This window comes from Anoplopoma fimbria, chromosome 15 (assembly GCF_027596085.1).
Source record: "Anoplopoma fimbria isolate UVic2021 breed Golden Eagle Sablefish chromosome 15, Afim_UVic_2022, whole genome shotgun sequence".
Taxonomy (NCBI): Eukaryota; Metazoa; Chordata; class Actinopteri; order Perciformes; family Anoplopomatidae; genus Anoplopoma; species Anoplopoma fimbria.
Genome location: NC_072463.1, coordinates 11,861,443 through 12,005,621, shown reverse-complemented (window position 1 = coordinate 12,005,621; position 144,179 = coordinate 11,861,443). Strand labels below are relative to the sequence as shown.

Sequence of the window (144,179 nt, the reverse complement as noted above, 5' to 3'; positions counted from 1 at the left end):
CAAATATGAATGCAGCAGCTCAAATATACTGTCAACATCATGAATTCACTTTTTTGGACACGTTGCAGGTCTGACCGTCGCCATGTTTTCCCTGCCTAACTGTGAGTATTTCCATGAGAATTAAATATTTGAGCGGTATAGAGTCACGAGAGAGTTAAACCAAATCCTTCGCATTTGATTGGACCGCTAAAAAGTGGGCGGGCTTAGAATGTAGCTCAAAGAAGATCTGCAGAGAATCACACAAAAGTTGCAGATTGACGGATGGATAGATGTCATGATATCATTGGTTGAAATTGGTTAGTTCTAGCTTACGTCAGTATTTTTTAAATTTTCATCTAAACCTTAAAAACTATCTGGCAATATATATTTTATGTGATCTAATTATTCTGTTTTTGTTCACACTTCCTGTTATGTTTTGCCTTGTCTTCCCCGTTTTAATATGTTGTAGGCAGACCCAGCGCTTCTCCTCGTTATTGTAAACTTCACCCCCTGCCTTTTATGTGTTTTCCTGCCTGGAAATGGATTTGCCCCCAGTTTACAAGTAGGAACTCTGACCTTGAGTGTTGAACCATTGAACTTTTTCTAGTAGGAGACCAGTCTGGAACGCAGCATTAATGTTTTGTCAACCCGTCTTTGCTGTCTGTGTGTAGCGTCCCAGCATTTTGTTACTAGTTCTCCCAGTGCCTAGTTCTCCTGCTGTTTTTAAATTACCCATATTTTGGATTTTTCTGCCTACTCCCTGTCACCTGCCTGATGGACCGGCTGCATTTTTGCACTCAAACAAACCAGTGAAGGGATTCTGCTGCCTCATCTTCTCTCTGCATGGGGTCCAGCTGCATGCTCTAGGACCTCTTGTGGTTGTGGTGACTCACACTTTCTCACAAAACCTTTTTATTCCCTGTTTGATATTACCATTGATTAACTACTTACTCCTCACCCACTATTCTTAACCCCCTATGCCGAGTGTGCTGGTCACACTGAAGTATGCTTAAGGGACCAGGCACCAGGGATGCAACTGGCTATTTGGTCTTCAGTATAGACTAGCAGCTGTGTTTGATAATGGATGCTGGTAGATAGATTGATGGTCACCAGTCTTCATTGTATGGCTGACATTTGTTCTCTAATTGGAATAAAACATTTCCCAGAGTAATCACATGCCAGCTGATTGAGGATTGTAAAACGAAAGTGCCAAAACGAACTTAACATGAATGATGAAGATTGTGTGATTTTATATGGGTGTGCCTTTAGCAAATATGATCAAAACATTATGAAAGTTCTTGGAAGTGCACCGAGCTGTTTATCTGTTTGGAGCAGTTGAGAAGTGGACCAAGGAAGACACACCCATACTTGGCCAAAAGCTTGCAGTGTGCCACTGGATTGGCATTACCACACCCTATTCTCCCATTGGAGTGCACGATGAGTTGCCAAGATAACAAAGTCAACCTTAGATGCGCAGTACGACTGTGACAGGGTTTAGGATCTATAGAGGCAAATAAAGTATTTTATAAAGTAAATCAAAATATCAATAAAAAAAGAAAGAAAAAGAAATCAGGTCAAAGAATAATCAAGATTCTTAAATGCATGTAAACACTAGCTGGCAGTTTTCACTGCTGCATTTCCAAAACTACTCATATTCTCAACATTAGACTTGACTATCTTAATACAGACCTTTACCCACATACTTCCATCTTATCCCACAACAACAGATCGAGGGCTACACTCCTACATCACATGCAAATTAACCAGAATTGAGCTCATTGCAGTAAAGTAGTTTTGTTTTGATAGCAAGCTAATCAACTTAGCAAGTAACAAAGTCTGAAGCAATTAGACTGAAGTAAAAACACTGCATTTAAAATGTAAAGGTCCTGATCTGAGACCAGTTAAAGCCTACTGTAGTCACAGTCCTGGCTCTGCTGCCACAGTCTGTCTGTGAACAGTTTGCCTCGCAATTCAGCCATAGTGCTGATAAAATGTTACTTACCACATTTGTCAGTCCACAGCAGTAAACATAAAATCAAAAGCTGAATCTTCTTCATCTGCATCTTTGAGCATTATTATCGAAAAAGATGTTTGGTTGCTTCTGAAACGCAATGTGTGTTTGTCCCTGAACACACTGGATGAACAGGTATGCTGAAGTGCACGATCAAGCCTAGATATGCACTCATAGTCCAGCCTACTGAGAAGTCCTATCTTATCACAAAAAATGATCCAACCCACTGAGAAGTTGGTATGGGGAAATGCATTATAAGGCTGTAACCACCCTAGCAAGTCCTATCTTATCACAAAATGATCTGAAACCCCTGTATATGACCTATAGTGTGAGGTTGATTCCCAATAAAAGTTCAAGGAATATCATGATGGGTTAACAAATGTTAATACACACATTTTTTTGCTAATGTGTAGATCAAATAAACACTTATCTGGATTGTTGCAAGAATAACATGATCTATTTTCTTTGTATGACTTCATTTTGCTTGCTACTTTTGTTCTTGCTAGAAACTGGTTTGTGATGTTTTGATGATCTGTATCAGCTGGGAGGTCATCACCGCTGCTGTTTGAGAGGACTGTTATGGAAATCTACTGTGTGAATGTTTGGAAATTTACCGTGCGAAAACATTTGTGTTATTCCCTCTTGGACCTTCACGCCTGCCTCATGATCTACTTCTCAGCCTTGCCTTATTACTTACTTTTCAGGCTTCTCACAAATGTATGTTTTTTGTATGATGTTTTGATGATCTGTATCAGCTGGGAGGTTATCACCGCTGCTGTTTGAGAGGAGTCACACCCACAAATGTGTGAAAAGCTGAGGAAAGTCCAGCCTGTCTGCTGCTGTGCATTAGTAAACCTATTAAATCTAAGTTTGTGAGGGATGACGACTTAATTTGATGTAAATTTTGGGGTCGACACCCATCAAACTCTAAAGAAATTTGCGCTGAGCATGCCAGTTCGTTTAAAAAAAGATTGTCCATCTTGTAATATTTCATTTCTAAAGCTAACAACTTTAAATCTCTCGATCACTGCTTAAGTTCTAGAGCCCAAACCTGCCTGACTTGAAAGATCATCATACTGGTGACTTGGAATGAAAGTCATGTCCTGTCTGATGAGAACATGGATATGAATCATAACAATGTTGTTGATATTGAAACTAAAAGGTAAATGTTTTGGGAGGATGACTGTACTGTGTGCTACACTTCAATGGCAATCACCTCCTTTGCCCCTGAAAACCTGTTTGGTTTCACTTTTAATCTGTGGAAACCTACTCTATTAAACTCTCTGTTTTGTCACTAAGTTTGTTATTATTAACAATGTGTGCCAAAGTGATATTTCTGACCCTGGGCCTTAATGCTAAAATGTATTTTATTCAAGGATCTGTCATGTGTTTTTGGGGCCTTTGGTACATGTTCATTAAGGCTGCAGACCATGCCACCAAAAGCTTTAGGCAGTGAAAAGGAGAACTACAGAGCTATTAAATGTGTTGTTTACTTGACTAGTGAAATACTTTAAAGACCAAACCGAGTTTTAATAGAGATCAGCTGATTCTTCAAGAAAAATAATTAATGAGTGACGGCAATGGCAGTCATTGATCTGAGGACAAGTCTAGAACTGAGCCAAAGGGAATTTGATTTAAAATCTATTTCCAAATATGGTCAAATTATTTACTGCAAGTCAACGTGGAAACACACGTATCAAGTTAAAGCACCACTTCAGACGACTGGCTATGTGTGTTTCAACATGAAAGATTATGGGTCTTCATGATTTTTGAGGACTATTTAATCCATAGTCAGCTCTTATCAGCATGTTGAATCAGCACTGGAAGCAGTTGATAAGAGAGCTGGCTGGTCAGTTATTAGTAATTTCCCATATTCATTATTTATTTACTTATTTACTTATCTCTCTATAGAGCACATTTAAAAACATATACATTTGACCATAGTGCTGTCAGTAAATTATGACTGAGACATAAAAACAATTTAGTAAAATAACAAAAAATAACATAAAACCATAAAAAACAAAAAAGCAATTAATAAAACAACAAATAAGAACAATAAGATATAATACTATAAAAAAAAAAACATAACGTCATAAAAAGAATAAATAAAAGAACAAATAATACAATAAAACATAAAACCATGAAAGAAAAAACATAGGATCATAAGAGCAATAAATAAAATAACAAATAAATCAATAAAACTTAAAACCATTAAAGTAAAACCATAAAAGCAGAGTAACTCTCATAGTGAGTTAAAAGACAAAGAATTCAAATGTGTTTTAAGACGGGATTTAAAAACAGGGAGTTTAGAGGCCAGCCTCATGTGGCAGCGTGTTCTAGAGTCTGAGGGCGTAACTGCAAAGGAACAATCTAGTGATCAGCTGACCTGAGTGATGAGATGTAATGCCACTCTTTATCTTCAGCTTCTGCCTCTCCTTATCTTCCACATGCTAAAGGCAAAGGTCTGAAGTAGCCAATGTTTATAAGAAAATCCAGATTTCACACTTCTTATTGTAACTTTCCTTCAGATATTGTATTTGTATTCTGAGACTGTTTAAACACATTGACAGTGGCAGGACAATGCTTTTTTGTGTCTTTTTTTTTTTGTTTGTTCTTCTGCAGTGTTTATTGGATGCAGACCATTCAATGATTTCCTCTCACAAGCGAGCAGAATGTTACACCGTGTCTACACAGGAGGTGTTAGACAGCAGCTGCTTTTGAGCAACCATAAGAGCACAAAGAGAGAGTGGATCGAATTCTGATAATAAAAAAGGACCACTGTCGGGGGTTCAGGGACATTCAACAAAATGTAGTCACTGTTTTACTGCCTGTTCCAATAATTTGGATTTCGAGTGTTTGAGATGAAGATTGAAATGCTTACTTTGGGGCCAGTGTGGGTCCGTAATGAACATGGTAGTTGGAAAACCTTGTGTAATAATCTACTTTATAATTCATAGGGACAACCATTTAGATGGCTGCCATGTATGTTATTTTTTTGAGGGAGAGAATGCAATTTCTCCATCAGCTGACTTGCCTTCATAGCTAGCTAGTGAGCTACCTAAGCTAGCTGCATGCTAACACAAGCTAACATTACAGCGGTGGTAGTAGATTTGGTTAAAGTGTTGACTTCTGCGCAGTGCTCCAGTTTTTGTTTCGTGACTCTTGTAACCCAGGTTACTAGGCCTTATCAGAAGACCAGTTTCAGTTAATTGATTAGATCAATAAATTAATAAGATAGATAAGATAAATAGATAAATAAATAGGGTTTGTTTTAAAATAATCTTCCATAATATGAATAGGATTTATGATTGAAATCCTAAATATGTCAATAAAAAGATTAATATACATAAGGTTATTTATATCTGTTTAAAAATAATATTTTGTTTATTTCAAATGTGGCGAATGTGCCCTTCTCAAAATGTACAAGATTCGGGTGACATGAGGAGTTCACGTAAGACAACGTAGCGTAGCCAATCAGTAAGGCTTCTGGGACACCGTCAAGGTGTACGTGCCGTTCTCTCTCTCTATGCCGGACCGTTGTCGAGGTGGCGGCATGCAAACTTTCTCTTGAAGGAAATTATTGTTGCGAGAGCCAGATATATCCCAACGTTGAATAATTATCGGAGGCGCAGAGAACGAAGTTTTTTGTTGTTGCTTTGGTTGATTAGTGGAGCTTGTTTGTGACGGAAACGAAGGAGAACGTGAGTTGGTTATTAACAACTATAGCGCTAGCTCATGCCATTAGCCACTGTAATACTTCGTTGCATATTCGTTATACTTCGTTGCTTATTACTGAACTCCCGTGTCCCTGTCTTTTCAAAAGCTGAACCTGGACTGATGAGAGCAGTGTATTCTGCCTTGTACCCGGAGTGTGTGTGTATATGTGATGTTTGAGCCTCTGGTGAGTAATCTTTATTGATGTTCGTCTGATGAACAGAGTTGAAGTGTGCAACTGTTAATGTTAATGTGGATTAATGGGGCATTAATTTCATGTATGTTTAAAATTGTTTTACATTACGGTGTTTTAGTTAAAAGTAAAGGAGATGAACGGAAAGAAATGTTCAGCCATTTGTCTCATGTTAATGTTGAGAATGTGTTAAAAAGTAGTTAACATGATTATTAGAAAACAATGTATATGTATAAATATGTGTTAATATGCATTTATTTACATTTAGTATTAAATGTAGTATGTACTATACTTACTTAAGTATTAATTATAGTTTATTTATATGAATGTTATAGTGACCCTTTTTCTGGCCTTTATAGGCCGGGTCTTTTTGCTTGTATGGATTCCTGGTGAGATCTGCATGAAGATTCTTCTCCCGCTGGGATTTCTCCCATCTCTGTAGAGGTAGTGGGGAACCTCAGTGGTAGTGGCGAGCTACCCAAACGAAGGACTGTTATTTTGTTACCAATATTCTGATTTTCCCAGTGGCTGGATATATTGAGAAACTGGTTGATTTTATTTTTTTTATTTTTTTTTATTTTATTCCTACTTCTTTAAATCTACACAATATAGCTTCTAAAACGTACTTGTTGATTGTGTGAGTCCTTTACTCTGTCACTCAATGCATATTGCCAATACCCCTTTCTCCTATAGCGAACTAGACTTCTGATTTTCTGGCCCACAAGTTAATTAATGCACTGATAATTACATCTGTATCTCCCAGTCTTTACCATCGAGGGTTAGAGCTGATGCTGGTTACACTCTGTTATAGTAACTACCCGTTCCTGGGGGTATCTATCAATTGATTCCGTTATTTTTTTTGTTCGCACTAATCAGCAAACTCTCTGTTTCTGCTGTCACACAGTAGTCTCCTGGCTCTCCCAATTCTCCTCTCATCTCTGGTCTGATGAAGATTTAATTCATCAAATAGATCAAGTGCTTCAGGGATGACGTATTTCTGTAGGCCAACCCTGGAAGTTAGCATCCTACTGGTTCCCTCGGCAAAAAAGCAAAAGGGATTTTGCCATTCGATTTTGGATTATTGCAGAAAAATAAACTCTGTGGCATACTTACACTTTTTGCTCAGCGAGATAATCTTCACAAATAAACACCACTTTAAGGAGTTATGAAGCATGAATGCAATTGGCCGAAGTAAAACGGTCAGACTATAAATGGACAGGTGCAACCTTCAGTTCAACGCTAAGGGGCCCTTAACTTGCATTATTTCTAATGGCCAGCAGGGGGAGAAGCCTCTGGTTGCAAAAACAAGTCTGATTGTATAGAAGTCTATGGAAAGATTTACCCTCCTTTTCACTTGACTTGAATGTCTCTCAGAGTTATCTATTTATAGCGACCACCATCATCCAACAGTTTGTTTGATGAACATCTACATAGTATTCTGAAAGATGATAGCAAAAAAAAGAACTAATACTTAGTTATTATTATTATAGGTTATTTCAACATAAACTGGGACACAAAACCAGCTAGGAAAAACCTCAAGGAGAAAAATATTTGTTCAATATGAAACAACTGGTGCAAGGACTACCAAGAGCAACCAACTCCTCCCAGATACAAATTGACCTGAATAACGAACAGACCTGAGAGAATAACAAAAATCTCATTAACTGCTAACTGGTTTGTCTGACTGTAATATCAATTTACTGGTACAGAAACTCACCAGAAAACTGTTTGAAAACACTATCAAGACAAAACACTGGAGAATTCCAAAAAATGACATTAATAATTTTGAAATTAGTCTCAAACTAATTGTCTGGTTAAATCTTCTGTCCTGTGACAATGTAAAGAACAGCTGCATTACATTTTTGACATTAACAAAGTATAATATCCTCCCTTAAAGACAAATCTAGACAAAATAGTGCACTGAAAAGAGCACTTAGATCAGTTCATAGGAATTTTACATAATTTGAATTCAGGAAGTAAGAAACATAAGGATGGCTATAGCTGATATTTTTTTAGAGTAACTAACGATGCAGAGTGAAATGGGAAACTGATCTGGAAAGAGAAATAAATGAACTAACAGCTGTAGTGCAGCTACAAATCAGACTGTAATTAAAAACAATATTATTTTCCACTCAGTATCTTATTCATACAGGTAACGTAGCATTACCAAAAATAAGGTTTGAAATCAAACAGATGCTCAGCAAGCTGTCTAGCTAGTCACTCTGTGATTTTAAAATGTCACCTATCAATGAGGTTGAAATTTGAATAGCTCAAACATTTATATGTATGTGTGTTTTAGAGTCAAATGCTAACCGTTTATCATCTGGGAATTATTTTGATTGGTAGCGCTTGTTGCTTGCTAGCTAGCTTGCTGATAGCCATTTTGCCCCTTGTTATGAGCTTCAAATGCCATGAAAAAACACAAAAATAACTTGAAGGTGTATCTCCAGTATCGGTTCTAAGAATATACTTCGGGATGTTTGGGATGGCAAAAATATTGCAGAGAATGTGTTCTTCCAGACAGAGAGCTCATCGTTGAACGTGATCCTATATCAGGATGCATTTGAAGTGGTAAACCCACTGGGATCTGGGAAGAAAACACACAAGATACTTGCAATGTGTCTCACTCTTGCAAATGTAATGCCACACAATAGATCAATCACTGATCACATGCAACTTGTTCTTCTCTGTAGAGAACAGGACTTTAAGTATTTTGGTCAAGACTTGTTTATGGGCTCCCTGGTCAAAGACCTTAAAAATCTTGAGCTCAATGGCATTACCTTGTCTGATGGAAAAGTCTATAAGGGAACTTAGTCTCAACCTAGTCTCACATAACATAGGGGGCTTCATTGAGAATTTCAGCAGGAGTTCACACTTCTGCAGATATTGTGAGATCAACAGAGAAGAATTCAATGCAGATCCTCTTATCCACGGCACTAAGCGCACGATTCAGTCACACAGTGATCATGTTCAGAGCAGTGAAGCACAGTCTCCATCTAGTGGAGGTGTTAAATTTGACTCTGTGTTTAACACACTCACATACTTCCATGTATGTCAGCCAGGGTTGCCTCCATGTCTTGGCCATGATCTTTTTTGAAGGTATTGTTTCCTCTGATCTGGCTGCTTTGTACACTAACCATCTTGTTAAGGTGGATAAACAGTTCACCTATCTTGAGTTGAATCGGCGAAATAAGTCAGTTCAAGTATCTTGGTAAGGATGCTAACTACAAAACCTTGTGAGGTTAATCCAGAGGGTGGGAAACTTGGGGGACATGCTGTGCAAAATTGATGTTTGCTCAGAATGTTGCCCATCTTGATTAGAGACAAAATAGAAAATCCAGGTGACAAAGAAATATGGCAGTTGGTTTTACAACTTAAAGAAGTTGTGGAGCATATTTGTGCACCAGCCATTTCAACTGGCCAGATAGCTTATCTAAGAGTTCTGATCGATGAATATTTGCATTGCAGAAAGCAAGCCTTTCCTGACCACCCATTGAAGCCCAAACACCATTATGTCAGTCATTATCCAGAGCTCATTATACAGTTTGGGCCACTTATTCGCCTATGGACATTAAGATTTGAGGTATAACACATATTTTAAACAGTGTTTGAGGAAATTGCGTAACTTTAAGAATCCATGTTCTACTCTTGCAGAGAGACAACAGCTACTACAGGCCTTTCTGAGTGCTGGCAATTTCTTCCCTCCAGCTGTTTTATTGGAGAAGGGGACACCTTTTTTCTCAGTTTCCTGATTATTAACCTTTTTGGTTTATATATCCTCTCTAGATTGTCTGTAGCCCACTGAACAATACAGTTCTAATGTTAATTGCATTGCAGATTGATATTTTCTATATTCTAAACTGCTAAATTGAGTTAATGTATAACCAATTTTGCCTGTCTACAGTAAACACTGAGAATTTAAAGTAATCCAACCACCCAACCAGAATGTTACTGTAAATTAAAATAATCACAGAAATATACTGCATTCATTTTTACTGTAATAGACTGTGAAATTGTTCAACAGTATGACTACTGTAGAATTACAGTATACTGCTGGCGTCTCTGCTGCCAGTACTTTACTGTTATTTAACAGATTTTTTTGTGTAGAATATTAAAAGCTTCTAAAGCTTGTGTTAACCACCGACCTTATTTCAGGCATCTAGCCAAAAACACATAAAAAAAAAACATTGACTTTGAGACGAGGTAACGGGAAATGTAAGAGCTCTGACTCCAGGTCATAGGACTCATTCCTGCAGCCCTCTATTCATTGCACCCATGTCACTTCTTCTCAAGCTACTGTAGCTGTTATATTTTGGGGAACCCAAGTGAGCACGGTTTCCATGGGAACACAACCATCAAGGCTTTCATCACAAGGAGGCTGCTGTGGTTTCATCTGAAGTAGGTCGGGGAAACGATAGACCTTTCTCGCAGGGGCACAGAACTAAATTCAACCAAATAAAAATGTGACCCTCCGTGACACAAGGAATCCAATAGCAGAAATGGAGACATTTATTTTGTGATCCTGAATTTCAAAGTTATACAACTCTACTTTGCAATACTACTTGGACTCAACACACATATTTACTGTTCGGATTCACTTTTTTTTATTCTCTCTTCATGTTTTAATCTCTGTATGAAAAAACGAAGATAGGAAATTGACTTCAGTTTTCCCTATTTCGCTGTAATTTATCTGTCATTTCAGAAATTCAAACTTATGCACAAAAGCCTATTTGTTCATTTTTCCAAATCATAATTTGAACATTTAAAGGATCTTCTCAATTTCACTATTTCCAGAATACAGGAACTGTATTTACTCATTCATGATGGATTGACTTTATGTCATATTATTAAAATTATTATTATTATTTTTGGTAGAAAACTATTTAAAACTTTGCTGATTTTCTTGTATTTATTCTAATATAAACATATATTAAAACCCTGTCTTCTCATAAGACCATGCCATGTCAGGCACTGACAGAAATAGAACTAGCCCTGGACCGTGCAGTGTGTCGGACTGGAGGCAACGAGGGGGGTGAAAGTTCACCGGCATGGCTCTCAGATATCAGGTGACCATGCGGGGAAAGCTGGACACAGCGAGGCGGCTTCACATCCAAACCCCGTCCTGAAGCACAGGACAGAGGGGACAGGGAGCCAGCATGGCGAGCGAGAGGGCCGCAGCGCAGAGCGCGGAGGACGAAGAGGAGGAAGACTCCGCGGCGGCGGCGGGATACTACGACGACGACGACGACCTGGAGGCGTTTTCAGAGGCAGAGCTGGGCTGTGAGGACGGAGGTAGGCGGGAAGGTCACACACGGGCAGACGGCGCGCCTTCACCGGGGATCTACTTAACGCCCCGGCGGAGTGTTACGGTACCGCTCCTAACTTTAGGCTGGTCTCCACTCTGGTCCGCAGGACAGCGTTTCTCTCTGCGTCAGCTGCAAACCAGGCTGCAAACCGAAACCAGGCTGGAAACCAGGCTGGTAGTGGGCGTGGTTTTCAATACTCGTAATAGAGTATAAGGTGTATTGCAATTGACCTTTCTGCAATGAAGTTTGAGTTTAATCTTAGCTAGTAAACAGATGGTTTGTTGTCACAGTTTAATAGTGACTCACATTCTATTTGGTGAATAACATCTTCAACTCACTATGTATTATTACATATTTATATCCAAACTATATGAGCTGTTATAGCCCATTTACTGTAGGACGCGTTTTACTAATTAAACTATAACACTACACTATATTGTAGCAGGCCTACAATAGTAAGAAACTACACGGTAGAAGGAAGGACACATAAGTACATTTAAAGAACAAGCAGTTGGCATTTTGAGTAACTTTTAAACAAATAGTCCAGCTGTACTGTAGATATAATGTAAAATGAAGCTGCTTTATTCACACCACATTGGGATCACATGGTGGGACTAGACTCAACTTGAGGTTTGTTAAAAGGGAGCAGCCTGTCTTTCTGTTAGTCAGCATGACCCTGTGGTAATGAAGCTAAAACAGTAGAGCAGTGATTTGACAGAATGAGGGTTGGCTCTGTGGCCACATGGCAACAGGTGGCTGGATATGGAGGGAGTCTTGGTTCACAGATGGTCTTATGAATAGGATAATGGATTTCATGTTATGTTATCTAAAAGTTATTTCCTGCTAACTGGCTGTCGGCAAAACTGGAGATCTAAAAAATATTCCCATAAAGTTTGAATATTTTTTTTGCACAATTATTCTCTTTTCTCTCGTTATGTTGGAATTACCAAACCAGTTTTATGCCACAGTTTTTAGGGTCTGACACTGCTGGTACATGAGGTTTTATCTCGTCAAAGTAAAAGTCTAAACTAAAAGCTTCTAGTTATATGTGGTTATTGGTGCATTACTTGTTTTCTTTATCTGAGGGTAATAAATTAACACTAACTTGAGTATTTATACTAAAACCCAGAGCTTTGGCTGGCATGCTCCGCCGCGCTGCATTAACCAGAAATACTCAACAAAGCCTCATCCCAAACCAGGCTTTAGTGAGGGAAAAGGCAGTAGAAAGGTTATCAGTAAATAGTGAAAGTTTCACTTTCATTACTTTATACTCAATATATATTCAGACGCCAATTAGATGGTAATCTGCATGACAAATAAAGAAAAACTACATTTTATGTTTGAGGGGTTGGGTACGGGGGTTTGGTTGGTGAGGTTGAAGTTGCCTTCATATTAACTTTTTACAAAATTCTGTAGAGGGTTTCAACCAGTAGAGGGCAGTCGCTATGTTTATTTTTGACACAATATGTAAAATTAAAAATACTTTGCATCAAAAGTTACTGAATTAATCAACAACACTACTAAATACCCATACATACAGTTGCAATCAGAAATATTCAACCCCCTCACCTCAAAAGACATTATAGTGATGTGGATGAAAGATAATGACAATAAATGATAAAAAAAACCTCATTAAACAACAAAAAATATTTATTGATACATATCTGAGTTATTTTGACAACAGAAGTTGACTTAACTTTGAAGTTCAAATGAAAAATGTAACTCTTTTAACACATGTGCATGTGCAGTGTTATTCAACCCCCAGCTTCAGTACTTTGTGGCGCATCCTTTAGCTTTTAAACGTTTTCGGTAAGTGCTGACAAGCTTCTTACACCTCTCTATCGGAATCTTTGCCCATTCTTCATGTGCAAAAGCCTCTAGCTCAGTGATGTTTGATGACTTCCGTGCTGCAACTGCCTTCTTTAAATCCCACCAAAGATTTTCAATCGGATTTAAATCTGGTGACTGAGAAGGCCACTCCAAGACGTTCCAGGATATTTTTCTCAACCTAGCTTAGGTTGACTTGGAGGTGGGCTTGGGATCATTGTCTTGCTGGAAAGTCCAATGATCACCAAGGTTTAATTTGCCAACAGAAGGCATCACCTTCCTCTTTAAAATGGCCTGGTATTTCTGGGAATCCATGATGCCAGGTACACCATCAAGATTGCCAGTTCCTGCCGCAGAAATACAGCCCCACATCATCAATGACCCACCTCCATGCTTGACCGTGGGGATGGTATTCTTCTGGTCATAAGCCTGGCTTTTCGCACGCCAGACATACAGCTGGTCCATATGTCCAAACAGTTCCAGTTTGGTTTCATCAGTCCATAGAACTGTCTCCCAAAACTCTGTAGTCTTATCCAAATTCCTCCTGGCATATTCTAGTCGACTTTTGATGTTCCTTGTGGTCAAGAGTGGAGTGCGTCTTGGAGTCCGGCCATGAAGTCCTTGTTTATTCAGTGCACGTCTTATAGTTGCCACTGAAGCACTAGTACCAGCCTTCATCAGGTCATCCTGTAGGTGTCTTGCAGTCACACAGGGGTTTCTCTTAGTTGTTCTGACTAAGTTGCTAAGGGCCCTTGGTGAAATGTTGGGCTTTCTTCCATGGCCAGGCAGGTTTGCAGCTGTTACATAAGTTTTAAACTTCCTTATAATGCTCCAATGGTGTCTCTTGGAATATTAAATTCTTTGGAAATCTTCTTATACCCTTCTTATACTCCTGTGGCACAGGAGGATCTTAAAACGTCTACAAGCCACGGACGGCGAGTTTGTCCAGATAATGGGCCGGTGGTCGTCCATGATGGACCGGCTGAACTCGAACATTGAGCTGCTGGTTCAGCATATCGTGGGCCCAGGGAACCGGCATCCACACTTGTCTCCACACGTCTCCACATTCACTGCACACCACCTCATATGGGCATACACCCACAAGGAGGCCCTTTTTCCACCTACACATGAAGAGCGCAACAGCACGCCGGCACTGCACGGTGATTTCAGCGACTACACACACCTTTAAAAGGACAAAGAGCTCTTCTCGCTGTGGTGGACTCTTTAAAAACACGTTTGCCTTAATTAGTATTAGTATGCATGTTTTTTTATTTTTCTATTTTCTCAAGCACATTGCAAGGTTTGCACTCAGACTTGTATTCTATTTGTTCTTGACACTTCTATAGTTATTTTCAATGTTTATTATGTTACTGTTAAGTTTCTAGTATATGGTTATTTTTTGTTTATTTGCTACTGTACTTTCATTAATAAAAGTCTTCTTTGATCCCTAACCTGAGAACTGACTCTTTCCCACACACATTCACTGACACAGAGATGAATACATTTTTTTATTTTTCATTTCATAATTTACAATAACCACCAACTAACATACTCCAATGCCTCAAGGTTACTATCTCACACACAAATTCTTTTTTTTTCTTTGAATGAACCGTTACAAATCAAACATCTACCTGTAGAAGATCAGTTTGTCCCCATTGGCTTTAAAGCAAGTGTACATAAATGCCTCGATAAAAGGCTAATTATGTCCCACTAGAAAAAAATAAATAAAGCATTTTTAATGAACACTATCAAATATAAGTTTTACTATGTTATGGCTCAAGACATTTGGTAAGCACACGTCTAACGCGTTTCCTCTCGGTTTCGTTGTTGTCTGCTCTCGTAGCTCTGCCAGGTGGCTGGAAGTCCCTGTCGTACTGCAGAGCAGCATTTATGCATTTCTCGCTAACGGCCTCTTTTTGAACTTCACAATAGTTGTGTAGGACAAAATAAGCATAGATGACAAAGGGAAGGTCCTCCATGTTTGTGTCCATCGCCCTCCTTAAACTCGCAAATCTTGCCTTCAAACGTCCAAATGAACATTCAATCACCATGTGTGCCTTGCACAGTGATAGCCCATAATAATTCCTGTGGTGTAATTCCGCCATTGGGGTATTCCTTCTTGAGGTACGGCATCAGAGGAAACGCTGTATCAAAGAATGTTTACCCTTTATGTTGATGTAGTCTGTAGATTTTGCACGTGGTTGTTTCAAAACGCCGGCCTAGGGTGGACGCTCGGTGCAAACGCAGCAAAAGATATGCGTTTTCAAACGAAAATGTAGTAGTGTAGACATGCCCGAAGTGTTTTAGCATGTCAACTGAATGTTTACAGGGCCTTCTAGAAAAAAGATTGCATTGCTCTAAGCAAACGTACAACTTAAACACAAACAAAGAAGGGCTCCAACTAATGATTGTTTTTATCAGCCACACCAGCTACGAAAGCGTGCTGACATGCGTATCTAAGATGGCGGACATTGTGAACATTATACATGCTAAACATCAGCTAAGCATTAGCATCTTACAGAGTGGTATCATCCAGCATTTATAGCGATACCTATGCAAAAATAAACGCTGTAATCCGTACCATAACTACACAGCCTTACAGAAATGCAAGCGTGACTGTAGACTCTTATTCTTGTTATTGATTTTTTCAACAATAGTTTGGACGTTAGTCTATTTAACATCGAGAAATAAGTCACATGACAGTTTGTAATCTGTAGTAGTGTAGTAGTTTCAGCTCTACAATAAAGGGTAGGACAGATGGATTAATAGCTTTTATTTGATGATTCTTTTTCAATAGAACTAGAACTGTATATGTACAGAAATATGTGTTCATCATAATACTCTTTTTTACTCCTAAATGATACATGATTTGTACTTGTATTATATATATAGCTGATGGGGTGGGTGGTAGATTTGCACTTAGTCATGGAAGTGGACTTCACAATGAGACTGAGCAAAACGCTGCCTGGATTCTGTCTCCTCCCGTTTCTTCCTTGCTTTTTTCAAGTGACTTCCAGACAGTAGATAAGTGGTAGAGAAGGAGGCAGGGACATGAGTGTGGTTTTTATCAAATGTGTATGTAAATAGTTGCAAACTCAGAGGCCTTCAGCTCTGTAGTTCTGGAATATTAAATGAGAATAGAGCATTTGTATTGAGAGGGAGTCAGCTGGAGTTGAGATACAATGGGAGCTGTTGTTTTACCAAACACTGTTTCATTGACTTATTCACTGTACATTGACTTTGACATTCTGCAAGAATGTGACATACACACACAAACACGCACACAGGGGAAAGAGTATTTTGTCATACTGGAAAAATTGGTTTAGTTTGAATGTTAAACTTAATTTTTTTTTGTATTTTCTAGTATTTAAGAACGTTGTCATGAATATTGTTACCCCAGATTCATTCTGCCATATCATGATATTATTTTGAGGCAATATCCCCCGCCTCTGATGAGTAGTTTTTTTAAATGGACTTTGTCATGTAAAATCAGTCCCCCTTGAAGCTATTTAAAGTGGCCCTATTATGCTTTTCCACCTTTTCCCTCTTCTTTAGTGTTTTATATATATTTTTTTACATGTAAAAAGCCTGTATAGTGTAAAACCTGAAGTCCACGCCTAAAAGGAGTTACCCTCCCCCTCAGAATCACTGCTCCAGAGCTGCCTGAAACGGCTCCATTGAATTCTCTCCTTCACTTCCGTAACTTTATGAGGTCATAATGTTAAGGCCCTCAAACAACAAAAGAGATATATGAAGTCAAACCTCACAGCTACCATGGTGTAGTAGTTATGAAGGCAGTCTCTTACCCAGGTGGCCTGGGTTTGAATCATGTTGTGACCCATCGTTCATTTATCATGCTCTGGAGGGAGAGTTTTTTTAAATGTGAAACGTTGACCAATCACAACAGAGCGGGCTAGCTGACCAATCAGGGCAGACTTTGCTTTCTGGAGGGGGGAGCAATCGCTACAACGGAGCGTTTCAGAGAGAGGGTGAGAAGAGGTGCTGCAGGAAAGCCAGGATGAGAAAAACAAGGCGGATTATGATCATTAACGCATGTAAACATGTTGTAACTGTAAATTGAGATAAAAATATGCACCCGGAAAATAGCATAATAGGGCCTGTTTAATGTCTCTGTTCCTTTTCCCATGTGTAGTTTTGGGCTTCAGCGATTCTCTGAACGGAGAGGTCAAACCTCGTATACTATTGATGGGCCTGAGGAGGAGTGGGAAGTCCTCCATCCAGAAGGTGGTTTTCCATAAAATGTCGCCCAACGAGACCCTGTTCCTGGAGAGCACCAACAAGATCTGCAGGGAGGACGTGTCCAGCAGCTCCTTCGTCAGCTTCCAGATCTGGGACTTCCCTGGCCAGATTGACTTCTTCGACCCCACCTTTGACTATGAAATGATCTTCAGAGGCACCGGAGCGCTTATCTTTGTCATCGACTCACAGGTCAGCCCACAGATCCATAAGGAAAATAATCATTCCCATAGAACTAGATTAGGAGTAGGACACACGTTGAACTGTTTTCTGTGGTTGTTCAAAGAAGATGAAGATGTAAATTGTTGCCGGGAAGAGAGCGGATGCGGCCCCGGAGACAAATGGCTGGCTAATTAGCCCGGTAGCTAGGGAGTTAGGTTAAGGAACCGTTAGACCCACCAGCCTGCTGTTCGGCTCATTTCCTGTAACCAGTGTAGCATTAAAGCATAACAGAATTAGCAAGCCAGCTAACTAACCGATTGTCTGCTATTTAGCCAACTACCTAGCTTGTTAATCTTGTTTTAATGCTACATTGGTTACAGTAAATGAGCCGAACAATGTTGTCACCAATCTGGCTATTGCAATGTGCTTTCCCACGCTGTGACAAGAGTCTGTGGATGAACAACACAGTCACAAGGGCTGGGATGAGGCACGAAGTTGTTCAATTTTACTCGTTTACTATGGCTCTGTAGGCTTTGTAACGTTACTAGCACTCTCCTCATTTTATTTGTTACTGCAACACCTAACCTCAGTGAGTCCATGATTTGCTGCAAGTCGGTTCTGTTTATACGGGAGAAAGGACACTACAACAGTCGCAATGGAAACACTATACCTAGAATTGGCTCTGACCATCCTGCAACATTGATCTGAATGGGAAAGTCCCCTCTACTCCTGTTCTATTTCTATGATCAGTCCCTATAATGTTGCCCTAAAACAACACTATCAGAGTGTAGTGGTTGATCTTTGATAAGCAGCTTTGTTGATAATGCTCGAGTCTTTATATCTTAATATTTTGCTGCAAACTAAATATCTTTGAGAAATCTGATTAATCGTGAGACACCACATCATTTCACTCTCACAAAGTCAATACTGAACACCAACAGAACACAAGAAAGATGGAATTGTCTTCACTCCATGTAGGTTTATTTGCCATACAGAGAGTATAAGCAAACTGAGGTTCAACTGTTGGGCAATAGAAATACACATCACTTTATACCTTCACTCTGGACTTAACTGGGTGACTTAACTGGCCCTAGAGACCCCTAGGTTCCTGCATCCCTGCCTCCAGGCTCCTGAATTAGGCACGCACCTCGGGGTGTCTGACTAAACTCCAGCCTCCTTCCCAACTGTCTTCCTCTGATTGCATTTGAACCTCATTCATTCATTCATTCAGATTGCCCACTGTTAAAATCTGCTTCACCATTAAAATTGAGGAGAGGAATCAAAAAGTGTACCAATAAGCAGTATTTATATCAATACCTGTATCAATACAATCCCAATATCCATCCCTACAGATGAGGATACTTGCCCTTTCAGGAACAACCATGTTATGGACCAATAACACTCGTGTTGCTAAGACAAAGAGACTGAGGTGGGCTTGCGCTCTCCTCTCGAGCAGTTCACAAAAGTGTCTTTGTTACCTTGAGTTCCAAAGTGTAGAAATCTGCTGACTCTGATGCAATACATCTGTGATATGAGTACCCAAGAAAACGTTTGCAGCTCAAACCTGAAAACCTGAGGCTGACTAACCAATCCGTGTGACTCCCTCCTCTTCGTCGCAACAGGACGACTACGTGGAGGCTCTGAGTAGGCTGCATCTCACGGTGACCCGGGCCTACAAGGTCAACCCGGAGATCAACTTCGAGGTGTTCATCCACAAGGTGGACGGCCTGTCGGACGACCACAAGATCGAGAAGCAGCGGGACATTCACAAACGGGCCAACGATGACCTCGCTGATGCCGGCCTGGAGCGCATTCACCTGAGGTGGGCTTAGACTGCTTTTTGGTTTCACTGTGCAGTAGATAGTGTATTACATGCTTTTATGAGCTTTCACAAGATCATCAACATCCTCTACTCTCGTGTTTTTATTCACTATAGAAGTTTAGAATGTGTCTTTTTATCCTGCTGCGTAATATGTAGGAGCATCCTGACTGGGACCCTGCTGCTAAACCCGAATGAATAATTGGTGCTGGTGTTGACTCCATGGTGAAGACATCCCATAATATAATATAGAGTGATACTAAAGGCTATACAGACAAGCTTTAAGTATTGACAATGTGGATAAATATATAATCACAACACCTTTACCCTTTAATGTTTCAGTTGGAACATTATTGGAGTGATACAGGCCTCCTGTAGAAGATGCAGAAACGTTATATTATGACGATATTTGGATGCATCTTAATGTATCAAAACCTCAATGTTCACTATTACTGCACACAGCTACTTTTTCATTTATTAATACAAGATGTCAAATGAATATGAACGCATTTCAAAACAGTCTATCATATAAAAAGCTGCATCTTTCCTACACTGTAGGAATATAGTATCCGTGCATTAATAGGGAACTTCCTGAATGCTTATGGCTCATAGCTCTTCTAGTCTCACCTTGTTTAAAGTCGCTGGGTCTCCTTACAGAACACCACAGTTGAATCATTTATCACATCAGAGCAACAAGCTAGCAGTCTCCCAAGTGTATATAAACTCTGCCCACGGCAAAATAGACAGAAAAACTCATCAAAGTCTCACACCGAGCTGAAATGAAACCAAACTCATGATTATGTCACTGCATCGATGCAGAATCGTAACATGCGGCATTAAATTAAAAAGTAATAGAAATAAGTAGCAAAAGATGGCTGAAACTGGCTCATACACACATATTGCATAATGCAAACATTGAATATAACGAAGGGGAGTATTTTTCTTAAAAGAACATAATGCTGGGACTGTAATATTATCTACAACTGGATGTGATGACCTTGAAATGCTAATCTTTTCATTGGTGACAGTTGTGTTGGTTTTCTTTCCACTTCTGCAAAAGCTGAAAGAAAGATGAAATTGTGAAGCAGTTTGTCATTGACATCCATTCTGATTCAGATCTTTCTCCCTGATATCTACAGCTTCTACTTAACCAGTATATACGATCACTCCATATTCGAGGCTTTCAGTAAAGTGGTCCAGAAGCTTATTCCACAGCTGCCCACGCTGGAAAACCTGCTCAACATCTTCATATCTGTGAGTAGAACCAGGCTGACTCTCTATGGAAGTCTATTGCATGTGCGTGTCCTCCTGTTCTTTACAATCCACTCACTAGGTGGTAGTGCTGCATAGCAGATACACTGGTCGCATTGCATCTGATGCCCCCACGGATGTTTTTCTATGCATGCTGCAATAAAGCTACATGCATTAGGTCACCACACTACTGTGGTTCTGTTGTACATTTTTCTTCTTTTTTTTTAAGAACCCAGAGCCACATTTATGTTGTGCATTTCATACTGGATCAAATAGGATTGTACTCTTTGTCTGTGTTGTTTACGATCCCATGCAAAATTAAGTAACTGTAACTAACTTTAAACTGATTATGAATCAGTCTCTATGAATTTAGTCCTGATCCTCTATGTGACCTCCATCAATTCAATTCAATTCAGTTTATTTTGTATAGCCCAGAATCACAAATTACAAATTTGCCTCAGAGGGCTTTACAATCTGTGCACATGCGACATCCTCTGTCCTTCCCTCACATCGGCACAGGAAAAACTCCCCTAAAAAACCCCTTTAACAGGGAGAAAAAAGGAAGAAACCTATGGGAGAACGACAGAGGAGGGATCCTTCTCCCAGGATGGACAGAATGCAATAGATGTCATGTGTACAGAATGAGCAGCATAACAGTTCTTAGATACAACACATTCAATGTATATGACATAAATGATTCATATAATAAGACTACTTATAATAACAGCAGCAATTACTATAGTAGAATTATAGCCATGAAAATAGGGATAGTAATGTGACTAATAATAATAATCGAAGTAGCAGTGGGTGTCAGTCGGCTCACAGCAGGAGGCACGACTACGGTCCAGGTACCACAACGATTCATGGAAACCTGCAGAACGAGAAAGCAAAAGGGCTTCAGGGTGGAAGTAAAGCTAAAATGCTTAATGGTACTAGTAATAGTGATGTGACTAGTAATAATAATAATGGTGGTAGCAGTCGGTGTCAGCAGGGCCGTTGCAGGATGCACGTCCACGGTCCAGGTACAGCCACGATTTATAGAAGCCTGCGAAGCGAGAAAGCACAAAGACTCCAGGGTACAAGCAAGTCAATAAGCGTAATAGTACAGGCAATAATAATAGTAATGTGACTAATAATGATAGTGGTAGTAGTAGTGAGTGTCAGCAGGGCCTCAGTAGGTGGCACGATGACAGTCCAAATATAACCCCGATTCCTGGGAACCTGCGAGGCGAGAAAGCACAAGAACTCCGGGGAAGAAGCAAAATCAGTAATGTGCATAAATAGGAGATTAATACATAAAGAAGGAGGGAGAGAAGAGGAGAGAGGAGCTCAGCGTATCCTAGGTAGTCCCCCGGCTGTCTAGGCATATAGCAGCATATCTAGGGGCTGGACCAAGGCGAACCTGAACCAGCCCTAACTATAAGCGCTATCAAAAAGGAAGGTCTTAAGCCTGCTCTTGAAAGTGGTGAGTGTGTCTGCCCCCGGACTGAAACTGGAACCTGGTTCCACAGAAGAGGAGCCTGATAACTGAAGGCTCTGGCTCCCATCCTACTTTTATATACTCTAGGAACCACAAGTAACCCTGCATTGATTGAGCGCAGCTCTCTAGTTGGGTAATATGGAACTATAAGTTCCTTAAGATAAGACGGTGCCTGACCAGTTAGAGCTTTGTAGGTAAGTAAAATAATTTTAAATTCTATTCTTGATTTAACAGGGAGCCAGTGCAGAGAAGCTAATACTGGAGTAATATGATCTCTTTTCTTAGTTTTTGTTAGAACACGTGCTGCAGCATTCTGGATCAACTGTAAAGATCTAAGAGACCTATTAGAGCAGCCTGATAATAAGGAGTTACAGTAATCTAGTCTAGAGGTAACAAATGCATGAACTAGTTTTTCTGCATCACTTTGAGACAGGATTTGCCTGATTTTCGCAATGTTACGTAAATGAAAAAAGGCTGTCCTTGAGATCTGTTTTATATAAGAGTTAAAAGACAGATCCTGGTCAAAGATAACTCCAAGGTTCTTAACGGTAGTGCTGGATGCTAGAGCAATGCCATCTAGAGAAACTATATCGTTAGATAATTGAATTCGAAGGTGATCTGGGCCTAGTAGGATAACTTCTGTTTTTTCAGAGTTTAACATTAAAAAGTTACAGGTCATCCAGGTTTTTATGTCCGTAAGACATGCTTGAAGTTTAGAGAACTGGTTAGTTTCGTCTGGCTTAATTGATAGATATAACTGGGTATCATCTGCATAACAATGAAAGTTTACTGAGTGTTTTCTGATAATATTCCCCAAGGGAAGCATATATAAGGTAAATAAAATAGGTCCAAGAACAGACCCCTGTGGAACTCCGTGACTAACCCTGGTTTTCATCGAGCTTTCATTGTTTACATATACAAACTGAGATCGGTCTGATAAATACGACTTAAACCAGCTAAGTGCGGTTCCTTTAATGCCTATAAGATGCTCCAATCTCTGTAATAGGATTTGGTGATCAATGGTATCAAATGCAGCACTAAGGTCTAGCAATACAAGTACAGAGACAAGTCCTTTGTCTGAAGCTATTAGAAGGTCATTGGTAATTTTCACCAGTGCCGTCTCTGTGCTATGATTCACTCTAAATCCTGACTGAAAATCCTCAAATAAACTATTGTTATGCATAAAGTCACAGAGCTGATTTGCTACTGCTTTCTCAAGGATCTTAGAGAGGAACGGAAGGTTAGATATAGGTCTATAGTTAGCCAACACCTCTGGATCTAGAGTAGGTTTCTTAAGAAGAGGTTTAATTACAGCTAGTTTGAAGGCCTGTGGTACATGGCCCGTCAGTAAAGACAGATTGATAATTTCTAATAAGGAGTTGCTAATTAAAGGTAAAACTTCCTTAAGCAGCCTAGTCGGAATCGGGTCTAAGAGACAGGTGGAAGGTTTAGACTTAGAAATAGTTAAAGTCAATTGTTGAAGGTCGATGGGAGAAAAGCCATCTAAATATATTTCAGGTTCTACAGCTATGGATCGATCGGTACTGGTTGAGGGCAGTAGATTATAAATTTTTCTCTAATAGTTAGAATCTTATCATTAAAGAAGTTCATGAAGTCACTACTACTGAGGTTTATAGGAATACACGGCTCAACAGAGCTGTGACTCTCTGTCAGCCTGGCTACAGTGCTGAAGAGAACCCTAGGGTTGTTCTTATTTTTCTCTATTAATGCTGAATAATAGGCTGCTCTAGCATTACGGAGTGCCTTCTTATATATTTTAAGACTGTCTCGCCAGACTAACCGCGCTTCATCCACATTGGTGGAACGCCATATCCTTTCAAGTTTTCGCGATATTTGCTTTAAATCGCGGGTTTGAGGATTATACCATGGAGCAAACCTCCTTTCTTTTATTAGCTTCTTTTTTAGAGGAGCTATAGAGTCCAGTGTCATTCGCAGTGAGCATGCAGCACTATCAACAAGATGGTCAATCTGAGACGGACTAAAGCTAGCGTAGGAGTCCTCTGTTATATTGAGCAATGGTACTGAATAAAACCCTGAAGAAATCGCTTCTTTAAATTTAGCTACAGCATTATCAGATAGACATCTAGTGTAGAAACTTTTGCCTAATGGCGTACACTCTGGTAGAACAAATTCAAAGGTTATTAGAAAATGGTCCGATAAAAGAGAGTTCTGTTGAGAGACAATTACATTTTCTACTTCAATACCATAAACCAGAACAAGGTCGAGGGTATGGTTAAAAGAGTGAGTCGGTTTATGTACACACTGACAGAAGCCAATAGAATCTAGTAATGAACCAAACGCAGTACTAAGGCTATCATTATACACATCCACATGAATATTAAAATCCCTACAATAATAACTTTATCTGTCTTAAGGACTAAACTAGATAAAAACTCTGAGAATTCAGATAGGAATTCAGAATACGCACCTGGTGCACGATACACTATAACAAATAAAATTGACTTTAATGCTTTCCCGCTCGGGTTTGAAAGACTAAGAACAAGGCTTTCAAATGAGTTGTAATTTAATTTAGGTTTAGGGTTTATTAATAGGCTTGAGTCAAAGATAGCTGCTACTCCACCTCCTCGGCCTGTGCCTCGAGGAATATGAGTATTAATATAACTTGGAGGAGTTGATTCATTAAGGCTAACGTACTCTTCATGACACAGCCAGGTTTCAGTAAGACAAAATAAATCAATATGATTATCTGATATTAAATCATTTACAAGTACACCCTTAGATGACAGAGATCTAATATTTAAGAGTCCATATTTAACTGTCCTGTTTTGATGCACTGTTGCATCGGTTGCCTTAACTTTTATTAAGTTATTTTGTATAACTCCTCTTCTGTTGACTTTAAATAATTGAAGTGGCCGTGGGGCAGACACAGTCTCTATAGGGTTTTTTTGGGTGGGTAACTGGGTGGGTAACTGCTCCAAAGGAAGCGCAGAGAGGTGTGAAAGACTGCGACTCTGCTTCTGCTTCCTGGTCTGAACTCTGGGTCATGGATTAGGTCCACTAATGAACTGGGTCAGATTTCTAGAGATGAGATCCGCTCCATCCAAAGTAGGATGGATGCCGTCTCTCCTAATCAGACCAGGTTTTCCCCAGAAAGTATGCCAATTGTCTACGAAGCCCACATTGTTTGCAGGACACCACCTCGACAGCCAGCGGCGGAATGATGACATGCGGCTATACATCTCATCATTGACCAGATTAGGGAGAGGGCCAGAGAATACTACGGAGTCCGACATCGTCTTTGCGTACGAACACACCGATTCCACGTTCAATTTAGTGACCTCCGAGCGACGTAATCGGGTGTCATTACCGCCGACGTGAATAACAATCGTACGGTATTTACGTTTAGCCTTAGCCAGCATCAGTAAACGAGACCATCAGAGAGAAGATTCAGCAGAGACCAGTCCACCGTGGACAAACCCAGATCCAGCAGAGACCGGTCTACCGTAGACAGACCCAGATCCAACAGAGACCAGTCCACCGTAGACAAACCCAGATCCAGCAGAGACCGGTCCACGGCGGACAGACCCAGATCCAGCAGAGACCGGTCTACTGTGGACCGACCCAGATCCGGCTTCGCCGCAGCCTTCGACCTGCAGTCGGAGCTCTGGAGGAAGGAGGGGAGCTCAGATCTTTTTAGTTTTTTTTTCTTCTGCAGAAAAAAACGTGACGAGATCAGATACAAAACCTGCCTCCAGCTGCTCCTCTAAAACTGGCATACAAACTTGGACACTTTCTCTTTTGAAATGTTGTTTAAGCCTCCAAAGCAATCAGCTGCCCCCTTCACCTCCTACCAGCTACACCTTTCAAAGATGTCTGGCTATTTCTTTGACCTACAGTGCTGAATAGTATAAATTTCTCACTTACGACTGGCATTGTCCCACAAGTTTAAAGACATATGTGGTTAAAACACGACTGAAAATGAATACACAGTGACCAAGGGTGATCTAGTAATTATGGACCGGTCTCTAACTTCCCATTCCTCTAGAATGTATGTGCTGAAAGTTTCTAAGACAACCTCTAGTAAGTAATAGATGTAATAGACAAGTAATAGATGCACTGGCATCTATTACTGGATCTCAGGGTGGCTTCTCCTTTATGCAATTTTATCTCGTTTGTTGATTTAAATTCATTGGGATGCACTTTGTTTGTATAAATGTGTGTATCAAAGAACAGTGAAGTTAGGGAAACCTCGCCCTGGCTGCAGTCTTAGTCACTTGTGTGGTAACATGAAGGATTTGCTTATTGATGCTCCTCTTTATCTCTGACTCTGTTTTCAGAACTCAGGCATTGAGAAGGCCTTCCTGTTCGACGTGGTCAGTAAGATCTACATCGCCACGGACAGCAGTCCGGTGGACATGCAGACGTATGAGCTCTGTTGTGACATGATCGATGTGGTCATCGACATCTCCTGCATCTATGGGTGAGCCATCAGACACTCTACAAACCAGAGCAAGTTCTGTACCACAAAACGGAGAACATTGCTGCAGCTCCATCAGAAATAGTGTTAGTCGGCCTCCTTAATGTCAAAAGAATGAAACTGATGGATGGAAAGTATTTTAAGAGTTGATTTGTTTCGGACAAGTTGTTAAGTCTTCAGTTAAATTCAATGTTGCTCATATTATTTCTTTCATGTGAAGACTTAAACTCATACATTCTGCTAGAAACGTCCGATGTAGTTGCATAAACAGTCTTTTTTCAAACAATTATATCATGTCATCCATCCATTAATCAATCTGCAACTTTTAGCAACAAGAGGTGTGTGTGTGTGTGTGTGGAATCACAGTCCTCTGCAGCTCCATATCTCACTACGTTCTTAGCCCGCACACTTTTTAGCAATCAAATCCAATAGTAAGGATTGGATTTAAATCCCTCTTGTTACTGTATACTGCTGGAATATTCCTTCTCACTGGAACTGTGACCAGCTGCGAGAGGCTTCTGTCAGACTCTGCTGGACACACAGGGAGCCCGCTGGAGCTTTGACAGTCGGTGTGTGTACCCGTGTTGTAGCTGAGCTAGCGACTCCTCCGCTACATGAGGCTCTCTGGTGAGTGTGTCTGATGGGGAGTGTCAGTACATAGCCAGAGCCCCTGCTGCTTGTCAGCCCTCAATAACTTGTGAGGCCCTGAATATAGCACAGTTATCAGCAGGCCCATGTGATTTGTTTGCTGCCAGTGAAGAGGATTAAATCTCTCATGTACAATGTAGTTTTACTGCTGGCATAGCAGCTGCTATGTGTGAGGGGAGGAACAGCGGCAGTGTTCTGCTCAGGCAGCAATCTCCGGTTCTGAGTGTCTTAAACTTGCACTCACGATGACTAGGGGCCACTTCTTTTATACATTCTATGGTTCTGCTATTTATATTCGGCGTGGCAAACGCTCATTTTAGCATAAAAGGCCGTTTTCACCAGTATTAACATCATATGCCAACAAGAAGCCATGTGGTTGCATATCACCTGTTACCGTCATGTGTCATTATACACCATACATGCTATATACCAGTGGTTCTCAAATGGGGGTATGTGTACCCCTGGGGGTACGTGAAGGCACTCCAGGGGGTACTTGAGATTATATATTTAAAATTAGTATCCATTCAAAAATCCTTTCAAAATAGTTATTTAATAAATATTCAATAAAATATAAGTGTAAGTTCATAAACTGAATTAAATGCCACAATGCAATCTTCAGTGTTGACAGTTTAATAAATCAGACCCTGATGGCAGAGCGCTGTGTATTACATCTTTTTTTCAACCAAAAAATCTTTGCGCTGGTTAGGGGGTACTTGGCTGAAAAAATATTTCACAGGGGGTACATCACTGAAAAAAGGTTGAGAACCACTGCTCTATACAGTATAGAGACATCTTTACATGAACATACAGAACAAAATCATCCAGCATTTCTTTCTTTGCACTACTGATTTAGTTCACAGCTTACAGAAACCGTGACTTGTATGTTGACATTTACCTTCTCATTTAAATGTTGGTCATAGGAAAATATCACGGTTTCGGGTATAAAGAGTCACAAAGCAGCAATCTGAGTTAGCAAGGTATAATTACCTTCCTCAGTCTGCACCAAACATTACATGTATTTATGTTGACCAAACTGAGCAGTTATATCCATTACAGAAAGTTATTTTAATAAAAAAAGAAATAGCTGATTTAATCCAAAGAAAGAAACAAAATGTGACCTGTCAGTATTCCTGAAAAATAGATTTCACATTATTTCCAATTTAACCCAACACATGTGTATCATTGTGTGAGAGAGGTTTTATTCTGGAATAACAGATGTGAACTGTTTGAGAACGTTTTTTATCCACTTGATAAACCTGGACGTCTTGTCTGCTACACTCTCCTTTCTTTACATTAACAGCCGTCATTTTCTAAAGAAACAAGATCTGAATGTCTTAAAGTCTTGGGACTGATGCATGATGGAGATATGTAGCTATTTCACTGCGTAATATTCACGTTCTCTCTGAAAGCACTCATGACAAAAACATCAACCAAAAAAAATAGATATAGCTCCAAACAACGCCCGTTTATGTAAAGGCCTCGCATCGCAAACAGGACACGTAGTGAATGATCGTGTCCGGTGTTTGACTGGTGACTTGTGTTGACGACATGTTGGTGTCCTCGTGAAAGCCTTCTATCTCAATTTTCAATAAATACCCATCTATGTTTATCATGTACGCCAACCATTTAGGTTAGTTACTCCAAGCAAATACACACAAATGGAGCTGAAAGTCACCAGTGAACAGTGTAGCAGACACTGAGTCCCTTCAACTTGCCAAAGCAGCACTGGTGGTTGCTGCCTGATGGTTGAACACACAAAGCGGTCACCGGATTCGTCCAACAAATAAATCCTCAGCTGTTGAAGTGGCCGAAATCCTTGTCCTCGTCAAGTACTAGCTGTAGTTCTGGGTCTCAGGAACAGAGTGAATTGTAGTCTAGAGCGAATTGTGAAGTAAAGCCCAGAGCACACTCTCTGTTCTCCTGATCCCCCGGCCAGATCCTACACAATCTGCTCCATATTCTCACCTCAATTATCACTCCAGCTGGGAGTATAATTAGCTCCTAATCTAGATCTGAGAACAGCTTTCAGCAAGGTGCAAAATCCCCCCCCAAAAAAACAGCCTATATCATACCTGTGATAAGGGTCACATGACACCTCCATCACACATCGGCAGCACAAAAATGGAGCAATGGGAGAATTGAATTTGGAGGCTTGCCTTTGATACTTTTGTGTCTCACCAGGGAATTACTTATTAATGTATCTCTCTAAAGCCCTCAGTAATAACTTTCTCTTGTGACCACAGAAGAAACTGGGCCAATGTGCAAGTTGTGGGATTATGACAATAATATATATATATATATCTTATATCATTTCTGGAGCATCGGCTGATGTTGGGCTTTAGAGAACAGAACAGTGAAGTTTACTTAAAATAACAAATAGACCAGCTTTTATAATAGGTGTATGCATATGGTTATTGTATATTAACAACACATCTAAATGTTTAACATCAATTTATTCATTCTGTTCATGCCGCATTATTTCATTCTTAGAAAAAGGAAAACCGGGAACTGAAATACAAAGTAAATGATCTCCCCCACCTCTTCCTCTTGTTCGTGTGACCCGGTCATGGGGGGATAAAGTCATCCGCCTGGAGTGAGACTTTCTATAGAGAAGGGGCTGGCAGAGGAATGAAATTGGAGGAGGAAGAGGAGTACACGGCGGAATGTGACAGACGACAGTATGAGCTCTAGGTTCAGGCGAGATCAGAGGTTCTGTAATTGATTTTTATCAGTGTAGATTGGCAGATCCATGTCCACCCTGCGGTGGCTGAGCCCCCATGTTCATGTTCTCCCCTGGGCACGGATGTACTACCCACCAACTGGTGATGTCGCTGCTGTCATTTGAGTTAGTGCTCAAATCTGTGTGTGGGAGTCAGCGTTCTGCATGTCACTCTGCAACTGTGGGTGTCACAGAGCTGCTTTTCACAGTCTTTGTCATCACCATGTCTGGACCAATGAAAAGAAAGACAGCTAACGTTAAATAGACCAGCGTAATACCTGTAGTGTGAGCTAGTCTAATCTGTGTTCACACCAGACGCAAAGGGTATTTTCGAGTAGCGGCATTGGCAGGAGATTGATCGCGGGATCATTTGTGTTTGTTCATGTCCTCTCACGCTGTGCCGGAGAGGAGCAGAAGGCTCCCTCAGTGTAGGCGTCCATCCATCACGGCTGAAATAACCACTATTGCTGCTTTGCACATGTTGTGGAAGTCACAGATATCCCGGGGAAACTAAACACAGCAGTGTCTGGATTCATTCCATTTGCATCCTTGCATTGACTTTGTATGTAATCTGTTTGCACCAAAAATTAGCTTTCGTGTTTCCCGTGAACGCAGCTTAACTAATAATAATAATAATCAATCCTTTATTAGTCCCTCAACAGGGAAGTTTTTACAATTCTCTACGTTTAACCCATCCCGGAGGAGCAGTGGGCTGCTCAGAAGCGCCCGGGGAGCAACTTGGGGTTAGGTGTCTCGCTCAAGGAAGAGGCCGGGGCTCAAACCACCAACCTTGTGGTTGCAGGACAAGCGCTCTACCTCGTGAGCCACAGCCGCCCACAACTAGCTTCCACTTTCTCAATCAGATACAAACAGATACAAACGTAACGCCATGTTGTGTCCTCCCTAATGTTAAATGTTGTAAAGGGACATCCTAAATTGCAAATGGTTGATAACTTACACTATCAAACAGTTGTGTGTGAAAATTCATCTTCTATCACATTCACTCTCCAGTCAGTAGCTCCCTACAAAAAAATGACAGTGTGTCTGGCAGCAGAGCCAGCCGATGTCAAGGGAAACACCCACTCAGGCCTGGGGCTCAGATGCTGTTTACTCAGATATGTCCAGAAAACTGCCTCTTAAGATCTGTGTGGAGAGACACGAGTATCCATGGAATTCTTTCCTCATTGAAATAAGAATATTCACAGTGGAACACTGCTCATGGGGATCACAGTTACAGTGCTGGACCCCATATATCGAGATCTAAAAGCTTGGGGCAGAATCTTTCCTAGATAAACGCTGTTATAATAAATCATTTTCTTATAGAAATCAACCAGGCAATTTAAGAAAAAAAAACATGAATAATGAAAGTAACTTTTTTGTATAATATCTTACAAACTGTTGTATAAGGAAACATTGAATCAAATACTCTGCGAACAGTGTTCCTTTGGTTGTTTTTACGATGTCTGGTGCTTCGTGCACTTTTAAATCATGGCGGGAAAACAAAAAGGGATTCTCTCTAAATATAAAAACGAGTCAAAGCGCGTGACAAAAGACATGAGCCAACAGATGCAGGAGAGGAACTCGGTGTTCCTCGGGCGACCTTGCGTCGTCTACTCTCACAACGAGAAACAATCATGGCTGCCAGTGATGGAGACAGAAAACTAATGCTCACGGGGAAAGCACCTCTGGGTGAAGCCAAACAGCTGTACTGTACTTTGTAATAGTCAATGAAGTCAGTTAATAGTTGCCAGTTTCATTTTTTTATATTCATAATAAATAAACAAAATATAGAGAAGTAAGGAAAAAGTTACAATAAGCATCTGCAAAGCGAACAGACGTGATTGCTATACAAAGTGTCCTACTGTATTTCTATATTAAATGGTATTTTAGAATAGAAAGGACTACTCCAGACTGAACATTCTTTACTTTGCCCTTTTAGAGATCTCAAGAATCAGAACAATGGTCGCGCCGCCCCCCCCAGCTTCCTGTGACAGTCGCTGGCTTGCCGGTGTTTTCTTTGTGAATAAGTCACGTCTGCCGCTGAAAGCAGCACCAGATGATTGGTCTTGATCACGCCACAGAATTCTCCCTTTGACTCTCACCTGTCATTATCTCACTTGTTTCCAACATCAAAGAGAACAATGCAGAGAGCACACTGGGGGTCCCCGGTGGATGACATTAATTAGATTGCCAAACAGAGGTGTCTGTCTACGGTTTGATCAAATAAATAAAAGGACTGTCTGGAGAATGTTCAGTTTCACCAACTTCTGGATGATGAAGCTCAGAACACTACACCTGCAAATGAATAACAACTTAATCTCTTTGACCTCATGCACTCTGAGGGGGGGGGCATGTGTTGTGTGCGTGATTCGCCTTAGGCGTCACAGCTGGGGGTTTCAAATGAACTAGGCCATGTTTGGCCTGCAGTGAGTGAATATTTAACCCATCACAGCTGTGTTGGGGAATATGTAGCCAAGGGCACAGACTCCCACTCCCGCTACATCTTTTTCCGTGGAGGGAGGTGGAGGCCAGGCGTTTGTGAATTTGGGATGCCCCCCCCCAAAAAAAAAACAAACCCGGTTCTAAAACGGGAACCTAATTAAGGTAAGCTAATTAGATAAAACTAAAATTATTCATTTTATTTATCTGACTTACTCAAGACACGTACACACAGACTCTGGATCAGTACAGCATGAGACACACACCATGGCAGAGAGAACACACAGATCCAAAGTGAGGCTACATGTTCCTCCAGTAGATGCGGAGAACTCTCGCTGTCTCAAACTCAATAAACCCAACACAACAGCAGTTTATCACAACATCTGGACGACAAGCAGAACATCAGTCTGCAGAAATGATCAGTTTTCTACTGTTTGGAGATCAGCCGTCCATCCTCGTCCACTGCAGGTAAGGTTAGTTTGATCAGAAGGACAGGATCATCAATGAAAGACAATCACTTAGCTTATTGTTTAGCTGCAAATGTATTTTAAGGATTTCGGTACTTTTTGTAATGCTGCTCAAGAAACACTCTTTGTTAACATACAAGAATAATAAAGCAAAGTCAATTATTGACTTTTTTTCCTCACAATAAAATCAAATAGAAAAATATAATCAAAAAGAACCAATAAGAGTATGAATAAGGAAACCAACCGATAAGCAGAATGGATAAGAGTTCTAGTATCGATATAATCCACTCTAGATTATGTTCTAAACACACCGTCTAGTAAACCAGAAGTCCTGTAGCTGTGTTGTAGGTTCCAGTTGGACCTGCTGGCATCAATCAGCAGGTTGTTGTACAGCAGGCTGCCGTTTAATTAAGAACACACAACTGGGTTATTGTCCTTAATTAGAGGCTTTAGTAAATTGACTCTTTTTCCACCTGGTTTCATTTATTACCTCCTCTCTGGTGAGAAACCTGGCATGCTCTTCACTTGGAAAAGCTCACGTGACTGAAATATTTCTTGTCGTCCTCTTTTGTCAGTGAAGTGCCATTATTTATCTTTCTCTCTGCCAGCGATGGAGGATTTCATTGAGTTATCATTTCAAACTCACACTAGTTCTGCGTGTTTTTCCTCTTTCACTCTGATCTGTGGAGCACTGCCACTATTTTTAACCTACATCATGCTTAGGCCAATGGCATTGTTTGTTTTGATTATTGCATTTAATTCTGCCTCTGTTGCGTAGAGATGAGTTTCATCACGTCTCCGGAGTGTGATGTGCTTGTTGCCAGCGAGGCCTCAGGTACAGACATCAGACAGCAGAGAGCCTGGTGCTCTCTGCTGTCTGCTGAATGCTGTGTGAAAACAATTCCCTGTGAAACTGTTTTACTTCTTCACATCTAGATAGATGATAATCCTTTATTAGCCCTGCATTGGGGACATTTACAGGATTTACAGCAGCATAGAGTATAGTGCAAAACAAGTATTATAAATAAGCAGTAAAAACAGTAAAGAAGATTAAATAAGTAAACGAAAAGTAAAAAATCCACAGTAACTAAAATATTATATATACAGACAGAATAACTATTATATTGCACAGTGTATTTGTATTGCAGAGGTTTTTAGTGTCATGTGGTCTGCTGGGAGCAGAGTTGGTTGTTTGGCAGCTCTCAGCTAGCCAGCAGCAGTGTATAATAGTAATAATAGCTCTGGGGAAGAAGCTGTTCCTCAGTCTGTTTGTGCAGGTTTTTATAGTTCTGTACCTTCTCCCCGATGGCAGGGGGACAAACAGACTGTGACCTGGGTGGGTTGGGTCCTTGCTGATGTTGCTAGCCTTCTTGTGTAGACGGCTAGCATAAACTGTGTCCAGAGTCGGGAGCTTGGTTCCTATGATCCTCTGCGCTGTTTGAACTTCCCGGGCCAAGTCTCTCCGGTTCTCTGCAGCTGGTGTACCACACAGTGGCAGAGGATTGACTCTATGGTGCTCCTGTAGAAGTTTGCCAGGAGCTGAGAGGGGAGTTTGGCTTTTTTGAGTTTCCTCAAGAAGAAGAGCCTCTGTTGGGCTTTCTTCACCAGGTGGGAGGTGTTAAGGGCCCATTGTCAGATCCTTTGTGATGTGGATTCCCAGGAATTTGATGTCACTTACACTCTCCACCTCTTCACCATTTATGTGGAGAGGGGGATGTGTGGTCTTCCTGGTTCTCCTGAAATCCACAATGATCTCTTTGGTTTTTGTAGTGTTAAGGACCAGGTTATTGTCAGTACACCACTCAACCAGATGTTGTACCTCCTCTCTGTAGTGCACCTCCTCGTTGTCTGATATCAGTCCTACCATAGTGGTGTCATCAGCAAACTTCACTATAGTGTTAGAGGAGTGGATGGGTGTGCAGTCATGAGTGTAAAGGGTGAAAAGGGCAGGACTGAGCAAAAACATGTTGAGTCCGCCTCAAAAAGGGTCATACTTTATGCAAATGTACTCTGACTAGAGGGATCGACAGCCTGGTAACAACCTTTCTGTTAAATGTTTGTGAAACTAAAGCACAGATTATTTTTATTCTCCACTCGAATATGTGAAAGTTCATAATAGGGGAAAGCTTCTCCTACTGATTCTTTACAAGATAACTTCTGTTAGTTTCCGGGACTTGAATAAGAAAAGCGATGCATAGAAACACATCACTTGGAAACAGAACAACGTCATGTGTGTTGTCATTAAAAATAAAATGAAACATTTAAAACAAGACCTGAACTGAAAAAGGAAACATTCAGGAAAAAAAGTTGCATTTGCATAGAAAATAAGTTTTGATTGGAAATCAATCACAGGCATTCAAAATTATTTGAGAGACAGAAGAAAAAAATGTCAACATAAAATAAATTAAATATTGACTGTCACATAACGAAGACGGACATGAAGAACTAATCCGAAGTTTGTCTTTTAAAAAAATATCAGACCACAAAAATATAAAAATAATTATTTTTCAGTGATATTTTTTCCCAGTACAACGTTCTCCAATACAAGTGTTTCAAAGCCAAGGGTTCATTATTCAGTTCGACTGGCTTCAAGCAGGTGAGAGAGAGTGTTTTTGTCCTTTAACCAGAATGTTCCTGGAATTATTTTTGACCCTTTGAAGGGAAGAGTCATCTTGTTGAAAGTACTCATCGTCTCCCAGAGAGCACATTATGACCACGGATTGATGGACCTGTTCTGATTCAGAGTTACAGTGCACTGTGGCATCAAAGTGTCACTGTACATGTGTGGGGGCTTTGCAGACATTTGCTTTGTTTAGTTGGGTTGGATGGAAACCTGCATCGTCCACCCGCTCTGTGCAGTTCCATTGTGCTGGTCTGAACACAGCAGAACAAAACAACCGGACCAAACCCTTGTTGAAGAGGTTGGTCCTGGTCCGGTTGTCTCTGATAAACTTGTGCACATAGCAAGCCTTCTCTACATACTGTATCGTTTGCCTAAAGTGATAAATGCAAACGATGTAATAAATGACCAATAGGGCCAAGAATAACCCCCATTGTTGTTCCTCCATTTAGAAATTTAATAAATGCCCAATCTGAACCTGAGTAGTGCTTTGTTGTTGGACTTCTGTGCTAGTCATGGACTGTCCATAACGAACACCATGTTTGAGCATAGGGAGGTTCATAAGTGTACTTGGTACCAGAACACCCTAGGCCAAAGGTCTATGATCAACTTTGTAGTTGTGTCATCAGACCTGCGGCCGTGTGTCTTCGACACTCGGGTGAAGAGAGGAGCAGAGCTGTCAACTGATCACCACCTGGTGGTGATTGGATCAGGTAGCGGGGGAGGCTGCCGGACAGACCCGGTAAACCCAAACGTGTGGTGAGGGTGAACTGGGAACATCTGTCTAAGGACCCTGTCCGCAAGGTCTTCAACTCCCACCTCCGGAATAATTTTCCGTGCATCCCGGGGAGGCTGGGGACATGGAATCCGAGTGGGCCATGTTCAGATCCTCCATTGTGGAAGCTGCTGCTAGGAGCTGTAGGCGATCGGTGCCTGTCATGGCGGCAATCTGAGAACCCGTCTAGCTGAAGAATGAGGCCTTTCAGGCTTGGCTGGCTCAGGGGTCTCCTGAATCAGCAGGCAGGTACCGGTTGGCCAGAAGGGCTGCAGCTACGGCAGTTGCGGAGGCAAAAACCCGGGTGTGGGAGGAGTTTGGGGAGGCCATGGAGAAGGACTTTCGACTGGCCTTAAGGAAGTTCTGGCAAATCGTGAAACGACTCAGAAAGGGGAAACAGGGCTTGTCTCAGGCTGTGCTCAGCAGGGGGGGAGAACTGCAGACCCGGACTGGGGATATTGTCGAGCGGTGGAAAGAACACTTTGAGGAACTCCTGAACCCGACCAACACGTCCTCTGTGGAAGAGGCAGAGTCTGAAGACTCAGGGGAAGACTCGTCCATATGCCTGGCGGAGGTCGTTGAGGTAGAAAAAGCTCTTCAGCGGCAAAGCACCAGGAGTGGATGAGATTCGACCGGAGATGCTAAAGGCTCTGGACATTGTTGGGCTGTCTTGGTTGACACGTCTCTTCACTGTCGCGTGGAAGTCGGGTACAGTGCCTGTGGAGTGGCAGACCGGGGTGGTGGTTCCCATTTTCGAAAAAGGGGGACCGGAGAGTGTGCTCCAATTATAGGGGTATCACACTGCTCAGCCTCCCCGGGAAAGTCTACTCCAGGGTGCTGGAAATGAGGCTCCGTCCGATTGTCGAACCTCAGATTCAGGAGGAGCAATGCGGATTCCGTCCTGGACGTGAAACAGCGGACCAACTCTTTACCCTTGCAGGTCTGTTGGAGGGTGCATGGGAGTTTGCTCATCCAGTCTACATGTGTTTTGTGGACTTGGAGAAGGCCTTCGACCGTGTCCCTCGGGGAGTCCTGTGGGGGGTACTGCGGGAATATGGGGTACCTGGTTCGTTACTACGAGCCATTCAGTCCTTGTATGACCAAAGTGAGAGCTGTGTGTTCCCAGTCGAGCTTGTTCCCAGTGCATGTCGGCCTCCGCCAGGGCTGCCCATTGTCACCAATCCTGTTTGTGATTTTCATGGACAGGATTTCAAGGCACAGCCGGGGGGAGGAGAGTTTCCGGTTTGGGGACCTCAGAATCACATCCCTGCTTTTTGCAGATGATGTGGTTCTGTTGGCTTCTTCAGAACGTGACCTTCAGCACGCACTGGGGCGGTTCGCAGCTGAGTGTGAAGCAGTCGGGATGAGAGTCAGTACCTCCAAGTCTGAGGCCATGGTTCTCTTCTGGAAAACGGTGGATTGCACCCTCTGGTTGGGAGTGAGTCACTGCCCCAAGCGAGGGAGTTCAAGTATCTCGGGATCTTATTCACGAGTGAGGGTAAAATGGAGCGGGAGATGGACAGGATTTGCGCCCCTATTAATTGAGAAGTAATTGAGAATCAGAGCTTTTACACTATGTTGCACACTTTGGAACCAAGATATATATAAAAAAAAAAAAAAGGAAGGATGGAAGTAACACGCTATGTGTCACATCCGTAACCGCTGACTTCATCACTGTATGTTTAGTTTTACCTAATGTTCCAGAGAGCGTTATTTTTTTACAAGAGCTGAATGCTCATTGCCTTTAACAAGGGGATTTGGTTGAAGAGAAGTCTGGATTATTTATTTGTGAGTAAGGGAAGCTTGGTATGTCAAATGACTCAGAACTTGCTGAATTACAGTATGTGGTTTAGAGAAGAGGTTGCTGCTACAGGCCCAATCTGCTTTATCTTCATGTTGGTTCTCTTTGCAGCACTGGGACATGTATGTCCAGTTGACACATTGCTTCTATTTGCTACTAATATTCAATTAATAAAAGATAATGTAAGTAAATGCATTTGCTTTTTAAATTACAAATATTGCAGATATTCACAGTGAGATTCCCACCCCTAGAAAATTAGTTCTTCAATTTGGTATAATTTAATTTGTGCACTGTGAAACCAAACCAGGCTAAATAGAAAAACAATGTTAGGTGAAAGAGTCCTACTGAACATTCTATGTGTTGTTTTAGAAGCAGTTCCCATTTCTTGAACCAGATTTCTGGTAGTCGGGTTACATCCTGACATTCTGACTGCTGGTTGAACTTGTGTTGTTACGTGTAGAGAATAAAAGCAGACTGAACACGAGGTTAGAATGTGAACAGTGCAGGAGACCATCAGGTCCTGTTTGCTTTGCTTACTCCACAGCAGAAAACAGAACCGCACACTTGCAAATGAGGCTGTCTTACCAGAGTGCTGACCCAGATTTAGATATTCTGTTGATCCGTTCTGTGGGAGTCCTGAGCTGAGGGTCTGGTGCTGGCTTTTCACATACAGTTCAGCCATTTCTGTGAAGCCCCGTGATGAAACGGCCATAAGATTTCATGCGGCCATTCGTCTGGCTTTTTGGGGGGGTCCTGTGGCTACAAGGGTGGATGCTGTGTGATTATACGGAATAATGCACCGTCCCATGTGTCTCCAAAAGTAAAGGAAACCCTAAGATGTGAACCAGGAAGACAACATGTATATTCATCAGATGGAACAGAGAAAACAAACAATGTTTTCTTTTGTTGTTGACTTTCTTTTGTGAAAGCAGAATAAATTACAAGAGAGAAGCAGAAAAGAACAGCGTGTCCTCTCCGTCCACAGTGTTCAGCCTCTCTCTGCTTCCTCCTGCCCTGCTTGTTGTTGAAATTCTAAGACTCCTCTCTGCCTTCAAACTGCTCCCATCACTGCCTCCATTTCCCTCTCTGTCTCCTACCTTCCCACTGTCTAGAAGGGTATAGGATTGAATACTAAAATCACAGTTCTGCTTCCTGAAACCTCAATAGAAGTCCTCTCTGTGTTTGAAACAGGGACACTATGTTTTTCCTCACAGAAGTTCAGTGAAGTCTGTTTTTCTTCTCCCCTCCATCAGTCTGACGGACGGTGAAGCCGGTTTACCCTACGACAAGGAGTCCATGGCCATCATCCACCTGAACAACACCACAGTCATGTACCTGAAGGAGGTCACCAAGTTCCTCGCCATGGTCTGCTTCGTACGCAAGGAAAGCTTTGAGAGGAAAGGTAAACTAGCGTAGAGTTGCAAACTGGGAGGAGCTGTTTTGGGGTGTCCCTGGTTGACGAAGTAATATTCCCGTTCATTTTTTCACACACGTTATTATAGGTGACTCACAGTTGGAGTATTTCTACGGCTTGCATCGGCCTGACACTCTCCCGATTCAATCAGAAGATCAAAAGAAAAGATCTGTTTGAAAATACCTGGTTCTGTGGTAAAAAAAAATTTAAGGTACAACCTTGTGTAGATAAGACAAACTTTAAGGTAAATGCTAACTAAGAAGGGGCATTTCAGCAAGAAACAGCCAAATTTTAAAACTCTACAAAGTGCCCAGACAATACTTTCTCATTCCAAACTAGTCAAATACTAATGCTTGGTCAGTGGGCCTGCTCTTCAAACTATGACTCTAGGTTCCCCCTAGCATCAGTTATGGACCTGTCAGGGAGGGAATGTCAGTTTCCACTTGTTACATTCCTTTTTCTCAGAATAAACTTCTAACGTAGGTTTACTTAGTTTTTAGGTTTACAACACAACAAAACTACTTGGTTAGGTTACGTTGTTTGGGTTAAAATAAGCACATTTGTTATGTAAAGTGTAAGTTAATTAACAATCATAGACTTTAAGACACTTCTGGATTGGCTTCACCTTTCAGAAACAAAAGGTAGCCACCTGATACGGATAATAAAGGGTGTGTCTGTATCAGACGCTGAGATCCACCACCAAGCATTGGTATTTGATTTAAGGGTGCAGCTTTCTTGACACCTTTCTTGACACCTGGTGTCAAGAAAGCTGCACCTTTAAGTTCAGACACAGCTGGTGTCTGAACTTGAATCAGTTCCATTTTTGGGGTCGATTGCTGTTGAGTTCAGCAAACATGGTGATGTGTTTTGCTCTCAACTGTAAGAACAAAACAGTCATGAACTGAATCAAATTGCATGTGATTTTAGAGAAAATAACGAGCCTCAAGGCCTAAGTCAACTCAGCCTGAATAACTTCCGTATAGATCATTTGACCCAGGTGAACAGACATAAGGAAGCACGACTCAGTGGGTTTGTGTGAATTCTCTGCTGCTGTTACAATGAGTGCTTTATAATGATGGGGCAGACAGGTCAGCTGCTGGGAGCTGCCCTGGAGCAACAGGGGCTCCCTGCCTCTCTGAAGGGTACTTACCCACTGGCTGGTGATGGAGGACAGGGCAGCACTCCAAACATTGTCACAAAGGCTGACGCATTCCAACTCTTTGGTCCCAGGTTAACCTCTACAGCAGTAAATATCTGCATTGAGCTATGTTTCAGAATATCAAACAGAAGATCTGTCGGAGGTTTGTTTGTAGCTGCTGAATTCCATTCATTGCTAGACGAGTTATTTTAAAAAAAAAAAGCCACCTACCAACTAACAGCTGGACAAGAATACAATAAATTCAACCAAACTGCTGAAACTCTGAGAACCAGTCAAAATAACAGAGCTATCTTATCATTTTTTTTTTCCATGTTTTTCACAGCTCTCAAAATGAACTTGCCATTGGTTATTGGTTATTTTTGCTTTCCTGCTTAACATTTCTGTGAAGCACTTTTAAGTGCAATACATGTAAAGTTATTTCATGTTTTTATTATTATTATTATTATTGCTTCGTTTGAATGTATTAAGTCTTGAAGAATAACTATAGTTACTTGATCACATTTAGAATGTAATGGATTTCTGATGAATGAAAAGTGGAAAATATTTTTATTCAATGCAATTTTAGAAGAAAGGTAAGTTTGTGGCATTACGTCACACAGTCGTTGTTTATTCTTTATTTTGATTCATGAAGATAAATGATGTCCTCTCTCTGTCCCTCACAGGACTCATCGACTACAACTTCCACTGCTTCAAGAAAGCCATCGAGGAGGTGTTCGATGTCCGGGTGCAGGTTCAACAGAATCGCAAACTTCTCAGTCAGCGGAGGTGGAGCAGACTGAGTGTGACCAACGGGGCTCGGTAACCCCCACTGAGGGCCGATGACATCACACCGGACAGCTAGGTGAACCTGAGCTGCACCCCGACACAGCGGGAGACTCCGTCCTCGTTCACAGGAACACGTGATGTTAGTTTGAACATGTGATGCTCTAGAACAAATCTGAGCATGTTAAATATTTGAATGTATTTTTTCTAGAAGAGGTGGGGTGATTCTAACATCACCTCCGCCCCTCTGTGATTTTAATCACGTCCAGAGTGCATATGGGGGTCATTTTTTTTCTCCCCCACACCAGTAGTAATTACAGCCACAGTCACCAGCTGTTCAACTATCTGGTGTTCCTGTAATTGAATTCCCATCCGGAGCCAAGTCCTTGTATTTTAAAGTGGAACTCTGAGTTTCCACTGCAGACGGAGCTGCTGGTCCTTCTACTTTATTTACTTCCAGCTCAATGTGAAATGTGACTTTGGACACAGAGGAAGCCAAAAACGGTTTTCAGCGACTGGAAGGTTCTGGTATTTTCTTTGGAGCCTGGTTTTTTAAGCCTATTACATATTTTTTTCAAATCAAAAGCAGTTTCGGTTTGTACATTGTCATACATGTACTAATTAAAAAGATAATACATAAACATGTCCCCATGGATGTACAGACAATGACTGGATTACTTTGATAATAAAGGGAATTCATAAGCCTGATGATTTTATGTATGTTAATGTCTGTGTGAGATGACTATGAGGAGGAGTTCCATTTTTGGCACAAATTCAGCGCCTCCCCTTGGACTCTCCCTTCTCCTTCTGAGGATACATCCGTCTTCTTTTTTGTGGCATTGTCCTCCTGAATGTCCATGTATTTTACATAAAGACATGGACATTCTGTAATTTCCTGATTGGTTCAAATATCCCAAAGAACGATGAATTCATTACAGAGGATGCTTATGACCCATCCGAATGGGACATCAGTGTTAGGAGTTACAGTTCCACATGCAACCACAGAGCAGCATACTGATTGGATGGAAATAGATTCACCAAGAAGGAAAATCTAGCCTATTTTTACACATTTGCACTTTGATAATAATGAAGCCCTGAATAGTGAATGGGCTAGCATGTCTAAAGCACATGTGAACTGTTTTATTTTAAAATGCTCACAAATCTGACTGGTTGGTGTACTGTACAACCTCTCTGTTGAAGCCCGTTTTGAGCAGTGCTGATCACCCTGCAGTGTGAAATATATTATATATCTTTTTGTCTTTAATATTTCTGACTTATTGAATTGTATTGAGAATACTATTTGAGGGTCTGTATCACTCAATACAAGATCAGAATAGACAGAATGTTACCATGATATATGGAATATTCTGATGGGGAGTCCGGAGACCCGTTTGACATATTGTAGTACTTTTATAATCCGTTTAAAGTATATCATAGGCTATAATAAGTTAATGGTTGGCTGAGATAACGAGTCTGTATTTTAAATCGCTTGAAGGCTTTTACGAGGACACCCACGTGTTCTGTTCTGCCGTCACAACGAGCAACCACGACTTTATTCTGCTGAGAGTCACCAGTTAACACGGTCTCTAGTTAAACCGAAACCCTGTGGAGTCTGTGGCTGTAAGCTGTTTAATGTGTTAACTTCCACTGGACTGTTTGTGGAGCCCATTTTAAAACTCAAAATGTGTCTCTGTCATGGTGTTTGACGTTCTGTACATGACCGCAGATAACGTTTGCCATATTGAATTGTTCTCTCTGCATTATGCTGTTAATACAATCAAACACGTGCACATTATATGACAGGCAGCAAAAGTTTATCCTCTCTTGTTGTTTCTTTCCCTGGCCTCTATTTTGGGCCGAACATTATTTGTGTTCCAAGGCCAGGGCCTTGGCATTTATTTGAGAACATACTGTAGTTTATGTGTTTATTAATTTGTGAATAAATATATTTTAACACAAGGCTGTCCCTGATTCTTGAGTTGAATAAAATAAATGACTTTGGCCCTCAGTTTTTAAGACAACATGTCCATAAAAGTCCCTGACACACGCATTAATAAATCTGTGGCTCTCAGCTCCAAGCCCTTTGGTTCCTACTGAAGAGATCAACCTTTAAACAGTTCAAAAATATAACGTTTTATTATAAGCAAAAAGTTAAGTCAATTCCTTAAACAGCAAGTCACTTTAGTTTTTATCAAACATGAGGAAATAGAGTATTTGTTTGGGACTATTTTCAGCGGCGGATGAATCCACATTTGATGCTCTAGTGGGTATTTGTGACAGCAGGACGGTGTATATGGGACTGAATCCAAATAAATGAGTGTGTGTGTTCATAGTCATGAAGGAGCGTGTCGCCCAGTACATCATCGTTGGATCTTTATCAGGGTGCAAGTCTTCCCTTAGTTTGTCTAAGCTCTCTTTTGTTTAATTGCCTTGCTTTTGTTGCCTTGTCTGTCGAAACACTTTGTAAACTCTGTTTTTAAAGCTGCTATATATATAAAGTTATTATTACTATTATTATCAGTGTGTCTCATTCACTGCCGGTTTGGATCTGCACATGGATTTGTTGACAAGAAGAAGAAATATCACCGGACCATGAGGGAGCAGGTTGTTCAAACAAGTGAAACTTTCCAGAAATGTTTGTCTTATTTCTGTTTAGTTGGAAGTTATTAACCATGGAGGGCTGGGCGGAGGCCTCCTGGACGGTTTGACAGCAGGCCATTCGCTCGTTGAGCAGTAAAACAGTCGTAGATTTTTGGATTGAAGTGGAGAGTTGATTGAACAGCCATCATGTCTGACAGATGTAGGTCACTTCGCTGTTCTGGCTTGCAAATTGCTTGCATAAACTTGATGGGGCCTTCAACCTTGTAATCCGGCGAAGGTTGAGGAGAGCCGTGTGTGAAGGTGAAGCTGTCAGTCTGTGCTCCATCAACCAGCTGCAGGAGGAGAGAATCAAGCTGACGGTGCAGTCGGGTCTGATCACAGAGCGTCTGGATCACAGTCAGGGACGCGGTGAGGAGGAGCTCAATGTGGAACTGATACTTTGTAAATGTGGCTCCTGATGTCCAAACTACTTTCACAAAGTGTCTTATCTCTATCATGAGGAGAGTCCTCCTGAGAGGTCCTAGCTGATGGTTGCACTGGTGGGCAGATTTATATTTAAAGAGGCAGTTCACAAGCGTTACAAACATACATTTTTACTATAGCCATGCATATCATTCTGGATATCTTACAATTATGACAGTTGTGTAACAGTTGAAGTGTAGATATCTGACAATGAAGATTTTCTCAGTAATTCTATCGCACGTCTGCAATCAGAAATGAAAAAAGCAGGTCCACGTGAATCCACATGAATGAATGTCATCGTTTGTCTTAGGCAGACCAACGTTGTGGACATCTGAAATGGTCATTTTGACAGGGATACATTGAATTATGGAAATATAAAACACATGTATTATCTTTCTCATTAGTACATTGTCATATGGAGCTCAGTGGCTTCCCATAATTCCCAGCATAGCTCCGCCCACCTTCAGCCTATAACCTTGTCCAGGACCCTTTAGAGACTTAATTATGAGTTTCACAGATCTTGACACAAGTCAGTCTTAGTTGTTTTTTTCACTCAGTCTTCCCTTCTGTCCCAGGGCATTTATCACTTCCCCATTTTCCACCTCCTACTCTCCTCACTCCTTCAGCTTGTGACCAGAAATCGATCTCAGCGCTCCGTCTTGAAGGATGGAAGATGAAGGATTCAGGAGGGAGGTTTGAGGAGGCTTGAGGAGCTATGCATATCCTTAAAGTGTTTTTTCCAGCCGTGACGTATGAAAGACACTTGACATGCAGCTGGAATAATCTGAAACCACGGCAGGACTCTACAAAGTCAATTCTTCCTTTTCTGTTTTTCATGTTGTCATTTAGACAGACAGGACTCTGTGTTTGATTATAGTTCTTCACACATAAAATGTATAAGCCAACAAATATATATATATATATATATATATATATATATATATATATATATATATATATATATATATATATATATATGATGATATATCATTGTCTGTGTGTGTGTTAAATAAAAATGTGTGACATCAGATCATTCTTGTCTCACCAAGCCAGGTTGTGAATTGAATCAATAGTAAATATATAAGCTGTCATGAACACTGTATTGCTCATTTGATAGTGATCATAAATACAGCAGTATAACTTAACGAAGGACAGCTGTTACAGCAGGTCTCTTTAAAATGGCACTCCGAGGCGAAGATGTCTCATTTGTCAAATACCGTTTGCCTCGACTCCTCTCTCCTCTCCTCTCCTCTCTCCTCTCCTCTTTTCTCTTCCTTGCCCCCTCCGCTTGCATTTCTCCGGAAGTCGGGACTAATTCAGGAGGTGAGGAGGCGAGGAAAGGAATCGAGGAGGCACAAAATCTGGAAATGAGAAAAAGACCCCGTCTCAGACCCTTCTCACTTCCACCAGACCCCTGCTCTGTCGTCTTCCATCCATCCACCAGATGCACTCAGACTCAGTCTGCAGTCACGTGACTCTTATTTTCCACCTGTTTCCACTTTCCCTCATCAGCCTGCAGTATATAACGTGCCCACTTACCCAACGTATGAGTTCTCTCCTCCCCTGGTATAAGTATCGGAACCTATTCCCATTCCTGAACCCGTATCTGTACCTTGATTGTTTGCATCTTTAACTCAGAACTCCTTCTAAGACTTGTTGTTGAGGAAGAGTTATGATCATGTTCTACTAGTGTTCAGCTGATGCAGCGATTGCTGTCAACAGTTTGCAGAGATGGCAGAGATGGCATGATGAAAAAGTTTACCTTTTTTCATTTTGGATTCGGCCATGTCACGCTGTGTTAAATGTGTGTTTACCCGTCTCTAGTTTTACTGTTGCACCAGCTGTTGGTTCAGGTTGGCATTAGTGGAAGGTGGCATACTGTGTCTGAATGGAAACCACACCAACCTGACACAAAGTTGCACTCTGGGGTATAAAACCAGCCGAAGCACATCTGCAGTGAGTAAACAGTGAGCAAACCTGAGAGAAGGAAAAGTGACAGGAATTCACAATCAGCTATGTGCTCAAATCAGGGCATACAGGCCCAGTAACATATCAGAAACACTTAACAGTTAATTTAAATTTAAATGACAAATTAAAGAAAATGTCATATTCATCACATCTATTTTTTTTAATCTAATCTTCTTATCAAGAAACCAATGTATTGTAGTCACGTTGTTTTTGTGTGAATATATTGTCAAATTTCAATACAAAACTGCAACAACAAAACCTTACAAACATGGCTGATTAATCTGGCTCGGTTTATGAAAGGAAGATTTGTTCATGGAAAGGAAGATTTGTTCTACAAATATTAAAAATCAACATTTTTTACAATGAATGCTCCAAACTAAATAAAAAGTTTGTTACTGATCTGGGACCTTGTGGTTAAGGTTATGGAAAGACAGAGACCAATGCTGACTGCTGCCAGAAGCACACACTAAAAGCTTTTTTATTGCCATGACAACACAACGTATGAGACCTTCACCTGCTCCTAATCAACATCATTCCCGTGTTTTTTCTCTTTGAAAAAAACATGGTTTTTAAAATGTTCGACCTTCTGCTGTTTCCCATCTCCGTAATTAAACTGAAGCCAATTAGAGGTAGACACGGAGCTGGAACCGGGACAGAAACCAATAAGGCACTGACAGGTGATGACATGAGGAGCAGCATGATAAGCATCGGGATAAATGAACGGCCTTTTACACATGGAGACAGATTATTAATATATTTCTTTATTGTTCCCCATGGGGGAAATTCGAGTGTTGCAGCAGCTCAACTACACAGACACAGACAATAAATACACATACTATACAGAAAAGATTTCACACATCGTCATCACGGCAGTCTGACGTGAAACTACAGGTCCATCAGCAACATGGTGACAAGACAATGGGTTCAGATAGAACCAGCAAACGTGCTACAAACATATTACCTAATGTCAGTCATATGTTGAATTCATTCATGTATTTATGGCACAAATCACGTACTGTTTTGACTAAAAGTAACCTGCTGTTATCAGATATAAAAACATTGTTATATCTCATGAATGCCAACTGTTGAGGAGCTTAAAGCTTTATGTTTTAATCCTCATGGTTTCCACATTAAACCCTGTTTTGATACTGTTCATGGCTAACGTAGCCTTTCAGTGTATTTACTCTAGTAGTAGCTTTCATTATTGAGTCTGCCCTCTCCTTTGTGGGATTGAAATTGCATCTCCACACACAGGGGACTGGTATATGCTGGAGCTGCTGTAGAGTATTGTTACGGCACGATGTGTATGGGGTTAGATCAGTCTGAATATAAATGAATGCACACAAAATGTATTTTTATTTTTTGTAAACACAATCTAAATATTAAAACAATAAGAAATACAATTATTTCATTAGTTTATTGGGTTGAAAAAGTCACATGACCTCCCCCATTAACACAGAGGTAAACATTACAAACCACCGTATAGAACCTGTACAGTTAAGTAACATAACGTTAAGCAGCAAAATGATGTGTGCTAACCATGTGAGTGCGCTACGATTAGCTAGCTATGCAAACATTAACATTAGCTGATATGATTACATGAAGAGATTGAGACCATAAACTCATGTTTACAATGTTTACTGAGGGAATAAATCAAGAGAGAAGTAGAGTCATTTTCTCATAGACTTCTATACAACCAGAGGAGTCGCCCCCTGATGGACATTAGAGAGTTTAAAGACACTTCAACAATGGCTTCAGTATCAGAGTTGGAGGTTGCTGCCTGGTTGTGATGTCATAAAATCCTCTTTATCTACACGTGTTAAACTGTTTACTTTTCAGGACATGAATGTGAAAAAAGCTTTCTATTGACTTTGCACAAACATTAATGTGGTTGATGCAGTTATTTTACATTATAAGCAGCAATAAATTATTTTAGATTTTTTTATATTCTGCTTGTCTGTTTGTTTAAATGTTTGTGCATACATATTTGCATGTGTATGTGTGTGTGTGAGAGTGTGTATGTGTGTGTTTGTGTGCACATGTGCAGGCATGTCTCTTCCTTGCCAGGTCAGTGGATTGCATAACAGCTGCTGGTGGCTTTCGTCTGCACTACAATGTGTTACATAAGACAATTTGATGTTCAGAGTTATAATCCGGCCTGTGCTGCCTGAGCGCTCCCCATCTGGGATTTCCATCCGGTCCTCATCCTGAGCTCCGAGTCCCCCCTCCCCTCTGTGATGTGCTGACACAGACACTACTCCACATGTAAAGACAGGTCAGAGTGCCACCGGCCACTTGGACCAACGCTTTGATCCATGACGTGGGTGTCTCAGAAGCTGATGGCTGGATTGGCCAGCTCTGTCTAAAATCTACCTCAGAATCCACAAACAAACATGGCCATGAATTAACGGAGCACATCTATGTTCTCAGGAGACAACGCTGTCTCCTACGAAAAAACGTTCAACTACAACTAAATGGCAAAAATTACATTTTAAGGGAAATATATTTTCTCCTGGCAGTTTAAAAATGTGATTGATGTTGTTAAGTGAAACAAAGCCAAATAAAAAACATTGTTGTTTTGCATCTAGCAGCACCCATTGGAAAAAAACTTTTAAATGTGAGCCCTGCTATCAGTAAAGCTCTATGAACTTGGCAGCTGTAGCTCAGTTGTACAGCGGATCGTTCTTTAATCAGAGCATCGGCGGTAGTAATAAAGCGCTTTAAGTGGTCGGAAAACACTATTCAAGCACAAGTCCATTTAGCATTTAAACATTGTTGAATGTTGTTCATTCTGTCCAGCCCTTTAGTACTGGTGTCATAAACATAGGAGCTGCCAGAAGGGCTTCAGGATTTTAAGGCAAATTTGTACTTTTTTAAACTGTGCATCGGCTGAGATGCGATCCTCTGTGTAAAATGTGTTATTCGTGCGCCAACAAATGCTGCCGTCTGCCTCCACTAATCAATACTTGTAACCGCGCTAGTAGCTCTACGGATGGCAGTGTTTTCGGACTGGTGGTTTGCTGTCGGCTCACAAACCTGGTCCAGGATGAAAGTTCGCACAACTGCATTGATTTTCCAGGAAACGATGTGCTGACGCTCATGCCACTTTGAGTCTTGCCTAAACATGAATGATACCCATATGATGCATCTCAGTGACGTTGGTGATCCGCTTGTTTTCATCTAGCACCATCATCAGGTCACAATACTTTGGTTTGGCTTTATTCAAAGCAAAGCTGTGCAGACGTCCGGCCTTCAATAGACTCTCTCCAAAGGGCAAAGGGCGGTTGCTGTTTATTCACGGTAGTTACATGGTACGTTATATTATTATTTTAACACAATCCATAATCTTTGATTTTTTTTACTTAAACCAAGTAATTTCGTTGCGTTTCACAACGTTTCATAGCCATGTGGCATTGTGTGTTCCTGCAGGTGTGACACGAGGATGATATGAAACGTTTTCTTGAAACTTATCATTTCTTTCGGAAACATCCACATTCTACCAATCCGTGGTTTGCAGAAATTGACGATGCCATTTTTATTGTGTTTCTTGCGTCTGTGTTGGGCTGTTAGTGACGAATCCAAATAATTTTCCAGTCAATGCAGCTTACTATTTCCATTTTAAGACGAACACCATGATCCTCCATCAGCCACGACTCTTTTTGACAATTATGTGTGAGAACGCAGTGCAGCGTTGGAGTGACATATTCCACAAAGGTCCCAACAGGTAAAAACCAGCCCAGTAAAAATAGACCCCAAGTATAAGCTGCAGGTTTCTCCTGTGTGATCTGAGGAGATGAAGAGGATGTCGCAGTGAATATCCACCAACAGCGTCTGAAGATCACTTCTGACAACAGCAACTAACCAGCCTGCCGCTGCACACCGTGGGAGGTGGTGTGTGTTTGAGTGTGTGTGTGTACGTCACCTGCAGCCGTGTGAACTCACCAGGGTGTGTAGATTACTGACAGAAAGGATGAAGGAGTTTTGAAGCTGAACTCTAATATACACACACACACACACACACACACACACACACACACACACACACACACACACACACACACACACACACACACACACACACACACACACACACACACACACACACACACACACACACACCTCTGCATGCTGAGTGTCCTGGATGTGTGTCTGTGTCAAAGGGCTCGTTTAAAATTCAGAAAAGGATTCAATTTGTTATGCGACAAAATATGTTTATATATATATATATATATCCTTCAGTGATGGATGCTTTTTTTAATTAAATGGCTATTCCAGTGATTTATTATGGCACTTCCACAAAGTCAATGTATTTACAAAACTCAATTCCACATCCACCATCCTGCTGACTTAGTAAAACTAAGTAGTCGAATACACAGTCTGTTTCAAATGCACATATCTGTTTGCATGGCGCACTCTTTTACATATGTGGCATATAAGTAGTTTTTTAATTTTTGAGGTTTCTGAAAAATATGAAAACATATATTTGTGAGCTGTTTTTAAAGATTCATGTCTTCAGCAGGAACCAATAGGCTTGAGTACAAGGGAAAAAAAGAACCCTAGCCAAAGATAGCAAGTAAATCAATTTGATAAGAAGTAATATAAACCAGGGCTGCAAACTAATTATTATTTACATTACCCATTAATCCATTCATTTTCATTTGTAATAAAATAGCTGACATTAAACAATATGAATAGTTAAACCTGCAAAATTGATAATGCATGTTTGTCCACCTGCAGGCAGCAACAAGTTGTGAACACATCATTGCCTTAATCTCCTTTAATGTTGAAATGCTAAACTTATTTGCAAACCCTGAAGTTAAAGAGGAACATTATCTTTCATTTGGAGTTGTGTTTGTGTCTATTATTCTCTCTCTCTTATAGCTCTGTCTTTGGTCTCCACCGCCTCCTGAGGGAGTTATCCTTCTCTTTAGCTGCAAAATGCTCTAATGTGTTCACCAGCTAGTCTCTTACTATTTGTTTGCTGGTTACTGATGAGTAAGTAGTGTGCAGTAGGTTTATAAAGCCATTTCATTGAAGATAGCAATGAGGCAGGAGAGATTGATGTAGAACACAAAATTTATGGACCGGACAGCTAAACCAAGCTAAAGGTTGCTATAACGTAGAGCTAAAAATGATACGCCATGATGTCATCTGGTGACTTTTAGCGTCTTTTGGAGCTAATGCTAGCTCCATTTATTGGAAAAAAGTTGGCAACACTAGCTGACAGATTCAGCTGTAGGTTCATCACTACGACCCATCTATTTAACATTGTCCCATTGGTTTCACATTGTTAATGGTTAATGGACTGTACTGGTATAAACTTTTCTAGTCTTCTGACCACTCAAAGCTACATGTCATCATTCACCCACCCATCCATTCAGACCTATTCATTCACTGATGGCAGGGGCTACCATGCGAGGTGCCACCTGCCCATCAGGACTCTTAAAAACATTCATACTCATTCATACACTGAATGGACAGCATTTGGGAGCAATTTGGGGTTAAGTGTCTTGCCACTGAGCCAGAGTCGCCCCAATCCACTCAATTGTCAATTGAAACATTTAAAGAGCCTTTCAAAAACAACAAAAAAAATTGTATTTTCTTTCAAGTATTAATCCGTATAGTTCATTGCAATAAAAAGACAATATTTAAATTACATTACATTACATTACAGTCATTTAGCAGACGCTTTTATCCAAAGCGACTTACAATAAGTGTATTCAACATAGGTATTCAAGAGAACTACTTGTCACCAGAAGTCATAAGTGCATCTCCTTTCTTAAACAAGCATCTTAAAGCATAAACCAGAGCAAAAGTATAGTGCAGAAGCAAATTACTACGAAAACAATAATTGCAACAGACTAATACGAATATAATAAGTGCTACAGACTAATACGAATAGGATAAGTGCAGTAAACGAATACGAATTCAATAAGTGCAGCGAACTGATACAAATACAGTGAGTGCAACAACTAATACGAATGCAATAAGTGCTACGAGGAAGGCTCAGGGTAGTACTTCTTGAAGAGGTGAGTCTAAAGATGGGCAGCGACTCTGCTGTCCTGACGTCAGTGGGGAGTTCATTCCACCACTGAGGGGCCAGGACAGAAAAAAGCTGTGACCGGGTGGATCGGCCGCAGGGACCTCTGAGCGACGGGGCAACCAATCGCCCCGAGGCAGCAGAGCGAAGTGGTCGGGCGGGGGTGTAGGGCTTGACCAAGGCCTGGAGATAGGAAGGAGCTGTTCCTTTCACAGCCCTGTAGGCTAGCACCAGAGTCTTAAACTGGATGCGAGCTCTTACAGGGAGCCAGTGTAGAGAACGGAGAAGGGGAGTTGTGTGGGAGAATGTTGGCGATAGACACAAGTGCAGAGGATTTACATCTGGATTTGTTCTGAGCCTAGAGATTGCTCTCACCAACTGGAGATCAGAGTTTGATCATCATTTTACACTACTAAGTAAAACATCAAATGAACTGTTGATCATCTCCTCACAGATTTACAACACAGATGGACTCTTATTATTTATATAATTTTTTCCATTCAGATTACAAAGCTCTTTAGTTTGAAATTTTTAGTACCGTCCAGCCTCCTGCTGTGCTGGCCTAGTGCCCAGAATGCCCATCGTTTTACCAGGGATTAAAAAGCCACCGATGTGTGGAAATCATCAACAGCTCCAATCAACAGATGTTAGAAAACATGGAGTACAGGCCAAAGGTCAAGACCAGCACATAAACACATGTTTCAGACTGCATGCATTGTTCAGGGTTTAACTATGTGCTGCCAGTGATGGTGTGTGAAATAATCATGTTCCTTTTTTCTTTGTCTTTTTCTTTCTAGTAAACTAATCTGAATTTAGAAGGAACACAGCTAGTATATAAACTCAAAAGATAAGACATTAAGGCAGTACTGCAATTCAAATGTAAAAACCGCTTGACCAAAACTCAAAACACAAAATTGGAACTATTTAAAGTATTCATGTGGATGTACAAAATGTATTGTCTAAACGAAAAAAAATACCAACTGACCCTTTAAAGCTACAAAGCAAAAGGAACTATTTGTTTTTTGGGATAACAGGCTTTCGAAAATTGGGCTTTCGGACAAAAGGGAAATTCTTTTCACCAGTGGGGTTTTCTAATAATGTGCTGTCACACCAGTTGGCAGTTGCCATAAAAAGCCACTTTTAAGGACATTCTGCGTGGCATGATACACAATTTAAGCTTTTTAAAAGCATAATTTCACACCATGTGGTTAATGCTGGGAAACGTCTTTGTAATCTAATTTAATGTGATGTGGTCTGGGTTATGTTTAGGCAACAAAACTATGGTAACTATAGTTAGATTTAGGAAAATCATCATGGTTGGCCTTAAAATAAGTAAACAAGGAAACAGTGTAACATAAGAAATACAGAAAGCATGTCACATATGCCACTAACTTTTGGTTTCACGGGGTACATGAACAACTCTCTCCTTAGTTGAAATCCTATATTTGTTTGACCCATCCACCTGCCCTCACACAAAATATTAGTCTCTCTCTCTTTGTACTTTACTTCATTTGCTCTTCTTCTCGAGCTCTGAGCAGAGCCTATACACCAGGGGTCTCAAACTTAATTTACTTGGGGGCCGCTGGAGGCAGAGTCTGGGTGAGGCTGGGCCGCATCGGGTATTCCACAAGAAAAGCTTTGTTAAATTTTTTTTAACACAAAATAAGATGAAAAAATAAATAAACAAATTAAGAATTAATAAGTAAATAAATCAGTAATAAATAAATAAAATAATAATAATTAGATTTCTCTAGTCAGCAACTATGTGTGGTTTCTTCAGTCTTCTATATCTGCTGTATTCAGATTTAAACGTCTTTATTAACAGTTCTTTAACCTCAATGGGTTCTTCTGAACATGAATTGTCCTGAACATGAATGGAACATTGAAGAACATGAACTGTTCTTCTGAACATGGCTTCTCTTGCCTACTCCTTGCTGCTAGAGACCTGGCAGCGCTTCCTCTCGCATAGCTGAGCCACATTTGTCTTGAGGGAGGAAGCAGTTGAGACCCTCAGTATGGCTTGAAGATGATCATCAGTAAGTCTGGACCTGTACTTGGACTTATTGAAGTTCAAGGTGGAGAAGAGCTTTTCGCACAAGTATGTGCTCCCAAAAAGGCACATGGTCCGCTTGAACATTCGGGAAAGCTCAGGGAAGCTGGGGGTCAATTCTCTCAAAAATTGCCCAAGCTTGTCTGCTTTTCCACTCACCTCCCTGAACTTGGCTTTGAGGTCAGAGTTGCACTGCAGGTCAATGAGCTCCATTTGAAGCACAGGAGGGGCATCTTGCACATCAAAGGAGAAGGGGTCCGCAAAAATTTGAAATGTGGCTCTGTGCGTCTTGAAGTCTGCAAATCTGTGATCAAATTCCTCCTGTAGCTTCAAACTGGCATCAACATACTTCTCACCACTGAATGGTGTGCCTGCATCCACGAGTGCCTTGCATGCTGGGAAATGGCAAAGGTTTGTCTGAGAGAGCTGGGCTTTCCATAACACAAGTTTTGTGGAGAATGCTCTCACGTTGTCATAAGCAGCACTGACGAGTTGCCCCTGGCCTTGTAACTTCTTGTTCAGTACATTAAGCTCATGTGTGATATCAACAAGAAAAGCTAAGTCCATGAGCCATTTGGGATCACTTAGCACAGGAACAGCCACCCCATCCTTCTCCATGAAGGCTTTCACTTCTGCTCTCAACTCAAAAAATCTCTTCAAGGCGTTTCCCCTGCTGAGCCAACGTACCTCGGTGAAGTAGAGCACATCCCCATATTCTGACTCTATTTCCTCTAAAAAAGCACAGAACCTTCGGTGCTTTAAGACTGTTACTGCTGACTGCAGACCACATTAGGCTACATTATTTTCTTACTTTTCTTTTATCTCGCCGCGTACGCATCACTTTGATTTATTTTGTCAGAGAGAGACATATATACGTATAATGTCCCGCTGGGCAGCAACTTAAAAAACTTTTTTTTGGAGGTGTTGTGAACGCAGCGCTGGGACGAATGTCCGCGTTTGCCTCATAGAAACGAGGCAGCCAGCCAGCACGGAGAGAACTCTCCATGGCAACGCTGCTGTAACTCTCCATGGCAACGCTGCTGTCACTGTAACTCTCCATGGCAACGCTGCTGTCACTGTCACTCATTGAGATGTTTCTCTGCTTGCATCAAGCCCGGTCGATGTCCCGCCCCCGAGAGCCATATACCCCACCGTGATTGGTGGGTTCGTTCAGCTCCGCACACAACACTGTAAAGTGCCATTCATATAAAACTCGCGGGCCGCACTAACATTAAACTTTCATATTAACCCCTTCAGACCCTGTGTCCATTACAATGGACGTCACATGACGGGGTTTTTTTTTTTACTTTTTGCAACGTTTTACACCACTTGAACCCTTAAGTCCATACAAGTGGACGTTTAACAACCAATCAAACGGCAGTATAGCTTTGCTTGTTGACGTATGAAAAAAATCCACCACATGGAAGAGAGGCATGGCAGGGCTTCACCCCACACGTCGAAGTAAGGACCATTTTCAACAGTTATATTCATATTTATAGATATTTTATAGAAGATTTCATAGTTTTGATACAATATTGAAAGATGGAATGTATAAATAGAAGTGTAATATCATATGTTTCAGTGTTAGTTTTTACACAGGATTTTTTCAAATATCGCTGTCCATTAGAATGGACATTGGGTCAGAAACCATGTTATTGAACTCAATTTACCAGTATTGATGAATGACCTTATTACTATAAAAACAGTACATCAGAATAAGAGAATGAGTTGATAATCAGTTGAAAATATTCCATATGCAGAATATACAGCCCTTGAAGTCCTTGAACTGATCGACAATGGAAATATCTCTGATATTGACATTTTTGGAAGCGATGAGGAAGATGGAGATGCTAATAGATTTCCAAGAGTTGGTGAGTGTAGAAAGTCAGTGAATATCATATAAAAAAATAGTCATGTTTTAGTATAAAAATCACATAATATCACATATAAGATTTTAAATAAATAAATAAATATATAAATACAAATGTTTAGGGCCCTTACATATTCAGGAACAGTATGGTGACAGCACAGACAGATAATGTTTTGCTAATGATTTCAGGGGAAGACAGGGATGAGGCAGAGGTACCATTGGTAGGGGAAGAAGTTGAGATTGAGGCAGTGGAAGGTCAGGATGAGGAAGACGGAGAGAATTATGAGCTTGAGGAGGCAGATAGAAACCTGTTACTTGAGGATGGCCCTTTTGCAAACATCACAAAGAAGAGTGATATTGAGTGGCGTCGCACCCCCTTTACCCCAGTAAACACGACATGGGAAAGTCCTGCTCCTGCTCCTGAACCCCCTGAGCCACTAACACCATATGGCTACTTCAAGCAGTATGTTCCCAGTGAGATGTTCCAGCTGATGACAACAATGACTAACATCTATGCAGAACAAAATGCAGTCAGGGGGTATAAACATGCATCAATTTCTGAGATTGAAGCCCTTGTTGGTCTACATTTGGCAACTGGGGCATTGGGTTTGCCAAGAGTGCGAATGTACTGGTCTTCCAGTATCAATATCGGCCTTTTCCGGGATACTCTGTCTCGAAACCGATTTTTCCAGCTTCGCTCCAACCTGCATGTGGTGAACAACAATGAGAGGCCTTCTGAAAACACTGATGTGTTCTACAAGGTCAGACCACTCTATGATTCCATAAGGAAACGCTGTCTAGAGCTGCAAATGGAAGAAGAACTCGCAATTGATGAGCAGATTGTGCCTTTCAGGGGGAAACTTTCTGTGCTTCAGTATATCAAAGGGAAGCCAGAACCATGGGGAGTCAAGATATATTTCCTCTGCGGCAAAAGTGGCCTTGCTTATGACTTCCTCATCTATCAAGGTGCCACAACAGAGCTCTCTGAGCAGAGCAAGAAGGTTTTAGGACATGGAGCAGGTGTGGTTGCCCACCTGTGCCAGAGAATCCAGAATCCTAACCACAAGCTCTTTTTTGACAACTTCTTCACTACCTACAATGTCCTTGAAGTGCTGGCTGAAAAGAAAATCCATGCGGCTGGCACAGCTAGGGTTGTCCGCTTTGCAAAGCCTCCACTGAAGAGTGACAAGGAAATGTCAAAAAAAGAGCGAGGGAACCATGATGTAGTGAGGAGTAGGGATGGAAAGGTGGTTCTAGTGAAGTGGTTTGATAACCGCTCTGTTGTGCTGGCCTCCAACTTTGTTGGTGTAGGAGATGAAGATGAAGTTGCTAGGTGGCAGAAGAAAGATGGGCAGTTTGTTACGGTCAAGCGTCCAGAGGTGGTGAAGAAATACAATAAGGCCATGGGAGGGGTGGACAAGCTTGATCAACTCATCAGCCTTTACAGGATTACCATCCGGTCCCGCAAATGGTCACTGCGCATGATTACTCATGCCTTTGATGTTGCTGTAGTGAATAGCTGGCTTGAGTATCGCAGAGACAAAGAACGTCAGGGCACTCAGCCACCGCTAGTCATGGATCTCCTTGACTTCAAATTGAATGTGGCAGAAGCTCTTGTGCGTTTGGGGAAGCCCCACGCATTGAGAAAACGAGGGAGGCCGAGCAGTTCCAACACACCCAGTCCATGTATGAGTCCACCTCACCATGATGAGCCCCCAAAAAAGAGGGGAGCCATGGAAAAACGGCCCCTTCAAGAGGTGCAGACCGACATGCTGGACCACATGCCAAATTATGATGCAAAAAAAGAAGCAACAAGGTGCAAATTGCCAGGCTGTTCAGGAAAAACGCATGTCTACTGTGACAAGTGTCAGGTACACTTCTGTTTTGTGTCACAGAGAAATTGCTTCAAATATGCCCACAGAAAATGAGACTAAAATGACAGAAATGTGAGACCCTCAAGTTATTTTTGTTGGTAAATTGTAACCAAAAAAAAAAAAAAAAAAAAGCTATGATGTTATATTTTAAAACTGTTTGGACCTTACAGCCGCGAGTTTGAGACCCCTACTATACACCAAGCATGGGTTTATGTTACGTAGCAAGGATGGCATTGTGATGGCGTGCGATATGACTAAGGACATTTGTGTCATTCTTAAACCATTAGGAAAGACCAGGCTGTCCTGGCTTCAACATCCCGTAATATTACGTTACGTAATATGATGCATATGACGTATAATGATGGAAAAGAACAGAGCAGGTTCAGTGTTTGGCCAGCTTTGCAAACTGACCACTTCTTTAGTGGTTAAGCCTTTAAGTTCATGAAAAGATTGGTGATCCATTCAAGCTGCTGTGTTTATGCTGTTTTCATGTTGGGCTAATATCTATAAAAGGAGCTCCGAGTTTCAAGTCAATAGGTTTTTTTCAGTGGGTTTTTGGTTAGATGTTTGAAATAAGGTGTGTGTTTAGCACAAGTTAAAAAGATTTTAACGTTTAGTTCTACGACATGAAATACGTCAGTAAATACCCCCTATTATGAATTAAAAAGGTTTATGTGTAATAAAAAAGGTGGTTGCATCACTAAAACACCAGTCCTACCTTAGTGGTGTTGACGTGAAGTCATGTGACTGCGATGTAGTTCCTTTATAGCAGGGGTCACTGTCCGGGTCCAGACCCAGATGACGGTGGGTCCGGACCTTTCTCTATAAGAAGTTGAGAGTAATATGCTAATTGTGGCTTCTTTGATTGACATCACGTCACACGTTAATGAAATCAATATAAAGCTGCAGGGCAAAGACAATGCAGTTTAAATTTTTTTTCTAAAATGAAGTGCTTAATTTTAAGAGTCACAATTTTCAAAAGCAAAACATACTGATGGCATTAGTTACAGAAGGATTTCTAAACTTCTGAATGTTCCAGTCAGCACTGTTGGGGCCATAATCCGGAAGTGGAAAGAACATCATTTCACCATAAACCGGCCACGACCAGGTGCTCCTCGCAAGATTTCTGACAGAGGAGTGAAAATAATTATCAGAAGAGTTGTCCAAGAGCCAAGGACCACTTGTGGAGAGCTTCAGAAAGACCTGGAATTAGCAGGTACAATTGTTTCAGAGATAACAATAAGTAATGCACTCAACTGCTGTGGCCTGTATGCACGCTCACCACGCAAGACTCCATTGCTGAAGAAAAAGCATGTTGAAGCTCGTTTAAAGTTTGTTGCACAACATTTAGACAAGCCTGTGAAATACTAGGAGAATATAGTCTGGTCAGATGAGACCAAAATTGAACTATTTGGATGCCATAATACACACCATGTTTGGAGGTCAAATGGCACTGCACATCACCCCAAAAACACCATACCAACAGTGAAGTTTGGAGGTGGGAACATCATGGTGTGGGGCTGTTTTTCAGCACACGGCACTGGCAAACTTCATATAATTGAAGGAAGGATGAATGGAAAAATGTACCGAGACATTATGGATAAAAATCTGCTGCCATATACCAGGATGATGAAGATGAAACGAGGGTGGACATTTCAGCAAGACAATGATCCCAAACACACAGCCAAGGAAACTCTCAATTGGTTTCAGAGAAAGAAAATAAAGCTGCTAGAATGGCCCAGCCAATCACCTGACTTGAATCCAATAGAAAATCTATGGAAAGAACTAAAGATCAGAGTTCATAGAAGAGGCCCACGGAACCTTCAAGATTTGAAGACTGTTTGTGTGGAAGAATGGGCCAACATCACACCTGAGCAATGCATGCGACTAGTTTCTCCATACAGGAGGCGTCTTGAAGCTGTCATTACCAACAAAGGCTTTGTACCAAGTATTAAATTTCAGTAAGCGTGTTCAATACTTTTTCCCTGTGTCATTCCATTTTATTACACAAAACTTAATTTCTGAACTTATTTGTTTGGTTTTCTTTGTATGTATGGATTACTTGGGTTGTTACCAACATCTGGTGAAAATGTAATGTCAGTAGCACCTTCAGAAATATATTTACTGAGAAAAATGGTGACGTGTTCAATACTTATTTTACCCGCTGTATCTACAGTGACAATACAAAAATGCCTTTGTTTGCGGTAGGGGTCTGAACCTTTACTGGATGAAAGGAAAAAAACATGGGCGGATGGGTCTTGAGGCTGAAGCATGAAAAGACATCTGTTTTAAAAAAAAAAATTTCAGCAAAATAATGAAAGGAATTTCTTGTCTTTCCGTTGCTTTTGTCTTTGGTACCCAGTATACTCTGCTGCCATGGTGGTACACTGAAGCTCTCTCAAGGCTGAGCTAACTTTGGACGGCGTAGTTTGACTTCCTGAGACACCTTTTAATTCTAGTTCTACTTTTGTTTATTTACATTCAACTGAAAAAGTAAAACCATCACATCCTGTGCACCAACATCTTTATACTGCAAAGACTTTCCTTTATAGGTTCTGGCCAAAAACATACAACAATGAATCAATATTAAGAATCTCAAAATTACGCAATAATAATAAAAAATCTTATGGTATTATCCCAATTGTTTCAGATCTATTGAGGACAAATGAACACTTTACATGGCTGAAGAGAATCAAGGTAAGTAATAAAATGAATGATTAAAAAATAATCCAAAGGGATGTAGATTATGGAAATTGGTATCATGTATGGCTTTAGGCACAGTGGTGCTTTGAGCAAAAGGGTAACATAGCATGGCAAAATGCAATAAACAAATGTGGCAACGATAACATGCTGTGTAATGTTCATCATCTCAGTTTGGGGTAAAAACAAACGCACAGTTTAGGCTGATGGAAATGTCATTAGTTTTGGTCATCAACCAAACTATTGGACAAATTGGTATTTTGAGCTGATGGTGGCGCTGAATGAAAAGTTAAGGGACCATCAAAATCCTTACAATTGATCCTGAGGGGAATACAAACCAAATGGATTTGTGTTGAGATTCCAGAAGATGAGTGAAAACTCTGACCTGCTGGGGTATAATGAAACGGGGGGCAACATTTTGCCTTGTATCTTGATGCCGAAGGCTTCCACATGGTGAACGTTACAAAACCCTCACTAAGGGTTAGGAAAAAAATATCATGGCTTGGCTTGAAATAACTTGTTATGGAACTTAAGCAACTGACATAACGTCACGTGTCAGCCTCAGGGGACTGGCGTTCATGAGACCAATAGTTAGGTGATTTTTACTGAGAGTCTGTGTTAGTTTGACCCATCCATAGACCCCTCCCATAGGCCTTGTTATAACGTAAACATTTCATATACTTTATTGATTTTTTGTTTGTCTTTTTCTTTTCCATTTTACCAAAAATGTACTAGTAATATAGAAGGTTATGACAATATTTGTCATTTAGTTTGGGGTTGAATGCACATATTTGAAGTTGCTTTGGATGAAAGAATATGTCAACTTAATGTATTAAATGCTTTTACTTTTGTTTTTGTCTGGTGGAAAGTGTTGCAGGTTGGTGTAGGGGAGATCTACTCATATTACAATTGCGATGATAGATTTATTACTGTGTCTACTAATACATTTGTCCTTGTGTTCATTGTTACCCAGGTCCACAGTTATCGGCTCTACAGACATACATAGACAATGCTGTGAGACAATATAGCAGGATAAATGGACTGTTGCTCTCTTCAGGGGATTTGTAGATAATAAAAGATAAAATATATGATCTAACACCCACTACTGTCTAGCTGGGATTCAACAGTTAAACTGTCACTAAATAAACCACCATTCATTCAGTCCATTCAGTCTGTACAGGCGTGCGTCTCATCTCAGTAACAGGGGCGTAACTGTGACTTGAAGCATTTATTTAGTCTTCAAGTCTATTTTTTTTAACCATACGCAAGTAAAATAATATTATGCAGTTTGCTGCATCCGAATGGGACAGACACAGAGAAGCACTCTCACTCACTTACTCAATCACTCACCACACTTTTAAATGCAACTTTTGTCATCTGTAACTTTAACTGTCAAGACTGTACGCTTCGTGATCAGATCTTGCTTGCATTGGGAATCGATCAGCCAGATCCCAATCGGGACAATTTATCAAACAGAGATCTTCATTATCTTCCTTCTACACTGGAGGAGGGAAGATAGGAAGAAAACCTTAGCTGGAGCACATCCTGTAAGCAGTAGTTACTTCCTACAAAAAAACCAACATTTCCCGATTTTACTGCTTCAAAACAAAGCCTATAAATAACTAATTAACAGGGGAAAATATGTTTATCACCGAATTTGCGCAGCTATTTTCTTTGATAAAAGATGTATATTAATATTGTAAGGAGGAAGAGTAAGCAGCAAAAACATGTCAGTGAAGCTGCAGTCTCCATTAATCTGGCTGTATGTGCTAAAGAAAGGCAGTAAACAAGTTTCCACAGCTCGAGGGTCACCTTAAAGTGATATCTTTTTTGGGGGGAAATAGATTACCTGAGAGGCTTATCAGATTTGTGTTGCAATTAAATCCTCTTATTTGGCAGTAAGTGTCAGTTTTTCAAACCTGGTGGCTCTCTGGTCTGGACTGTGTGATTGCTTTATTATTGCTTTGCTGCTTTGAGACTTTGACTTCCAAACTCAGCCGCAGAGGAGGATGTTGTTCCATGACACATCTGTTTGGTTTGATGCTTTCATTTCAATAGCAAGATGTTTTCGTATCTCCTTTCACAGCTCTTTACGGAGTAAATAAGCTGCAAACCGGACGGGGACAACCGTGGCTGATATTAACTGAGGCTGTTTTTCTTTTACAGCAGAAGCAGGTCTCTGCAGGTCAAACCCACATCATCCCAAAAAGGAAAAGTGCTTGTATTGTTTCTCTGTGGACTGACCTGTGTGGCCCGTTGTTGCACTCGCTGCGCAATTTCAAAAACACGTGGGCCTCAGATAGAACAGCCGCTACGCTTTTAATGAAACAGAAACACTGACCGGGGAGAGTACCTGTCAGAACATAGAAAAGTTATTTTCACTTGCCTGGACAGGCAGAGAACATCTGAATTAGTTTTTGTTAAATCATCCAAAACAGAATAAAGTAAGTCAGAAGATCCTTCCTTGCAAATAGTGCAGCTTCTGATACAGAGCAGGAGGGAAAAACTGTTTTACATGAGCAGTTGTTTTGCACAATGTTTTTGGTTTGTGCTTCTGAAGTTCTTACTTCCCAAACTTACAACCCTCTTCTATCACAGCATGCGTTTTATTGCATCCTTGCTGCTGGGGCCTAATCCTGATTATCATCCATCTATCTACAGCCTCAAGCAAGTTAAGAGGGCACTGCTCAGTGTTTACCTCTCCCTTTACCTCTAAACAGTGCATCTTTCACCACAAGGTGTTTTATACCCCTATACTGACAAAAAGAGTCTGTGTCTTTCAGCTTTCTTTGTGATCTTAAGAGTTTAAATTCACTGCTCCCATACAACCAGCCTTATCTACTTCATGTATTACTAAAGAGCTGTTTCAAATAGGGAAATTAATCAATCAGTAATTTATATATCTAATTTCAACACTGGCTCAAATGACTGCATGTGGTGTGTAAGGAGAGAAAAACAAGCTTTAGCAGTTCACCTGCATTCTACCGAGTTTTACCGCCATAACTTTTTTTGGTTCAGTCTCAGCAGCAGCAAAAGAAAAATGTCTTATAAACCCACAGTACTCAACCTGCTCAGCAGTACACTGTACAGACACAGTTAGAGACTAGCTGGTGGACACAGTGGAGCGGGTAAAGAGACAGATCATTTTCTCAGGAGTGGGTGGAGACCAAAACCAGAGCTAAAGGGAGAGTGAATATTAGATTGACAATAATAGAGTTACTGTTACTCGATCAAATGTCTATCTAGGGCTTTTTCCACAGCCACTTTTGGCCACACCGAGTCAAACCATGCCGAGATGATTTGCTATTCCATAACCATTTTTAGCACGGCGAGTTGTTAAATGCGTTGTAGCATGCGGGTCACTGTGACGCCTTGCTGACTGCGGCCAACCGGTTACGACCCCGCCTGCCCCTCCTCAGACGGGTATCGCAAGACTCATTTCATGTCTGTGCAGGAGACCTGAGAGAAAGACGTCTTGTCTCTGCGTCCAGCTCCCAGTGCTTTTGAAGCTTCTGACCGATTCTATGGGGTTTGCAGATTAGTTTCTCTCTTATTTTATTGTGAAGAACATACAAAATGAAATATGTTTATCCACCGTTTTACAGACACTCCTCTGACTAGTGGGTAGCCCTGTTGTGTGCTGGGCTGATACGCAGATTCATATAGAGTCAAACCCAGCCAGCACATGATTATGGAAAAGGGGTAAATCTTGAGAAAGGGCCAATGACACACATCTCAGTTTTATCAGAATTTAGGAGCAGCATGTTACATCGTTTTTCACAGCAGATAAACAGGCCTCTAAATTAATTCATTTGGGAATGATCATCTGCCTTTTGGCACACACAGCTGAGTCATTAGAGGAGCAGTGGAAATTAATTCAGAGGGCCAATAGCAGAACACTGATCACATTCATCAATGGTGTCAAAAGCTGCACTGAAATCCAGTAACAGAAGCACTGAGGTGATGTCAGGCCCTGAAAGCAATGTAAAAATGACACTAAACACAGAGCTGTGGTTATAATGAATATGTGGCAGATTATTGTTGAACTTGTTGAACTAATCACATTTGAGAAGGCTTAGTCAAAACAAATAAGTTCCTAGTAATAAGTTCACTATACCCTCTCTTGATAGCATTTTGACAAGATTATTATGGGGGATTTGTGACTCAAAGAGACCATTTCGCTTACAGTCACATGAAAAGATTGCCGAATCCAGTGAATGTAGCTTTGTTAAGGACTTTCATAAAACAAAAGAAAGACAACCAACCAAGAATGTAACAATTTTAATTTGTACTTTCCTCTTCAATTAATAACTCAATAGTGATGTGTTCATTGTATATAAAAAATATATCACAAATATGCAAGTATTAAATTGTGACTTGGCTTTCCTTATCTCCACAAATAAAATGTACATTTATAAGCTACTTCATCTCCTGTGCATTTATATTTGGGTTGATTTTTTTTTTTCAAGCCTCTATGCTCATATAATACAAGACTGCAGTTGCTATGAACCATATGATTGGTGACGCTTTTTTAAGTTGAGATGAATGACATGAAGAGAAGATAAACCATACTTGACTGTGGCGTCACCCATTGGTTTGTGGACCACAGTTTTGGATGTTGCCATCTTGATTTTTTGGAGCCAGAAGTTCACATATTTGGACGAGAGGGTGAAGCTGGGGAAGAGCAAGGCCCAGCATGGCCAGGTACAGATTGAAGTAAATGTAGGCCGCAACAGTTTAGCGGAGGTGGTCTGAAAATGACAACATTGTATAAAAGGCAGAGAGTCCATTTTAATCCTGTGGAGACGAGGATCCTGGCATCAAGGTTCCCGGAGACGAGGATCCTGGCGACAAGGTGCTGCCAGCCATCAGGCACAGCACCAGCCTGCAGTCTGTATGTTCATGTGTTGATCCAGGCCATTGTGCCACCACATTAGTCAGGACCATGTTGGAGACACATAGGACTTGGTCTGGTTGGCCTGTCTCATTCTGGACCCAGTTCAGCACATAGATCCAAGAGCTCGGCTCTAGGGAATCTAAATCGGCTTATTAGCCAGTCATCATAGTGGGCCAGGAAATATTCATGGTCCCTAAACACTTGTCACTCCTAATCCTTTCATTCATGTAGTCCTCTGGCAGCGCCAATGCATCACACAAGTGTGTAATGTTGTTACCGCTGTACTGTCACCGCAGTATTTATATGTTCACAGAAATCAGACAGTCCGGCCCCCTCCTCTGCGTTTCTTGGTCGGGAAGAAGAAGGCGAGACAGCGGTTATGAATATTGCGCAGAATTTCATTTGAATTCATGTGATTCGAGTTGTCTTTTGTCTTTCACAAGTCAAAGGCGTTTATAGGAATATGCATTGCTCACTCGTACAACCACAAATAACACTGCTGGTTTGAATGTTTATGACAAAGAGGATCTATAAGTGCAACATGTGATATGAACTGAAATGTGTGAGAAGCATCATGAATCATATAAAGATGCCGCTCACATTTCACAACAGTCTGGCTTCAGATCACCACCATCTTGCGTCGCCAATTTCCCTGTGTCTCCACAATGTTCATACGCATGGGTCTGACCAGTTGCGAAAATTATCCTGTGAAGTAGTTTTTTTTATATATTACTTTTTATGCGTCTGAAGATGCGTACACCTCCAGCACACACCTGCCACCTATAGGCAGGTGTGTGCGGGGCAGGGACCAAGGGAGGTGACCAGCTGCTTGCAGACAGGTGTGTGTGTGATGAGCAGAGCTGGGAGCCTTGGCCCTGATGAGCTGTAACACCGGCATGTTCCCAACTCGAGGACCAGCCCACATTTTCATATGAGAGATAATAGTGAATGAGGATTTGTGTCACTTAGTGATTGAGATGAAGGGAAAAGTGAACTTTGGTACACTGAGTCAAGGCTCTGAGGGGCGGGGAGAGGCATGCACTAAAAACAGCCCTCCTACTAGCACTAAGCTCATTTCTACCTTCTGTTTGCTACATGGTTCTTCAAAAGTGGGTCTGATTTCCAACCAGATTCCCAAATATACGTCTCAATCAGCAATTTGAGAACTCAGAATTAGCTCCATGACTCTTTCTGGATTCATGTTTAGATGATACTAACGAGGGCTCTTAGTAGAAAAGATGCAGTCAACTTGATGCCATTTATCTGCTTTGTCCCTCTGTCATTGAGTGTGATGGAGGATTACAGTGTGAGCCTGCACTACCCATTAGTGCAGCTCCGGAAAAAAGGTGATAAAAAAAGATGAGACAGTACGAGCAGAGGAGGTTGGTGCTTGGTATAAAACGTGTGTAGCTGGTGTATACAGCTTTTGTCCTCATTGTTCAATAAAATTTAATTCTAACTTCCAAGGCTTTCAGCTTTACAGGTTTTTGAAAGAAAAGAAAAGCCAAGGCCATGGAGTTTTACTTTGAGAAAACTGTTTCATTGTTGGATATTGAACCACAGCGGTTCAGTCAGGAACACTCTGATTTTTATCCATTGATTGCAACAATGGAAATACAGTTATACTTGGCGCTGGTGGCTCCGCTCTTAAAATGCTCCCTGAATTGGCCAAGCAGCTACTAAGCCAAAACAGGGAGCACCATGCATAGACCCCAGGGTATACATAAATGAGCCCAAGGTGAGACTTTAAATTCCATTTCAACCATTTGTTATGCAAGATGAATTTTGGTCTAAAAAGGGTGGAGGCTGGGGTGGAGGAGGCAAAGCTTTGCCAGCAGTACGGTCTGTAACAGCGTCGCTGTACACTCTAAGAAAAGAAAACTTGAGAAAACTTAAAAAAGTAAAGCAACCAGCTGCAAAGCCTTTTTGAGTTTACTCAACTCAGGGCTAATGTGTTGTGTCAACTTAGGATAAGAAGTTCACTCAAAGTGCCATCTTAAATTTGTCAAACTTAACATTACTATTCAGACCTACTTATGTACTTAAGTTAAGAATACTTAAAATATTGCATTTGAAACTCACATCTACTCATGTACTTAAGTTAAGAATACTTAAAATATTAAATTGGAGAAACTTGAAATGGTGTGTTCTTATATATTGGAAACATACATCAGCAGCACTGAACATTTTTTGTTGAGGGAACCTTACTTTAAACTTAAAATGTTTTGTTACTCAATTTCACTGCCCGTTAGTTGAGTATACTCCAAAATATTTGCAATGTAGCCTTCATTTTTATTCAATTAGAAATATACACAGTTTTGTTCGGAAAAGCCAATAGTTAAAGAAAACAAAATCATCCTCAAACACGAAATGTTTAATAACAATTAGGAAAAGTTTGCTTGTAAAACAATATTAACGTCTGTCAATTTCTGTGTCAACATTTGAATAGTATACAGCAGAGGCTCAATATACATAAAAATCTATATTGCCAGAACCCCATTTTAAATCAAATGACAGCAACTAAAGTTTTGTCATGTAAAAACTTAATCAAAACAAAAACAACATGTGTCTGCATGGCACTATGTGGCAGTAACAACAATAAACAAAAACAAATCTTAAATTATAATACACCTAAAGTGCAGGACCAGAAATGGATAGTTCAGCTGTACCATACAAAGTAGTAAGGTGAATAATAAACTTAATAAACATATAATACTTAAGAATGTTCTTAAGTTAAGAACACTTAAGGAGACATTAGCCTAAATCAAGCAGTGAAAAAAAACAGCACTGACCAAAGGTGCGATGGATAAAACATTAAAGTACTTTACACCATAATGTGTGTAGTTACTAGACAACATATTGGGAACGAATCAGGAACAACCTGATCGTTGATGAGTCTTTAAGAAATACACCTTGCTGCTCTATACGACTTAAATCTTTGAGTAGTGGATCAAAAAAATGTTGAAACCCAAATTTTTTCACATCATCACTTTTACCAAGCAGTGCAAGCTGTATTGAGGGAAGAGTCGAACGGAACTTGGCAGGCAAATTTAAAAGCACCCAGTATACTGCTGTAATCTTGTGTATCTTTCTTGAAGTCCCCAGTGGATTACAGACTTCAAAGTCTTCAATGTAGACACCTAATGAAATGCAGTTTCTCTGGCCTCCTAAAAGTGTGTTTAATTTGTAATACTGCCCATTCCGAAAAGACCTGTACTGCCCTGGTAAACAATCTTCATCAAAGACAACTTTTTCTAAGACATCTGGTCTGTTGAGCAAAACTTCAAGGACTTCAAACAATGAAACATATACAAAAGTGTTTTGATGTGCTCTATTATAAAAATACTCAACAGGATCAATAACCTGTCCTTTAAAATATTTAGTCCTACGATAATCAGTCGAGAGACAGCCCTTTTCTGTTGTAGCCAGAAGAATAGGATGTGTGTTGTATAATGAGTCTAAAATCAACTCCGTTAGTTCTTCTGCAAAAGACTCGTCAATACGACTTTGAAATGTTTTCAAAATGTCCTTGATGGATTGCTTGGCGGTAAATTTGGAGAATGACACAATATCACTAAATCCACTTATTATTTGCTGAGTTGCACTTTTAGAAACATGCAAAACAGTTTGCATGTAAAGAAACAATGATGCAAGTTTGTGTTCAATTGTACAATTGTCCAAAGGCTCTAGGTATGCGCTGCTCTCTATTTCAGAACAACCAACAGTAGGCTGTGGATCATTGTACTCTGCAGGCAATTCTTCATCTGCTTCTGGTAGATCAGTTGGGAATATTACAGATAATCTAAAATCATTAACACTGTAAGATTTGTGCTTCCGGCTTATATGACTACTGAAGGATGAAAGGACATTACTTGTAAATTCGCAGATTTTGAAAGGACAACAAACAGTCACATGCTGCTTCAAATGAGTCCTGAGATGGCCTATGTATTTTGCTGGCGTGCAGCAGTCTTTAAAGTCACACAGTTCACAACAAAATGTGCCGTTCACTTCAGGTTTACTAGACTGTTTATGTACTCTTGAAAGGTGGGATTTCAACGCACCAGTTGTCTTGAAGGTGCAGATGCAGTCTGCATACAGGCACGGGAGTGGCCAGAGTCGCCCCTGGTGATGTCGTAGTCTGTGGTGCTTTAGGAGAACATCTTGACTGGGATGGGAAAACTTGCACTCCTTGCACTGCATCCAAATCCTATGAAGCAAGGAAAGATAAGAAAATGTCAACAATGTGCATAATTGTCAAAAATGCATGCAAATTTAAGAGCTTCACATCCCCGTTTTTTTTAAATTGCACAAAATAGGCAATACTGAAAGCAAACTGGCAGCTAAAGCCATCCACACTAAGGAAGCAGCAACATGTGAGCTAACAAAAACAAACTAAGGAAGCAGCAACATGTGAGCTAACGAAGACAAACTAAGGAAGCAGCAACATGTGAGCTAACGAAGACAAAGCGGCGCATACTTGATAAAACGTTCTGCACATGCGTACACATCAGTAACGTTAGCTTTGGTACAGACATTTACTTTAATACTTTAATACTTTAATAGTGCTAAACCGATAGCCGCGGGTCGCTGTGCTACAGTACACATGACGTCATGAAAACGGGAAAAGGCGGGACGGGTCCGTCACGTTGTAAACAATCCCGTTTCAATGTTAACTTTTGTATTAAAAAATAACACGTTAGCTGACCTAGCAGTTAGCTAACTCACTGAAGAACACAGCAGCCTTACCTGGTTCATGTGTTGTGGAGGCAGAAGGCATTCTGCAGCAACATGCAGAAGAAGAGGAGCGGACTGGACTTGCTATCTGTTACCGAACTTTCTGAATTTCAAAGTGCGCATGCGCAGTGGTAGACGTTCTCTCTCGTCTCTGTACTGAGCGTTGTGAACACACAGACTTTCTGTTAAGGTCATGGACATTCTTACACATTAAGATTCAGGTAGAAAAGGAAGATGTCAATCAAATGATATCTGAAAAAATAAAGTATCTAAGCAGAATAATAAACAATGGTATCAAAAAGTCAATGGATCTTAAACAGGGGCTACAGAAAATAATTATTATTTATTTGATTGTATTTATTTTATTATTTAAAATATAAGACTAAAGTAGTGAACTCAAGTCACACGTGTGTTTTTACTCATGTCTACCCATGCGCAGTGGCCTTAGTTACCTCAGCAGATGCCCAAACCACTATCCAAAGTTTTCTCCACTTAACATTTTCAGTGGATGGCGCTTCTTATTAGTAAACTTGACATTGTGGGTTAGTTCAACTTTTTTCAAAGGTATTTGTTGACCCAACTTTGAAAAAGGTGTAAGGATAACAATTTTGAAGTTGGGCTTTTTAGAGTGTAGCAAGGATCAGTGAGAAGGGATTCATATTTAAATGGGCTTCCTTTGGGGAGAGTGAGCTGTGATTGGTGTGTGGCTGTCAGCTGGTTACAGCTGGGGGCATATGACTTCAGTGTCCTGCATGAACACGATGCTTCATTTACCCAGTCTCCTCCTTCGGCTTCAAAAGGGAACTACAGCTATATTCAAAATTCATAGATGTTTTCTTTATGGTAGGGTGACCATATTTTGATTTCCAAAAAAGAGGACACTCAGCCCGGCCACGAGATAGCCTACTTAAATGATACTCGCAGTTTACCCAAAGATTCCCTATAATTTTAATATATATATGTATGGATAGAATATTTTGTTATATTACAAAATAATATCTCTCAAAGACAGAAATTCAGATAGGCTTCATAGAGGTTATTGAACTTTCTTTATTATGCCTCAATTGTAAAAAAAATATATATATATATATATATAAATGTAAAATAAATGTAAAATCTCTGGAATAAAATAATGATAGAAATAATGTCTCTTCTGTGTTAGAAAAATGAACTAGTAAAATAATAGCTCTCTTTCAAATCTTAGTGGACAAATAAATAAATAAATAATATGAAATAATGTTCTAAATGATACCTCTTCTGTATTAGAAAATCCAACTTTAACAATATATTTCTCACTAAATGTTCAGTGTAATGTAAAATAATAAAAAGTACCCTCACAAGATATTACTTACAAAAAACAAATATATTATTAACAAAAAACATATGGATATTAACAAAATAGATATTAACAAAAAACAAAATCTTTAGTTATCTTCTTCATCCTCCTTGTCTACCCATCCATATTTTGCAGTAGAGCTGATCTTTCCCAGCAGTTTTCGGTTGCTCAACATGTAAGCATGAAAGTCTTTGCAAGAAAACACAAATGTAGAATACTTTAGAAAAAACATCTCTCTTCCAAAGTTAAGTGCCATGTGCAAAGACAGCTGCCAGACCAGTAGCTAGTAAATATCATTCAAGATGTAATTAATAATAATTACCAAGTCATAACATATGAGTATATTAATATTATACATGACTCAGGGCATCAGCTAATCAGATGGTCTGCATTTATAACTACTACAGTCATTAGTTACCCACACAGCCCGACACAAAATACAGAAGTTAGCCTAACACACACAACTATCAACCATTGATTATTATTATTTTTAACAGAGTCTCATGTTCCTATGCCTACAGGAAAATCACATGTTACCAAAGCAGTCTTCCACCTCCCCCTCTTCCAAAACAGGGCCACATACAATGTCATCACCTGGTAATCTCATGCTAACGTTAACGTTACAGCGTCACTAATGACAGATATGAAAACATTGTCATAATGTTAACGTCCACTGACTTTTATAACGTTACGTTAGGTCTTCAATTCAGACCTAACGTCCAAGTCTACTGCCAATTCACACAAAATAAATAAGTTCATATACACAACATACCATTTATGACCGCTGGTCTTCTTTTCTTTCCTTTTTGCCGCCTCTAGATTGTTGACGCTGCCGCGTCTGGTCGTACGTCCTGATTAACGTCTGTACGTCATACGACGTCTTCTCTGGCGATGCGTTAAATGGCTACTGTAATAACGCTAACCCACAATGACAACCGGGGAGGGGGGCACACACATATGTAAGGGATAATGCCCGACGAGGTGTCCATTATCAGGAATTAATGGACGACGTGGAGGCGTGAACCATTAATTCCTGATAATGGACACCTCGAAGGGCATTATCCCGCTTATACCACGGTCACTTACCAACGGTGACCAAATTAAGAGCATTAATTTATATTTTCATGCGTTTTACAATTCAAATATAAAGTTTTCCACAAAGCATAACTTTGTTTCCCTGGTTACGCCTGAGAGTCTGACTAATACCCGGAACCACCATTACACGCCCGTTGGGTTCTCATGCAACGGAAACGTTGTTCACTCCTCCAGTAATTAGGACGAACCATAGCTACGACTTTAGAACGGGAGGTAGCGGGAGGTATTATAGTCCGCTCAGCTTTCATGGTCGAGGCTTGCAACCATAATTCATGCCATTTTTCATGCTGACTGGATGTAGGCATATCGTGCTTTTTCATGTTGTAGTCATGGCTGTCAAACAATGTTTTTAAAAATATTTAAAAACCATAGGTAGTACGTTTTTATTGAAAAGAAACATGTCAACAATTAATTGTCAATTAATTAATAACCTGGAAATCACATAGGCCTAAATAGAAAAAACGTAGGCCTAATTAACGGGGGCTTAATCAACTTTAAACTGGGCCCTATGTGTTACAGCTGTTTTATTTAAAATTAAATTCGACGTTTCCATTTATGGTGAAATTTGATAGCGTTATAGGCAAGTCCGGCATAGCGGCCTGTGAAGGAGGGTTTTTGACAGCATGGGCACTGTTTCTCGGGACATTTGATGACAAGACGTGGCTCCATTCTCGTCTCTCCTGCACTGATGGAGCCCAGTAAGCACGCAGGCTGCTCTCGCATCGATGGCCTGTCACCGACATTATTTGACGACTCTCCAGGCCGGCGTCTGAGAGCCGACCTACAGCGGTGCTTCGGAGGCTGTGGTTTGTGTAGATCTGCGAAAGACCCACCTGAAATGTAGAATGACAGGATATTTATTATATTATGGGGATGGAGGGAAACTATTTAGTAGCTATGGCCTAATACAAAATTATAGCCATAATCACCTCTTCGCTGATCCTTTTTAACATGTTCCCGAGGTAGTGGACACCCATCGGCTCCCGGGTGTACCACACGCCGGAGGCCAGGGTGCGCTTTGGGTGGAGGTAGAACGATTTGGCATCTGATGGACATTTTGCAATATATTTTTTGAAACTTTCCACCGGACACAGCGGATCCTCAGGCCTGGCAAACATAAACCCTCGTAGGTTTTCCTTTTCAGGTTCATTCGGGTCTTTGTGATTCTTGCTTTGAGGATTGTGCGCCAGGCTGACATATTCCACCCCATCCTCGTCTCTCTGGAGGATGAAAGATGACATGGATAGCTCCCGGGTTCCCTCCCTGCCACGCCGAGCCAAACATATTTGGATGTCGAACCACACTTTTCTGACCAGGCCGACGGGCGAATCAGGAGACAGTGCAGTTGAATATTTAATACGTTCGAGGTCCGACTCGGAGATACGGGGACGGTGGAGGCTGGTATCTTTACCACTTTTCCTGTACCGTTTAAGTACGGATTTAAACACGGCATTGCTGGTCCTGAATCTGGTGTCAGTTATAATATTGAAGCCAACTATATAACGCTTAATACCGGCTCTCAGACTCCTTAGGCTGGCTATGCTGTACTCCCCTCCTGTCTTGGTGGACTGGACAGCGGCATAAAACTCCCGCAGAGTCTCATTAGTTTACGAAGTTGGAGTCCATTCGTTTTTGTTCAAGAAAGTCTCTCAGTATATTAACTGCCCATTTTGTTGTTTTTTTGGTGTTGATCTCATCTTTGTCATCTTCTATTTGATTTAATTCTCCCGGTGTTAACTCCTTGTGCCGTTGCTTTCTTTTCCTCTTTTCCATTTCTTTTTCTTCTGCTGCATCCCAGTCATCGAAGTTGTCATATTCTCCAAATAAATTAAAAGAAATGTTGAAATCACTCATTGTTACTTTGTTGCGGTGTTGCAATAAATTGTAAACGGCTTTGACTGCGGTCCCGTTGTTATGGTTACTAATTTTAGAGACGATACGCCAGCGCGCATTAATTGAGAACGGTAAACAGACAATTTGACGGAACTACTTGTCCAGGTGTCCGTATATCAGGAGTTAATGCACACCCTGCAGCCAATCAGAATCGAGTATTCCCGCAGACCGTGGTATAAACACACATATACACGCACAGAAGGAAAACCGGACATTATCATCAATTAATAAAAAAAACCCGGACGCCCCGGACGGGACGTAAAAAGTGGACATGTCCGGGGAAAAGAGGACGTTTGGTCAGCCTACTTTATGGTCTCCTAGAGATATATATATATATGGCAACACTTTACTGAGACAGTTTTATCCTACTTTTCCTTTAAGTCGTCATTAATTTAAACAATTTGCTTTGTTTGGTTTTGTCTTTTAGTTTCTCTAGCGGTAGGACTCTTTGGGTGACAATGCCAGTCAGTTGGTTGGTTTACCACTTTCGTCCAGACTGATGTGTCTCAAGAAATATCGGATGGATTGTGATAAAGATTTGTACAGACATTATGGCAGTGGTGTTTCCATTTAAATCCCTGCAGTCACACTGGGACCAGTGGTTCTTTTTAAGGGGCTTAATTAAAATCTGAAACTCTGAAACGAAGCGATGACTTCAGCACTGAAGCTGTTCAGAAGCCAAGTCAATCATCCAAAGACATATACAGCAAGGTAAGAAGCAGGACAGTGTGTCAAATAATCAATAAAGGTAATTCATTAAAAAAAAGATATTTACATGTCTTAAATAAACGTGTTGTCTTACAACAGCATACAAAAATGTATACAGTTTTACCAAGCTTGTGCTCTCATATGAGTACAGATCACATCTGAAACCTGAAAAAACAAAATGACGATCTGAAATTTTCTTTTAATGCTTGGCATCATTGACATTGGGTGGTTAAGAAGGGCACTAATGGCATATTAGTGCCCTTCTTAACCACCCAATGTCAATGATGCCAAGCATTAAAAGAAAATTTCCAATCGTCATTTTGTCATCATATAACCTACAGTATTCTGGAAGCCCTAGTGCTCGCTAGTGACCAGTTGGGTTGGAAACCTTTAATAATAAAAGCTGAAGGAATCTAATCCAGGGAGCTTTGCTATCTCCTCCTGTTCTTTTCTCTCTAGTATTTTCTTACTGACACGTTTTATGATTGAAAAACATGGCCGCTCGCTCGGCTTACAGATGTGCTCAGCTTCTCAGTCTTGACAGGCTACCGTATATCTTATCGTCCTCGTCACGTCATCAAATAGAGACCTGTCATCAACATACATATGACCCAGCAATCATCATTGCATATCTGTATATGACAAAAATACTTAAAAACAATAATTCATTATTTTATTATTTTTAAATAATTTATTAATAGTTTTTAAAGTTTATGTAGAGCAGTTTTTTTAAAATAATTTTATCATAATTTATTTTCTAAACTATTTCACCCATCCAAGATAGAAAACTATGACAGAGATGGATTTGCTTGTTAAGGACATTAAAACAACACCATGTTTGAGTGAACGTTAGTTCTTCTTACGCAGTCGTAGTCTGTGGTAGCAATATGAATTTCTCATAAGGTACAGTACATTACCCATCATATAATTGAAGGCACTCCCCTCTCATCCCACCCCACATATCCACTGTCTGCACTCCCAGTGTTAAAGCCCCTGCTCGGCACTCTAGCTATAGCCTACGTGACCTACAGTATTCTGGTTAGTTATTAAGGCCATAACTCAGATATGGCAGAGCTTGAAAACAAAAAACAAGTACTGAAGGGATTTCCACAAGTAAATAGCAGCAGACCTTCTGCACCGGCTCCTTAACTCATCCTATATATATCCAGGTGACTGAACAACTTGTAAATTTAATGAAATAAAACGAAACTGCAGGCTTTGTCCATGTTACTGTCTTTTTCACTGCTACACAACAGCCTCAGGGCCATGTGGACTTCTCTCTTTAACAAAAAAAGGTTTACATTCCGTGTTACTCACTAAATCTCATTGTGTCTTTCTTTGAGCTTGCAAATTGGTTGAATGCATCTTCTTCACTGTTTTAAGTATTTTAAATCAGGCATTGCGTACATCCATGTTTTATTGCCAGCCGTCTACTTCTCTACTTTTTTTTGGTGCACTGCAGTGTTTCCTCACCTTACCACCACCTAATCCTAATCAGAGGAAAGGTGTTTAATCAGTTAAACAGAGTAACATGGTATGAGTGTGCACATGTTAAAAAACAGCTCTGTGGTGCTGCTAGAGGTCAAGAACACCACAGGGTTCCTTTAATTAAACGTGCCTTACTGTTTAAGACTTTGCATTTACATTGATAGTCTTAGCTCCTTGTGAAACCTTTTATCACTCACAACTCACCTATGGAAGTCATATTTATTTCATTGTGCCGTGACTATACAGATTGGAACTTTTCCTGCAATTTAACTTTCTGATATCTTTTTCATCACATTCTGCCCAAAAGAGGAAAAGACAATATATAGATGTTACCCTTTAGGCTGTTCAGATAAACCTTTTCTGATTATGCTGCTTTTCTGTCACTGTTCAATGTTAGAATGGCTACACAACCAATACAGAAACATTAAAAAGGTCTTCAAAAGGAATTATGTTGTCTGAAATCTGAAGATGCAAGGACAGAGGTGTCAAGCGTGTTGCTTTTTTTCTTGTCCCACTGTTTGACGAGAAAGAAAAAATATATTTCACTGTCACAAATCCAGCTGCAGCCACGAATCTTCCCTTCACTTAGGAGGAGACCTGTGTATGTCTGGCTTATAATGTTATTATTTTGGATGGATGGACGGACGGACGGACAGACAGACAGACAGACAGACAGACAGACAACTTTATAAATCCCAATGGCATATTTTAGGAGATAGACAGAGCAGCCTCCTCTCATCGGAAGAATAGTCATCATTTAATAAAAGTAAATGCAATGCAAAGGGGACACTTGCTTGAGGACAATCTAAAATATATCAAAGCATCATATTTGTATTCTGTGAACAGAAATGTTTTCATATTCCCCTGAAATGACACTTGATTGATGCCTTCAGGTAAAACTGTCTCATTAACACAGTGAAGAGACGAGGACGACAATGATTAAGTTCAATTCAGTTTATTTTTTGAGACTCAAGGCTATTAGAAAAACATACACTACAAATTCAATACATGGTTTACAGTCGTCATACATTTGTTCTGCAATGAAGTACCACAGATATGTAACTATATAACAAACTCATGGCACTTGCCCTGATAGATTTAAATTTGGAAAATTGAGGTCCTTATCCCCTCTTGGTCTCTTTGACAGAAATAACTTTAGGTGATTTACACAATGAAAAGCCTTAGAGGCATCAATAAAGTTGATTAGGACAGAGGAGTTTGGCTTCTTGGCTACTTCTTTCAAGGCAAAGTTACACCAGTAAGACCCATGCTTAGCCTTGAACCCAAACCGGTTGTCTGTGGTACAAAAATGTACACAACCGATTGAATAGAATGCTCTTCAAGACTTAAAATACCACACCAGCCATGGCATAATGCCTATAATTATCCAGTGTTGTCCTTGGTGACATGAACAAGAGTAACTGACAACACAACGCCTTGGTTACAATGGTCTGGAGAAGACCTGTCTGCTCCGAGATCAGATCTTACTAGCATTTGGATCTGATTACTCAGACCACATGCCGAGGTGTCCTGGTTCATAATGAGATGGGATCTCAGTCAGGTGTGGACAGCATGTTGACACAATCCACTTATGAACCGTAGGTCTCCATCATCCTCCCCCCGACACTGGAGTTCCTCTACAGAGAAGAGCAGAGTGAACAGACGAAGAAAAACCAATTTGCTGCTTCAAAATAAAAGCTTTAAAATAACGATAAGGGACTTTTATTATTTATTGTAAAACGTGTTTATCACTGAATAAACAGAACTTTCTGAGCAGCTTTTCTTCAATAAAACTATTATTTCTACAGCAAGGAAAAGTAAGCTGCAGAAAATAATAAGGGGCTTTATCCACCATTTTAAAGTCGCTCCTTGACGACAAAATTAACCCATCACTACCCGACCAGGCAGGTCGTATTGAAGTGTCAAGCGTGGACGCAGCTGATTTCTGATCTAGCCAATTCTATCACAAAAAGTCACATTGAGAAGACAAGTGTAACCACCGCCGCAGAGTCTGGAAATATGACTCCGCTCACAGTGTGTGACGGCCCGATTTGCACATTGAAGGGATCCTGCATTTGATCAAGAGAATTCGATCACATGATGTTGTTGCGTGTCATTCATGAGAGTTATTGATCAGCTGATAAATGTCTTGATATCTATTGTGGAAGAACAAATAATGAAGGAAGTTCCTCCCTGGCCCAATTACTTGGATTGATAAATGCAAATTTAAAATACCAAACTGCAATGAATGAATCTAAACCTTTCAATCTGCAGCTGTATGAAATATCTAAGAAAATGACAGGAGGATCTGGAGATCAGCATTGCACTGCACACCCAATCAACACCAGAGGGACAAAGCTAATGTTCTTTTATTATTACAGTATGTATCAGAAACTCCCCACTGATCCACTAAAGCTCCCCAATAAACTTTCCCTTTTAACATTGGAGGATGATTCTTTGAGCTGTTATTCATCTATGTAGCCAATTTACTGCAGAGGAACAGCACCTCCTGATGTCAGTGTAAACTCCACACAGAGATAAACTCATTGAATAAATCTTCCAGTGGTGAAAAATGCAAAGCAAATGCAGCTTACATCTTGGCAGATGTGTTGTGTTATGTGAATACTGATGCTCTAGTTTTGTAAATGAAAACGTGACACAAACTGAACTGTTCTATCTTTATCTTCACTTTCTCCCTTCTGAAAAAAAACATTGTTGCTTTCACTAGAGGAGCACAAAGAACCATTTCTCAGGCATGTTGAGAGGTATTCTGGGAAACGAAGGAACTCTCTAACTAAAGCTGTAGTAGATAAGGTGGGTTGAGGGACAGTGGGTTAAAATGAAAAAGAATATTACAGCACTTCATCACAACTCTTGGACTTTATTAAAGCTAGGACTGGTAAGAGACATTATTTGATACATTTGTTGAAAAAACATTAGTCAATAAATCGAGTGCTCTGACTAAAAATGTATAAATTCTGGTATCTGTGGCTGTCGCAGGATTTACCTGCCGACCTGACTACCTGTGTGCACTCCATAAGCTCAGTTCACACTCTGATAAGTCGTATAGTGAAGCCAGCTCCAGATGCGCGTGGCAGAAAAAAATGGCGTTATCAAGGCCCTGGAGTGATTCGTAACGACTCCACAAGTGGTTGAGGCACTCGGTCGTGCACCTGTGAATTTTTTACTTGCCGCGCGCAATCACGATAAAAGCACGATTTATGTCTAGGGATTCTACAAAGAAGGCTAGTTCGTTTTTGATGCTTTAGAAACAGGAGGTCTGAGGACATCTGAGTAAATATTTAGCAGCCAAATCAAATAGTTTACAGGATATTTAACAGAGGTTTCTTTGTAATACATTTAATACTTGACTTGTGTCTTTACAGGGCTCGTACAAAGACAATACAGTAGTCCATGAATATGAGATTACAGTTAATTACTATCCCTCCTCCACATTGTGGGGGTTAGTTTATGGCTTTTTGCCGGTTTCACTGGTGGACTTCTTGCTTCTTCACAATACATTTTGTTTACATGCACTCTGAAGTTCCAGAGAATAGCGCAGCGAACAGCTCATTGAGCATATTTGTGCATGCTTGAAGCTTCTGCGCCATCAGCGGAGACTGGTGCTACTGTGCCAATTGAAAGTATAAACATATATCTATAGTCTTCCAGAAGCTGCTAGCTTGACAGTTGGGAGTACTACAATAGCCATGTTGGTTGTTTCCGTTCATTATGTCAATTTTGGGCGAGTGAAGAAAAACATACACCTAACCCACAGCTGCCTGTAGCTCCTCGTAGGAAGCTGGATTGGTCCCTGCTCATCCGACTTACCAGACGCAATTGCATTCATGAATCCATTTGCCGTGCAAGCTGACTCTTACCTACCCGAGCTTTAAACCTCAGACATACGGCGTCTAACAGAGTTCCCCTCAAAGCTTCCACACAACTCATACACAAATACAGAGAGCAGAGCCAGAGAGGTGACCTCCACCTGTGATGAGTGGAGGGGTGTTTAGTCATAGCTCTCTGCTTTGGAAACATAAAAACAAATTAGGTTCATGCTCAACAGGGTAGTGTTTGTTCCCTGCTGCAGGGCTCCGGGGCCTGAACAAAGCTCTCAGAACAGGAGCAAACCCAGACTAAAGAGAAGGTTACTGTCACTGTAGGAAACCATGGTCATATGAAATGTATAACAACACATCCAAGATCAGCTGATAAAAATCGCAGCACAGGGAAAAGAATGTAACAGTAAGTTATCCACTGAGGCCAACACCTCACAGTGGTTACACTTACAATATGTGACACCAGCGCCACTGCTGCATCCAAGAGCTGGAGGGGTTAGTCTAATCATGATCATCATCCATCATTTCATAGTGGTGAATATTTAAATCTTGGATGATGAAGCTCAGCTGTCAGGGCTCTGGCTGTGACCTCACGGTTTTCCCTGTGTCTCCTCCTCCCCTGTCTGTCACTGTGTGTTCGTGTCTCGTGGGCACTAATACAACTCATCCCCACCTGGCTCACCTGCACACCTGGCTGCAATCACCACGTCACCCACAGCATAAAGCCTCCAGCGTTCCTGCCACGTTGTCGCCGGATTGTTGCGTCCACCTCTGTGGTACTGTGACTCTCGTCCTCCCAAGTGTCTCCAGTGAGTTTTTCCTTTTGCTGTATTCCTCTAGTGGTTTTTCCTAACTTCTGCTTCCTGTGCCTATGATCTCCTAGGTCTGCACCTGCATCTTCATTCATTCATCATCGTCATGGTGCGTACTCACGCAATGTCATTTGTGCCACCCGGCGCAAATTTGTGTTCATTCCACATCTTTGCATTGACTTTGTTGGCCTGTATACTCAGAGCACAACAAAATGCTCCGTTCTGTTTTGCTTGTCAGCCCTTCAGGTCGAAGGTTATAAAGCTAACTGCGACTGGGCAAACATAAACAACGGTTTGAGGTCCTATTAAAGTAGCCCAGACCAAACAAAATGCATGCTCAGTGGGAGGGCACTGGACACGTGGCCAGAGAATAACATGAAAATAGACCACCAAGAGTTGACGTTACTTAGGCAGAAGAGAAAAGTTGGTGAGATGTCCTCAGATGCTCAGACTATTACCGTCTCTCTTGCCTGAAGAAATGTGCCCTTTAGTGGCTCTTTAGTGGGAACTTCCTGAAGGAAGTTGAGCCATTAGCCAAGTTTGACCCTGTGATGGAAATCATTTGGATGAAACGAACGGCAGAAGATAAATGAACTGATCATTCTTTAATCACTCAGATCATTTCTACTAAAACAGTTTAGAAAATTGCTTCCAAATCCAGGAGCCTTATGTCATCTATTTTTATTAATAAAATGGTGGAGAAACGGCTTACATGTCTCAGTGGATGCTTCTATATGCTGGGTAGAAAGGTTAACCACTGAGCTGATTGCCTGAAATAAAACCCTTGGGTTGTGGTAGCTACTAGCAATAAATGGGAGAAATTGGGATACCTTGCTTCTTTAACGATTTACTGATGATATCCCATCACCAAGCTTTTTATGATATCAAGAGAGACCTTGAGTTTCTCTCTACTTCTTTCCTCACAAATGTTTTGCTTGTTTTATCTTGATGGTATCAAGGATAGTCCGACAACTCCTATTTAAATGATGTAAAAATTCATGCAGAGACAGCCTTCTGATTAAGAGCATCATAGGCATTGAGCTTTTCTGCAGAAACTGATAGCTGACTTGAAAATAAAGGACCAAGAGCAGATACAAACAGATGGCCTTGGGCTAGGAAACAGGAGAAAGGTATGATAAATCACAGCCTTGTTATGAGAGACATTCAAATGTAGCGATTCAGTATAATTTAGAGAAACACTATTAAACTGCACATGGTCATTTCTTTCAAAACTGGCAGTAAAAGCAAAAATGGAGGAGCAGCGACAGAGTTAGCGATCATATTTTGCCATAATGAATGAAAAAGCTCTGGAAATGATTAACTCGAACCAGTGTTGGACTTAGGCGACCTGATGATGGGCACTTGACAGAAAACCTAGAGTGTTAGTAAAAATGATAGCTGATCATAGCTGATGATAAAATAAAGTAGTTAGGGGGACTTCCTCATGGGGAGGGACAGACGGACATATCCATAGCTTAACTAGCATGGATATGTTAGTATAAAATAGTTGTCTAAGGGACCTCACAACACTGATCCGCAATTGAGACAGTCAATATATAGAAAATATATAACAATAAACATTCTAATACAAATAAGACAATCTGAGGGAAATCATTTGCAAACATACATGAAGAAAGTTGATAAGAAAGACGTCAAGTAACTGCCAAACACTGGACCACCAAACCTTTCTGTTCCACAAATATCTGGTGAGAACAAAAACTCAAGGATTCCATACAGCTAGTTGCAGAAGACACATGATATTAGAAGATGTACAGTATCATCAAAGATGGAGCTGGTGGATCAGAGACGTCAGAATGAACCGACAGGATCCGACCAGCACCAAAGTCCTGTGTGTAACTAGAGCTGCTCTGTGCTTATAGAACTATTATTGTGCTTATAGTTATTATCCATAACCATTGCTCTATTTCTCAGAGGCTCTATCCTCTTCTCCCATGTTTTAAATTTTTTCCCAATTCATATCACCACATTAATTAGCAGCAAGGGCTGTCAAGTTGTCATGTTGTCATTGCGTATTTTTTTCGATTTCTGTACTCATTAGTTTTAAAAGAGCATGGAAAGAGCTTTAAATGGGAAATATTCATCCACCCACACATGGCACTGACAAAAAAAGCACATTCACATCTACAAGCAATGAGAGGTACAATAGCCAAGTGAGCTAAACTGTTTGTCTTTGGACTGGCGGAGTAAAGTGGAGCACTCTGAGGAAAGTGGAAAATGCAGCAACTTCACAGGCCCAACTGATTTCCATGCTTTGTGCAACACAGAGATATATAATAATGAACAGACAAATATATGCCTTGGAAATTACAAAACGTCACTGAAGTTAAATAACTCTTCTGTGGCCAAAGCAGCATTCCCTGTCAGCCCCTGCAGTGACTCCGGCATGACCAGTATGTCAGAGTGTGATGGTCACCTATGGCGATGTGCTCTGAGTCCTGACTGAGCCCTGACCACTGCTACAGGAAGACATCATTCTAGCAGAAACACCTGGGGGATTTCTGTCTATTTGCAGGGAGGAGGCATGTGAGAAACACATTGAACTCTGGGGTAGGAAATCATGGCGGGTTACCTGTGACAGATCAGCTGTCTGTCTTCATCACTTGCCAACAAATAGTTCCACTGTACACTGTAATAAAAGACAGTTGCATTTGATATCAAGCTGCGGAATCAAATGTTAGAAGCTTGAAGTCCCTGACAACTCATAGTCAGAACTATACTGTATGTTATAAATGTAACTTATAGATCAGGAAAACATTTGATGGTGTTATGCTTTACTTCACAATATTTGGCTGTAATTCCTCCATTCAATATCAATTCTAAAAACCATCAGCACAAAGGGAAACAAAGCAAGTATCAGTCTCTAAAGGCTTTAGGGGTTTCTGTTTCATAATTAATAATATGATGTATTTTACAAAACAGGAGATAAGTGTCTCTATTACTGCAAAGATAAACATAAACTAACTGCAGCTTCAGAACATTCGCATACTGAATCAGCTTTGTTTTGCAGCTAAGAGACTCTTTTACTGGAGATGGAGCGTTATGAAAAGAATAGGGCTCTCAGCGGAGACAGCCTTGGGACAGTCATTTCTGGCTCACCTAATGTATGGTAAATCACTATGGTAACTAACTGTTGTCTTATCCAGAGCTGTTATTGTTACATATCTTATTTACTTGCTCCCATATGTTTTTTGTTTTCTTATTTTTATTGTCTGATGTGCAGGCAGCCTGTTTTATTATGATATTAAATGAAAAAAAAAAGAGCATATTATCAGCTGTTATCTGCTACACCTCAACTTTTCTCTTTTTTTACAAATCCAACCTGGGAACTGATCGGTTATCGGTCTGATGACGGATTACGGGAAACCCAGACCAAGATCTCTTCCGTGCACCGGTCATTGTTGACAATTTGGGACGTGAGAATGGAGTTGGAGTTGAGAGACGACGTCTACGGCTAATCTCTTGAGATATCTGCACATGGTTTCAGATAAATACAGTGGATATAAAAAGTCTACACACCCCTGTTAAAATGCCAGGCTTTTGTGTGTAAAAAAATGAGACCAAGATAAATCATGTCAGAACTTTTTCCACCATTAATGTGACCTATAACGTGAACAATTCAACTGAAAAACAAACTGAAATCTTTTAGGGGGAAAAATAAAAAATAAAAAAATAAAATAATGTGGTTGCATAAGTGCGCACACCCTCTTATAACTGGGGATGTGGACAGAATTAACCAATCACATTCAAACTCATGTTAAATAGTAGTCAGTACTCACCTGCCATCATTTAAAGTGACTCTGATTAATCCCAAATAAAGTTCAGCTGTTCTAGAAGGATTTTCCTGACATTTTCTTAGTTGCATCTTACAGCAAAAGCCATGGTCCGCAGAGAGCTTCCAAAGCATCAAAGGTACCTCATTGTTGAAAGGTATCAGTCAGGAGAAGGGTACAAAAGAATGTCCTGGACGTCGCTCCAAAATTGATGAAAAGATGAGAAGAAAACTGGTCAGGGAGGCTTCCAAGAGGCCTACAGCAACATTAAAGGAGCTGCAGGAATTTCTGGCAAGTACTGGCTGTGTACTACATGTGACAACAATCTCCCGTATTCTTCATATGTTTGGGCTATGGGGTAGGGTGGCAAGACGGAAATCCCTTTCTTACGAAGAAAAACATCCAAGCCCGGCTAAATTCTGCAAAAACATACATGAAGTCTCCCAAAAGCATGTGGGAAAATGTGTTATGGTCTGATGAAACCAAGGTTAAACTTTTTGGCCATAATTCCAAAAGGTATGTTTGGCGCAAAAACAACACTGCACATCACCCAAAGAACACCACACCCACAGTGAAGCATGGTGGGGCAGCATCATGCTTTGGAGCGGTTTTTCTTCAGCTGGAACCGGGGCCTCAGTCAAGATGGAGGGAATTATGAACAGTTCTAAACACCAGTCAATTTTGGCACAAAACCTTCAGGCTTCCGTTAGAAAGCTGAAGATGAAGAGGAATTTCACCTTTCAGCACGACAACGACCCAAATCATCAAAAGCATGGCTTCACCAGAAGAAGATTAAAGTTTTGGAATGGCCCAGCCAGAGCCCAGACCTGAATCCAACTGAACATCTGTGGGGTGATCTGCAGAGGGCTGTGAACAGGAGATGCCCTCGCAATCTGACAGATTTGGAACGCTTTTGCAAAGAAGAGTGGGCAAATATTGTCAAGTCAAGATGTGCCATGCTAATAGACTCCTACCCAAAAAGAGTGCTGTAGTAAAATCAAAAGGTGCTTCAACAAAGTATTAATTTAAGGGTGTGCATATTTATGCAACCAGGTTTTTTTTTCCTCTAAAAGATTTCAGTTTGTTTTTCAGTTGAATTGTTCACGTTATAGGTCACATTAAAGGTGGAAAAAGTTGAGACATGATTTATCTTTGTCTCATTTTTTTACATCACAAAAACCTGGCATTTTAACAGGGGTGTGTAGACTTTTTATATCCACTGTAGCTGGTAAAAAGCTAAACAATTGCAGATGGGTTCCAAAATTGCATTTTGATCATTGTCTTTTTCCTCTTTTGCTCTCCACACAGACTGTTTACCTGCATGCAGCCAAAGTCTGCTCAAACGTGAATGGTCAATTTTACTCAGACTACAAACAGACTTTAAATGGAAACCAGAACACTTGCAGAATTCCTGTACTGAATTCTCATTTATGTTTTGAGGTAAACATATTTTCTCCTGGATAACAGTTGTAGTTTTATCCACGTTATTAACAACACAAAAGATAAACGCAACAAAACGTTATCTAAGTTACAGAGGTTAATTTAAGTCAACAAAGACTTTTGGTTTAAACAGGATACAAACAGTGGTCTTCTGAAAGTCCTGTGTTTTATTGACCCATCCAATGACCTGACCTCCTACAGAGGTGAACTTCCATGGACTTAGATTAGAAACGTATTTGAGATATGTCAAATACAAACCTAATGGAGTAGTAAATTAGTTTCCCTCCAAGCGTAATTGACAAGGCAGTTTGTCGAATGGGAACATACATTTTAAAGGAACCGGATATCTATAACAGAGATTAGTGCAAATCTGATTTTAGTGTTTAGTTGGCAAATCAGTTGGTGCATTTGAAGAGGCAATACGTGCAAGAGGACTGCGAACATGAGGCCAAATGAAATGCGAATGAATCATAGTCTCTTGTTTCCTGTTTCCAGTTAGTTAGCTGGCTGATAGCATTTAGCTTGCCTGCATATTTTAAGTATTGTTGTCTCAAGGGTCCTACACAAACTCATTTCTGAAAAACATTCTTTCGTCAATCACCATTGTGTGGCAGAAGGTCTAAGTTGAGTCCTAACCGTTTGGGGGTTAAGAGCTACAGCTGGTCATCCACTGATCCCAGGGTTGGCTCCTCCTGCCCACATGTCCAAGTTGTCTTATCCGGCCCTGCACCATAGGTTATGATTTTCTCTCTTTCATGTCATCCATTTATCTTTCATGTTTAGTGTTTTCAGTTTGATTCGGTTACTCACCTCTTCTCTTGTTTCAGACCACTTCTCTTCCTGCCTTTGTGTGTGTCCCTTAATGTGAACACAGAGCTTACCTAAGCAGCTCTATAAATGCAGTCATACATCTTATTATCTGGTCAGATGACATCAAGGCTAACTGTGTAGACTCCTCTTTACAGCATAAACAAGACTATAAAGAGCTGTAGAACTCAGGGGAACTGCAGCGCTGGTTATACTTTTCTGGGTTCATCACCATCACACAATTGGTAATATAAAAATATTGATCAGTTTGGCTTCCTTTTCAAGTAAATGTCAGCACATTAGTCATTAGTAATGAGTACTGTAAAAATAGCATGCACTTTGATGTTTCCCACTAAGAATGCTGATTAACAATTAAATTGACTGAATGTCAGAGAAAACACCACAAATAAAATGATTAAATCCAAACAAGTATTGACGTAAAGACACTGTATACAGCTCTGGTAGGGGCAGCAACCTGTCAATCACAAGGTAGACACGCCCTAAAGCATTCCCTGCTTTATGGCCCCTTTGACTCTAAATGGACCATAATTTAAGAAATGAACATCATGCTGTACGGAAGAAGGTTTGGAACACCACGTGTTTGTGAAATTCTTCTAAATATTACATTCAAACACTACTATTTTGAACATGAAGTACCGAATACCAATAGGTCAGACTTGTCTTTTTTCAATGGCTGTCAAATACAAGGGGGTCTTGTGTGGCCAGTGTGTTGGAGACGGACACACTGAAAGCAGTTCTCACAGTTCAGTGAAAAATCTCATTTAAAACTTAAAAACATAGACACTGAGGCAACAGCTGCATATGTTATCTTCTTTATGAGTCAGACCAAGTGCTGCCTGGAGCTCTGCATATTTAAATAAAATTAAAGGTTCACATGTTGCTGTGATGAGCAACATGTGATAGATGTTCTAGTGACGGATAATAGGCTTTGATGAAGAAGAAAACTGCCATCACAAGGTGTGGAGGCATGTGTGTGTTTAACACACCTTTGAATGGATTTGTTCATACAATGGACACAATTGGACACATTGTTTCATGTTACTTGATGACCACTGACTTCTGGTGAAACAGTCTAAACATAACAAAACAAATAGATGGTAATTGTAAAAATGTGTAGCCATGCTAGAGATGCTATAATAAATATACTTAGATGTCCAAGTACCTACAGGAACGTTCTATTTTATTTTATGTTGTATTGCTGTATATTATGTGAGGTTATATAACTACCTTTCATCTTATACTATATCTCATATCCCACACTATACTATAATTTAACATGTTACACTATATTATGTTAATATTTTACATTGATTTTGGCATCATAATCTTGTACCTTGTAAGTCTTTTCTCCACACACGCTCTTGTAAAGTTTTCTTTATTTTTGTTTCATTATTTATTTTTGTTTTATAAAGTTATATTATTTTTTTCTTTTACTTTCTCTATTTATCTGTACTATTTATATCATTGTGCTGCTGCAAGAACCAAATGTCCCCGCTGGGGATCAAAAAAGATTCATCTTTATCTTCAAATGATTCATCATTCCACACACAACAATAATGACAATGATGTTCATGAGCTGAGGTAATTCATGAGCTGATATCAAAGAAGAGTCTAACAGCCTCCAGGGATGGTATGATTAGTGGCTGCTATTCAAACATTACACACTCATTGGAGACTGAGTATATCATCAGCATTGTTACAGACTCACCATTCTGACTGGAGTTTCATTCAGCAGCACATACTGTGGTCTGCCACACAGATAATTACGAGTCCAGCTTGTCACCATGAAAGCTGACAGGATTGGAAGAGTGCAGACTGCTGTGGATTTTACTGAATCCACTTGAAAAGGACAATGAGTGAGCTGGCAGCATTCTCTGTGAGGGAACACAGCCCTGCTGGTAGGCAAAGAGGTTTGCATCCTCCTCCCCAATCACACTTTGATGGTGGGCAGCTTGAAGAGGTATCAAAGAACTCATTCCCTCGTCCAATCTCCACCGCTTCAACAGCCAAGCCTAAAGACATAGTCAGTCACGCTGTATAAGAATATTAAGTTATCTGCCACTTTGATAGATATATGGACAGATTGGTCTAAAACACAACAACTACATCAGATGCACACCTGGAACAGGAGACTCAGTGTATTCCAAATAGACTGTGACTACGTGTACATGCAAATATTCCTGTTTTGATCATAGAAAGACTATATTCCTAATAAGCTGTTTACATGGCTAATGAAAATGAATATTCCACTAATATTCCCATTTTCATGCAACCATGTATATTCTGATTTACAAAAAATCCACCCATCGGAGCATCCTGTGCCAGTCAATCCCACACCAATGCCATTCTCGGCTGTGTTTGAAGTGGCAGATGTCTTAACATATCGTTTATCACATCGGAATATGGAAGTGAAAAATATGAAAAAGTCGCAGTTGGCATATTTGCACATATCCAACACCCGGTTGATATCCAAGTCCTTCATTACGCTTAAAAGTAGTTTAGTTTCGCTTTCCGAACAAAAATGTAGGCTTTTCTTTTGGACATGCATCTCTACTCAAGCTTTGCACACTGTTGGCTTGTTGGTTTGTGTTAATGCAGAGAGCTGGTTGTAAACAGGAAAGAGGCCTCAAATGTCGCAAAGTGCCGTAAAAAACCCTATAGAGACGCACACTCCAAATGCGCTGTATACATGTACAAAGGACGCTCGTAAAACCCAAAGAAATATCTGCATATCATAAAATATCATAACATGAAATGCTCCATTTTCAGAGTATGATTCAGAATATCAAAAGAATATGATCTTTACATGAATCATATCTCGGTGCAACAATGGAAAAATCCTGATCACCTGTGGATTTCTTCAGAAGATCTGAGGGGTCTGTGTGTGGACTGAGGAGATCAGAGATGTAAGCTGGTGCTTTTTTCATGCAATGCTTTGAAAACTATAAAGCATGAATAAATAAATAATCAATATTTTATTGGTAACCAGTGAAGGTAGGGCAAATGCAGGGGAAATGTGGTACCCATTTGTCTGTTTTTTGGCCATCCAGCATTTTACACGCTCATGTGTTTCACTTGGTGCATGCTATCAGGGCAGCAATGATAAATGATGTATTTTCAATACAGAGAGCTCAGTGGAAGCAGAGCAAAAAGTAAAATAGGGCCTAGAATTGAGCTTTGGGTTCCAAGTAGCAGAAGATAATGAAAACTATTGATCACAACTGATACTCTGTGTTGCTGACAACAGTTAATCATTATAAAGCCTTACCCTGAATGCCAATGTGTTTAATTATTAATGGTAGATGACTATATCAAAAACAGCTTTCATGATTACATAATTTCTAGTCTAGAGACAACAGCTGACTCATGTCGTCGTTGGTTTGATTGATAAGATTTAGGATTAAGGAGTGAGATTGGTTTGGATAAGAATAGGCAGTATGGCAGATGTCTTCACCATAGTAGAAAAAAATATCGCTACCATGACATCACTTTTCATAATAATTATCCATGTGCTTCTGTTCAACATTTGGCATTACTTTTGGGATAATGGGCTTTTATTTTTCGGACTGCTGGGCTTTTGAAACAATGGCATGTCACCATCTAAAAGAGCATGATAAATAGTTTCATTCAGTCCTTCACTGGATATATTCATACACAGTGGTGCCCTTTGGTTTACAGCGCCATTGACCTTTCTACGCTTACGTGGTTGGTGTGGGAAATTGCTCTGTGTAGGCTCCCTGGAAGATGAAATCTTCTACTCATGAGTGGGATCTCCATTTTGACTACTTAACCCACAGACATGTAACTTTTAGCCACTGTTACATATTTGGGTTGAGTGATTGGGCAAGGCACAGTGTGTGAGTTCATACATTTTTGGGGGGAATTTTTCTTCGGTTGTTGAGTCTCTCACAAGCAACCTTAACAGTGGGATAAACCTTTTAAATTATGGAAAGCCTCAGCATGATGGATTAAAGTTGGAGATGCTCTTAGTGGAACAATATGTGATATGTTGTGTACTTGTTATACCTTAAAGTTTCTGTCATAAGGCAAGTTTGAACATAAACATACTGAGACTGCAGTGCTATATTTCTTCTTTTTGTCACGTTATTTAAAGAGTTGCATCTGCTGGTGCTAAACTGCTCATTTCTATTTGAGTAAGAATTTATGAATTCATCAGAACAATTAATTGAATGCACATTATATATATGTAAGCCTATCTATGTTAATTGTCTTGCGAGAAACTTAAAATGTTTTCTTGTATCACCTGAGTAATGAAAAATAAACTGGTTGTGATAGCATTTGTTGTATTGTTTGTTATCTATTTGTTCTCTTTATGGAATGGGCAAGGAAGGCAACACAGTTACCATGGTTACGATGGTTCTTAGCCCTGAGTTAGCCTAGGGGTAAGGTGTCGAATATTTTGGGTAAATCAGTTTTGATTTTTGTTAAACACAACTTGCATTAGTCTTATCTATGAGCAAAATGAAGCCTGGCCTAACACTATAGAGCCGTCTATGTATCCCTGTGAAACCAGCCCCTGGAGGTAGATACAAGCTATGTGGGCGCAGAGGCAGTGTAGTTATAGAAAAGTACACATAAGGCTTTGCAATATTTCAGTGTGTATGTGTGCTCTATGCCTGACCCCAACCCTTAACCCTGAGGTGCCATTGTGGTAACTGGTTATTTAATTGACATTTTCCAAATAGGCGTATTAGATTCTTGCTTTGACATAACCATCGTGTTTGTAAAGTAGACATGGATTTAGTGTGTGGAAGTATTTTGCAGGCAGTAACGTTATTAGGGTTTTAAGTTAGTATCAAGTCATACGCCGGGGAAATATAGTCTTACTACCAAGTCGCCGCTTACCTACAGTAACAGCAGTGAAATACACTAAATTCTGCCTCAAGTTGTATATCAGCTCATAGTGACTCCAGGGAAGGGATAAAGAGTTGGGTAATAAAGTGAACTGCAGTCTACAAAGCCGTGATGCTCCGCCCCTGCTGCCGAACAGAGCGCTGTTTTCCCGTTTATTCAAAGTTTATTCATAGTGAACGTGAAACAACGCCGACACCTGTCAGGTGTGAAGTAGATCAGATGAGCAGGCCTCGAGATATGAGAAGAACACACAGACAGACAGAGAGTCCTTGCTACATAGTAAGATAACCTACTTTGATGCATTAGAGTTTGTTATGTCTCAATTGTTTGTTGTGGCCCTCAAGCCTAGTTAGCCTGAAGCTGCCTACACATCATCAGCAGCAGAATGGCTTTGCTCTGACTTGAGCCATTCTGTATCCCTGGGTAGAGCAATGACCTTGGGCAAAGTGCACCAACAACACACATTTCATACTTTTCCACTGCGCTGAATCAACTAAAGTTCTCCTTTATATCCAACCTTTTGAAGAGGGGAGAGAAAAGTATAGAGACAGAGTATCTGTGTTTCCAGATAAGAAGATAAGTCTGAAGTCATTCTTTGTTTTTCTTTTTGTCAACAAATCCCATGAATACAAAAAAAAAAACCAACAATACGTGTTTGTAACTCTGAGCCTTTTAATCTATTGTTAGTATGAAAATCGTGGTTAGTTCAACCTTCAGTTTTTGGACAACAGTGGAACACAGAGGAAGAGATATATCAGTCTTTGGTACACACACAAGAATTGTTAGTTGACATTCATTTTTGGTTTGGTCTTTTCATGGGATTTGTTGACATTTATAAAATATGGTTATTGACATATTCATTAAAATGTACATATATTTAATTTCACATGTACAACATGTAATGAAATACAAAAATAACTGGGGTGAATGATACAGATAACGAATGTATACCCAGGAGTATATATATATAAATACATTGGTGTGCAATTGACTAGCCAAAACTTTCAAATAAAATTTGATTGCAGCTCATTAAAAATATGTTTTTAATCTCCATTTAAACTTCTCTTTATCCTGAACCTCCCACACATTTATTTGCGTTTGCAACTGTGAAATGGTCTATATTGTCAACCAGAGAGAGACAATTACCAAAGCGGTTAAATCATTGTTCACATTAACACACAAATTTTAACTCGCATTTGAATTTGCAATGAATTCATGCTTTGTTAGGTCTAATTAGGCCTTGCTAATATTGAAGCTGCTCCATCAACATTCAAAATAAAGTCATGTATGGGTAAATACAGGAGCGTTATCCGCTGCTGGAAATAGTCCCAAACAAATGCACTTTTCCTCCTGTGCAGGTAGCCTTTGCTATATCTACAGGGACCGGCCTTTTTAGGAAACTGAGTCTTTAAAAAAAAGCTGTATATCTGTGATCTTCACTGGGAAACAATGGGCTCATCCCAGAGAGTCAATGGAAGGAAAGGGAAGTGAAAGTATTGGGGGGGGGTAACATATTATATTTGCTGACAGTAATAGAAATATAGACAATCATAAGCTTCATTCTTTAAGTGCCGGATAATTTACAAATATATACAAGGAGTGATAACTTAGCAAAAATGTAAGCATTTGATGACAATATTACATTGACTGCTGTTTACATGATGCATGTTGACTTCATGGAGAGGCGTATAACTACACTTCAGTGTCTTGCTCAGGGACAATGTCAAGAGGAGCTGGGAATCAAACCGACAGCAGCCATCACGGAACATCACGCAGGCACCAGCCCAAATACTAAATCAGAAATGGTGGATGTTGCTGCTCAGGGCCACAGAAACGCTCCAGCCTCACACTCAGTGAAGATGGAGGTTGCCTTTAAAATGCTCCACCACGTCCCTGAGTTGAGTGAAACGTGATTCCTGTGATGAGGTTTTTATTTACAATAGGGAGGAGGAATAATCTGCCTCTCTTGTTGTGGCATGCCAGGCTGCAAATAATCCGTGTGTGTGTGTGTGTGTGTGTGTGTGTGTGTGTGTGTGTGTGTGTGTGTGTGTGTGTGTGTGTGTGTGTGTGTGTGTGTGTGTGTGTGTGTGTGTGTGTGTGTGTGTGTGTGTGTGTGTGTGTGTGTGTGTGTGTGTGTGTGTGTGTGTGTGCCCGGAGCATGTAGGCTACAGATGTTCAGCCTCTCTCTCTCTCTCTCTCTCTCTCTCTCTCTCTCTCTCTCTCTCTCTCTCTCTCTCTCTCTCTCGTGAGGATAAGTGCACGCAGCGCTTGGCATCGCGCACACAGACGCGCTCCTCTCCTGCAGCCGCCGCGCGGCAGAGAGTCTGATGCCATGACCGGGGACGCGTCCATCCTTCTCTGCTGAGGAACCATGCGCTGCCGGCCGAGCCCAGCTGGAATGAACCGACCGAGAGGGGCTTTCAAGGGACTCACCTGTGGATTAGCGCCGCCAAGATGCCTTATTTGACCAAACCTCTGATTTTGCTTCTGTGTCTGGTTCTTACCGGCGAATGCCGTAAGCACGGCCACCGGGTGCGGAGATGGACCGGTACCGTGGAGACCCAGAAGCATGGCATGTAAGTGGAAAAACGAGTCGAGGGTGAACGTTAATGCGCAGAGATGTGCAGATACCCAGGAGATAAAGATAAAAGTTTTAACTCAATTGACATCATCACTAACTGTGTCAGGTACAATAGTGAGCATGTAATTGGACATTGTTGAACTGTCCATGCAGTGATGATTTTGAGATGCTTGAGAAAAGTGGAGCTCATGGATCACTTGTCATATCATTGAGAATTATTTACATTTCCCCCATTTATATATAGAATAAAAAAAACAGAAGTCAGATGATGGAGCCAAATCACCCGCAGATAGTTAAAGATGCATTATGAACTATATGTGGGTGAAATGTGTGTTTTATCAAATGGTATAAAAACCCAAGTTTGAAATGTAACTTTCTTGACACCTTCTTTTTATTACATTTTTAGCCATACAAAATAATGTTTTTCTTTCCTGGTTTGGTAAAAAGCAGACTGAACTTTGCATACTGCAGAAATAAGGTGTGCCAGAAGTGGATCTCCGTGGCTTTATTGCAGAGTGATGACATCTTGGTGAAGGGCATGCAACTGTTTGTGTATGTTAGCAGGAGTGTCAGCAATACTCCTATTTATTGATTAATCTTTCTCATAGAAGGAGTGGAAATTGTAAAAATCCTGTTAAAAAAAAAAAGGTTAAAATGAGGCAAGTTCAGACTGATGGACTGCAGTTATTCCAGTGCTCTGCCGTGCGTTCACCCACACACAGTCATACACTGATGGTGATGGAGCAGCACGCAAGACAGCGACCTGTTCAGCAGAAGCACTTTCAGGTTCAGAAGGACACAGTGTTTGAGACCTCTCCAGAGAAATCAGATAGCATCCATCAGTTGTTCAAAACCCTAAAACCACCAGCTTTAATGTCAATAGAAGCAGGCAAAGGGCCTCGTACGGCTGTGGGAAATGTGACATCAAGCCTCAAATCCTTCAAGGGTGGAGGCCAGGGTTGATGAATGGACCGACAAAGATCTCATTTTACAGCCCGGTCTTCAAAAACACAAATTCCAAAAGAAAAAAAAACACATTTACAATTACGTTTGAGGGAAAGGTGTTTTTCTTTCAGATTATGTTAGTTATTGACGTATCACAAATATGTTTCTGATCAAAGTCAGCAGAGTCTGCAGGAGGAGGACGAGGTTGGGTGGATGGTTAGGTCAACAAACAGAACTGTCACCTAGGAGACCTCCTGTGTGAAACCAAAAGTCAGCCTTGCTTCATTTTAATTAACTGTAATTTAAATAATATAAAAAAAGATATATTTCAAGCAAAACCATGACGTTTTTTACTGAACCTAACCAAGTAGCTCTGTTTCCTAAACAGAATCAAGTTATTTTGTTGCACTTTCGTTTGTTTAAATTCACAGGAAATAGGTTTCCCCTGGAAAGGTTATTGAGAATGCAGATTATTTTGTCTGGGAACTATATCTTGAAGGGGACAGGGTTGCACTTTGATGTTGGACAGCACTGCTCTAGCTCCTACCAATAGTCAGCTGTGGTTCTTCATCACATGTCCAGTTTGAGCTTTTACTATGATCTTTGCCTTAAATTCTTAACATAGTAGGGTTTTTATTTTTATTTGATTCATATTGTTGTATGCTGTAACAGGCATTGTGGCGTTGGGAGCCACTGACAAATAATTTAGTCCTGCTGAAAGGGGCAGAAAATCACAGAACACATGAGTCTTTTTGAAGACAGCGACTAACAACCTCTTTTGTTGCTTAGTTTAGGGGAATTTGTCAAAGTATTAGCAGGGTCTGGAAATCAAAGAGATTGCTCTCCTAATCAGTGTTGCTGTTTCAGCTATTGCAAAAAACAGGGAAGGCTTGGAGCAGGAAGATGGACTAGGGTTCTGGAGTCCAGTGGGTGGTTAAGTTAAGGCAACAGAACACTTTGGTAAAAGTTACGGATTTAGTTGCATGCTAATAAACACGTTTTGTATTGTGCATAAAGCCACTGTGGGCTTTTTCTGTATTGAACAGACAGCAACTCTCCAGTTCTGATAAGTGAAACCAATAATGAAGTGCCTTATACCTGCATTCTCTCTAATATCCATCAGGGGGCGACTCCTCTGGTTGTATAGAAGTCTATGAGAAAATGACTCTACTTCTCTCTTGATTTATTCCCTCAGTAAACATTGTAAACATGAGTTTATGGTCTCAATCTCTAGTTTCAAGTCTTCTTCAATACAGCATGATGTTCATTTAGTAAATGATGCTCCATTTAGAGTCAAACAGACCATAAAGCAGGGTATGCTTTAGGGCGGGGCTACCTATTGATTAACAGGTTGCTACAACTGCGTTGTCCGGTCTGAGAGTTGTCTGGGTTTTTGTCTTAGAACTTTAACCATTTCACAGTGTTTTTTCACTTCATGAAATGTTATTGTTACATTTGGTTGCCTACAAGTGATGTATTCAGAATTCGGTTGTATTTAGCTCCACCCTCTTGTGTCACCTTCAGTTTGCAAAAAAACAAAATGGCGACAGCAAGAAATTTGAACTTACGTCCACTTCTTATATACAGTCTGTGGTGACTTATATACAGACCCAGTTACCTTCACCAACTGCTTCCACAGAATAATCATAAAAAGGTTTACAAATGCTGTACAACTTACATTTAGGATCAGATATTTTGACAGAAGAGTCAGTGAATATTTATCCTATATAATACGTTCAGCATTAACATTTTTGCAACTTTCCGTTTATATTCATTGAAGATATTTCTACATAATATTAATATAAAATCTGATGGCAGTTACCTTAAGTTATGTGTCCTTTGAGATACATTTTCTGTTGGAAAATAGGTTGTATATAAACATAGTATTTGGGAGACAGGGCCTGACAGCTGTTTGCCCCCTGTCTCTTAACAACAGATATTGTTTTTTTCATACCCCTGATTATTCCTCCACCTTTGCATAGTTACCTAGGGGTTGTTATGTCAACCATCCAATCATCCATGCTTCCTTATCTCTGTTTGGCCTTTTTATGGCTGAATCTAACCAAACCAACAAGGAGATCAGAAATGGTTATGAAGCTTGAAACATGGGCTGATGATTTCAATCACAGCGTGAGCCGTGATAAAAATCCCTGAGCAAGCAAAACTCAGCAGCTCTCTTAGAGCATAATAACAGCTTGAGCACGAGTAAACATTAATCAAATTTTTCTAAATATTGTTGTGCGAATCACAAACTTCAATGAGAGATGAAGAGGCTCAAGCACAGCAGCACATTTATCTCTTGGTTTCTGCTTGCTGCTACAGAGAACATATATTTTAGTCTGTTAGAGCTTCACCAGGGCCGCTCCATGTCAAGCCTCTATGTCCTCAGAGGTGATTTAACTCAGCGTGTGGTCTAAACAGCTCCACAGCTATCACTGTAAGACACACACTATACTACCGAGAATTATCACTGCACAGCTTTCCATTCAACCAAGGACACAAATACTATTTCAGTGGAGTTCCTGCAATCAGGGTGACTGATCAACATTTCTTAAACTCTACCATGAAAATGATGATGAGTTTCTGTGTGAGCTGATGACATTTAGGGAAGAAGAAAGAAAAAGACTTTGACTGTGGTCCCCATTGCACTAGAACATTGAAGGTGAGAAGAAAATATATTGTAAATAAATTATAATTTATGCAGTTGTCACATCAGATTCAATTCTCTGGTGCGTTGCTTTTATCTCTTCAAAACAAAAACCCTATTCTTATCATTTGCCTTACTCTAAACTATGATTGTCATCTTCCCATAGCTCCTTGGCAAAGAAGCCTCCAGATGTGACCAAGTCTCGCAAAACAAAGACGGAGCAGCTGCTCAAAGTGGACGATCATGACTTCACCATGAGGCCGGCATTTGGAGGTAGGTGTGGAATGCTCTCTTCACAAACGCAAGGTCCACTAAATAGCTTATCCTTGAACTTGTGATCGCATCTCATCTCAACTCCATTTGCTGATGTCGACCATCAGTGATGTGGTCAAACGCTCTAGAAATTGCTAGCAAGAGGACGTTGAAGTCTGTTTTTGATAAAACAGTATTGATCTAAGCAGCAGAACAGAACAAATATCTCTGTTTGAAACAGTAAGAACGTCATTCTTCATCATTTTCTACATTATTTTCATATACAAATCTCTTATCATGCATGTAATAGAAATCACTGAAACACTGAAAGGCAGATTCAATTTTAATTTCATTGCACAATATATAATGCAGAATGAAAGTGTCTGGAGCTAGATAAATGTACTGGTCTTTTATATGTTAGCTGATATTAACTTACTGCAGATATCATCTATGTCAGGCAGAAACCTCGTATCTCCATATATTATGTAACTATTCTTTTATTTAATTAATCATTTATATTGGCCACCCTTTACGACTGCCTGTAGGTTTTAGAAATATTAACCAATGAAAGTATATAAACAGAGCTTGTGATTAAATCTTGAAACTCCTTTGGACCTTTTAACTTACGTTAAAGTGAAACCTCAAAGCTCCACCCTGCCCCATTGTTGAATGAAGTGCAGCACATAGGAGAGCTGAAGGTAAACGGGGACAAGGCGATTTAATTTGACTTCATCTGAGGCATATTTTGACACTTCACTATAGCAGACTGCCCGAGGGTTTCAACACGGCGGGTTAGGGACGGCTGTGGAAGGATCCCCCGTGGGACCTCTTCCAGGCGCCAGCTGCCCCTCACTGTGGTCATTGCCTCTATAAGGCTCATCGACCGCTGGCTCTAGGTCCGCTTGGAAAGGCCTGGGGTAAAGGTGGCCTTCGGCTCGGAATGTGAGCTTAACAGCAGCCCTCGCTCATACCTCGCTGCTAAGTTAACGACAACCACTCTGCAATTATAAAAAAAAAATTGGCTATTGGATATTGGCCTAAATCCAGTATCCAGTATTAACTTTTAACACACATTTATAACCCTGATTATATCACTATGCTATCTTCAGGGTGTATCCTCAGGGTTTTCTTTCTCAGGCTTGAACATGAACGTAATGGCCCCATCCATGGCTATTTTTTGGCGCGGAGGCATAAATAACTGGTGGAGTGCTCCTTTAATAATGTTGCAAACGAGATGAACCTGGAACTAGAAGCAACATGCATGAAGACAGGGAGGGAAGAGGGTACGCATTGACCTGAGTGTACGTGACCTGTCTTCTCTTAAGTTTGAAAAAACGATTGCATGTCCGCACTTCCCTCTGCCCTCATGTCTCCTACTGGAATCATCTCAAAGCATGAAGCATCTCTCGCCTACAGCTGTTGTGACTGCAAATAACAGAAAAGAAAAACTTGACTTAAAGTTTTTTATCAATGTCTGTTCTGGGTTCTTAAGACGGCTTTCTCTGTGCAGTAGATGCTCCATCATGTAGGAGCTGTCGGCCAAGTTATTAAATACCCAAACTAGTGTCTGAGATCTAAAGACCGCAGTTCATAAGATGTTATCATTGATATAGATATGGTTACTTCAGAGAGTACTTCAAGGCTGGTTCTTTGTTGATATGCTTAGAAGTGTGTGTCTCTTGTAATTATTTTTATCAATCCTGTGGTGCTTGTAGAACTGCTCAAAATTCAAAACTCAACACTAAGATGAACCCACATCCCTGATCTGAAATAGGGCAAAAAAGAAATAAATCTTCTGCTAAATCTTCCTCTTAAGTTGTACCCTGTTGTTACCGTCATTTAGTGAGGTTGTTAGTGAGAGCGATTGTGAGTTCGGAGAAAGGCAGATAATGTAGCAGGAGGTCACAGTGGAAATGGGACTAAAAATAGACCTGGTACAGGCACAAAGTCCCAGTACACGATACACAGCATTAGTCGCATTAGTATAAAGAGTCTAATACTCCATCCTGTTTCCCTAGAAAGGGCTGTCCCCTCCAGATGTGTTTAAACCTGTAGCTTTTTTATTTTGAATAATGCTTTGACATGGTTTTCCACCAAAAAAGATCAGTAAGCTACTGGCTTAGCCGCATCAGAATGAAAGAGGCTGAAAATTGAAAATGCCCCCAACACTCCCCGACCTTCCGCCACATAGGCAAGTCAATAACAGACTAAGAGCCAAAAGAGCAGCATGTTGTTATCAGAATTGATATTGGTAAGTATAAATATGAAATTGTGTTTATTAAAAGGAAGAACTTTGATTTATCACAACTTGGGTTTTTACTTGTAACTAGAGGCATATAGAGGCCTAAAAAAAATACATATATATATATATATATATATATATATATATATGTATGTTTGATGGTTTGGGTTTTAGGTCTTTATCTTTGGTTATGATGACATTGGATTCCTAAATTTCAGGGATTACTTTTATTGAGCACAATGTTATAACTGATAGAACCAAAGGCTGGACTGTATGTTTGCTGAATTTTTAAGTTATCCTCCATCTTATTTTTTATCTCTGCATATTTAAAGGGTTAAGGCACTCAAAAACTAGCATATTGTCATTAAGAAAAAAAAAATAACTAAAAGAAAGAAAATAGAAATATCTGTAATATAATGCTCTATCGCAAGGCTGTTGATAATCTCTGAACTGCAGCTTGTGCTATAAACATTTACTTTCTTCCAGTGATCATGGCGTGTTGTGTACAGGTCAGACATAACCATAATGAACTAAAAAAGTAGTCCGTACATAGATATTGCAAGCTCCCAAGAGTTAAGAAGGCAACGTTTCAACCATCAAGGTTTACCTGACAAAGACCTTGATGGTTGAAAAAATGCCTCATTAAACTCCAGGGGACTTACCATTGTCCTCCCCATTATGTGGTTTAGTACCATAAGGTATCATGTATGGACTCCTAGGCATAACAATTTAAGATAGCTTGCCATGGACCAACCTTTTGGTCAAGGGGAAACTGTGACTCAATGAGATGAAGGACAAAGGGACAACCAAAATACTTTTTTCTTCAGGGGACCATGAATCTCGTTATAAAATGTCATGACAAACTGGCCAATGGTTTTCAATGGAACTTGATCTGGTTGAAAGTGTTGGATCAGACAGTGGATGATGGATATCCCCATGCACAGGACCTCAAAGGCCTCAAGCTAAGATTCAAGGCGTTAATTGAAATTCCTTCTTTTTTTTTTTTACCTTTTAGTCCTTTTTCACGGAAGACATTTTGATTTGTCACAGCAGGAAAAGGTGTAAACAATGAAACGAGTGAATTTGGTTCAGCTGCTTTGATTTTAGGGTCATGGTCTCATGCATGATGTCCGATTAACGATTCTCTCAAACAATTTAGCTTTACACATCCATATTTGTGGAACTTCCAAGATTAATATATTTTTTTGAAAAAGGGTGAGTTTGGCTAACGTGTGGGATGTATTATTACTCTTAATCCCTGGCAAAATAACACATTAAGCTTGTTGTTAATCCATGCAGAAGGGAAAGAGGGAGAAAGCCCATCGGCCAGATCATTTGATGTATGGGCTCAGAGCGACTCATGTTATGATCTGTTAACTGTATACCAAAGCCACTGTGTGCTTTTCAGAAAATGTGGTGGCTTAGCAGTGCTGCAGATTTACTGGAGGTCTCGAGGTCAGGTTGATTTGTTTTGTACTGCCTATTACTTAAGTATATCCTGCACACAGCACACTGCTGGATTCAATGAGAGTGGGTCTCTGAGAAAAAACAATGGCATGATATGTATTGAACCAGAAACTTTTTGTAACGAATATCTTCTTTCGTTTGACCTAAAAGCTATAACATTTTCATATTAACAGAATTAGATGACTATGGTGCTATTGTAATAGGACCAGTGCAACCACAAGAGCAAATTTTAAAGACCATTTTACAGTTATATATATATATATATATATATATATATATATTATATATATATATATACACATATATACAGCGGGTAAAATAAGTATTGAACACGTCACCATTTTTCTCAGTAAATATATTTCTAAAGGTGCTATTGACATGAAACTTTCACCAGATGTCGGTAACAACCCAAGTAATCCATACATACAAAGAAAACCAAACAAATAAGTTCAGAAATTAGGTTATGTGCAATAAAATGGAATGACACAGGGAAAAAGTATTGAACACGCTTACTGAAATGTATTTAATGCTTTGTTGCCTTTGTTGGTACTGACAGCTTCAAGACGCCTCCTGTATGGAGAAACTAGTCACATGCATTGCTCAGGTGTGATTTTGGCCCATTCTTCCACACAAACAGTCTTCAAATCTTTAAGGTTCCGTGGGCCTCTTCTATGAACTCTGATCTTTAGTTCTTTCCATAGATTTTCTATTGGATTCAAGTCAGGTGATTGGCTGGGCCATTCTAGCAGCTTTATGTTCTTTCTCTGAAACCAATTGAGAGTTTCCTTGGCTGTGTGTTTGGGATCATTGTCTTGCTGAAATGTCCACCCTCGTTTCATCTTCATCATCCTGGTAGATGGCAGCAGGTTTTTATCAAGAACGTCTCAGTACATTTTTCCATTCATCCTTCCTTCAATTATATGTTTACCAGTGCCGTATGCTGAAAAACAGCCCCACACCATGATGTTCCCACCTCCAAACTTCACTGTTGGTATGGTGTTTTTGGGGTGATGTGCAGTGCCATTTGACCTCCAAACATGGTGTGTATTATGGCATCCAAAGAGTTCAATTTTGGTCTCAGACTATATTCTCCCAGTATTTCACAGGCTTGTCTAAATGTTGTGCAGCAAACTTTAAACGAGCTTCAACATGCTTTTTCTTCAGCAATGGAGTCTTGCGTGGTGAGCGTGCATACAGGCCACGGCGGTTGAGTGCATTACTTATTGTTTTCTTTGAAACAATTGTACCTGCTAATTCCAGGTCTTTCTGAAGCTCTCCACAAGTGGCCCTTGGCTCTTGGACAACTCTTCTGATAATTCTTTTCACTCCTCTGTCAGAAATCTTAAGAGGAGCACCTGGTCGTGGCCGGTTTATGGTGAAATGATGTTCTTTCCACTTCCGGATTATGGCCCCAACAGTGCTGACTGGAACATTCAGAAGTTTAGAAATCCTTCTGTAACCAATGCCATCAGTATGTTTTGCTACAATAAGGTTGCGAAGGTCTTGAGAGAGCTCTTTGCTTTTACACATCATGAGATGTTTCTTGTGTGACACCTTGGTAATGAGACACCTTTTTATAGGCCATCAGTTGGGACTGAACCAGCTGATATTAATTTGCACTGACAAGGGGCAGGATTGCTTTCTAATTACTGATAGATTTCAGCTGGTGTCTTGGCTTTCAATGCCTTTTTGCACCTCCCTTTCTTCATGTGTTTAATACTCATTCCATTTTATTACACATCACCTAATTTCTGAACTTATTTGTTTGGTTTTCTTTGTATGTATGGATTACTTGGGTTGTTACCGACATCTGGTGAAAACTTCATGTCAATAGCACCTTTAGAAATATATTTACTGAGAAAAATGGTGACGTGTTCAATACTTATTTTACCCGCTGTAGATAGATAGATAAATCAAATATTAACATTCCAAATGTGTCCCAGTTTATTTCCTGTTGCAGTGGACCATATTGAGAGAAGAAGGGTCATTATGTCACTTAACTCACATTGGTGCCAAGCACGTATATTCTACACGTATTATATAGTACTAGAACATCTTTGTTATCAATAACTAATCAACCATCAAACTATAATGATGTTAAATTATAATCAGGAGAGCTAACATTAGCTAGCTGTCACAAACTCTGAAGTTCTGCTGAGCTCTTAATCATCAAGCATTTTAGCAGAGTGTTTTACACACTGTGGACTGGTAGCAGGAGAGGGGCCAGTTGAACTTGATGCTGTGACCAACCATCATCATTCTGACATCTCTACACAATGATGTGTATGTGTGTGTGTGTGTGTGTGTGTGTGTGTGTGTGTGTGTGTGTGTGTGTGTGTGTGTGTGTGTGTGTGTGTGTGTGTGTGTGTGTGTAGATGTGTGTTTGTGTGTGGAAATAAAGGAAATAACAACAAAGGGAAGGATAGGAATGCATCAATATCAGATATCAGATATGGGGCCCAACTCAAACAGCTGGCTCACGTATTGTGATAATGAGGCAGGACCAAAGGCCGCTGAATTAGCTGAATGAGTTAATTGCCCCAGCATGAGAGGGCGGAGAGCCAGGATGGGAGCTAAACTAATCCAGCAAGGACCTAAGGCTATTCCAACAACCAATTTACTCCTGGCTAATGTCCGGTGGCAGGAAGATTCTGGCTAACCCATCAACGGGTGGTCTGTGTCCACATCAACACAGAGACCTGGCTCAATCTTGGCATCTCCCTTCAAACAACTGGTTTAATTCAATTTTTTTGCAAAAAACTACATTTTACAAGATTACATTTGAACACATGATAACGATATGAGTCACCTTTGCGCAATAGTCATTTTTACTTGAAAGTATCATAATGTATCTTCACTGCTAATTAATGTAATCAGACATATTAACTGAAGGAATTAGGGGCCCGTTTGCTATTAATCATGACTCATAATTACATGACTCTTAATCCTCAGCCCTTTGACTCACCACTTCCCTCGTCGGGAAAGAAAGTGAACTACCAGCCCAACTTACCATGTTCTCTCTTATAGTACTGCCAAAGGTACCTATGTCAATTGCAGCTTTGAAACAAAAAAGACGCTAACTTAGTCCAGCCAATGCAGCCAGCAAACGGAGAGTGAATGAGTTAGAGTTATCACGGAAACAAACAGCTTACAGCTAACAGAACTACATCTACAAACACTGCTGAGTACCTCTTGGCTGCTGCTCTGGTTCTCATTTTTATTGTTTTAGTGTTTCGCTAACTGCTGACAACTACTTAGCTGCTGCCAAGCAGTCAGACAGCTTGGTGAGATTAGTTTTGTGTTTTGGTAGGGTTGTATGAGTTGGATTATACAAAGACATCGAGCGCATTGCTTGAATAACGTTACAGAGCCGCTGGAGTTGAATGACGTCGGTTTGACGGCGCTTAACAGCAGTGGATGGGTTCATTTAATCACACAATACACCAGGGGACGTGTAAAGCTACTGGCAGAGATCTGCACTCAACTGAGTGCTACTTTCTAGTTAAGTATGATTTCTTAGAATATGATAGGTGATTTTTTCAACAAAGCTGTGGGTCTTTGGTTACTCCCTGCTGCACCCTTATTTTGGCAGTTTCTAATCTTTTAATGTTGATGAGAAGGTGCAATGGGCATTGAGGCATCGATGAAATGCACAGAAAGCCGTTCAGAGGCTCTTAACTCAAAACTATGTAAATAAAATGAAGGATGAAACTGAAAATCATCCCCCGCAAGTCTTAAAATAAAATGGCATGATATCCACCAAACATCAGGCCTGTGACTGCTGCTGCTGCCCCAGTTTGATGTCACAAGTGTGGAGATTCAATTAGCAGATTGTATCAAGCTTGCTACTGTAAATTAGAGGGGAAAAGAACACTATTGATTAGGATCGCAGTCGCTTTATCACTTCAGCCCAAGTTAAATGCTTTCACTTTTAAATGTGTGCATAATTGAATTGAAAGGTTCAGATTATTAAATGCCATCAACAGCAGAAATGTGTTATTTGCTTTATCCTCGATCACCATAGTGACATGCTATCCCTGTTTGTCATCTGCAAGGGGACAAGAGCTCACAATAATAACCACATTTCTCGTTTCCTTTTTTTGTAGCTTAAGCTCTTAACAGAGCTCACTGATGGATGGGTCAGTAGCACCCAGATACCATCTGGTGACATCGGCTTGATTCGAGGTGACAGGAGTAGAGCTTTAGCCGCTAGCTTCACCCAGTCTATTTCAGCTTTCCCGCAGTGTTAGCCTAGCCTAGCTCTGCCTATGGCTGCATGTCGGTCCCCACTCCAGCAGAGATGAGCAGATTAAGCTGGCAGCGGTTCCTGCTGTTTACAGCTCAGATTAGCACAGGCACCAATCTGTTATGCCATCAGGCAGCTGTTACCCAGCAATGACACTTTGTCCCAACTGAAGAGCAGACACAGAAAAAGAAACCGGGCCCAAAACTGTCTGTAAAAGTGCATCCAGTGTTGGTGAAGGCACTCTGATACTATCATATTCTTGTGCATTATGACAATTTGGTCGGGAGAACGTCTTACTTTTATTATTTACTGTTTATTCCCATGCATTGTGTTGAATAAACAGTGACCCAAGGATTACATCCTCTGCTTCTGTAAATATTGATGTTCTGAGTCTGCCAAATCTTCAAAACGTAGGTGGTGAGAAAATCAGACCAAAAGTCAAATAAACAAATGCTATGATTTTTCTTAAAGCTGCAAACTCAGAGAATTCTGCAGTCCCTCTCAGCTCTACAGAGACTTTTTAATCAGCAGGCAGCTGTGTTCTATGAAAAAACTCTGATAAAGCCACTGTATACTACCTGCTCAGCAGCAAACAGCAGACACACACACACTTAGTTGAAAGCCTGGTGAGGCCAGCTAGTCTCTAACTCTAATATAAACCCATCCACATCAGTATTAGACGCTCAGAGCAACTGACAAGGTATGAAGTGTCAGAAAGTGAGAGTAGAGCGGCTGGGAGGGGAGACGGGAGCTGGGATGGGTCAAACAAACACAGGACTGCTGTTTGTGTCCTTTGTGAAACATAGGTCAATATTGACTTGGTTGGGAGTGAGAATGTTTTGGATGAACATAGCAGAGTATTGAGCATCTAAAGAGACAGATATCTTCCTCAGGATTTGGTGGAGAATAAATACACTATCTAAAAGGAGGGTGACTTATGTTCACAAGCAGCATACAAACATGACTCCAAAAGAATAACAGTGCTGGATGTGTGAATAGGGAAGTTTGCCAACACGTACCACCTTTAAAAGTCCATTATTTGTCAAATAATGTCAAAAGGAAGAGAGAGAAAAAAAGATGAGTGCAGCTTTAAGTCCTTTGTAGCAGGAATAATGTGTTGCAATACAAACACTAACTAGCCTGCTGTTGTTTGTAACTAGGCAACTGTCTGCTAACACTTTTACCATAAAAACTCAATAGGGAATACGTTTTGTATTTACAACATGTTTTCCCCCTGCAAGTGGCAAAATAAATTAGACGATAAAAAAATGAACTAGTTCAGCTTTAGACTACCTGTAACTTTCACTGAACAACATGACCGAACACACAGGCAGGGAAATATTATTATTATTTGGCTGTTGTCAATGTGTCAGTATATGACACATTAGTACCTAAAGTGGACATGTCAGCATAAACCAACACATTCTCCCTCCCAAATACAGATGCTTGGTCAGCTGCTTTATGCTTTAAATTATGAAGCTCTATTTATTCTTCTTCTTCATTAATTATGAAGTTTTGGACGTGTCAGGGTAGGTTTACTTAGTTTTTGGGTTAACATGCGCAACAAAACTACTTGTAAGGTTTAGGAAAAGATCGTGGTTTGGGTTAAGATAAGTATGTTTATTACGGAAATGGAGTTGGTTTAAAACGCCAGTTACAGAAGCCAAATAAGGGTTTGTTTGACCCGACCATCCTTCACTCCCGACCGACCTAAGCACACTCTTTATACTACATCAGTTTCTCTGACTGTCTAATAATGACGTGGACGGGTTTACACTGGAGTTCTTTGAAAGCCCAGTGCTTCTCATACATATGAAATATGATACACAGATGTTAAAGGGTGCACCAGAAATACCAGCATGTGTGTCTTTTACACTCTGCTATGCTGGTCACTCTTAATCACTGTGAAATTGATTGACAGGTCTTATAATAGTTGTCACTGTTTTCTGCTACTGCCTATTGTTTCTTTACACCATTAAAGTTTGTGAATGTGTAGGAAAGGGCCTATAATCTCCATTTTAGCCAATTAAAAACACAAACTGCTTCACTTACACGTCAAAGTTAAATCCAAGTGCTTATACATCATTCTTATGTGTCCAAAACAATTACTGATTGGCGCATCAAAGGGACAGAGTGTAGGATTCGTTGGCATTCAAGCATGTCGGAGAACTATGGTCTGTCTAGAGTCAGTGTTTGGTTTGTCCGTTCTGGGCTACTGTAGAATCATGAACCCACTCCCTATGTAGATATGAACGGCTCATTCTCAGCTAACGAAAAACACATTGATTATTGGTTTCAGGTTATTATACCCTAATGAAAACATAGTTAGGAATTTCTGCTAGTGGTCCCCTTAAATGCTACACACTGTCCTTTTAAGACTGTGTTAAATGTTTCTGACACACATTCAGTGATGGTGGGCTGTTTGTTGCTGCCTTGGCTGCGCTGGGTCTAATAAACCAAAGCTAAGTGGTAGGGCTGCTGCATAACACATTTTACACACATGCAGTGGTACAGCAAAACAGTTTTGAGAACACCCTTTTTTGATTGCCTCTTTTAAAAAAACTCAGAATCATAGAGATGGAGGAGACAGAAATACATCAGCTGTGTTTGTGAGAACAGCACCAAAGGAGGCAATCAGGCATCAGTTTGTACGTTCATAATGAAACACAAACAAGTTGTAAACATTGAAACTCCTCAACAATTACTCTGAAACATTGCTTCTGCGCCAAGGCACAGATCACAATTCAAATATGTGGCAGTTTTATTTCCTTTTCCTTTTTCAATTCTTCATTCCTAGTCTCGTGCCACCATCTGCTCCATTTAATTGTCTTCTTTCAAATAGCTGTCCCTGGCAGTATTTCAATGAAACATAGTGAAATTTTATATCCAATCGTGTATACATGATGTATATGGAAAACAGGAAATGGCATTGAAAGTCAATAGTCAGTGTTTATCTAGAAATGCTACAGTAAAATTAAATATAAAATGGACATTTCAGTTTCAATTTGTGTGTATTAATTTAAAATGTCTTGGTTTTTATGTGAAAATGTTCACTATAGCAAGATACTTCCAAGAGACAAACTCCAGGTCTGATAAGTGAAGCAAATGTGGAAGTTCCTTAATCTTGCATTCTCTCTACTGTCCATCAGGGGGCGACTCCTCTGGTTGTATAGAAGTCTATGAGAAAATGACTCTACTTCTCTCTTGATTTATTCCCTCAGTAAACATTGTAAACATGAGTTTATGGTCTCAATCTCTAGTTTCAAGTCTTCTTCAATACAGCATGATATTCATTTAGTAAATGATGCTCCATTTAGAGTCAATAGACCATAAAGCAGTGAAGTATGCTTTAGGGCGGGGCTACCTTGTGATTGACGGGTTGCTTCGGCGGCGTTGTCTGGCATTGAAGTTTTCTTTGTTTTCGCCTTAGAACTTTAACCTGTTCACAGTGTGTTTTAACTTCATGAAAGTTCCCTGTAACATTTTGGTCGCCTAAAACAGTCTTATTTAGTGTTCTTATAAGCTCCACCCTCTCTTGTGACTTCCGATTAAAAAAAAACACAAGGCGGTGCAGGCAAAAACCAACATGGCCAAAATGTCAAAAACTTAGAGCTTCAAAAGCTAGTCCACAACCCACTGGGATTCGTAAAATGTATCAAAGCCAACCATTTTGAACATAATAATGGAAAAGACCATTTCCATTTCATTGTCATCTCCTTTTCCAATGACAATTGACAGTTAAAAACTTACATAGTTGAATTTTAATTGTGTTCTTATGTGATGGATTGATATTAACTTTATATGACCGTCATGATTCTATTTGGATATTCAAATTAGTCACATTGGTCATATACTGTTAAAACTTAATGTATTTTATTTTGGGAATATATATATATATATATTTATATTTATATGAATCAAATAGAATCTAGTTCAGTTAATAATATTTAGTTTATTTAATTTGTAACAACTTAACAAGTTTGTGTAACACATACATTTAATGAACTTGGAGTAACTTACTGTACATTTGTTATTTGCAGTTGGTTCCATCCATGTAAATGCCATTACATTTTTATTAACACATAACAAACAACTGAACATGATCAACCCACTGACAACTCCCGTGTACAGTGTAATCATAAGGGTTAGGGCGACAAAGACGTGTGTGTGCATGGTTTTGGGTTGTTGAGTGTGTAGCGGTCACCAAGCATGGACAGCGTTTGAAAGAGAGGGACACTGCTGTGGAGTGCAGACAAGGAAGCAAGCGAAGTCCCTTCAAGACTTCCAAAAATGGACTGAGGTAACAGCCAGGTGCTGTTGAAATCTGAAAGCCTCTTCAGATTCGGCTTTACTGCCATCACCCAGTCAGCTTGTAGTGAGGGCGCTGCTAGTCTCTGCTGTCATGTTCGTTGGATACATGTCGGAATACAGTTTCAGGCTCTGAACATCTGAATCACTGACTTGGATCCTTATCACTTCACAGTACTCTGAGGAATACACAGAACTCTGGAGAGATTGTAAGCTATTCATGAGATCTGGCGAGATAGAACTTTATTTATCCCCAGAGAAAATGTTGTGCATCAGTTGCAGTATGAAGAAGGGCAGAGTGCAAATATAGAGTTGGCGGCAACAGGATGAAAGTGCATGTGTTACAAAAGGGTTGGCTCACACAAATTATATAAAATAAATGTTTTAATTCTCTTTCCTTCTGTGGTAGGTCTCCTCTCAGATAGTTTTGGTTTTATTTTTTTAGGATTTTGAGATGTCTCAACATCACAATAAAATTGAATGGAATTATTGTGTGCCGTGTGTTTTTTTTTCTCCAGGAACTGTGTCCCTGTTATTCTGAATTATCCACTAAATACTCTGTCCTCAGTTTGTATTACTTCAGATCCGTCCATCTCGAGGTAAACGGGTTTGGCACTCAGAAGAAAGCCATCTTTTGAAGTTCTCATTCCTGGAGCTTTTATTTGTTTGTAATGCAGAGCAGGAAACAAGCACAGAGGATTCAGCTAATGCCTCCCTCAGTGTGCAGGCTCAGTGATTGGAAACGTCTTTTATACAGACGTAGAATAAGCCATTGCAGCCTGCAGGGTGGGTAATGTCTTAATTCATAATCCTAATAATATCATGATATTGCAGGGTAAACCAAATGACTCTGATCACAGTCATCGTTGCAATCAACTTTTACTGACTACTTACTAACTGTAAAAGTCTGTCTGGTTAAAACTTAAAACTGAACTAATATCAACCAGATGCAGACTGTTATTGGTGTAACACCAATTGGTAATCAAATTAAATTCATCCTGGTATTTGGCCAGCAGCACTGTCTGCTCTCCTCTGCCTCTGAGGGGAATTTGTCTCAGGGCTGTTTTTCTTGCAATTTTGCTGTGCGAGGCCATTGAATTGACCTTTTTATACCAAATAAGTTAATATTTTAGAATCCTAATCAACTCAACTTCTGGCCTTGGTCGTATAACCAACGACACATGTTAATTAGACGTTCCTTTCATGACTAATGCTGAATTTATTCAGGATATGATATAGAACATAAGAAATCTGGTTATTCATATCCTGTATGACTGTAACGTTATCAGGTTACCGATCCTCTGTCGTCTCAGTATCTAACTTTCATTTTGAAAAGATTTATGAGCTTACTGAATTTAAATTATTTTTGCTCAACGGAGCTTTCAGTCACAATCATTGTACAGCCCACAATGTGCCTGCATACAATTAATAAAGCAATTTATACATATGAGCCAGCTGCTGGTTCTGAATTAGGAAAATGTAAACTGCATCACAGCTTTCCTTATATTTATTATTAATATTGGTTTGCATTGCCTCATGTAGCATTTTTGCATCGTATATGTCGATATATCGTATATATGTGTGGATCTGTTGTGGTATGGATGTTTGGACAGGATTCAGACAGATGAGAACTGTCTAGTTGTTACTTTGCATTGACTGGCCTCGTTCTCTGTCACTGTTTCCCGCCGTCTCACTTCCTCCAGGCCATGTACTCTCGTCTGACCCCCCCAGACCTGCTGTTCTCTTCCTGTCCACCAGATGCCCTCAGGCGATCCCACCAGTCCCGGTCACCTGAATGTCATCACCTGCTAACCTGCTGTACATAGACAAGTCTCCTTTCCACCAGTCAGTGGCCATTTTGAAATGTTGCTTCATACCGTTGCTTTCTAAGCCCTCTGAACCTGTACCCCGTTACTAGAACCTCAACCTGATCTGCAACCTGAGCCCTTTACCCTAAAATCTGTACCTGCCTGATCGCTTTGGATGAGTTCCCTTTTTGAACTGCCTTTCTGGTGTGGGCCCTTGCCTGAGGGTGTCTGATGGACAGGTTGAGAATGGTAATGAACTGGTTTGGGGAAGTGGGAATCTGCCTGGAGGGGAAACATTTTCAACAAAGAACAGCACTTTGAAGGAGTGGTTCACCTGCAATATATCACTGAAATAGTTCTTGAAACTCAAAGCAGCTCTTCTGACATTCTTGCTGTCATTTATCAAAACTATAGGCTGCGCTGCAAGTGAGCATTTTTTTGGCATCTATAAATTCAAACATCTGGATTTCTGGCCAACATCTAGGCTATATTGATCACAATGCTTTGATTGGGCTAATCAAGCCTGTGTTTTGGCTTTATATCCTTACTTTCACTTTATTTTCAGGTTGTAGTTATAACTTTAATATCTTCCGTTTGACTTATTCACTACTCAAGATGAAGTGGCGCCTAGCACAAATATAAGCACAGCATGAGGTTTATGAGTCTTATGCTGATTTTGATCATACAATATGATGTTTTTATGGATTATAAGTAACCTAGTTTTTTATACCCATGTGTGATTCTTATACAGCGGGGAAATTCACCACAAAGGTTACAAAGTAAGTGGTAGCCAGCAGTTTTAATCAAATCAATATGGCAGAGAGTGCAGTGGGTAAATTTGGAAATGTATTGTCCACAGACTTCTGAAGGTAGATGCGACGTCTGTATTTAAATTTAAAGCTGGTGGTGTCCTAGGCAACCGCCAATCTCACCTTGAAGGTTTTAGATGAAGTAGAATGTGGCCTTGGTTGGGTGATGAAGGGCCTCTGTTCTTTTTCGCTGAAGGTTACGGATATAGAAGGATCACCTGCAATTTGACAGGACTTCAGACTTCAAGTGTTTCCATGGAGATGAATATGAATTATTCACCTGTTAATTTAAAACATTTAAAATGTTCCTGAACATTCCTAACTGTATTGCTATCGGCAATTTATACTGTACAAAATATATGCAGGGTATGCAGTATACCAAATATGGTGAGAATGTTCACGGACTTGTTTCCTTTACAAGAGTGATGAACACTGATTACATAATATTCACATTAAAGCCTGACTGAGGATCCTGTTACTGTATTAGGAAAGCCAACCATGAAATGTCTTTGTAGAATAATACAAACAAATTCAAAATGCTCAGCCTATGCACATTCTGTCCATTATCAGACTTCAGTCCAACAAAATGTGATAATAATTATTATTACTATCAATTCATTTGTATCAGCTTATCCAGGGCAGAGTCTCATGGCTGCAGGCAGAGTTTGATAATCCAGGTGGCCCTTTCCCCAGCAATGTTTTACAACGTTTCCAGTTTCTCCCCCCCGTACCGACCACCTCAACTGCCTCCTTTTGATGGAAGAGCAGTGTCTCCACTCCGAGCTCCCCCTGGACGTCTGAACCCCTCACCCTCCCTCTAAGGCTGAGCCCAGCCAACCTACGAAGAAACTCATTTGTACACTTTGTGATGTCATTATTTCAGCCACTACCCAAAGCTCATGACAATAGGTGAGCTTTAAAAATAGGCCGACTAGAAAAAGTAAAAGCTTGTCTTTCCGACTCAATGGTCCTGTAAACCGCCCAAATTACTACTGAGGCAGCACTAATCTGCCCATCTCTCCTGCAAAATTTCACACTCACCTCTGAACAATTAACTCAGAGTTACTTAAACTCCATTATTTGGGGGCAAAAAGTCCATCCCATCCACAGTTTTCTGGAACCACGGCCTCAGACTTGGAAGTGCCAACTTTAATCCCGACTGCTTCCCACTTGACTGCAAACCGTCCAAGTGCCTGCTGATGGTCATGGTCTGATGAAGCCAACAGAACCACATCACCTGCAAGGAGCAGAAAAGTAGTTCCTTTCCCAGGCCGGACACTCTCCTTCCCTCTGACTGCACCTTGAGAGTCTCGCCATGTACATCATAAACGGAATCTGTGACAAGGGACAAGCCTGGCAGAGGCCAACACCCACTATGGTTGTGTTTGATGTTGTGCTGAGAAAAAACGCCTCTGCAAGCCTTCTCCATGTCACATGTAGACTGGATAGGCAACTCCCATGATATCCAACTACAACTTCTAAGGGTAAAGTGCTGGTCCACTGACCAGCGCTTTAACCTTGTGACACTCCTTGGCACACATGCCTGATGTGACAAGAAATGCAACACACTTGTTGGCATTGTCCCATTAGTGGAGAATAATCCCGAGCACAGGGACCCGTCCCCAGCCCCTCATCTGGAGAGCTTTAATGACTGTAATCTAGCATTTAGCGTCTCTGCTAATCTCTGTGGATTACAGACTGTACAGATAAGTGATGCAAAGTGGTTCAAATCGCCTGTAAATCTTCCCCTCCACTTTCGCTCAATGTATGAAGTGTGTACATGCTAACTGGTGATATGTGAGGGGGTCACACGTAATGCTGTTATCCTTATGTTAAGGTCAGAGGTCATGACAGCGATGGTAAAGGGATATGAAACGTTTACTAGAATCCAGTTACAGTAAAGCAGAATGGGATACAGTGAATAGAAGGATGTTGCCTCCTATGGGTAAAGTTCATGTACTGCACAGGCATGAGGTTGTTAATTTAACCAATCACGAAAAAAACTCAACTTTACCCAAGGTGTATCTACATAACCATGACATAGATGAACCAGCAGCACAGTTAGAGTTATTTCTTTTAAAATGCTGAGAGTTGTTGTTTTTCCTAATGTTGCTTTAATTTCCCCTTTTTCATACAATAACCCTTTAAGACATTTCAGATCTGTTTTTGGGTCACTAGTTCCACTTCCTGTGGATTTACGTAAAGTGTTGTGATCCCTTGTTTATACACTGCTTAAGTCAGACAGCTGCCAATTCCTGAACTCCACACGATTTGACCCACACTGAGGAAATGGGCCAAACATCACCATGAGTTCACATGGATCAAATTAAATTGGTGTCACCAAAGCTTTTTTTTAAAAAGTGAAATCCCATTCACTGTATTTGGGTCCCCAAAATTCAGATTAATACTCCACAGGCAGAAATTCACTTATATTTAGACCGCACCTCCAAAAAGACAACAATAAGTAAGTCTTAAACAGGCCCTATTATGCTCTTTTTCAGGTGCATATTTTTATCTCAAGTTACAGTTACAACATGTTTACATGCGTTTATGCTCATAATCCGCCTTGTTTTTCTCATCCTGAGTCACCATGAATTTCCAATGTAAATATTGTAGTTTTTACCATACAACAAAATGTTGGTCAATTTAGGTATTCTGAACAAAGGTCAGGGGTTCACCTAAGACATGTGGAATAATACTGTGGAAACGTTATATATATAGTAAGCTAGGAGGTTCAAATGCAGAGTTGTAGAGGGGTCAGGTTTTTAGACAAAAATTGCAACTCATATATCAGATAGATTTGTGTATAAAGTGCCATTCAGCTGTTGCATGGCAGAAGGAAACCGGGTGTCTGAAACATTCAGCGGTGAACTGAGCAGAGGAAGGCAGCCAGCTGGAAAAATTCAATACCGGTCTGATCAAGCAGCTGGGCAGCACCGCCTGCAGTTTACCTTCACATTTATTTTCTCATGATTTACTTTTGTTTGGCAGGGCCTGCCATCCCTGTCGGAGTGGACGTTCAGGTGGAGAGCTTGGACAGCATCTCTGAGGTTGATATGGTAAGAAAACCTGCATTCATCCACACCTAGATATCATGTGATAGATTATTAAAGATGGTGCATGCCACAGTGTGAGATGTAGATAAGGAGGAACTTGATTTATTGCTACATACTGGGGAAAAAACAGATAAAGATAGTTGTGGTAGTGTTATACTAGGGCAGAGAAAAGAAAATATTTTTTTGGAATATATTTTTTTAATTGTATAATGATAATAATACAACAAATGTATATGAATAGATTAAGCACTTGAATTTATTTAGCACATCAAAACCAACAGTTACAACGTGCTTTAAGAAAGCAACACAACAAATAAATGAATGATTAAGTTAGGTAATCATTAAAAAAGCAGAATAAGGAAAAGGAGGCTAATGAAATATCAAAACAATCAAGAATCAGCAACAATGATTAAAAAACTCTTTCTACAAACGAACATCTGTGAAATACATGCAGTAGAGTATATAATCAGGTAGACTATTTTGATCATTTTTACTTAACATAATTACAGTGACTGTGTGTAGGCCTCTGACTGCTGCCAAAAGGTTTGATGACCTACACTAAGTACCTAAACAAATCCTGCGTGAAACCGACGGGGGACTGAAACTGACAACGTGTTACTTTGGTTACGCCTGCTGTGTAGACATCACGTTAACCACAGCCATGGATCAGTTAGCAGGTTCCTGCCTGAGGAGCTCTGTGTGCAGGTCCATAAGGAGAGAGGAAGTTATCTGTCAGCTACGACGTGCTTATAAGTAATGTTTCAAAAATACTGGTGTAAAGATATTGAAGGCCAAGTCAGACGTGGGCTGCACGGTGGTGTAGTGGTTAGCACTGTCGCCTCACAGCAAGAGGGGCCGGGGTTCAACCTGTAACATTTTGTAGCATTGCTACGTCTCTTACATAACAAAGCCTACATCAGTATACTATGTTGCTTACCTAACTTGATACGTAATGTTATGTGCAGTACTACGTAGTTCACCTAACATATCATATGTAGCATAACCACGTAGCCTTTGTAGCATTACTACGCTGCTTATTTAACTAGTTACGTAACGTTATGTAGCATGTCTCTTACGTAACATAGCCTACATCGCATTACTACACTTCGTACTTAACTTGTTACGTAATGTTATATTGCATTACTACGTCTCTAACGTTAGCTAGCCTAAATAGCATTACTATGTTGCCTACTTAACTAGTTACGTAACACTACATAGCATAACAATGCCGCGTACTTAACTAGTTACATAACATTATGTAGTATTACTCCGGATGTAGCCTACGTAGTATTATTATGTTGCTTATTTAACTAGTTACGTAACTCTACATTGCATTACTAGGTCCCTTAAGCCTACTTGACTCGTAATAAACATATATATTTTAAGCAAAACCAAAATATTTTCTTAAGCATAACATAAAAATAAGTAACTGTGTTGCCTAAACCTAACCAAGTTGCATACTGTTAAAATTGAACTTTATTTTGAAAGGATGCATGTAACAAGGATAATTTGACACATGCAGATTTGACGCTAGTGGAGTATCTTGTGCATCACAGTATGAGGTTTAAGGCCACCAATCAAGCTGCCGTATTGGAGGTGTTGGGTGTGAGAGCGCGTTGTTATGGGCGTAGACTGATGAACATGGTCCTTCTTTCCTTTGATTCCTCCAGGACTTCACCATGACTCTGTACCTGAGGCACTACTGGAAGGACGAGCGCCTGTCGTTCACCAGCAGCACCAACAAGAGCATGACGTTTGATGGGCGCCTGGTGAAGAAGATCTGGGTCCCCGATGTCTTCTTCGTCCACTCGAAGAGGTCCTTCATCCACGACACCACCACCGATAACATCATGCTGCGTGTCTTTCCTGATGGACATGTCCTCTACAGCTTGAGGTCTGTAGCATTTCAACATCTACATTCTCACAGGTCGATCTGTTTCACAGGATCTCTTGTTTGCGGCAGAAATGTTTTCAGTTGTTTTTTTCACAGCAGACCTTTTAATGTGTCATAACAGGAGAGGCAATTAATCATGTTTCAGTTTCAACAAGTGTAAGCAGTGCCACTGAGCCAATACCATAGGTCAGAGGTTCCCAACCTGGGCTCCAGGACAAAGAAAGATCACAGGGGGTCCATGATGACATGCATGACAACCGATCGATCCCTGGAGCCTAAGAACACACATATATATATCAGAGGTGACGTGTATAGGGACTAGTCAATCTAGCCTGGTTGGACTCTTAACTTCACAGTCGAATTGTTGCCGTGGTGGAAACATGTGTTTATGAAACAAGGATCATTCCATTCCAGCTATATGGGGGTGCTGAATGATTTTGGGGGTTTCTCACCTTGTAGACTAAGTTACTCTATCCAAATCAATTCGACTATCGAGCAGCATCTTGGTTATGGCTAACATTAGCTGCTGCTGTTTTAAAATCAAAGATTACATTTATTAATCAGAGCACTATATAAATATTAATTTATATTGGGGGGAAGCTGTAGATGTAGCTGTTTGGGTCTCTCTCTCTCTCTCTCTCTCTCTCTCTCTCTCTCTCTATCTCAGGATTGCTGTAATGGGGAGAAATGTAATTAAAGTTCGAAAGTTCTGTTTACAACCAAGAAAAATCGAGCAGGCTAAGAAAAGTTTTCTGTCTGTCTATCAATCCCCTCAGCTCAGTTTCAGTACTTTGGACAGCGCCACACCTCCACACACACACACACACACACACACACACACACACACACACACACACACACACACACACACACACACACACACACACACACACACACACACACACACACACACACAGACTAATAAATGCTCACATGTATCTCGGCCAATAATGTAGTTGTGTTTACTTTTCTTCTATAGAAACATATAGCTTAACAGAGCGGGATCAATAAGCCATAAAAACTAAATAAACACTATTGGACGATCAGACCAGTCAGATTTGACTATGTAATGTATTTTTTATTATACAGTAAACTGTATAGCCTTTACATTTTGAAAAACATTGTTTAAAATGTAGTGTAGATGTTAACAATCTAAGATAACAAATGACATAAAACCAGTTTAGATCCACAACCATTTGATATGATGGTAGTTTCATATCATAACAGTCAAGAAAACGAGCCAGTTATTTCCTTTTGTTGAATAATGAGGCAGGTCATACTGCTGAAGGAGCTGCTAACCCTGAGAGAACTCCCTCAGCCTGTTGTCATATGACACTGTACTGAAGTGCTGCTTCAGAGGCTTGTTCACAGGAATAAGAGAACCACTCATCAGACCTCGCCTCTCTGCGACAGAATAATGTTCCCTTCAGACTGAGGGCCATGTTAACACGCCGGCACAGAATAAGGGAAGGGGTCATTTCGTCGGGGGTGAGCAAACGGTTTCCCACCGAACAACAGCAGCTGGCACTGATTGGCTCACTGTGACATTGTTTGTATCACAGGAGGAGAGCCTCAATACAGGTCAGGTGGTCCGGTGCAATTCTGTTTTCCAGAGACGTGTTTGCAGAGTGAGTCACTTGCAGGCGTTCTTTTTGTATTAATTTTGCAGCTGAGATTCTTAGAAGTGACAAAAACTAATTTCTGTGTATGCTATTGTCACCTGTTTAAAGTGAAGCCTTCCATTAGACACAGTTACATCCATATTTTTCCATGTTTTGTGTCTAACTGACTAAAGGGGCCAACATCTTTTAAATGTGACCAGAATGGAGGGAGAGCGCTGCAGACGCTGCAATGTAATCCGTCAAGGCAACTCCTCTCCGTCAATGTGCGTCCACTAAATGTGCTTGTTTTTCACCACTGACAGACTCAGATTGTTATTTTAAGTGTTTAACAACATCATGGAAAGAACCATACAGAGAAATACAGCCAATTAATGTAACTTTAACCTGATCCTGTCTCTTTGTTCCTGTGTCCAAAAATGTCTCGCTCTGAAATCTCACGTCACATCCACATGACACGATAACAACCAGGAAGTGAAAGGTAAAGTTAAAAAGGTTTTATTTCTCTGAAGGTTTCTTTCCATAATGTTGTCAAATACGTATTATAACAATTATAAGGGCCCGTCCGTGGCAAAATACAATCACTTTTGGACATGCATCTACTGTGAGGAGTTAGTTGAGCGATTCTCCGTCAGTACTGGACCAATTTCTTTAAATGTTGGGACGTGGTAAAAGAAGGGTTTAGGTTTAAAAATGGGGAAGTCACCCTTTAAAGCAAAACAACAAAGTTTCTTAAAGCTATATTCCTCATTTTTGGCAACTTTTTCACAAGATTTCACATGTTTAACTAATAATGACCATAAAAAGTTGCCATGGCTAATATGTTAGCCTACACGTCCAGCAGACACAGAGCAACATGATCCTTAATTTGGAGTTGTTTTTGTGTCCAAGGGATGAATGTCAGTCAGAACATTCCCCCCAGTAAATGACTTCCACATTACACAGTCATTTGACCAATTATTAGTATTAAAGAGTACTCTAGGGATTTAGCATTGAGCTACTATAACATTGTCAGATCACTCATGATGGGCAATATTTAAAGAAGTATCTCAATCAATGCTGCAGAACCAGAGATAGTGTGTTTTTTTATTCCACACAAAGAATGTGTGTGTTATGCTAATGTGGCCCCGAGCTTCTATCCTGCAGCAGAGATGAGGAGCGGACTACAGAGGTCTGCTCAACTCACTTCTGTCAAATGTTATGATTGTTGTGCCTCAGTGTCGAAAACAGCCTTGGTCGATATCTATTGCACGCCTCGAGCAAATTTCTCCAAATTTGGCAAAAACATCCACCTGGACTCGAAGATGAACTGATTAAAATTTGGTGGTCAAAGGTCACGGTAACCTAAAAAAATGTACGTCTTTGGCCCCAACTAAATAATTAATCCACTGATTTTGACAGTTAAAAAAAAAAAACTCTAATAGGAGAAAATGATAAAGTGATGAGATTTCAGACAAACATGGATGTGAACTGCAACCTGTGTGGTTGGCGGAGACAATCGAACCACACAGGGCTTAAATCCAGCTTCATTTTCAAACTCGTAGTCCCAAGCGATGCTCATTTAAGTGACATCACTTAAAGAATATTACTTAGACTTCACGGAGCTTCCTTTGGAGTCACACTTGCAGCAGTACCAAAATCTACAAAAACCTTCATTGTTTCAGCTTTGTCTTTACAACCTGCATGTTCCTACATTGATCTGTGTTGTGATTTGAGACCAGCATCGTATTTTGGAAATGATAAGAGGTGACCATCACACAGATCCACAACCTGTTTGATGTGTTTTGATCCCTGTGTAATAAGCCAAGAATTTTGTAACCAAAAGTGACCTTAAACTGATATATATATACTGGTGAAGTTTGAGGCCCGGTATGGCGATTTACAGTTAGCATTTATTTATATCGCAGCTAGCTAGCTTGGTTTGCAAGGTGCTTCGGGGATTCGACAACTGTGATTTTATTGTGACTCTTATTTTGGCTGGTAACATACAGGTTTATTTGTAATGTTCTTATTGGAAAAACACCGCTTACCTTGTGACCTGTCAATTACAAGGTAGCCCCGCCCTTAAGCATACACTGCTTTATGGTCTGTTTGACTCTAAATGGAGCATCATTTACTAAATGAACATCATGCTGTATTGAAGAAGACTTGAAACTAGAGATTGAGACCATAAACTCATGTTTACAATGTTTACTGAGGGAATAAATCAAGAGAGAAGTAGAGTCATTTTCTCATAGACTTCTATACAACCAGAGGAGTCGCCCCCTGATGGACAGTAGAGAGAATGCAAGTTTAAGGCATTTCATCATTTACTTCACTTTCTAGACCTGGAGTTTGCTCCTTAGTTTAACATATGTTACTACCTGTTTGTCCATTTAACATTAGATCATTAATTATCATTTGGTGAAAGCTAAAACAAACTGTAATGGATGTTTGGTTAACCTGTGAACTTGACTTCCTGTCTGAATTATGAAAGTCAATGGGCGCTAACCAGTGGTGCTCACATTCAGATGTGTGTTAATGTGTTTAGGAGAACTATAGCATGTGACTCCATTTGATTTATTAGCTTGTATCTTTGTGATAACATTAAAAAATAGCACAAAATAAATTGAGTAATGACACACAAGACATAACCACAATATCCATGTGATATGAGGAGGTATTTTACAGTCACCATGTGAATACATTCAGATAATTTACTGACATTATTTGCACTTCCATGACTGTTCTCACCTTGTGTGTCTGATCTTGGTTCTGTGGTTGAACAGAGTGACCGTGACGGCAGCCTGTAACATGGACTTCAGCCGCTTCCCTCTGGATTCTCAGACCTGCTCACTGGAACTCGAGAGCTGTGAGTAAATGTTTATTTTATGGTTTCTCTCTCTCTCTGTGTGTTAAATAATGTAACAAAATACATTTTATTGTGCACTCTTTACGTACCTGGAGGGGCTGTTTGTGCTGAGAGACAGTGTTGGTTGTTTTCCCTGGTTTCAGGAGCAGGTCTCCCATTGGGAGATCGGGAGATCCAGCCGTGTTTTGCATGATGGAAATTGCTCAGCTCAAGTTGACTGACCATTTGCCTTATCTGAATTTGCATAATCATGACTCAACTTCAATTATTATGCAAATTATGTCCATCCCATTGCAAGCCAGCAGGCTCATAAAACTCATATCACACTGTCAAGCCAAGCAGTGCTGTTCAGATACGAATGAATATTCTGTTCCTGCATTTCCTATTTCTCGCCTGGGATGTTTTTCGAAAAATATTTTAACACCGCCCACTCAGCTCTCGGTTTGTTGCCCTGATGTGGCCTCCACCATTAGGGAGCAGTTTATTACATTACTCTGCAGCCGGGAGGTGTGTTCAGTGTCTCAGGTGGGAAGATATTCTTGGTAACCTCAGTCAACAGGAGCCACAGGAATCTTATTTACTGATTGGCTGTGTTGATTCGCTGCAAAACTTTCACAACTTTTAGTCTGGCTGCAGGTTGCCACAGAATAAAACATCCACAGCCAGCTGGGCTCAGAGCAGCTCCTCATAGACTTAGCATGGCAGCTCCCCACAGGCCGCGTTCCACCACTGCTCTGTTTTCAGCTTTAATTAACTATTTGAAAATTGCTTCACAGATGGAGAAACATCGCAAAATAATCTGACCCAGGTCTTCATTATATCAGTTCGGATTTAAACTACATGGGGAAATTGAAAAAGAAAATCTTAGTAGATTCAACAATAAGCCAATCAATCGACCTTGGATTTTGTTCTACTCTCGTCTCCTCATTTTGTTCTCCTCTCCTCCTCATTATGTTCTCCTCTCTTCCTCATTATGTTTCCTCCCCTCTCCCCTCCTCTCCTCCTCTCCTCCTCATGTTGCTCTCTTCTCCTCTCCTGTACTCCTCCCGTCTCCTCCCCTCTCATCTCCTCTCCTCAGCTCACACCACAGCAGGAGTCTCCCTGGAACACCTCCTTTGAGGCTTTTACTGTATTTTTCTCAGATTCACGCTGAGCACAGCTGCTTCTCTCTCTCTCCCTCTCTCCTCTCTCTCTCTCTCTCTCTCTCCTTCCATCTCTCACATACACAAACAAGCCAACCGGAGACAATTGGTTTTATTGAGCGTGCTATTTATTAGGCCAGACTAGCTTCCACGTTGTTAAGATAATAAGTTTAATAGTGGGCTATTGCCCGAGTGAGGCTGGCTGTATTGAGATGTTTTATTTGGTTCTTGGACAGACAAAGCAGAGGCTTAGAGCAGACACTAGCATTACCTGGCTGTCTCTCACCAAGGAAGGCAGGGAGAGGAAGAGGAAGAGGGAGAGGAAGAGGGAGAGGGATGGCGTTCATGCAATCCTGCAGAATTAGAACTCAAATGCAGTTGTCGTGCGTAACGCTCTTTAAGTTAACACTTTATGATAATCATCATTAATAAAGGGCGAATTGATAGCTCATCAAACTTTAGTTAATAGTAATTTTCCTGTTAACAAACAATTCAACAATAACTAATAATGTTTGCTAATGAGTACAAATTATTTTATTGTTATTGTATCATTAGTATGAGTAATATAAAATAATTAGTGGATATGTTGTATCATAGCTGATAAGAGCCAATAACAAGATTAACATTCTAATTACAAATTAAACTACATATTAACAGTTTCTGGTTGCACACATTATAACATTTGTAATACTATATTTGCTTTTTCTGTTATTGATCAACTAATGAATTGTAACTGAGTTGAAACTGCTGATTACAATTACCCCGCTAAATAATGTTTAAAGATGCACTATTCAGCCTTTATCAAAGTATTTACTATAAACACCAGCTGCAACTTAATAATAACTATCCAGATCATTTTTTTATTATAATTATAAACCATTATAATTATTACCACAATCTATCTCAATCATTTACATTTTTAACAACCATTTAACAAGGTGTTACAATCACCAGTTGCAACTTTATAAAAGCCATCCAGATAATATTTAAAAACTGGTTAACAAACCAATTATTAACCATTAACAAAGTGTAATAACTATAGCAACAAAACCATCAATGTATCAAATAAGTGCTTAGTCTTCATCTCCCATCACCCTACAGTACGTTCACGTCCACACATAAATACATAGCAACCCTGGAAGACACGTGAGCAGGTTCAAATTAAAATAGTTCACACTCCTGATATATCCAGGGCATATTTTTAGTTTTTGATGATAATTCATCGTTGGAGGTGACCGAGGCTCTATTTGATTGGACGCTGTGGTGTCTTGCAGACGCTTACACCGATGAAGACCTGATGCTGTACTGGAAAAGTGGCGACGAGTCTCTCAGCACTGATGATCGCATCTCCCTGTCACAGTTCCTCATCCAGAAGTTCCACACCACGTCTCGCTTGGCCTTCTACAGCAGCACAGGTACACACACACACACACACACACACACACACACACACACACACACACACACACACACACACACACACACACACACACACACACACACACACACACGTGCTTGTATAAAATAATAAACAAACAATGCTTGTTAAGCATTTTTCTTGTGGGCAACATCATGATGTGAATAACAATAAGTTTGTCTGAATGAATAGTGACAGCAGTCATGTCTGTCTACTAGTATAAGATAAGATAAGATAATCCATTATTAGTCCCGTAGCGGGGAAATTTGCAGGATTACAGCAGCAGAGAGGATAGTGCAAACAAGAGACATAGTGAAAAACAAGATCAAAACAAGTATTATAAATAAGTAAATACACAGTAAAAAATAATAAATAAGTTAAAAAAACTTTAAAAATCCACAATACCTAAAATATTATATAAACAGACAGAATATTTTTTGTATTGCACAGATTCTTGATATTACACAGATTTATATTGTCAGTGTTTTGGTATGTGTGGTGTACTGGGAGCAGAGGTGGTTGGGCAGCCTGACAGCGGCAGGACGGAAGGATCTGCAGTCGCTGGATAAGCTTCTTTGACCCCATGACCTTTCCTCTAGCTCTACCTTCAGGATACATGTTATATATTTAGTGCTGCCTTAACACTGATGCAAGGCTCTGACTGTAAAACAGTCAGATCGAGTTTGGTTCAAGAGGAAAAGCCCTTCAGCAGCCGTTGGAATTATAATTGAGCAAAGAAGGAAATAAGTTGGTGATATTGCAACACGGTGCACGTAGGGTGAGGTGGTCAGGGTGAATAGATGGGTAAAACATACCACATTGTCTCCCAACTCTAAAAAAAAAAAGAACTTCTTTGAACCCAAACCGTGACCTTTTCCTAAACATAACCAAGTCACTCTTATACCCAAAACTCCTGAAGGGCCCCAACGAATGATGTCCCTCTGCTGATAGGGGCGTCAGAACAGAACACACTGCCATGTGCTGTTCTACAAGGACATGGGCAGACCTTCAGTTTGGAGAACTTGTTGTTCACATAGGCACCTGTCTAAAGATGATGTTCCCAGAGGATTTAAAGGGAATTGACACATGCACTTAGTGACATTATGCAAAGTTAGTAAGTAAAGATTTATATACATATCCTTACTTTCCAAACAAAAGTTAGAAAGGTCTTCATATAAAAACATATTAAATGTATAAGTTAGGATAAGCAAGGGGATTGAAGTGAGCCTTGAAAGTTTGTTTAGTTTTTTGCTTTTTCAAAATGTTACTTGAATTAGATGAATTCATTGTGAGAAGTGAACTTCTCTAAAGATAAGGGTCAGAGAGCAAATGCACAGTCTCCCATAAAGACTCCAAATTGTACTCACCACATCAAGCCGAGGAGCTAAATACTCCTATTCTATATTAAAAGATCCACTGTCAGCCAATGAAAATCTACCAACACACCCTCCCTGCTGAAGCATTGTGTATCCCCTTCAGACAAACTGTAGCTCCTTGGCTTGGACTGCACATGTTTCTTTATATATATATAACTAATTCAGACAAAAATCAAATGTGACACTTACATTTTGTGTATACTATTTCAAAATTAGAGGTCAAAGCTCATAAAGTTAATCTTTGCATGTAAACTTATAAAAAATCCATACAATATTTTTGAGAATTGATTCAGTATCACAAAACATAATATCACAATACTCGCTATTTTCAATATTTAGTAATAAGCACATTTCTTAAATGTAGGAAATGAAACCACATGTGTGAAATGTGAACCGTTGTGTATAACCTGTTTCTACATTATTGAATCTTTGAGCTTCCCACCTCGTCTGAGCGTGTCTCCTGCTGTGTTTTCAGGCTGGTACAATCGTCTCTACATCAACTTCACGCTGCGACGCCACATCTTCTTCTTCCTGCTGCAGACGTACTTTCCCGCCACGCTTATGGTGATGCTTTCGTGGGTGTCATTCTGGATCGACCGCCGGGCTGTGCCGGCCAGAGTGTCCCTGGGTGAGAAAATGAAATCTGGTCAAATGTCCCTTTTTTTTTACAGTTGTATTTGTTTTTTAACCTTGATTTAAACCATTTATCTTATTGAGACACAGGCTCTCAATCTCTAAAGAGACATGGTTAGGACACAACAGCAATATGACACAAAGTTACAGACCGACGAGACATTTATACAGAGACGAAATAGAACCAAATCATAAAAGTGAAATGTAAAAAGTCGACAAAACAAGCTGTCAAACTTTCCTCAAACTTGCAGTTATTATTTACTTATATTGTACTTCACTTGTCTAATGAGAGATGAGGAAAAAAATCTCTCTTAGAATAACTCATAATAATTCCTGTTCATGCAAAATGAAAAATAATGGAATACTATTTTTTAATTCATGGGCAACAGTTTGAGCTTCAAGCATTTGGATAATCTTTATTATTAACATAAATTGAGGGAGGGACCTAATACTGAACCTTGTGGGACACCTTTGGGGAAATTAGAAAAGCTGGAGGAGAGACCGCTGAACTGTGCACGTTGTTTATGTTTGGAGGGGTCACTTGAGAACCAACCTGACAATGTCTGTCTGTCAACACTGTCAAATGCCTTGGACAAATCAATTCAAAGGACAGTGCAATAGTTTTTGTTGTCCAAGGCTTCCACCATATAATTTACTACATACATAGCGGCATTTACTGTGCCGTTCTGCTTCCTACAACCAGTCTGTTGAGGAGATAAGATGTTGTTCAAGCATATGGAGTCACCAACAATGTTGGGAGGCAAGAATTGAGAGAGATTTTATGGTTTGCTAAAAATCTCCCAGGGTTATTTGAATTTTGGTATATAATAATTGCTTTTGGTTTTTTTAATGGAAGCAGTGCAACAATTCCACAGTTGGAAATTAGGCCAGTTTGTTTGTCAAATAACTAAAACAAGCAAGGTCAAAAGACCAATAAATAAAACGCATCCCCATTTCAAATGATTTAAATCATAAAGAAGGCTTGCTCAATAAAGTGCTTGAGATTCCTTTTCAGAACAATGCGAGACTTCGCCAACCACTTAGAGTGTATTGGAAATTAAAAGACTGATAAGCGTTGATCTAGACATCTGGGTTTGAGACGTGTGGGGCTTTCAATGACTTGTGTCAAGTTAAAAGACAGACATTGAGCTTTAAAAATCAGCCAATCCCAGGATGATTTCCCTAAAATGTAATTGAGATTAAATCTGCGTTAAAGAAAGAAAAATGTGTCTTTTGGTAGTAGAAGGGGGACCTTTGAAGAGATTGAGTGTGCCTGAGGAAAATCTGTCTGTGAGGAGATGAAAGCTGGCTGCGATGTGGCTCCACCAGTCGGGAACACACACATGCATACACAAACCTCCCACTCTCACTTTTCTTTTGAGTTATTTTCTGTGTTGGGGCTGTTGCTGTGCTTGTCGTACAGGCGTCTGTTTTTTTTCCGACCCCTCGCTGAGATCCTCTCATGGCTCATGTCAGTGCTCTTGTTAAATTCAGCTGATAAAATGGGATGTTTTTACAACCCTTTTACCCTTTTTATATCTGTGCTGCAGTTTGTTTTTCTCTTCTCCTTATACCCCAATCCCAATTAGATCTCAATCCCACATACACCGTATTGTTGTCACAAATTACTAGAGCACTAAACACATAAAAAATAGTCCCCAACAAATTGGGGCACACTGTTTTCTGCTGTTGGGGTCGTGTCTGCATCAAAGTAAAGGGACCTGATCTTTTTTTTTATTGTATTCAAAGATGTATGTCTTCAATAGGAACCAACAGGCTTGGAGCTGAGAGTCACATACAGAGTAGGGAAGTCAGAAAGAGACAGAGAAAAGAGACGTATTGTTGGTTTTGGTCTTTTGATCAAATCTGTTGGCAATTGAAAAATATAGTACACTTGACTTTTACTTGTAACAGAGTATTTCTACACTGTGTTATAACTACTCACCTGCAACTCTTAGAAACCAAAGCTGACTGAGCCCTTCACAAAGAGTTCATTGCAGGCTGTTGGACCACATTGCATCACATTGTAGAAGTGGTTATGCTATTGCTTTAGCTACACAACACTAGGTTTGCTTCCTGATCTAGAGCAGTCAATTACATTTTACTGTGTAAGTAAAAACAGCTGCAGTTCACTGTAGTTTAACTAGAACGTTGTGTATCTTGTGTCCAGGCATCACCACAGTGCTGACCATGTCCACCATCATCACCGGAGTGAATGCGTCCATGCCCAGGGTGTCCTACATCAAGGCCGTGGACATTTACCTGTGGGTCAGCTTCGTCTTTGTCTTCTTGTCCGTGTTGGAGTACGCCGCCGTCAACTACCTGTCTACCGTCCAGGACCGCCGGGAGCGTAAGATGCGTGAGCGGGCAAGGTCTCAGGTTTGTTTCTGCTGTTCGCTGTTTGGTGCTGTGGGACAAAAAAAACTCCAAAGCATGCGATATTTCAAAAATAAAAGAGGCATCCCTCTCCTTGCTCATGAGCAAGAACAGTCCCTTTAGCTATTCAGAGAAATCCAAAAGCTCCAGCCACACTCGCTGACTCTGCAGTTTCACTTACAAGAGCATCTGTCAGGCTATCTGGACACATTCTGAAAAAAAACAAGAGCCGCAGTGACCCAAAGAGAGACACTGTGGCGGTAACAAAGCACACACAGCCAACTTTTGTTCTTTCTGTAAGTTTAATTTCAATCGTCTGCAGCGAGACTCCCAGCACAGTCAAATGAAGGAGATGGGCAAATGAGCAAAGGACAGAGGGGAAGCTGGTGTTTGATACACTAGAGGCTGTTTAGCAAGCAAGAGACAGATACTCATTATCTTGAACAGGTGCAAAGACAGCATCTTGGGATCTAAGATCAAGAAAGTTCCATTACTGAAACAAAGAGCAAGAACGCAGAGTGTTTGTATTCAACGCTAGTTTGTATTCAAGTTGGTAAAGTTCAACCTCTCGTGCCTGAAATACAGTACGCTCAACACTTCTGTTCTGTTCAGCTAGCCTGTTGAACTAGAAATAACTGGATCTGGTTTGGGGTCAAATAGGGGAACTTACTCTCTACACACATTGTTAAAAATCCCTGAAACACAAAGAAGCAGAATAGTAAAAGCAAAACAAAACCCCTTAAACGTAGCTTAAACATCAGGTCATTCCCCACTCAGGCTTCATACACAGTTTGGCTAATGGACTTCAACCACTTTTCCAATACTTTTCATGACTGGAGTCTGTGTTTGTGGTGTTGAAACCAACCACAATACCAAAGTACCTTTGATTAGAGTAGGAAAGGTATAAATCAGAATGATCTTTTATCCACATTTAGTTGAATTGTACTGTGAGCATATCATATCATGTTATCATTGTTTGGGGTTTATTGTATGTGTGGTGCCGGTTTGTGTTTTTCACCTCATTTATGGGGGTCACAGTATGATTAAATATAGTTAACGCCCTTTGCATATGCCAGTCTCATTTTAAAAAAATGCTGCTTTATTTTTTTTATGTTTTCATGTCAAATCTTTCTCTCAGAAACAGTGAAAGAATGGTCGGGTCATCCGGGGATGTCAGTATTGAGGTTGAACTTGTTTTTTTCGTTGGCCCAGGCTGTTGAGTACTACACAGCAGGAGGTGTGGCAACATCAGTGAATCAAGGTCTACTGCTGTTTCCACACTGACTTATCCAGTGATTGATGTCTGTACTTACTTCAGGCAACGGAAAGACTAGTTACATTTACTGCACACTAAACACTCCTGAAATGGATTGCCTGTGTTTATTACTCATTTTACTTGATCAAATAACTCCAATAAATCATGGAGAGAAACTATTAATTATTTGTGAGCAGCAACATTACATTTATTGAGTGTGAATGGTTGTCTGACAGACTGGCGACCTGTCCAGGGTGAACCCTGCCTTCGCCCATTGACAGCTGAGATCGGCTCCAGCACCCCTGCGACCCTTAACTGGATAAGCAGGTTACGGAAAATGAATGAATGAATGAACATTACATTTATGATAATACTAGTGTTTTGATGATACTTGACCTGAGGTGAACTAGTAAACTAGTGTTAACCATTTGAAAATATAAGGGTAGTGATCGTTATTGTCAACAAATCCCATAAACAGAGTCAAACAAACAATGAACTGCTGTTTATTTTGACCCAATAAACATAAATATATTCACTAGAACATTGAAAATTGATTAATCGACAACTATTTCCTCCTGTCTGAGAAATGGTTTCTATAAACTACAGTGGCCAGGTAAGCCAGGTGGTTAACTCAGTTTAAAGGGGTTATCCTCTTGGGACATTGAAATGAATACAACATTTTGTGGCAATCATGCTTGTAGTTGTTGAGAATTCTTACTCTGGACCAGGGTGTTTGGTGTTGAATAAAGCGTTCGTAAAGAGGAATGGTTGACCTTTATGAGAGCCAGTTCAACACAGTAATTCAAATGATCCTCTGGGGACCATGAATATTCATACCAAATAGTATCATATTGTTGCCTATAGTTGTTGAGAATTCTCGCTATGGACCAGAGTCTTGGAGTGTTTAATAAAGTGTTAGTATAGAGGAAATGTTGACCTTTATGAAAGCTGGATCACCACCGTAAAATCTGATTATCATCTGGGGACAATGAAGATTCCTATCAAATATTATGGTATTTTTGCCTTAAGTTGTTGAGAATTCCCAAATTAAACCATCTACTGAGGAACAGATGTGTTTGATAACTTATTTTGATACGTGCCTGATAATCTCTGTAAAAGTTGTTGAAAAAATCCCTTATGTCAAAGTAATGCTTTCATTGTATGTTTCTTCCCTGCCAGTCACTGCCCTGCACCTGCGGGATCTCCCAGACGCGAACCATGACCATGTTGGATGGCACCTACAGCGAGGCTGACACCAACAGCCTGGCCGGCTACACTGAGGAGCCAATGGTGCCAGAGGAGGAGCAGGAAGAGCTGCACGAGGTTCTGGAGAAGCCCGAACACATGGTGGTCCATCTGTCAGTGAGCAGCGAGTCCACCACCACCAAGAAGAAGAAGAGCATGCGTGCCCTCAACATCATCCAGAACACGCACGCCATTGACAAATACTCCCGGATGATTTTCCCCGGTTCATACATCTTTTTCAACCTTATCTACTGGTCCGTGTACTGCTGAAACACGATCCTGGGTCTGGACTGAAATCAGAGAGATTAACACACAAATGCTGCATCAGAATGGGGACACTAATTCTAAGGGTGCTGTTGTGCTGGATGTCTGATTCTGCAAAGTGCAAGTTCTTAAAAAAATTCAGCATTGAGCCTTTGGGATTGATTCAGCATTAATTTTATTTATTTTTTCTTCCTCATACAGCAATTTGAATGTTCATTAACGCTCTAAACTATAAACAAAGAAAATAGTCATTTGAATGCTGTTTTCAAACTACTGATGCTAATTCCCTCGATCTTTCTCAGCTTCATTAACTGTCGAGTGCTGTTGAAAAGCTCCTCATTACTGCTGTTCCTGCCAGCTTTGCTAGAAAAAATACATTTTCTGTATTTGATTCTTACAATTGATAGAAAGTTAATTGCTGTGAGATACTGAAATAACATGTCTCTGTATTTACATTTATTTATGAAGATTGTCAAGCTGTGAATCATCAGCTGTGTTTTTAGTCCCACTATCTATCAGTTATAACTGCATTCCAGACTTGATTTCTAGTATGTCAAGATAAAACATTTTGACCATATTCTTTAACCCTTTTATCTAAAATAAATGAGTTTATAACTTAATCTTGATGAATCAATCCGACTGAGAGGGCACAGCCAATTATTAGTATTTAGTGGTGCTTTTAGCTAAATGCTAATGCCAAAATGCTAACATGCTCATGTTAACATTCTGACGATGTTTAGCAGGTCACATTGACCATGTCCACCATCCTGGTTTGGCAGGCAAAACCATAAGCTAGTACAGCTGAGGCTGACAGGAATGTCATTAGTTTTGCTGGTGTGGTCATAAACCAAAGAACTGTGGAAATTGAAATTGGACGATGATGGTGCTGGGTGGACTCTCTGGATAACCAAAGAGGTTAAAATAAATTCTGCAGAGAAAGTGAATGTTTGTACCAAAGTTAATGGTAATCAATCCCAGAGTTGTTGACGTATTTCACTCAAAAAATTGAAACCCCATAGAGGCAGATCAAGTCAGAGCATCACCAAAGCCACTAAGATTCACCATCAGGGGGAAATTAATGTCTGTAGAATTGCAGGACAATCCATCTAATGTTCTCTAGAACATGTCAGTCTGCACCAAAGTAACCAACCCCAAACCTTCACTAGAGCTCCACTGCTAGCATGGATAGAAACGTCTTTCTAGAGATGACTTTAATGAATCCCTATATGAGGATAACAGGCTTCCCTACTTCATGGCTGGTCAGAGTGGATTTCGTTAATGAGTCATTTCTCTCTGCCGTGGCATCTAAGTGATGTCTATCCAAATATAGCGCAAATTTTAACTGAATTTCCAGAAAAGCGTTATTTGTTATGTTAATATTCAACACATTCTCCCTTCGGACTTGGTCAGTGGCCCTAAGCTTCCGAAAATGATGCTCTACGTACCCCTCTAGCGTCAGGTTGGGACGGAGTGTCAATATATGCTCATAACATGCATAGTGTCTTTTCAAAATAAACTTCTGTCTTCACAGGAAGGTAGGTTTAGGAAAAGAGCGCGGCTGACATAATGTGACTGACTTAAGACTCACGGGACTACTGAGTGATCAACGACTTACGTGACACATAGTAGTAACAACTTACGTTACCAGAAACTTACAATAGTAACGACTTATGACTCTATCACACCGGGACACACTACTACAAATGCCACCACGCAAAACTATTGTTTTATATGGTACGGCGCTCATCTCTTGCACCGCCTGTCGCGTTATTCAAGCAGTTTATAGGCGCCCATTTAAGTTTGGTTTATTCTTCACTTCTCAGCGTGAGTTCAGGAGAAGCAACGCTCATCAATGTCACACTTGGCCCACGCCGACAAATCAGCAGATGTTGTAGTGACATCTACAGGCATCAAAAAATCATCCAATAGCAGAGCAACAGCAAAACCTTGACGTCTGCTTGAAACAATTATCTTTTCCCCTTAATAACATTTGAGGGCCTGGTTGAGCACTCGGCCAGGCTCCATAGGCTCATGAAGTGTTTTGCCTGACCCTCCTTACGACTCATTTGACTAGCGACTCACGTAACTAATAACTCATGATGGTACCACCTCACGTGACTAGCAACTTACTTGACTAGCGACTCACATGACTAGTGACTGAAGAGAGTAACGAATCACGTGACTATCGACTTACGTGACTTAAGGAACAAACGATATTAATTACTCTGCCTACTTAAGACTGAAGGGACAAAATAGTCTCACACAGAACACAAACAGCGGTCTCCTGGGTGAAAGTCCATTTTTTTGTATGACCCGTCCTCCACCAGTTCCACATACACACCTCGAGCCTGCGCACTGTACACTACGCCAGTTGCTCTGAGTTGGTGGATGTACATTGAAGTTATTTTAAAAGCCCGACTTTAGATAAAGACTTGATAGGATATCTGTCTTCAGCACCACAACACAAATTTATCTCTTGGTGAAATTTGATACTCAAGTAATGATCTTAAAATAGCAGGCTTCATGTATTTTTTGTATTGTTGTGCTGTTATGATGCTTTTCTTATTTTATGATGATGCTCTAAAGACCACTGACTTTTTGAAACTGGCCTTGTAACCAGGTAATTACACAACACAACACTGGATTACTTAAAGGACCATCTTATTTATTACTAATTGCCTTAGCATGTGACGGACATAAGTTCTGGAGATGACTGTAAAAAAGGTTTATTGGCCAGTGGGACATTTTCTCCTCAGGTCACTGTAGTAATTTATCCTTATTAAACAAACAGAAAGAACAAAAGCTAGCCTAATAAAAAATGAACTACATATTAAATGCAGCAAATCATTCAATATCTATATGGATGATCGATTTCTCTTGTCTTTGAAATAAAAGTAAAGTGCAGATTTGGGACACTGGAATCAGCTTTGTTGTCCGTGTTGCACTTACCAGGCAAAACATTGGACCTCATGCAAGAACATTTTTGTATTCTTATCTTAACTTTCTCCTAACTTCAGATAACTGACCAGCATAAACATGATGGGCGTAAATAAGCGTGCGTTCACGAGAACACGAGAAAGCTTAATTAATGAGCCAATAATACCATAAAAGGTCATGCCCCCTATGTTCTATATTGAAGTCCTGATTTCAGGGATCCATAAAGAAAAGCCTATAATTTTAAACAGCATCAGCAGCAGAATAAAGGGACCTGCTAAAGACACGGAACGAGGATAATTAACAACTGCTGTTAATGAAAGTGTTACTGTCATGGAATAAAGAAGAAATGGTTTCTGTATGAAAAAACGTCTCTCGTTTTGCAGTTTAAGATATTCATATTAATATTTAGTGCGTGCATAACGGCTGACTTATTTCATGACTCACAGGGCCACTCGAAAATTGTGTTCGTACCGAAGAGAAAACTCAAGATACGAGAAAATCTGTGATTGTGTCAAGTTCTCCTAAACCTCAAACAAGCCACTTCACAACAAATCTGTTCGTTCAAGTGTTTCTTGAATGAAGCCCAATGAGTTTCCCTGAGCCTCTTCTATAAAGATTATTCCCTGGGACTTCTCAGTGTGAAAACGCTGGTCCACTTGAAGTTGATAATGTTTTTGACTAAATAGAACCAACAGTTACTGAAAGAGTAATATGCTAGGATTATTAAAGTGAGTCTAACTGGTAATGAATAGTTCCCCAGATCAAAAAACTATAGTTGTTTGTCATTTGTTTATTCATGTTGAACTTATGGCTTCTTGCATCATTGTTAATCATAACTGGCCTATGGGTATCTGATCTGTACTGGTTGGTGGGTTTGAACATCTTATTGTTTTAACAAAGATAAAAGACTAGATTATTTTGTATGGAAAATGTGACGGCTGACAAACTAATAAATGTTCTCACCAATAATCATCTCTGTGGGTGAGATGCTCAAGTTTTAATAACAAGCACAGTGACAGATACTGATACTTATGTAACAAAATGGACAACACGTCCCAGCATCATTTTGCAGTTATTTTGAAAGACCAATGATGAAAAACTGTCCATAATAAAATGCATTGTCTGGTAAACCCTTCTGGAATATAGACCAGCCTCATGTGGGTTCAGAGCTTTGGCTCCATATGTGGTGGCCACGAGGTGCAAAACAAATGAACAAAAGTGAAATGAAAACAGTTCAGAAAACATGAAATAAAAAAGGACATTTCAAACAATTCACTTTATGACACACTTGGAGAGAAACAATTCATTTTTTTGTGCTCCACCCATGAACTGAATTTACAGTCCGTAATGCAGTTCTACTTTTTTCTTACTGTCTCGAAACTTAGCCTAGGCTATATGATATTGTGATAGGATCCGGACTTATTTGTCCACATTTTGTGTCCTGGGTGTACTGAGGAGGAAAACAAGCTCATCCTGGCCATGTGTATCTACCAGAATCCCATTTCAGTAGCATCATTTACAGGCATGTGTGTATTTACAGTTTTATTCAGAGCCATATTTGACTGCTTATTAATTTATTACATTTGGCCATTGACTGCATTTGGTCTTGAGAGCACTTACAGGATTTTATGAAGATGAATTAAACAATATGAAAACAATGCACTAAAGGTATGCTGAGATCTGGTCACCCGCTCCAAAGAAATAGGGGTCAGCATTTTACCGCCACCACTGGGTCCATACAATCTAAATGTACACCCTTCAGTCATCAGGACAGCCCCTGATTCAACGGTCGAAAACCCTGTCGAAAAAACTTGTTTATTGGCAGGTACAGAAAGTTTGATCTGGGGCAGTACCACATGATCAGACCCCCAAGGCTGGGGTTTGTACCACTGGCTGAATTTCAGCTAACTGCTAACAGAAGGTCCATCTAAGGCCAGAAAAGTATGTTTCTGATGGCAGAGGGAACAAAGCGAGGGTACGAGTTTTCCTCTTGTGTCTGCCACTTTAGATTTAATCCAATAAAACAAACCAAAATCTTACATAAACCATGGATGTATTATTGACAAGTCCTCGGGCAGCTCTACTTCTTTGTCCTCTCATGTTGGACTGAGGACAAACTGGATGCTACAGTGACTCACTATGGCCAGGTCGGGCTAAGGCTAGCTGGTTAGCATGCTCATTTTAGCAGATATCTCTGCAACACAGACGTCTTTGACATGGCGTCAGTGTAAGCTCTTCACATTCTAGTGTTAGTTCATTATTTGAATTTTTTAACTAAAATTCTGGCCACATTTTACACATTACACCTTTAAGGATGTTAAAGATAGCAGCTACCTCTTCAGTTTTTTTTTAAGTGTAATGTTTTCTGTATTGTCATGTTTTTGTAAATGCTGTGAATTCTGTAATGTTGTGGTGTCAAAAAAAAGGATGTATGTTTTATTCATTTTTATCCATCGTTTTTTTTTACAACCACTTGCCCTGCAGAGGGTTAGACATAATCTGGCCTGTGGATTCAAACTGAGGACCACATGATTTCTTTTGCACCTCAGGACCACTGCAGTTGATGTCACAATCCATCAGTTGAACCCGGGAAAGTAACTAACATGCACTTCTTCAGATTTTCATGAGGTAGTACAAATTGTGAAATGATCCCTGTAAATTGTAAAGTACCATACATTTCTTGGAGTCATACATGAAATAAAAAAAAGCCAAGGAAATATACACAGTTCTTTTAGACCGCAAAAAACTTTTGAAAAAAATAACAATAACAATTGATTCATATTATATTAGAATGCATTTCAAATATACTGGTGGTTCTCATGTATTGTAACGATGTAAGGTATTTATTAAAAAAATCAAATTATTTATATATAAGTGTAGCCATTTATAGATCACCCCCCTGCAATATGTCTACTTTATTCAAATAACAGCATCTGATGATACATTTATTGACAATTGGGCATGTGAACGTTGATCAACTGAAAGTTTGCTAACATTTGATTGATAATATTTGATGTCCACAGTTCACATGTGCTGTCACAGTATGTACATTTCTAAAATGTATATCTTTTTGGAAGCTGTTCCGATCTTATTAAACATGAAGCCTGTGATTGAAATGTTCTGTAGGCCTATCACTGTAAGCATTCATGAGTTGCTACTGACATTAAAGAATGTTACAATGTATTTATCAGGGGATATTAAATGTTATTATGATGAACTAAGAATGCCTTTGATTTTGAAACATTTCCATTCTATTGATAGTACTTCTGCCAGTAGTTTTTCAGGGCTCATTTCAAGTTTCAAACCTAACATTGGAATGCTAAAGGCATATATCATAAAATCGCTTGAGATGTTTTTCTGTAGGGTTCTGACAAATGGCTATTTCAACGGTAACTAGCTTGCCACACACCAAGACTGATGTGGAGCATCTATTTTAAATTCAGCTTTCTTGAGATTCGCTCATCACACTGACAAGCTGCTGACAGCTGTATGAAAATCTTGACTCTCATGTCCAAATAAGTAATAATTTCTACAGAGTTGGTGTTTGCCGATGGGGATAATTAGGAATGAGCTGATCTAATGCCCTTGCTTTAAGCATTGAGAAGGGGCTTAAAAAATCCCACTGAATCAAACTTTTGAAGCGGACACATACTAGTATCATTTTTACACAGAGTATGAATTTTGTTATAACATTTTACACCTGTATAAACATCATATGCAAACAACAAAATGTGATTATGTTACAGGCTCAGAATGGAACACTCATGCCCAGACTGGTGCAACACATTCAATTATAGGGGTCACCTTACCAAAACATATTTATGAATATAGTGAGCAACAGTTGTGATTAGCTTTACATATAGTACTGCTCTGCACTTCTCATAATACCTAAATTGATACAAAGAGTACAGGATGAAACATTTGCATGTGCACTGCACTTGAACTCCATAACATATATCTACAAAATTACAAAAACAGATATGTCACAAGTTCACATCTGTACAAGTACAACTCTGTATTGCATACTGTACAATATTTTTATTAGCTGCTTTTACGGGAGCACATCTATGTTCCCTCAACCCTATGTTAGCCCAGCCCTATGTTCCCTCAGATATATGTTCCCTCAGCCCTATGCTCCACTAGCCCTATGTATCCTCAAACCTATGTTACCTCAGTCCTATGTTCCACCAACCATATGCTTCCTGAACACTATGTTACCCCTACCCAATGTTCCCTCAGCCCTATGTTTACTAAGCACTATGTTCCACCAGCCATATTCTTCCTTAACCATAGCTTACCCCTGCCCAATGTTCCCTCAACCCTATGTTTACTAAGCACTATGTTTTCTGCTGTCTATTATTATTTAAGCCCCACCCACTTTTGGGTTTAAACCTCGCTTTCTCAGAGTGAATCCCCAAAGAGAGCTTGTCACACATGGTTTTCTTCTGGCAGGTGAAAAAGAGATGCAAATGTGTCCAATGCATGAAGAAGTCACCTCTTTCAGAGTCAGTGAGGCACAACCATCTAGCCCTGGGGTGGAAGCTGATCAAGTGTGATGTTGCTTGACGTTACAACACAGCAGAGTTTTCTGACAGCATCTCAGGGCCCTAAATGTGGAACTACAGAGAGACAAAAACAGGTGCTCATGAATATGTATCACCTGGATACACAAGCTGAATGCAAAAAGTAGAAGCTGCTCACTTTCTGTCTTAGAAGTCGGTAGCAACAGTCATCTCACCAACTCTACAAGCTGGGATTCATTCCCAAATTGAATGTACTGCCATTTTTGCAGACCGGATCACTTGGAGCCTTAGACATTCAGTTTTTGTTTCAATTTTTTTTGGAGTGTGTTACTGATTGAAGTTAAGCGGAATATGTGAAGGTGTGTTTCCCTTTTTTAGTTTTTATGATGGAGTAACTAGAAGAAACTCAAGGAGTGTAAATAGGTTGATGGTAATAAAGGAACATTTCATTTAGTGTGACAACAGTGTGGTTCGTTGATGTGTTTCAATAGTTTTGGACAACAGTAGAGCTCTTTGGCACAGAGAAAGAAGATGTATCAGGCTTTAGATACACACATAGTTTAAAAAATGAAAACATACATAAATTGTCTGTTGAATGATTTTTGTTAATTAAAGATCAAATCGGTCACAGCATCGACTGATAAGAGGTCAAAGGTCATCGTCCAGGAGTCAGTGGCAGGACATTCATATCCAACAGCAAAGACCATCAACAACTGCTGTCAAATGCAAAAATACTTTTTTCTTTGGTTGCAAAGGAGCCACTGGAGGTAACACTGCAAACGCTTTCTCCTCACTCTGATGCTGAGCAATAAACCAAGCCCATAACCTCTTCTAGCTCACAGGTAGGTAGCATGTGAAGCCTTGTTAAGCTGAATAACTATAAATAGCTATTATGTGTTCATTTACAGCAGCAGTTAGGTAGCATAGAATTACTTTAGCGTTGTTGTTGCTTTAGTTAACAGACCCTAACTGGTTAATTCTGGGAGCAGTGGTTGAGCTTGCTATCATAAAGGTGTATTAACTTGATTGAAAATATTTCTATTGCCTTTCAATGGCTCTCAACGTGGAGACGGCTGAGCTGGCTGCATGGTAAACTAACAGTTTAAACCATGACACACGTACTGACACAGCTAACAGTGTTTACATGAGGGGGAACCGGAGGCTAAGTGACTCATTCTCTGCTCATGGGGCCTTTACGCCACTCTATCTTTGCATAGATATTAGTTGTTGGCTACAACATTAATGCTCTGAATTCTATAAATTGAACCTTTAAGAGGCAGGGGGCATTAGATTGGCTGAGAGGGGAGAAGGCCTGACTACACCACAAATAGAAAGAGTCATGAAACAACAGCGTTAGGACTTCTTTTTGTTTTGTTTTATTATCAATTTAAATTAATTTCGTTATGTGTAGGTTTTCAAAAAAACCCATTGCAATGTGTTTCCAATGTGAAATTCATTGAGGATAAATTACTATTCTAGTAAAATAAAGCACAAAATAATTAACTTTTGGACAGAAATCCAAAATCTAGAAACAAACCAAAATCAACAATAAAACATTTCTGAAACAATTTAGTTGTTTATCCAAAACCCAAGTCATTCTAGTAAACCAACTCTCAGCACTAACCAACGCCAGGCTAACAGTGAAATAAAGCAGCCGACATTTCTATTGAGTTCTAACTTGACCTTACATAAACTTTAGTTTGGCTGCGTGCCAGCTGCTATTTGAATGAGTTTTCCGTTGGGACGGTTTGTGATTTCCATGGAGAGAAGAAAAGGAAGGATACAGATGTGAGTGGAGAGAGAGAGGGCAGTCACATGTTGGGAGACACAAAGATATCAGATTGCATGTGTTTTAATACACCACATTTCTATCTTCTTCTTTGCTGTTTGGAGACAAACTAAGATTAAATTCACTTCACATCTTGAAGGGTCAGCTGTTTCTAGCTGTTATTTGCTAACATTTTATTTTGTTCAGATGATCCATAAATCTTACTTTTTATTTGAACTAGAAACCCAAAGAGCAAAAACTCTATGGCTAGATTCCACCAACGGTAAATGGTCAATGATGATGTTTTTGTGCCACTTTCCACAACATTTAAGAGGGAAATGTTGTACTTTTTTCTTCACTACATTTTTCTGGCAGCTTTATTTTCTAGTAACTTTACAGATTAATATTTTTGCACAACAAACATATGACGTATTTCGATAAATGGAACTGATTAATGGAGAAAATACTCAGCGGTTGAACCCATAATGAAAAGGATCGTTAGCTGCAATATTTCAAAATGAGCTCCAGGTTAAGCGGCTACAATGCAAAAGTCCTGCTTTTACATGAATGCATGAGCAATAATAAACTTATGATGCAATACAGTCACAGTGAACAATTTTCTACTTAAACTACCCTTTTCTTATTTTACTTACATACTTTTACTTAAGTAACAGAGTACATTTTTTTAACGGTATCATAGTGCACACAGTGAACTGGACTGTAACTGTTTTTTAATACTAGCTTTGTAGCCTAACATCTGTGAGTGGGATCCAGTTTTTTTAGCTTGTTAGCAGCCATGATTCAGTGAATAGATTCAATTTAACATAACACTTAATGAATGCAACTCAACTGTGGTTTAATATATTTATAGTAGGCTGTCAAAGACTGCAAATTGATTTGTAATCCAGTAAATCTAAATAAATCTAACATTTCCTCTTCATGAAGTATTTACTGTGTATTTGAAATTCAAACTGTGAAACGCTTCTGATAGTCTGAATGGAAACTGGGTGGTTACTGTTCTTTCTACCAATAGGAACAGCCTTCTGAGACGCGCCTGCAGTTTGAATCTGTGACGTGGGAGGCTCTGAGTCAGCAGCTGCTCTCGATTTGTTCCTTCCTCTGGTTCAAGCTGGTCTGCTGATGAGTTCATGTGCTGCCTGTAACACTGAAATACACTACAAGTGAGTTTGAAGAGAACTGTCAGAAATACTGAAATACAGTATGAGTTGAAATCAGATTTAAAGAGAGCTGCTATGCATGCTTTTGATAAATAAATGTGCTCAATTAAAGCCACTGTGGTCCCATAGCAAGAAAGATTCTTGAAGTTTGCCTGTTTTCTTATGTTTATGTTTTCTTTTAGATATGAGTGTTAATTTGTGTTGGTTAAAAATGTTTTGCATTCCACGAATAAATATGTTCACAAATTACTGAAATGTATTTTTTCCCTCCTTTTCAGAAGAGGGCTCTATTGTAAAATTACAACTATTTACATTTTCTGTAAAAAGCCCATGGATAGCTGGTTGCTCTTACAACCACATCACATGGTTTCCAGCAGAACTTTCCCTATTGGATATAGATGTTTAGTGAAGCTCCAATATTATTTATTTATGAGGACAAACTCTTAGTTACTAAGGTTACTGTGTCATTTTACAAAAGTTCTAACCCATAACACATTGTATAAGCATATAAATATATATATATATATATAGGAAGCTTCTTTAATGGCTATCATCAACTTTAGTAAACTATTGCTCATGAAGTACCCTGAGCCTTCCTCGTAGCCTTACTGCATTCGTATTAGTTTGTTGCACTTATTGTATTTGTATTAGTTTGTTGCAATTATTGTTCTCGTAGTAATTTGCTTCTGCACTGTACTTTTGCTCTGGTTTATGCTCTTAGATGCTTGTTTAAGAAAGGAGATGCACTTATGCCTTCTGGTGACTAGTAGTTCT

General features: G+C 40.1%; 3 protein-coding genes and 2 long non-coding RNA genes across 6 annotated transcripts; 4 read left to right on the top strand and 1 right to left on the bottom strand.

Annotated features, from left to right (window-relative positions):
* Positions 1–5,525: 5,525 nt before the first annotated feature.
* LOC129103957 (uncharacterized) lies at positions 5,526–6,440 on the top strand. The gene is made up of 3 exons (XR_008531753.1): positions 5,526–5,691; positions 5,814–5,891; positions 6,257–6,440. It is a non-coding gene; the product is annotated as an uncharacterized LOC129103957 (long non-coding RNA).
* Positions 6,441–10,987: 4,547 nt separating this feature from the next.
* rragd (ras-related GTP binding D) lies at positions 10,988–41,935 on the top strand. Its single transcript, XM_054614077.1, has 7 exons — positions 10,988–11,189; positions 17,184–17,479; positions 19,072–19,271; positions 20,408–20,522; positions 26,319–26,461; positions 39,181–39,329; positions 41,163–41,935. The coding sequence occupies exons 1-7, from the start codon at positions 11,054–11,056 to the stop codon at positions 41,300–41,302; spliced, it is 1,179 nt and encodes a 392-aa protein (XP_054470052.1). The 5' UTR covers positions 10,988–11,053; the 3' UTR covers positions 41,303–41,935.
* A 14,497-nt stretch (positions 41,936–56,432) lies between these two features.
* Positions 56,433–58,450, top strand: LOC129103743 (piggyBac transposable element-derived protein 3-like). Its single transcript, XM_054614332.1, has 2 exons — positions 56,433–58,124; positions 58,415–58,450. Exons 1-2 carry the CDS (start codon positions 56,433–56,435, stop codon positions 58,448–58,450), a joined length of 1,728 nt encoding a protein of 575 aa, XP_054470307.1.
* A 19,551-nt stretch (positions 58,451–78,001) lies between these two features.
* LOC129103922 (uncharacterized) lies at positions 78,002–87,715 on the bottom strand. The gene is made up of 3 exons (XR_008531750.1): positions 87,674–87,715; positions 87,465–87,587; positions 78,002–78,615 (listed from the first exon to the last, which is right to left on the bottom strand). It is a non-coding gene; the product is annotated as an uncharacterized LOC129103922 (long non-coding RNA).
* A 7,305-nt stretch (positions 87,716–95,020) lies between these two features.
* gabrr2a (gamma-aminobutyric acid type A receptor subunit rho2a) lies at positions 95,021–133,005 on the top strand. Of its 2 annotated transcripts, none has more exons than XM_054614022.1 (9): positions 95,021–95,135; positions 98,896–99,012; positions 116,863–116,930; positions 118,598–118,821; positions 123,209–123,291; positions 125,708–125,848; positions 127,702–127,854; positions 130,030–130,238; positions 132,670–133,005. In XM_054614022.1, the coding sequence occupies exons 1-9, from the start codon at positions 95,021–95,023 to the stop codon at positions 133,003–133,005; spliced, it is 1,446 nt and encodes a 481-aa protein (XP_054469997.1). The 2 variants fall into 2 exon arrangements, with proteins under 2 accessions (XP_054469997.1, XP_054469998.1); XM_054614023.1 differs by having other exon boundaries at positions 95,021–95,142; positions 98,906–99,012.
* Positions 133,006–144,179: the final 11,174 nt, after the last annotated feature.

Excerpts from the sequence above, each read along its gene's own strand:
- rragd (XM_054614077.1), top strand. The coding sequence starts at position 11,054 with ATGGCGAGCGAGAGGGCCGCAGCGCAGAGCGCGGAGGACGAAGAGGAG. Across the intron at positions 17,480-19,071 it reads TCTTTGTCATCGACTCACAG|GACGACTACGTGGAGGCTCT; the intron begins GTCAGCCCACAG and ends TCGTCGCAACAG. Across the intron at positions 39,330-41,162 it reads GGAAAGCTTTGAGAGGAAAG|GACTCATCGACTACAACTTC; the intron begins GTAAACTAGCGT and ends TGTCCCTCACAG.
- gabrr2a (XM_054614022.1), top strand. The coding sequence starts at position 95,021 with ATGCCTTATTTGACCAAACCTCTGATTTTGCTTCTGTGTCTGGTTCTT. Across the intron at positions 99,013-116,862 it reads CATGAGGCCGGCATTTGGAG|GGCCTGCCATCCCTGTCGGA; the intron begins GTAGGTGTGGAA and ends TTTGTTTGGCAG. Across the intron at positions 125,849-127,701 it reads GGCCTTCTACAGCAGCACAG|GCTGGTACAATCGTCTCTAC; the intron begins GTACACACACAC and ends CTGTGTTTTCAG.
- LOC129103743 (XM_054614332.1), top strand. The coding sequence starts at position 56,433 with ATGATTTCAGGGGAAGACAGGGATGAGGCAGAGGTACCATTGGTAGGG. Across the intron at positions 58,125-58,414 it reads TCTACTGTGACAAGTGTCAG|GAAAGACCAGGCTGTCCTGG; the intron begins GTACACTTCTGT and ends TTAAACCATTAG.